Genomic DNA, 126,530 nt, shown 5'->3' on the forward strand with positions numbered 1-126,530 from the left:
GGCTGTCTTTATATGTTGTGCAATAAATTTAAGATAAATGAAAAAGAGACTGTATTACATGCAAAATAGTATTGATTTATTTAAGAGGAATAAAGATATACAATGGCAATCTTTTCCTGTTGGGCCATTTATGTGGGCTTTATTCAGAGCTGTAAGGACAGAGACTCTCCTGGTATAAAGAAAAAATATAAGTGGAGACTAGCACAAATGCACTTTTTGTAATGTGGTACAAATTGTTCAACTCTTTAAATTCACATTATTCTGTCAGTGTCATCTGTCTTTTATTAAAGTGCTCTCTGGTACTATCAAGTACAAAATGATTGAAGGCTGCTAAGTTTTGGTCTTGGATCGTAGCAGCACACTGTCAATCCCGCAGAGGTCAGTTTGTTCTGTCTGCACTATGACATAACAAATATATAATTTACAGCAGACTCGCCTGAATTATTGGATTCAAAGGACTTCTACTAGCCATAAGTGTTTCATAATGCTGTTTTGAAACACTGAAATAACTTTTCTGTCGCTTGGAAAGAGTAGATTGCAGCCACAGAGCGCTTGAATCTGGAAGCAGATGCATGCTTCATCAAACTTTAATCACCAGCAAGTGGTGTCCTCTTCTAATCGAACACACTCAAATCTTCGGCCCAATTTGTGACTGAAGAGTAGGATAAAGTGGAAATGCAATGTTTGACAGCATTTAAATTAACCATCATTACACATCGAAAGGATTTTAAATCACGATTTGCAATGTCACCTCTTATTTGAATCGAACTTCAAAAACTGGGTTTGTTGACTCCTACCAGGGCTAAACATGTCATGAACTATATTTTGGGACGTTGAGCGGGCTGTTATGTGAGAACATGAAGAGGATTTGTAGAACATCAAGTCGTGTTAAGTGTTTGAAACATATGTATTGCCTTTTATGTGCATCTGTTCTGATTAGTGCATGTGTACTGGGATCCACGGTGTGGATTTGACAGGGTTGGGTGCATTACTTTTGCTGTGATATCAGAGCTTAAGTTACAGAATGATTTGACATTTAAAAATAAAATCTGGCACAGCTTGCCTTATCTGTATGAACCAGTGTCACACACAGTTAGATTATGATTTTTCTTTCATTTTGCACACATACTTTTTTGTTTTAAATTAATCTAAACAAATATTTTCCCTCTATTTTTGATCATCACAAATGTATTCTCAAGCTACAAAATATCCAGTGGCAAAAACATGTTTAAAAATACTTTTCTTGATTCTTTCTGATCTCTATGTTGCATATGTCACCTTAAGGCCACAGTTTCCAAAGGACTATGCGCAGTAAAGGGATTTAATAAATGGAAAGATATTAGATGTCCATGCGGATTGATTTGATATATATTGATTCTATCCAGCAAGAGCCAGAGCACTGACATGCCCATAAAAGATACAGCTCACAACAAATCTGATAAAAGTTGTGCTCACACAAGCTCAGCATAAGTCACAAGCACTGTGTGGATCTGAGATGCTACATTTACAAGTGCAAAATATTCTTGTGTCCTGAACTGGCTGAAAGTCTAGCCAGTATCTACCAGTACACAACTTGTATCTAATCCCTGCTCTTTGCATGCAGTCTTATAACTGATGCATGTCAACATCATTTTTGTTCAAATGCAAGGACACATATGTAATATTACATATGGGCAATTCTTACTTACTGTGAGCAAGTGTTTTTTTTTTTTTTAAAGCAAAATAAAAATAAATTAAATATATTGTATTTGATATACATTTTGTATAAATTGACTCCCCAAATTAGATTTTATTTTTTGTTGTTGTTTTTGTTTCTGGATAGTAACCTATTAATTTTAATATGAAACCGTGGATGCAAAATTTCTTGAACTCCCAGAAAATAAATGTGAAGAGATTAAAAGACAATACTTAAAGAACTACAAAGATCAATTTTGTGATGAGTTTGGCTTAATGTTTGGTATGTTTGACAAAGAACAGTGTGGGATTTTAGAGAATATTTGACTTTTCTTATCTTTATCAGCTTTATATTAAGTACAATGTTTTCTTAATATTGAATATATGCTAAATCTATATTTTCTAAGGGAGACCTAAATAAAACATCCTTTTCTACTATACTGTAACCTTCTCTTTAATTTTTTTTAAAGGTGTTTTTGGCTCTAGTGGCCTTTATTTGACAGTGGTCAGATAGGAAAGAAGGGGAAAACATGTGGCAAAGGTCAACAGGCCGGGACTTGAACCCATGACGACTGTGCTGAAGACTAATGCCTCCACATACGGGTTGGACGAGTTACCCCACTGCAATCGCAGTGCCTATAACAACCTTCTCTAATAAATGCCATTTACCATGTCTAAAATCTCAGAGCAAAAAATGCCCAATGTGACCTGGAACCTTTAGTAGCTGCTTTGCAGCCAGCAGGTGTCCTGTGGCTCCATGATCCAGAATGGCAATAACATCTCTTTGGGTATTTGTTAATTGTGTATGTTGTCTAATTGCAACGAAGAGAACAAAGACACACCATTGACGTACAAGTGCCTCCCCAAACTAGCAAAGCTCTGAGTCCTGCCACTCAGGCTGCACAGAGCAAAATAAGCCAAACTGCCCCTTATGACCACGTAGCCACATCAAACATTATCAACAATCACGTCTGCATTATGCAAAAAGTGGGTAAACAACAGGCTGAGGGACAGGAATTGGCTCAACACCAACTGTCTAATTAGCTTTGTGCTTTCTCTTGAAAAGGAAACAGAGAAAGCGGGACTGTCTGAAAACCGGCCAAGCATCGGTTCTAAGTGTTTACTTGCCTTCACATCAGATGGGCCGCTGCATTTCGACTCACACCAACATGTCAGATTAGACACCAAAATTAGATCCTTACTTGAGTCCCCAGGAGGCCATTGCTGGGCTATTTTTGAATCACTGTAAAGACTCTCTAGAGAGATGGGTAAAATTTACATTTTAATGAAGCCTTATAGCTGATTGCTATTATGTAGAGTTATTCACAAGCGCCTGGGACACACACAGATACAGTAAAATGGTTTAAATCATGTCTTCTTAGCTGGCTGTAGATGCAGCCATGCCCCACTAATTTAACATGCTCCTGTTGAGAGTGCTTGCAGAAATAAAGTGTCCTGTAAACACGGACCGAGAGCAGAGAGGACAGAGTGGTGCATTACATGACAAAAAAGTCTCACTCTGGACTAAGTGGCTAGACAAAAACACTTGGAACAATTTTCCTGAAATCAGAGAGGCTTTGGACACTTTAGTGGACATGATTTGAGACAAGGAAAAAAAAACATGAGGTGGGCTTTGTGGTAACATCACAGTGACAACTACAGCACTGAGTAGCAGGGGCACTGTGACAAGTGGCACCAATGATGAGCGTTGCTGACGAATTTAGCGCAGTGAAAGGCAACATGTATCATGTCAGAATCGTCACTTCACTGTCATTTAGCAGCAGCCAGCGTGGGAGTGAGGACAAATCCAGACTCCCGCGTCGTTATCAGGCACACTGCAGTCAGCGGCATTGGGCGGCAATAAGTCACGTACAGTGGAGGCTGCTATTCAATAATGGGCAACGACAAATTCCTGCTGTTAATGACATTTCAGTGAGTGACATGAAAGGCGTCACAAAGCCAGCTTCCTGCTGCGGGAAACAAATGCAGCTCGTGTTGCAGGACTTAGAGTGAAACAGAGTCCTGGCAGCCTCAACACTGCTTTAAAAGTGATCAGTCCTTGCCTTGTAAGTGGCAGATGATCCTAGCACATCCAGTGCAAGGGACATCTTATCTGCAGCCCCCCCACCCACCCCCTTATCGCTCAACCCCAGTGGAAACGATTGCCAGGTAGCAGGTTGTCATATGACACAAAGCCACAGCTTAGCATAGCTTCCCACACCAACGGTAGCTCCCATGTGATAACACATAACACAACAGTATGCTGTTGCTTCTAAGATAGCGCCAAGGGGAAATGTGAGCCCAGTGAAGATTTCTATCTGCCTTATTAAACAGCTGACCTTGACTTTAGGGAAAACCGGATTAGCATGACTTTTTTTTTTTTAAAGACACTATATGATATTTTTCAGTTGAAATGATGAGGCTCCTTCTAGGGATGGGAGCTCTCCATTACATACATACGTTAAGTCTGCCTTTTCAGACTTATGATGTTGTACAATTACTATGTGATATAAGGCATTTTAAGACTTTCTAACAGATTTCCGACATTAACTATTAGATTAAACTCTGATATCACTCATAGAAAAAGTCATTAATGCTACTGAATTATAGAATCAACAGGGTTTTGTATGTTGGCTGCATCAAGACTAAGAAGGATTGATCATAGCTGAAGATTGAATGCAAAATTTATGTTTGTGCCACATTCAAGGTGGTTTTATATTCCTGCAATTTCTGTCTTTTATAGAATCCCCACAATACCCTGTTAGTATGTATTTTTTTCTAGTGTGTTACCATTACCATTGTCACCTTATTTGCTTTCTATAATTGAGGTCTACCTTACTTAACCTCATAGGCAGGCAGTGACGACGTAGTGCAGAATTTTGATTGACCTTGGCTAGCTCTTGTGACTGGGCAAGGGTGAGACCAGATGGTGGTTGGCTCTTACTTATTGGAGCACAGGGCACTAAATGACCTGCAGATGGCCTGAATCTGGGTGAGGGCTTTAGCAGTTACTTTGGTATGATTTATTGAAAGCCAACCCATGGTCCAAGTCTTTGTGGATTGACCTATGACAGTTTTCTTCCACTGTCTAAGCTCTGTTGCTCGACCAGGGGTAAGAAATGTCCAAACATCCCAGAGGAAGGAGCAGTTGAGGTGAGTCTTGTGTACTGACAAAGACTCACTACAGCTTGAGTGGCAGACTCAGCACACTTAATTCAATTAAGTTCAATTCTGCAATAATTGCTGATCTCAACCTGACCCTGAAACCCTCATCATCCAGGTCTCTTCAAAATATTCATTGTAAATCACTATTGCAGTGGGCATAATGGATCTCTTGTAGCCATCTGTGAAGCAATGGGCAGATAAAGCCTCTGACTGAAGAATTACTCTGCTGAGTTTCTATGTAGTAAAGAGGATGTTCAGAGGTTTGTACTTAAATGTATGCAGCATCCGTCATTGTGCAGTCAGTTCCAGAACAGAACCACAGAGGACATGCCTCTCACCCATTTCATCACAGAGCATTTACATACTCTCCAAAAAATTTCAGATGCGCTGATCCAGAAGTACTTTCTATGTTAAGATTAAGTAAAAGGTTAATGGGAATGTTATCTCCTTTAATTGTCTTATGTAGCCACTAAAGCAATTGTCACTAACATTTGCAACATCTTGCTGCAAACAGTGGATCAGAGCGTCCACAAAAAGCAGACTGCTCAATCACTTCTTCGAGATAGCATCACAACTGTAGATTTCTATCACGTCAAGCTCTTTGCTGACGAAGGTGCAAGAAACCAGAAAAAAAGTCGAAGTCCTCTAAGTGTAACCTATGCAGCGTTGTAGCCAACCCTACCTCTTTCTTGCTAGAATCTTTCTTGCTAGAATTTTTTTTGTCTGTCTTGGATTTTTACCAGTTCCCATTGTTGCTCTTTAACAAGTGGAAGGACTCACACAAAGTCCTTTTCCAGATAGGTGTCCCTCCCCTGGCGCAACATAAACACATCAGACAATGGTTTGGCACTTGCTTGAGGAAACAACACATCTTAGGCCTCCGCCGCCTCAGATGTACACAAGCATTGATGAAAGGATCCAGAGTATGATTGAAAGGATAACTACATCCTCCAAATTGCAGCGTGCGTCAGGTATACATCCATTTCTCCCTCTCAGACAGAAAGAGAAGAGCATGTAATTTCTGATATTTAGAGGATTTATGTGAAAAGACTTTTTTTTTTTTTTATCCGAGACTGTAATCACGTTTCTACCCTTTTATGCATCCCGTAAACATAATTAAACATGGCTAAAGGATTCTCTTGGCTCATTTACCTAAACTCCTTTTGACACCTTTGGTTTGCAAAGAGCCTCTCCAACAGACCCTTCACCGCCCAGGTTCAGCTCAAATCCATTTTGAAAACCGATAATTGCAAAGTGAGAAGTTCTTGAATAACTCAGCTGCATGATATTTACATCACTGAATTGAGTGTGAGTGCGTGTGTCTGAGGGAGGTGGAGCTGAATTGGCCTTTCATTATGGGGTTACCTCTCTCTCTTTTTTCTTTCCCAGACATAACCATTACTGCTCCCTTTCCTTCACCCTCTCTATACCCTCCTTTCCATTCCTCTCTTGTTTTCTCCTCTGCTGTCTGCACGGCGGGCTCCTTTTTTCCCTCACCGTTAGACGTTATCTCAAAGACCAGATCACCATGGCAACAATTAGTCACATCGTCATCGCCCACACTAGTATTTGATGGCTGTTTTTATTTTTTGAGGGTTTCTCAATGCACCCCTACCTCACTGGCAGATTGCCAAGTAACCTGTTCCGCTCATCGAGGAACAATGTTGCCATCTGTTGGCTCCGCGTGTTTGCACACAAGCAAGCGACATTGAAAAAAGAGACAAGCACCTCCCCCACCTCATTCTATGATGACTCATGACGGGCAATCACATGGCAATTAGGACCTTCGACTCCAACCTGTCTGTGGGGCTCAAGTTTGAGACACGTCTCATCTCTTTCAGAAGGTCAGTGCAAACACCACCTTCTTTCCATTAATGAAAACAGAGATGAAACACAAAGATGCTGATTCCCTCTAGATCCACACACACATGAATTCTCTCTCTCTCTCACACACACACACATACGCATACACGGAGAATGAGGGTATGATACGGGCCTGACTGGGATAAAAGCGGAGTGCAAGTAGCTTCCTGACAGCTTGGTTAATTAAACATGGAGAATACTTGGGCTTACGACCAGGACTCATACTTATTCATGTCTGCCATATTGTATATCTCTAAGTGAAAAGAGTGCTCTCTTGCAGCAGGGTACCAACTAATGTGAGAGATAATATATTGGCTGAGATTTTGGCTGAGCGTTACCCTTGAAATCTTGGACCTGCTTCTGTTCTCCGGAGGCGCTAATTACGTTTTTTTCTTTTTTTTCTCTCTCCCCAAGTCTTCCAGTTAAGTGATGTAATACTTCATACTCACAAATAATTTTCCATTTGGGACAAATTGTTGCTCTTGCTATTTTATTCTGCTTAGTTCAATTCTTGCCAAGGAAAGGCTGGGAGAAGGTTCAACTCCATTGTTAGGATTTTCATCATCAGGGAGACATAATTTAAGCACAGAAGGAAAAGGAGCAAAGGCGACTGTTCAGAGTGGTATGATGCAAGATTGGAGGAAAACCAACTCAGTTCTGCTTCAGGCGTTTCAGCACAGAGCTGCAGTTGAGGACCCCTGCTAAGACACAAGCCCGAGGCTACATATTAATTCAGCTGAGCTGTTTAGCAAGAGGTGTAATTCACCTGCTTTGCAGTTGAGACTTACAATAGAGCATGTCCACTAGAGCTACAATACCTTGCATAATGACTCATACCCCTTGAACTTTTTCACTTTTTTCACTTTACAACCACAAACTGCTGTGTATTTTATTGATATTTGGTGTGATTGACAAAGTTACATGAGATACAGTCATTTAAGATTGTCAAATGAAGCAAAAACGACACGTGGTTTTCACTTTGTTTTCTAAATTAAAATCTAAAAAATATACCATGATTTGTATTCATCCCCTTTTTATAAGATGCTGCATTAAATCAGTGGCAACCAATGATCTTCAAAGGTCCCCTAATGAGTAAAATTATTCCAGTTTATTAAAAATTATTCTCTGCATGAATCCATCTGTTCGTTAGAGGCCTCAGCATTTAGTTAGAGAACATTAGTAAACCAACAACATCATGAAGACTTAAAACACACAGCAGACAATTCGGGGATTAAGTTGTGAGGTAGTTTTACAGCTGTTAGAAAGTTAATATCCTAAATCTGGTCTTCATAGAAAAGTGGCAAAACAAAGGCCACTGTTAAAGTCTCATTTGCCACAAACCTTGTACTGGACACAGAAAAGCTGTGGAAATGAGTAACTGAACCTACAAACTGGATACTGCTCTATCAAATGAAATTGCAGCAAAATATACTTAAGTTTGTTGTACCCTGATAAATGTGAAAAGGTTCAAAGGGAATGAATCTTTTTGTCAGTAACTGTGGATGTCCATGTTACACCAACCAGCCTCTGGCAAACAGGGCTGTGTTTGCTTTCAGGTCTTCATTAACAAAAGGGAAAGGCTTTCCAGTCCTTGGACCATAATGCTCTGCTATAGCTTGCCAGACATTGGGAAACAAAAGAGACAATCAAGCTGCAGATGTTCATGCTTTCAGATATAATGACTTCTTTGGTTTTGCTCAGTGAGTCTCATCAAAGCTTTCACAAATAAATATGCAAGATGCAAAAACAAAAAAAAATCAGCACACATAGCAGAAAACGTAGGCATATCTATATTTCTATTTAATGTTCTGTATCCCACAGCCACACAACACATGCACACACACACACATCCTTGTACATGCCATACAAACAGGACTTTGTATTGATTTCTTTTATTTTAGAAACGTCAGACATTTACCATAACGCTAACCAATACCAAACAATGCCTAGCTCTAACCTTAACCAAAATTTTATTCACACCATACCTCTAAACCTAACTAGTTGAGTGCATTAGAAGTGCAAAACATTGAGAACCAGAAAAAGGTCCTCATCTTCACAAAAGACCTCCCTTCGTTGGTAAATGTTGTGATTCTGGTCCTCTATACGTAATAAATACAAGTACACGCACACACACACAGCAAATCCTCTTGGTTTACATTTTGATTCACAATGCTTTCTATTTAATTTACTGTCAACTGCATTGCATTTGTTAACTTTACTCTCCCAAGTGCTGCTATTTTTGGCTGCATGTCATAAAACCCTGCCATGAGAAAATGATCCCTCCAAAAAACCCTGGCTCAAAGGTCTGTGAAAATTCCCTGCATTTGGTGGTGCTTTGCAAATTAATGCAAACACCTCATCTCCCTTTATTATTTATTCATTTGGAGCAAATGTTTTTCTCTGCATTCATGTGGAAGCTTTGCTTTTACCCTTCAAAGGACAAAGCTACAGTAACCCAGGTGTTATTTTCCACCATAAAAGGGAGCAAAAGAAACAGTTTGCTTATGTTTGCACTCCATATGCTGTCTCATCAACAACCTGACAGAAAACATTATGACATGGAGAGATAAAACACTTTTTCTGTTGCTTTTCTGTGTCAGAGGCAGGTGAATCTTTTCTCCTTTTTTTGCCCAGCAGATTTGCATAAAGTTATAGGGAGATTAATAGAGCAGAAAGGATGCTTTACCTGTTGATTCACTGCCAGTCAGTGCTAAATCAGGGACCTGCTTCAGATTCCTTCCCTTATCTACAATCTCAGTACAACGTTATATAACTGCAGCAGAAATGAGACCAAGGCAGCTTTGAGATTTGTTTGATTCAGGGCCCCAGTGTGAAAATACTCAGATCTTTAGAAACACATTTTACAAAAAAATACATGTTGAAAATCTTATTTTTGCACATTTAATGAGCTCTTGTTTAAATCACCATTCCTAAGCAGCACTGTTTTCACCCATTATCCTCAGTAACACATCACAGCAGTCATCAGACCTGACGCAACAGTGTCTAATTAAGCTGGATCGAGATCCTGACAGACTGCGTTTATTGTTTAAGCCTTTCCCGAACATTTAAATGTCTGTCGCGCCAGACTGGATTGATCCTCTCGGGTACATTAACCTATCAATGAACGAGGTGCTGTGCATTATGATTAAGCACATGAAAAACATCCACGTTCTTAGCTCAGAGGTCAGAGAGAGGCAGCTACAGTAAACCACAAAAGCACAACAATGAGCTGCTTCCTGGCATTAATATTCATGAGATGAAGCCCATGCTGTGTGTTGTTTCTTTCAGGAAGGAAAGAAGATACTAGCGGCACATCTGGGCAGTGTGTGTGAGTCCAAGGTATCGATAAGGACACATTGTTACATAAATGGGGCGAGAGGACAAGGAAATAGCCAGCAGCAAAGATGCGGCGTAATTAAAGTGCATGGGGGTGTCGGTGGGCTCCCTGCCACATTTGCCATTGACTTTCAACCAGATGAGGAAGGTCAGCAACAAGGTGTTTAGAGCAATCTCTGCAAATTGTTGGACTGAGGCTTGATAATCTCCAAGGCTTTAATGGATCTCAGATCTGTTTACCAAGTGAGTGCACCTTACAAAGTCATTTGGCAATTGTTTTACCCTCTAATGTAATAACAGAACTGGAATTGGCTTTTTGATCAATGACATCAGTGGTTAAGTTGATATATTCAATAAGAGCAACAACCTTGAGCCTGTTAGAGTTACTCCACATGTTTCTATGCGTGTGTGATTGAATTAGAGGGTGAGACTGTAAAGTACTCCCTAACTTTCATACCGAATGCATTTGTTTCAGTTTTCTCCTCAGTGTCTCATTAAAAATGCTTTGAGGCTGCGTCTTCTCTGCAGAATGACCCATGCAGTGCATCTGGGGTAAACATTAACATACAGTACTGAGTGCTGAATGTTTATCTCAAATGTCCCAGACATTTATCATCAAAAGTAACCATAATTAAAAACGGCTGAAGGCACCTTCTCTGAATAACGTCCCCTCATGGATGCATGGAAAAAACTTTGCTGTTCTATCATGTGTGAATTCTTTTTGTTTTTGTGCTTTTTTTCCCTTTTCTTGACCAAAGTGGGACACAAAAAGCAACTTGACTGCACAGGAAGAGCAATCCACCATGGTCTCAGAGACTATAGGTTTATCTGAGTGCTGTGAGGTTTCCTCTGGTCTCCGTTTAGGGATTAATGGTTGAATGGATTAGATATACCTGAAGACTTAACCAGCTCCAATTTTCACTCTTGGTACAATGCTACAGCTTAAATTTAATGCCTTAAGAAAGCACCACAGTCATTGCTCAAGTGATGGTCTATAAATATTATTGTCTCTTTTGATATAGGCAACTCGTTTGTCAGACATTAACAGGTACTAAGGAAGACATGTTTTTCCAAGAAGAAATGCATCCTCAAGCCATTGATATAAAGTGTACTTGCGAGCTTGGTGAATGTATATATGATCATTTAAACAGTGAAATATCAACACCCCCACCATATCTGTGTTGAGGAATGTAAATAATGAAAATAATTTTACATCCTTGTTATTGTTTCATCTAATGAAAGAAATCCCTGAAGTTTCAGAACCTGACCTCACCCAGGTAGAATACCTTTGAGATCATTTAGTGGAGACTTTGTTCTAGGCCTTCTCATCCGACATAAGTGCTTGATGTCAAATGAGCTTCTTGAAGAGTAATCAAAGATTCCCACAAACGCACATCTAAAACTTGTGGAAAGCTTTCCCAGATGAATTTGAACTGCCTGACATCAAATAAAGTCTTTGGATTAAAAATGGGATATTACTCAAGTTGCTATGTGCAAAGTCATATACCAACATATACCAGTAAGACATATAGTGGCTTAATAAAGATTACCTCAAGCTAAAAAAAATTTAAAAAACATTGGTGACATATGATCAATAAAAAATATTATTTGTTTTAGAGCATCAGTGAAGCATTGCATGGAGACAACTACTGAGGTGTAATGAAAGCTCAGATTGTTGTATTGGCATCTTTTAGTTCATGTCTATCATTGGGTCTGGTGTCCCAGATTTTCCTCTTAACAACATCCTATAGATTACAGGTGCTCTTCCACTCTTCCATCAGATCCTAGCAGCTTGATTTCCAAATAAAATGCACGCTTTACTTTTATTTGAAATGAGGACTTTGAACCACTAAGCTACAGTCCATTTCTTTCTTTTTTCCCCTTAGTCCAGGTAAGACGCTTCTGGTCCAAGAGTAGCGTGACATGATCATAACGCAATATTTGTGGCCCATGTATAGGATTCATCTTTGCATAGTTGCTCTTGATCTACTGACTCCAACCTCAGTTTGCTCCTTATAATACTCCCTCAATTTTTGGAATCAATTTTGCTGGTGCATCGTTTCCTAACACACTTGTGGCTTACCCTCTTTGTGAAGGGTGTCAGTGACAGTCAGCATTCTTCCCCATATTGTGTAGCCTACTGACCCAGACTGAGATGTCATTTAGAGGCTCAGTAAACCTGTGCAGGTGTTCTGAGTTAATAAGCCGATTAAAGTGTGACACCAGGAGCTTCCGATGTTGAACTTTTTCACAGCATTCAAATTTGAGGCATGATCATCAAAATTGCGAGAAATAAAGACCTGAAATATTTCACTGGATGTGTAATGAATTTAATATATGAGTTTCAGTTTGTCAGAGTGACAAAATATCTTGAACTGTTTCCAAAACTTTATATATTTTTTTTCTACCTGTAAATACAACATGACATCGAGTCCAATATCACAGGATATTGGACTCGATGTCATCCACTGCAATGGGAGGTCGGTATTAGCATGTGGTTCACAAAGACATAGAGCGGGACATGAGGGAAATAATCACATAATTACAGCCCCACTTCTACGTTTATTGTATTGAATGAGACTCTAATATACACATTATACAAGGAACTTCATATCATAGTTAATACAGATGGTTATTGCCTGTAAGAATGCACGAGTTCAATATATGAGGTTGACGTGAGGAGTGAGTGAAAAAGTAATGAGCAATATGCTTTTAGAAGTCTTTAAAATGAGCTGCTTACAACAGATTGCAGCTCGGATGCAGTTGTGAAACATCCTGCCTTCTGAGCCTTTTTAAGATTTTATTCCTTTTGTTCTTTATGAATTTAATTTCACTGCAGTAATATCTATAATTCAGAACAAATTCTCCCGATCTCCTTGTCTTTCCCCGTGTGGGAAAGAAAAAAAGAAGAAAATATAGATGGGCTCTGCTTAATTTTTATGAAAAAATGCCATATTCTCAGGCGAACAATGGGAACACTATTACAGGCCTTGGCACAGAAAGGCCTCAAAGGCCTTGGCACAAAAGCCTGTACAAATTGAGAAGATAGAAGTGCAAACTCATTAGCTTACCAGGTTTCAAATCATAGCATTTTTTTATATGCTAGATGTCTCAGTCTGCAGAACTCTCATCTGATGAGGGCTGTTTTGCATGACTTCAAAGGATACTGATTTGCTTCAGAACTTGTGGCTGATGCTTTTTGGTCTGATATATTTGGTCAGAACATAGGCTGTGATGTCTTTAACTGCAGAAACTCTTTTATAATTGTTAAAGAATTTGGTGTAAAAGCACTCATTTTAAAGTTTCTTAGTGAGATGTGGTGCAGTGCATTGCCACTTGTTTCACTGCATATTGTTTTGTGTTTTTGTGTTCTAGTCAGCCCAACACAAAATGTCTTCAAGGACCTTTGAGAGAGCAAAGTTATCGCACCACAGCAGATAGGTAAAGCTTGGCTTCTGTATTCGGGTGCAAAGTCAATTATCATCTCTCCAGTTTGATGTCGCTTCAGTGTGCTCTTTCTTTGAGACGAGCCTAAAAGAAGGCCAAATCTGACAAAAAAAGAAGTTTCTTTTCTTCATATTCGACCTCAGAATTTCTGTGATACAATGCCTGCACTAAACCTAACAAAAGGCGATGTTTGATGACACCAAAGCTATAAAACCTATTGCAGCACAAAACAAGAAGTTGCAAAGCAAATAAAGCCCCTGTAGACACTTTTAACTTCTCACATCTGAGCAAACTTGATATTTGCTCTGATCCTTGTTTGCTCTCGGCTTGTGCTGTACCAAGTATTTAATCTGCAGTTAGAATATTATGATAGCACTTATTGCTGGATTCAATTTTGAAAGTGACTCAAGTCGGAGCTGCAGAAGCGCGCACATTCACTGCACCTCGACAATCGGCGTGCTCCACTTCTAATGGTCCCCCTGGGTGCACCATATAGGTTGTGTAAAAAGATATACTGCTGTCATTCATAATTTCCCTTCCTTTTTTTTTCTTAAAATGTGCTGTCTTGCACAAAGAGGATGTAGGTAAGATATTGCCCTATTATCCCATTAAGATCTCATACTTCAGTATCTGCAGCAGTCATTTTTAGATAGCTTCTCTTCTGCACCATTTTCATCCTGCTGTACAAGAAGCTGTTCGGTGATGCTGCACTACCATCTGCTGGGAAACCTACATGTGGAATTGCAGCAAATGCCCAGCTGTCTTTCTTCATCTATGCCTCTGTGTAACAGAGATTGACTTCTCCGTCTGTCACTGATGACATTGTACGACTGCTGTGTTTAAATTAGCCGCGGCCCGATAAGAGAATATAAATTACTCCAAATCTGCCCGGCCTTAGAATCTGACAATTCATTGGGAGAATATCTTGAGTCGCCGTGGATAAGTCTGGCGCTGATGTGGCTTAATATTGACAGTGCCCTGTTACGACTCCCTTTTATGATGAAACTGTTTGTCTAGCAGAGCAGCTGAGACGAAAAGCCGAACAATGCTTGCAGCAGAACAACCAATAGCCACAGCTGTTTGACTCTCCTATGAAGTAGCATAACACATTATGTAATACAATTACGCACCAAAATTAATAGCAGGGCAATTGTGCAGGCAACTAGCCAGCTGTGATGGCTTTATGTAATTGTCAAAAACCACAAAAATAAAAAGGCAATAAGGATGGGCTTTTTTCTTTTTTTTCCAAGCAATAAATTTTGAGACAAAAATATTACATGTCATACTTCTGTCTTGAAACAGTTTAACACATTATTTGGCATAAAATACTCTTAGTAAAGCTTTCAGCTAGTAGGAATTTAACTATAAGTTGCTCTATAAAAAGATGACAATGTATTTGTCTCCATTTTATGTGTTAAAAGACTCAAGAAAACATGCAGAGACGAATATACTAGAGCATGTGTCACTAGTTTCATGTGATATAGACAATTAAGATTGCCTATAAAACGTTTATATCTGCTCTGCGATTTTTGCTACAAATTGCGTCTGTAGTAGCTGCAGTGGATAGTGAAGACTTTTGTCCTTTCAACAGAAAACTCCAGAGAACGTGACTTCTGAGTACAAATAAAATGCATCATAAATATGTATCTGATAGTTGTGAAAGGGTAAATATTTTTAAAAAATGTTTAAAAACATATTTTTATTATCTTTGGAAAAAAGATACTTTTTTAAAAGTAGGGCTTCTCTAATATGCTCTTGTTAGCTGTTACCCCAAACTTTTAGTTAGAAGTAAACAAAACCTTGACTTTCTAATGGACAATATTTTCTAATTTTGCAGGAAAAAACAACCAAGTTACATCATATTTACATACAAATACACTGTAATATTGCATCTAGTACGTCACATTGCTGTTGGGTAACTTAGCAATACATGAATATTACAGTTATTTCTCTACATTTTACATTTTATAGGTTTTGACAATAAAGGAACATGTTCACAATAAATAATCTACTGTGTTTCACTAATTTAAGGTGATACAACAATTACTGATTGTGCTGATTAATAGATCATATCTGCAACTTTTTAAATGTTTCATACACATGACAGTGGTGTTGGATGCTGAATTTGGGGCAGGTGAGTATTTTGGGGAATTTCTTGGATTTCCAACTACTAAGAGAACTCCTCTTCATTGGATTAAGTGTAAAAATCACAAAAGAGGAAAAAAAGTAATTAGAAAAATAAACACTACCCCTGTTGTTTTAAATTGCTACTTCTATAACTCCCTGCAGTGGCTAGAAATGCATCAATGCTACAAAACAGTTTAGCACATTGCTGAAGCACATAGAGCCACTGTAATATTTTCTCCAATATATTTATGTTATTTTATTACATTGCAGCACTATGTGAATATGAAACTTTCACTATGTCGTATATGTGCAGCAGCAATAGCTCCAAATGTTGGCTTTCCGACTGGGACATTTAAACTCTTGACTATAAGCACATCGCGCAAATATTTTATATCCAATGTTTGCAAAAACGAAGAAAAGTTGGTTTAACTGAAACATATTTGTCTTTTCTTCGACAAAGTTTTAAACTATTACTTTTCTAACTTCCCAAAGTGACGAGCTGCACCGCTCGGCCACTTCATGGACAGCCTTTTAATCAGTACAGCAAATTTGCAGATACAAGCCTACAAGTCCTGCTTCTGTCTCAAAGCAGTTTAACAAATTGCCATGACATAATATACTGTAATATTACTTCCAGTATGTCACATTGTTAATCTGTGCAGCTTGGCTTTTATTCAGGTGCTGCTTATCGAGCTCCATCGCTGCTGAAAGTGGTTTCACAAAGATTCATTGAATTAAGCCTGTGTGCATAAAGAAGATGGAGAATAGCTTGGAGCACTTGTTCAATTTACATAATGCCTTTAATTTTACTACATTACTACAGCAGACCCCAAGGATAGTTCAATCAGCTTACTGTATACAGAGAGTTCAATGTACAGAATCATTAAAACAAACAGATTAACAACAAATCTTACATGAATTAACGGTAATTATCAGTAGGGGCTGACTTTCTCAAAAGACGCGGTTGAACAAAGCGATAATCACGCATGCGTGACAAATCAGAAACCCTCAGAGAGCATCGGTCATCTACAGGTGCATTTATGGTCAGGGGATTTCTCCAGGTTAGGTTATGGATCTGTTCTAATTTCCTTCCATCTTGACTGTGTGGCAGGAGTTCATCTCAAGCCATTTTGGATGTCGGAGGTAAACTTGCCGCTCTGCCGCCAAACGCAGAGAGCTCAGAGCTTTCCAGGAGACGACGGCGGCATCTTCAGCGTGTGATAACATCGACGCACTTGAGCTCCGCAGGAGGAGGGACACACACAGGTGAACATTGCATCCTGTACAAACCTGGTTATACATTAAAGTACATTGATCCATGTATGTCTTCACTTAATAGGCTCCCTGGTTAGTGCTGTGAATAGCGAGCACAGCCTTTATGAAGATAAACAGTCTCTGCTGCCACCTAGAGGTAACAAAAGCTCCCCACCCCGTCCTACTGGGCTATTCATCAGTGCTAAAAATATCAAAGATGTTTATTTTTTTTCTTTCTTTTTTTTTTATTATTGAAAGACCTGCAGCAAGCACTCCCATTTTCCCTTTCCCCATTTACGGTAGACTAAATGCAGTCTGATGCGGCGCGTGTGTAACCAATCATTCATGCCCGCTTCGGAGAAGGAGTAAAACTCTCGTTTGAAGTCCTCCCTAGGCAAGGTTTTTATTTGCACTTAGCTCCAAAGGCAGATGCAGTATGTATGCACATGCCACAGGGAAATGACTTGCAGTCTAAACAGCTGTAAATTTCTGCTGTGTGGCGGCCTCAGCTTATGTCAAGATTTTATAACACAGATTGATTGGAATTATATAATGCTTGCTTTGACTGACTGAATCCACTCAATGGATCTGTTAAGGAGAAAGGCCTCGCACGAGCGCTGGTTGTAAAAAGAGGGCATGATAAATAAAGATGGGTTCACTGGGGGCTGCGGGGACCTCTGCCAACCGAGGCTGAGATTCCGGCTACGCTTGCGATTTAGGAACTGCGCGCAGAGAGCATTTTATTGCACAATTTATTTCCGAGATCATAACGCACAGTGAATCACCTTTATTTTTGGCCTGCTGGCTCTGTGGAGTTCTGCTCAGCCTCCTTCAGATGTTCATGTCACTCATTTACATGAACCAGTGGGCACAAACCTGTGCAAATACAATGTTCAACTGTGCACCAGTGAACATGTCTTAGCGATTTGGGGGTTAGGGTGTAGATGTTATTCCAATCCACAGAGCCTCAATTCAAAGGGACTACAAGGATGAAAGTTGTTTACATCGGAGTTGTGCAATTTAGTGTAGTAAAGGGATATTTATTAAATGGACTGGAAAACTAAATCCTCGAAGGATGCACATTGGACCCTTATTAGCAGCAAACAGCAAGCTCCCTCAATTTAAATAAAAGTAATCCTACTGAGAGCTGATTTTAGGCCATGCTGATCGTTAAAATGCTGTCAAAAAGAAAAAGGTTTTTACTGATGGGGCCAATCAGAACCAAATCCAACTGTGATGTATCCACTGGAATGATTCTTAAATAGAATGGATCACCAACCAGGTAAAGAGGGTATCTGCCCATCACAACAAGAACCCCTAAAGCTCCTACATTAAGGGAAAGTGTCATGTAAAATCAACTTTCTTGAGCTTCATACCATGTTATAATGCCATTCCTTCATCAAAAACATACCTGGAGTGATGCTTTGATTCTATCATGCATGTTTGAGAAATCCTTTAATCTCCCCTGGTAGTTATTGTGGGTGCAGAAACATGCGGTCTCACCGGGCGCTCAGAGCTGCAGTCTCCAGCCAAGCTTCCGCTTCACAGAGCAGGCGTCCCTCGCGACTCCCCCACTCAGCACCTTCAGACGAGCGGCAGCAGCAATTATCAAACACCTGATGGAGTTGTGCATCTGCTCAGCTTAGTATATGAACTACTACTGGTAAATTGTTGTTGAAGGCTTAGTAGAGGGACGTTGTTGCGATGATGTGGTGAAGGGAGAGTGTCACTGATGTGCAGGAGCTTCTTAAAGAGACAAAGGCCCAATTTCTAGGCGTCGAATTGCAAAATCAAATTGTTTTCAAGTCATGTTTGATCTATACGGCAACACCTCAAGGTAGCATAGTTACTTGATTGGGCTATAAAGTGACGCTATGCCCAGAAGATATATAATATTGCTCCTTTAGGATTCTTTTTTCTCAAAGTCCCTTTTGTGTGATTAATTTGTTTGACTGCAAAATTGTAAGGAATCTTTATGAAATTCTCACTCCTCCTCAGAATTGGGCATTATTGTTTTTACTATCTAATATATGTAAGAGCTTTGTGCAACAATAGATTGGAAACTTAGATCAAAATAAAAAATCAAGGCATCGCCTGAGTATTAGGAAAATATTAGCCAAATTTCAGTTGTTGCTCATAAATACTTGCCTGCTAATGCTCAGGTATTAAAATAACAACAGATGAAGGGAAAAGTCCAGCACTGACATTTTTGAACAGCAAGGCACTGTGCATATGGAATAAACGTGGCTTCTTTTCAATGTAAACCTTCCTGTAAAAACATACAAATAAGATTAGAACCAATAAAATGATGCAGTGATGTACTTTAAACACCATAAATAACAAAATACATTTTTCATGAGCAGCAGCGCTTTGCTGCTGCTTACTATGGCACAAACAGTCATAAAAGTCAGAGAACTGCTCTGATAATTCTAAAAAGATTACGATATAAATTAATAAATTAAACCGTGGATAAATTATGGTGCACTGTTCTTTGGGTCTGAAAAAGTTACATCTGAATAACCCACAAGAATTTTGGAAGAGTGTTATTTGAACAGACGAGACCAACGTTAAAATGTTTGTCCATTTGTCCAGTGTGGTGAAAACATATTTCTACATTAGTATAAAAACCTGATACCAGCTGTCAGGAATGGATGGTGGAACAGAAGACCCTGTCCAGAAGATCTGCTGGATCTGGAGGGGATGTGTGACTGAAATAAATCTGAAAAACAGGGTGGGCTAAGACCATTAAGAGTTTCAAACAGGAGAAATAAATTAATAGCCAATGCAGAAACTATAAAATTGGTGTGATGTGAGTTCGCTTCTGAATATTATTAGCATTTGTCTAGTTCTGAAGTACCTATAATAGAGCTATTGATCTTTTGGGAAAACCAGAAAGCAGAGCATTACTGTAATCTATACTATGAATTAAAATCATTGGACAGGGAGAGAAAACTTGTAGCCCCTTTCTGCTGTTTGGGTCAAAGACTCTTATGTACACTTATGTTTATAAGGCAAGTTTTTGGATATAATAAACCGTCGTAAAAAAGAATAAAATATATAAAATAATCAGAATATGTTGTAACTAAGAACTATTTGTGTGTATATATGTCTAAACCAATATTTTAAATAAAGTTTTTTTTTTTACCCAATGTAAAGGCACTCAAATCTGGACTCCATACAATCACTTGCACTCCCTGCTGAACTCTGTACTCCCAGGTACAAGCAACTCCTTCCTAAAGGGGCAACCCGTCCGCTGACCCAGGAGAGGTTCCTGTCGTTCCAGGGTGGAGAAGAGCAGCCCACCCAAACCTCCAGTAGCAGAGAAGCCCATCATCCCGGATGAGGGGCAGACATCACCTGAGTGACTGGGCCCAGACACTGACCACATCCAGACACGGGGTCAGAAAGAGTCCACACACTCCACACGAGCCAGGCAAGTAGAGCAGCCCCCAAAATAAACAGCCCCAACCTCCCAGTGAGTTCTTTCCCCAATTCCACGGACCTCCAACCGCCCATAAGCTCCAACATGAGTTCACCCACAGAACCACCTCCAACCAGCACACAAACATCGAACATATGCCCCCAAACAGAGATGCCATGAATCTCACATCCACAGTGGGCACCCCGGTTCCATGATTAATTAACCTTTTCATTCACCACAAAAGCTGATGAGAGCACAAGCTAAACACAGCCCCACTCCAAACACCCCCCACCACATCCAGCCCCTCACCTCACAGCACGCCGACACCGAGCCACGAAACCACACCGGACCCCGACCCCAAATGAAAGACAGAAGACAAGGGTGTGAAAAGACCCCACACTCGAGATGACTTTCTTTACTAACCTTTTTCATAATGGCCAGATTTGTAGATCGTAAAATATTTTGCATATTAATGTTTTCTTCTTTTTCTATTAGTTAAGGTAGACAGCCAGGAAGTGGAGTCAGCTAGAAAGGTGTGGCACTAGATGCAAAGATGCTGAAAGAAAAGGGATTCAATACAAATGCACACCAAGTTTCAGAGTTACACTGCTAAAAGAATTTGCATAAAATCCCCATAAAATACTATAAAGTTGTGAGTATTTTCGCAAAGCACTCTATATGCAGAGTAATGATGGAGTGAGGAGAGTGAATTTCAGTGTTTTATCTAGTGTTTTTTTTGTTGTTTTTTTTCACATGGATTTTCCATTTGAGTTGTTAATTGTTGTGTGGAAGGCATAATGAATCCATGTTTAGATTGTTTCTATGCAATTCTGTAAGATGGAGCTCATTCAAGGAGGATACAGAAACAACATTTTATTTAAAATCTTAATTTTCTTAAGAAAATTAAATGAAAATTAAGTTTTATTTATCTTTTTGTAGTTAAGTGGTCGTCAAAAATGAATGTTTAATGTGAACTAGATCTGCTCAAAGTTGCTTGGAAGAATTACCAGCTGTTTAAAGCTGCCCATTAAAAAGTAGTATAGCTATTAGTCTTTTTTTTATTTATTTATTTATTTTTTTTTTGTTAGAGCAAAAGAAAAAAAAAATAGGGAATTCTTCTTAAGAACGAAGAAATTCTTCGTGAACGAAGAATTTCTTCGTTCCCTAAAGAACGCAATTGAAAAATGACCAGAGTGTCGTTTTCACGTAAAACCACAAGAGGGCAGAGTACGCTCACAAGAAAATAAGCCGTTACAGGACAAACCAAAGGAGCGCCATTGAACACGTTTAATGCCCTTTTATGCGACAAAATAAATGTATTTTAGTTGATTAAATACTAACTAAAAAAAAAAAAACAGTTTTATTTAAAGATGTCTATTGTTGAAAAATTGACTGCGGTTTACTGTGTTTTGTTTTCATGTTGCCCAACACGTACTCCACCGGACATGGCGGATCAGCACCAGGGACAGCGACTCATTTCAGTACTAAGAAAAGCTCGCCGAAATCTTCTGTGACTGTGATTATTATTATTATTTTTTAACTATAATTCAATCTTTTGGGGGCGATATTGAGATTCTGAGGTTGCATGGCTTCAGAAATAAAATCTCTACCTTTTCTTCCCCCGTCCTCTTTCCTTTCTAGGTCACCTTGTTGCAGAATGTGGCACATTCTGGTCAGATCCACGCAACTGGATGAAAACTACAGGCTGCCCACTCATGTCTGGGATTTCCTCAAACTGGGAGGGGGGCTGGGGACGCTGGGGGTATAAAAAAAAAAGGCAGGATTTCGTTTCACGTGGAGGATATCGTCACTGGGCGTACGTCAGAGATTTAGGGTTTAAAAAAGGGGGGAAGATGGGGTGGGGGGAATTTAACCCTTTTTCATCAACGTAGTAACATGGGCCAGCAATCAGCAGCACTGACACCTGTAATGGGAACTGGTCTGACTAATCTGAATAAAACCTTATTGAAGGCTGCCTGTTTTTCCAGATGTACCTTTCCATTTGTATTTCATTTTAATTGCTGTGCTGTGTTTACCAAATTAAAGGATGCATGTATATCACATGTCTGAATGTGCCATTGAGTGTGGGTGCAAAATTGGTGTCCCAAATTATATCTTTATTTAAGAGCTACTGCAAGTGTAGCCCAATAGCCACCAGCATTAATCCTCTTTGGTTTCAAAGTGGAACTTAATTATTTACTAAACGTGGAAAATGTATTTCTAATATTAAATATATATATATATATATATATATATATATATATTCTCTTCTAAATAAAGATCAGACAGAATAATCACCCATTTCCTTTTTTGAATGTAACGGCATAAGGGCGTAGTAACCTTAAAATAAATGCTTAATGTCGCATTATAATCCCTCTTTAAACATCTTTTAAAATGCAACAACTATGTGGTCGAGTTGTTATCCTGGAGCAGACTGACAACTCTGTTGCTCTGAATTACTTGCAGCCAGTTACAATGTGCATGAAATCATGTTTTCAGTTCAAATTGCAAGAGCAGAAAAATATTCAGTTGTTGACACAAACGCAGTGCATTTGTCCTGTGGTCATACTGTCAAAATGAGCAACTCCGGACGCTGAAAATCCGAATAATTTTCTGTTTTGTTGACTACAAGTTCAAAAATGTAAAGTTATAGCTGAATCTAGAAAACCACAAAGGTGCGCCTTCACGCCACATTTATCTACTGTGTTTGGCGTGTGGAGAAGAAAAAAACGCAAACGACGAGACGGGCTTTGTTAAATTGATTTCCTTTGCAGTAACATCTGGACTGATCGATAGAGAAGGGAACCGGTGGGGGAAGAGAGATGAAACTGAAGAGGATGGGAAGAAGGAGAGGTGAAGGGGGGGAGGAGTGGGGTAGAGCGTGAGGAAGAGGAGGAGGAGGAGGGCGGCATACGTGATATTCTGAGCCGCACTGTAAAGGGGGCCGTCCCTGTTTAGTGGAGATCTGCCCGAGGAAGGCCCACCTAGAGATCATCTGAAGATATCTCCGATTCAGACGATACTTTCGCGTGTGGGTGTGACCGGACCATAAGGGGACAAGTCGAAGGCAATCTGCAAAAGAGGTAAGGACGACTCTCCATGTGCCGTCTCATCGTTCATGTTGACGGCTAGGCGTATAGAGGTCACCACCATTTGATGGCCGTGCCTGGGAGCGTCGTCGTACATAGTAAGGAAACCGGTTTGCGCCGTGCATGAAGCAACCCGGAGCTGGTGAAGAAAGTAGACGTATGTACATTTATAGACCGCGATGAATTTGGAGCAGGGGGGTGGGGGGTTTGGGGGGCTCGTATGTGTGTAAAGACGGATGTAGACGTGATGCGCGATGGAGATGGTGTAACTTGATGCACATAATTAGGCTGCAGATGCTGGATGAAGAATGCTTGACCTGCACCATCCAGAGAGTCTCTGAAGGGATTGGCGCCTAATATTAGTCCAAGCTGTTAATCTGAGGCTTTACGCTGGTTTTCGCTTAATGGTAGACTGTTTCTTGTATTGGTGATTTAATCGTGCCTCCCTTCCCCGAGCGACGTAATGTGGCCCTTAAAATATACATTAAGTCCAACCTCCTGATATAATGTAATATAGTATACTGTGTAGTCCCTTGTGTGTAAAACAGGCCAGGTGGAGTCCTGTCTTCTCCACTTGGAGTAACATTTAATTCGAGCAATAATTAATGAGCTCTTCCGTGATTAGCCCTTTCATTCAAATCTATTTTTCCCTATAAATATTTCATGCCCTGACATGATTTGGAAAAAAGGGAGTTGAATGCATGAGTGAGCAGAGAGTTTTTTTTGTTTGTTTGTTTTTTTTTTTTTTTTACCACTGGCAGCTGACTGAATTGCAGCCGTCACGATCTACCACAGGAGGCGGTGCTGCCTGTTTCACCACCTCCAACATGTGCTCCACTAAATTACATCAACGCTTCATAAAAAGCACAGCTACAATATAATTAGCCAAGCACTAGGATGCAAATAAAAGGAAAAAAAAATACACATGAGGGATAAGGATTTAAATATATGTGAAGCTGAAGCTTATTTGTGTCTGTGATTGTCACTGACTGCTCATATGGTCCATCTATCCACAGTAGTTCGGCCAAGATGGATGTGTTTATGAAGGGTTTGTCTAAAGCAAAGGAGGGGATGGCTGTGGCCGCAGAAAAGACCAAGGAAGGAGTTGCAGTGGCGGCGGAAAAGACCAAGGAAGGAGTCATGTTTGTAGGTGAGGCGCTCTCAGAGTTTGCTGGTTATTTTCATGCAAATCATCTAAATGTGCTGCGAGACTTGATTTATTTGATTGTCTTGATTGATTTATACAAGACATGTCTGTCTTGTATTGGTTCTGCAACCAATACAAGGCAGACATGTTTTTGCATTTCATCCCTTCTTCAATATTTTCTAAAAAAATAAATAAATGAAAAAAATAAGTGTCACATATACAGTAACCCCTCCCACTCACTGGGTGGATGTCCTACTGTATTTCTTGCACAGAGTAATCAGGAGAAAGAAGAGCGCATGGGTTTAACATTTGGTCAAATTTGTATTCCAACAGGAGGACATTTCCACAGCTCTTTGCGACTAATTCATCATCAGATGGGGAGATTCGCCATATTCCTTATAACAGAAATATGATGAATCACCCAATCAGTGCCTACGTTTAACCAATGTCTGCAGAGCAAAAAGAGTTGGAATATATTTCAGTTTCACATGAGATCAAACACAGCAGCCCAGCACTCGCAGTAAGTTTTAGCTGTGCCACAGTCGTAAATAATGCATCAGGTTTAGGAGAGGTGTCATGTGTTTTTTTTCTTTCATCATTTGCGTGTGTATGTTATGAGCAGGAGGTGGAAACAGGGTGGTGTGTGTCAGGGGGGAGCTCTTCACCCCGCACAGCGCAGATTATAAAAGGCTGAGCCTGTGGTCAAACTGGCTAAACGGACAAAATATTATTTTTATTTTTATCCTTTTAGTAGAGGCTGATTTTCTTCAACCTTTATTTGCCCAAGTATGTGCATCCCTTTTTTTTTTCAATATAGCTTACAAATTTGTCGCCAAAGTCTAATGCAATCCAAAATATTGAACAAGCATGCAAAATATATTGAAGGGAAAGTAAATTAGAAATTGACATTAGTAAATAAAAAAGAGCTTTTATTAAGAATTTGCTGCAAGAACAATTATTTCTGCATAATATGACCTGTTATGTAGCACACAACTTCAGTAATGTTCTTAGTGTCATATGCTATGTAGTAAATACCGTATTTTCCGGACTATAGAGCCCACCTTATTATAAGCGCAACTACAAATGTTTTGAAGGAAAAAAAACTGGAAACGTACATATATAAGCCGCACCAGGCTATGAGCCGCTTTGGGTTTTTTAATCTGCTGGATTTATTAAAGACGCATCCCTCCGTCTCCAACGCCAAACCATGGATCCCTTCACGCCGACCTTACGTGTAGCGGCTCTATTTCCTTCCTGTTTTACCAGATCGATAGCCTTCACCTTAAAAGCTGCGTCATATAAACTTCTCCGTGTGGTTTCCATGATGAGGGTCTCATGATGAGTTTGAAGACATTTCTCCGCTGTGCCTGCTGCTAGCATTTTCTTGTTCTAAATGAAAATTAGCACTTTCTACTTTGATTTCCAATTTTGACTTCTATTGATTCACTTCGTGCTAAAGAGCCCCCTGGTGGTTGAAGAAAAATCCACAGAAAAGCCGAACCGAACTATAAGCCGCTTGGTTCAAAGCGTGGGAAAAAGTAGCGGCTCATAGTCCGAAAAATACGGTACTTTCATATAGAACTATGGTAAGAAAGACTTGATCCTCCCTTTATTTTTAAGATCTGTTTCTTTGAGTTATTTTTTTTGTTTCTGTGTTTGACTCTGCCTCTTTGGAATCCAAAGAGGTGCTGTTACATGTAAAAAATTACATGTAAAACACAACATCATAGAGGAAACAAAAACTGATGCATATCTCTATGTAATGGCTAATTATATTAATTTTAAATACTCTGGGGATTATTAAATACATTTAAAAAGTCGTAATTTTAGGGAACTGCTTTGGCTGTTTCTGCGAAGGTTTTAATCAATCTGGAACTTTTTCACATTTTGTCACGTCATAGCCAGAGACTTCAACATAATACATCAGAATTTTATGAGATAGACCAACACCAGGAAGTGCATAATTGCTGATTGGAAGAAGACAGATAAGAAAAAATATGCCAGGCATTTGTATTCGACCCACTTTCATCTGAAACCTTTAAATAGTTCACCCATTTCACTTCAGAAGTCACCGAGCTAGTAACCAGAGTCCATATGCGTTTAAAGACAAGGAGATTATTTATAAACGAAGGAGCAAAAGGGACCCAGGTTGTCTCTGGGGGAGCTGCAGACCCACAGCTCAAGAGGAATAATCTTTTGACAGGACAACTATCCATCCACAATTTTCTGCTTATCAATGACTGGATTATAGTCCTGGATCAGAGAGTTATTCTCCAACTCACGCTGGGGATTCCCAAGGCATTCTTTGGCTAGGAGGTCTATGCAGCCTTGAAAAACCTCCAAGCCTTCTCCGGACGACGGAGCTTGTCTCCCGATCTCTAAATCTGAGCCTGCTTCCATTTTACAACTAAGCTCTACTTTGTGTTGGGCTGTGACATGAAATCCCACTAAAAGACATGTCACATGAATTTTATGGCTGTAATGTGACACAATGTCACATTATGGCTGTAATGTGACACAATGTGGTGAAGTTCAGGGAGTAAGAAAAGCAGTGCGCTATAGATTTTTTTGCTGCTAAAAATAGCACCAACTCTGACGAGTATCGTTCAGTTTGTCTGTGTCTCTCAGAGAAACTGAGCAACGGTGCAAAGTGTTTCTCGGTAAGATGCTGGACACTTGTTAAGAAACCCAAATTTCCGCTCACACATGAACCCCTCGCCCCTCTAAATTCGTCGGCTTGTTTTGTTTATTCTGCAAAGGTTAGCTCTTTTTGTTGCATTCAGAGAACCTTGCCTATTTTTAGCCAACGTTGTCAGATTTGTCAGTCTATAGATGTCATCTTACCACCCAGCACATTTAGCACAGTGCCCCTGACTTTCAACAGGACTCCAAATATGTCAGACTGCAGTCACAACATGTGCAGACTCATTTCCATTGTTCCCACACTGAGCAGCAAGGGGAAAAAAAGGGGCAATTTCTGCTTCTTCTCTGTCGCTGCATGTTGGGCCTGGTGGTGTCCTGGAAAACTGTTCATGTGTTTGCTTGGAGGCTCCTCTTGGAGGAGGGGTAGCAGCGATTTGATTCATCTGAGACCTTCCTTTTGACAGCTGCTGCTACTGAAGACCACCCACCCAGCTGAGCAAAATGAGAGAGGCAAGGAGGAAGCAGTATGCAATTCATGTTGCAGTAAACAGGCAAATTCACTGATTCATATACCACATGTCTACCGCAAGAATAGAATAACTTACGTCTTGCTTCTCTGAATCATTGCTGTTACATCAACGTTTGGCAATTCTTTTCTGTGCTTAAATATTACTTGTACTATTTATATTTTTAGTCACAGAAGTCATAAAGTTAAAAAGTGCTTGCTGACGATGTTCAAAATCCTTTAGATATAATGAAACTTTTATTGTAGCAGAATAAGAATGGTCTGCCATCCTCCGTTGATGGGCTTTTAAGATTTTCTTGCCACGCTACTTTATTTGTGTGGCGGTAAGATAAACTTAAGTTCCTGTCTTGCCACATTTGTCAGAGTTCCAGTTGTTTTGAACACTTGTCTTACTGTAGACATAAATAAGTTTAGGGAACTGTATTTTTGTAGTTATTTTGAAAAATAGCTATGAGAAATGACCCACTGTGCAATATTTTATGTTTAATTCAGGAAGACAGAGAGTCTCAGATTCCTCCTAAAAAGTCCCTAGACTTTCTGATCAACAGAAGCACTTAGCAACTCACATGCATTTTTTCTGCATATGGCTCTTGAGATCTTTTTTTGTTGTTGTTGTTGTGGAAAGCAAATGTTTCTTGAAATCCACCATTCAAGATTGTGCGGCCGATTTTTCATCAGCTCTGATTTCCAAAAGGTTGCCAATATTTTCAAATCCAAAGTTTAAAAGAATTCAACAGAGCAACTTCCTGAAATGGCCTATATCTCTCTCTCCTCCTCCTCATTTTCTTCCAGCCTAAACAAGACATATCTGTTTCCTCTTAAGATTTTTTTTTTTTTACATATCTCTGCTTCTTCAGACTCTATTTAAAACCCCTCACTGAATGGAAAATTGTCTTCACTCTTACTAAGTCTAATTGGGCTGAATGAGTTGTCAGTACACATGTTATATCAGAAAAAGATTGAATTTTTGCATTAACGAATGGCGAGTCACTAATGAAATCTTATATTTATTGTTAGCATATGCAACTGTGACTTTTAAAGACTTTTAAAGTATAACTATCAGGAATAATAAGAATTTTGGGGGAGATTACAACACATACTGTATATTTAAATACAATAGTAACATATTGCAGATTATGGAGAACTTTATTTATTTGGCCTGGACAGATAACACTCTAAAGGCTGAAAAGCCAAATAGAAAGAGTCACTCCCATTTCTTTAAAAATATCTGAATAAGGTTTATTGCATGAGAATACTAAATTCAATATTTTGTTTTAGCGTGTTTTTATATAACTCTGCATTTTACATGTGTCTCAATGCATGTCGGTATCATCTTGATATTCCAATCACAGCTATGGTATGCTTGCACCGCTCTGATATGTTTTCTTTCAAGGGTCAACCTTTATAGAGACAGCTCGGTACTTCATCCACATTTGTCTTTCCTCTGCCCTCAGTAGCCAAAAGAAGGATGTGCTGAGCACCACATAGGATGACAGGCACTGAGTGGTCAGTAGGCACACAGTAGATTGCCTTAATAGCTTGATGGAGTTCAGCGTAGATGAATGAGGTCTGCCAAAGGTCAGAGACTTGAACAATGGCTGCGTTGTTGTTTAAACTGGCTATAAAGTTTTATAACCTCTCCCAACATAACTACTGAGAAACCTAAAAGGTTAATGCTTCTCGTTTATCTCATACGGTCAGTGAATAATAGATGAAAAATTGCACAGTTTTACTTCATTTTAAGCTAAGTCTGTCTGGTAGTGACACTTCAGATGTAATCAGAATAAGGACGTGACTCTCGTGGAAGAACCTCGGAAGTAAATACTGGAGAGTGTTCAATTAGTCAGGCTATGCATCTTGACGACAACTGGACACAAATTGAAATGCAGACTGACCTGGACGAGATTCAGTTCAGTTTACTGAGACAAAGTTTAGCAAATATGTTTTTACCCAAGCAGACGCAAGCAAAGAGTTTCTGGAGGAATAGAGTTCATTTTCTGACCAATTTTCTTCCCTCTTTCCATATTTCAGGTACCAAGGCCAAAGACAGCGTGGGCACAGGTGAGGTTTCCATCTGTCAGTAACATGATCATTGGAGATGCACAGACGAGAGGTTTTGTGGACAGTGTCTGATTGTGTGCAGCTCACCCCTTTGTGTGGGCTTAATAGCTAAATGTTTTATTATAATAAGACAATGGCTTTCACAGAAACATTTGGAAGCTATAGAGCTGCTTCTTTCTGAATCAGTGAAAATGTACAAGGACAGCAAAATTCATCAGGTTATGAAACGGAGGTTTCAGAGCAGCTCAGAAAGAATTACACTACATTTCTTTACATGAAAGATTATATCTTTGTAACTTTTCTCTTTCTGTTTTGCACATCTTGAAATGTTGATGTGAACCATTTCACAGAATACTCAGTGAAATGGTTCTTTGTACTACTTTTTTTTTTTTTTTTTTTTTTTTTTTTACAGGACCCAACTCAAAATCAATATCAGCCAAGTCCAACCAAATGTTTGAGAAAATTCCCAACATTTTCTAATTCGACAGTTCAGACATAAAACTGAACTGTTTAAATGGATAAAACAGAGCACCGTTGCAGTAACATGTTCAACTTATGTTGTCTGGAAAGGTCTCACCTCTTGTTGTTACTGCAGGAGGAGTCAACATGCTAATTAAAAATAAATTATAATTTACAGTTTTTCTTGATTCATTGACTTAATTTTTAAGAAAGTGGCTAAATCATCATTCTTCCATTACCAAAGAGCGTCGTTTTTAGCACCGCATAAGAAGGCTTAGGTGTGGTGTGTTCACTGACTGGACAAAAGATTGGATTTTTTTGTTTTCAATTAGATGAGTCCCTGCTTATCTTTCATTTTAAAAGGGTTTTTTCTTACTCTAAGAAATAATCATTTCCTTATTGTAGCAAAACCTAAATCATTTAAAAGCTCACTCATTACGAGGCTAAGTGAAGGTCAATTATGAAACACAAGAGGACAGCATTTTGCTTTTAGTGTATCTGTAGGGTTCAGCAGGATAGAATTACATTTATGTATGTGTGTGCGTTTCTGCGCGCGTGTGTGTGTGTGTCTGCAGTGGCTGAGAAGACCACCGGAGCGATGGGGAATATCGTTGCTGCCACTGGTCTGGTGAAGAAGGACGAATTCCCAACTGACATGAACGTGAGTCTAAAAATCCCCCCGTCACATGAGACATGGATTTTTTTTTTCAAGAGTTGCTGAATTACTATAATAGATGCTAATGGTGACCTGCATCCAGAGTCTGAATTTTTGTTATGGTTAGTTTATAGATAAGCAGGAAGGATCTGTAGCCAGCAAGTAAAATGGTAACCTAACCTTTTGTCACTGTGATGAAACCAACATGCCAATAAAATGACACAATAGCAGGTGAAGATGGGTTATTTTAAATTATTCTACTCTACCTATTTAATTAGTCTCAATGAGTCACATATGCTATATCATTAGCTATCAAAAGTGTATTATGAAGGATGAATTATTTACTGAATCTAATACTGAGATTTTAGGATCTCAATCCCAATGTCAGTTTCTTAATGATTTAATTTTAAAAAATCAAAACAAGCGAGATTTTGGAAGTATGCCAATTCAACAATACTCCTAAAAGGGATTTTTTTTAAAAACATTAAAATGATGTGACTATGAACACATAGAGGGAAAACAAAACAAAACAAAAAACACTTTTCAAGAGTTTCTCCTTAAAATTAGATGAAAGCAGTAAAGTAAAATGCCCACAAAAGCATTTATTGTATGAAAAGTTGATCAGGCTTGGCTCTAAATGGGCAGCATCCTTGTTGGTACTGGGTCCTGTTTCTCTCGGTTTCTGTCTGAGTTTGCACGTCGCACATCTCGCCACAGACAGCAGCTTCAGGGAGCCTGGTCGGCCAATCACACGTGAAGTTTTGGAAGCATGTCGCCACATCATAAAACCAACTGAGAAAATTAAACGTATCGTCTTTTTCTACCACCTTCTTTATATTCAGAGAGAACGTAACGTAACGCACACCATCCGTGTAGATGAGGTACCTGCAAGCGGATGTGGTTGACGTTCAAAGACTTCAACAGATATATTTGTATGTCAGCATTTGTGACGTTATTTCCAATTTAAAGTTAGTGGGTTAATGTAGAGGCTTGTATTAAATTTTTACACAAGGCAAAGGGGATTTTTTTCATTCCAACAAGACTTTGACTATCAAAATGGAAGCTCATTAAAACGTTCACGCACTGAAGATGATTCAGGATATCATCAGCTTAAAATAAAACATTGTGGCTAATCTTAAATAAAAGTACATTGTTAGGGTACATGAAGAAAGTAGATTAACATTTGTAATAGGTCAGATATGAGATGTTTTAGTCACTAAATGATATTAGCAAGACAAGTTATCTTTTTTTTCCGTAGACCTTAACATTAAGCAGAATGTAGAAATGAGTTAACTAAGCTGAAATACAAATTTGTTTGGTGACAAAAATGTACAGCTATTAAAAAAAGAGGCAACATTTCATTGCAAAAAGGCAGAATAAACCAGATACAGAGCATTATAAATCTCAAAATATTATTGCATTTCTGTCTTTGCTTTTTATTTTTTTGAAGCTCTGTTGCTATGTTTACTTAATGCTGCTTTTGAACTATATGTTATTCTTTAACCAGTGAGGATTTGGGTATTTTAACAAAATACATTGTCAAATATCTCAGTAGATGTGCTGATTAGATCAAAATCGTAACGACAGCGTGGTGATTATCATGCTGCCTGGCCTCAATTACAGTCATTGTGATCAAGTGTAACCCAATCCTTTATTTTCAGCAAAATACCCAGTCACCAGTCAAAATATTAGTCTTACAACTGTCAGAAGCAGACATTTGCAGTAAGTTTAATATTATTTTTTGGTTCAAAATCAAAGAATATCAATTGTTTTACCATAGAAAAAAAAACAAACAGAAACAATGTCCTAACTCCCTGTAAGCTTTGAAATTTGAGTCAAATATATTTTGTAATCCTATGTGGTTTTTTCACCTGATATAAAAACTGGTCTTCCACTGTTATCGAAGTCACACTTGGTCTAACTATTCAGGCTGTCTGTGAAACTGTAAGCGGTCTCGTCCCACAATGCTGGTCTTTTCTCCACTGTTTCATTAATATGATAAATCTGACAGCTTGTTCTAATTGCCCACTCAGTGGCTCGAGACATACAAGTGATAGAACAGCAGACTGCTACACTGTTCACACTGTATTGAACAATTTACCTGCACTGACACACCAGTCACTCAAAACATTAAAACAACCACGGCAGACATTTGAAAATTAACAAATTATAGAAGAATGCCTTATTGTCAGAACGGGGTCTGAACATTTCTGTCAAAGCTAGTTTTTTTTTTTCTTCATAAAAGTGGTTCAGGAAATATTAGTAAGTCATACTAGCTGCAGGATGGATATTGAGACTTCACGCTACAAATTTTACAAAAACCTTTTCACATAAACAGACTTAAAAATGTTTTTACAAGTTTCAAAAGCTTCAGGAATGTTTTGAGGTACATAGCAAAGAGTAAGAAGAGATGAATGAGTTCAAAGTACCTCTAATCTCAATCTAATCTAATCCATCTCTGAGATTTGCTGACTAACTCATCTTAGAGGATATCCTGCTAATGTCTTGCTGGCTTATGGACACCTTAAAAGGTTTTGAGGAGTTCATGCTCTGCGTGTTTTAGTACAGTAAGGGACTTGGTTGGCTATATATTTAGAAAAATGAAAAGCAGAATCTTCTATTTATACCTTTAGAAAATGAAAAAGAACTTTTAAAACATATGAACATTTTTGTGAGCATCTGAATGAAATGATTCTACTCCATCTACCTAAATACATACGACCAACCATAAAATGTTATCGAAATCATTTTATATCACGTTCACTTTTTCACAATCAGTGATCCATCTGATTAGGTGTGTCTTTGTGGTGGTATCCCATGGTGCATCCTCTGAGGCCATGTTAATCTCATTGGTAGATTTACAGCAAAGACACCATCTTGCCAGAGCACACAGGATTACAGCCTGTTCTTCCTCTGTGGCCTAATTGACTTGATTAGTGCTGGGTTTAAAAATAAATGACGTGTGACCCACTAGCTTTGTTTTCAGGACTAGCCAAAGCAGGTGGGTCAAAAGCTGATGCATATTGTGAATAGTGTCGTTTTTCACAATATGCATGAGCTGCTCAGGTCATACCTGGCAGCATTGCTATAATAAAGTAACACAAAAACCCCTGGAAATTATTTTCCCTCTCTATTCAAAGAACACCCAAAGTCAGATATTTAAAATCTACTTTGCTTTAAAGCTACAGTGTCATTGCATTAACACAAATGTCTAAAACAAACATTGGATATGATGATTCCATTTATTTTATTTTGATAGTTGAAACGTAGACTTTATAGGTTGACTATATCAACAAATAATGTTGATATAGTCAACATTATATTGATATATGATGAAACAAATAATTGTTTGCTACCATTGCAGTTCCTGACTGCAATTTGTATTTTTATTTTTTACCAGTCAGACAACTTGTTTATTTCCCTTTAAAATGCTATGTTCATGATTAAAATGCATTTGTGGATAAAGCAGCAAAGTTGAAAAAGTTGGTGGTTGAAGTGTTTTCACAGCGCAACACACAAGTCAGCCAGTGTGGTTGACAAGCTGTGGTTGAGGTGAGCAAGCAGTCCATTTCATCATCTCCAACTCACACCATGGAGGACTTCTCTGGAAATAAAAACTGCAACAAACTGGATGTTATCACCTTAGAAGATAATGTTTGGTTTCTAAGAGAGGAAATATGTGACTGCGACTGGTAGCAGAGTCTAATCTTGAGATCTTTCTGCATTATGGTAAACTCCAGTGATCACAAGTTTTGCATTTTCACTGAGGCCTTTGCCAAAAGGAAAGATGATTTGCATGCAATCCACATAATCAAGACTGCTGCTCAACCCATGAATGAATTGTCCTTACAAATGTGGTTTAAAAGGAAATAAAGAGACTTTCTAATGGATTCATTCAGACTAAAGTGGTAGGCTAAGCACCTGCTTTCATAATCAACATGACAAAACTCACTTGCTGGTGTTCATATGTTTTGCATGCTTGGCCACCCATCTTGACTTTAGGCAAATACAACTATTGTAAAATTTAACTGTTGTCATTAAGTACAACATGGAGCTATACCTCTATTAACCTCTTTTATAGCTTATTAACTAATTGACCAAGTGTTTGTTGGTGACACAAATTTCTAGCTAATTAAAACAAGCTATGATTAAACCATCTGAATTTTCAATGAGAAACACCCCAATAGTAACCAATTAAAATGTAATAAAAACACTTCCAGTGATATTTATGCACAGCACGAGCACTTTCTGAAAAAATAAGCATTGTTCTTCGTCTTCAGTTTGATATTATCATTGTGCATTCACTTTTTCTTATAAAGTGGGGACTTAGATCTGCTTGCCAACACCTGACGGTGTCGTCCTGGACATGCATGTCATGACAGTCATGATACTGTCCTGTCATATAGCAACAGTTTCTTCAGTCAGAGGCTTTTTTTAGATTTGTTGCAAGCCTGACTGCTTCTGGAGCTCATTCCTGCCCACAGCATTTACATCCACAATGGGTTGAAAAGATTTTTGGATGCAACATTTGATTTCCCTTTCAAATAAAGCATTCAAACTGGAATACAGGGTCACATGTGAGACTTTCCTAATGCAAACTGACACAAGTGCTGAAATACATTTCTGCATCTGTTTTAATTTTTTAGGCATAAGGCAGCCATGTTGGATTTTGAGAACAGGTTTGATTCGAAATATCAGTCTTCCCAAAGCAATCTGACTTTTCATTGGGTTTGATCTGAAATTGGAGCTGACTTATATAACTAAAGTGAAAGACAATGTACCACAAGCTGAATGTAAAGATTTTCATGGGTTTAGAGCTTTCCATTGTATGTTAGAGCCAAATGGTTGCATGTCTTTACTTTACTTTTCTTATCTTAAAGAGAAACCGAAATCGATCTCACAACGACAGATACGGGGCTTTATGAAGAGAACATTTTACTATTTAAACACATGTCGAAGCTTCATAAGCAATATGTTTAGTTTCTTCTGCTTCTGTGAATCTTTTCCCGTCTCATTTTTCTCTCTCACCTTTTCTGCAGCCTGAGGAGTACGGGCAGGAGGCCATGGAAGGCCAAGGAGAGGCAATGCTGGAGCCAGAAGGGGAGGCATATGATGAGTCCCAGCAGGTAACCGGCACAACATAAGCCTGAATGTCTCCCTCATGTCTATTCTTTCGAAGGTCACATGTCACCGTGCAGTCACATGAACCAGTGACTGTACCGCAGAAAGCATTTTTGTATGTTATGTAAAACACTGGGTTGCAGGCAGGGATGAGTCCATTCACTTACAGTAGATGGAGGCACGTCGGTATTCACACGCTTTTGCATGGCTTCACATTCAAGCTGGATTGTATTTCAACAGCCCTCCACACTTGCCCTCCACTTATCTTCCTCTCAAATACTACCTCGCTGAGGTCGCTGTTCTTTTTTATTTTTTTGTCTGGAAATAATATCAGAAGACTTTCCCAGCCATTTGTCACACAGGGTACATGGAGTACAGTGACTATACCACCACCTACCAGCAACGAAGTGTGTGTGCGTCGTCGTTCTGTTCATAGATACAGGCAGGATGTGAGTCCGACACAGATGGTTATTTTTGGTATTTGACTGTCAGGGGCAAGACAGACTGTGCAGAGTCAATGGCTCTGAAAGCAGATTTTAAATAGCCTCAGTAGTAAATGCCCCGCAACACAGATTATATGGATAGTGGTTCAAGTAAATATGTCATTATTTTCTGGGATTTTTAGTGAAGATAAAAAAAAAAACCTTAATAAGGAAAATTAGATAAGACTTGAAGATCTTACAGCGCAGTTACTTACAGCTGTTGTTTTTTTTCTGCATGGACTAATATATGAATAATAATAAATTCTAATTGAATCCTAGAACAGGCTCCTGCAGGCATTAGCATGTATCATCCTTGCTCTCCTCCGTCTCTTCTTTCTCCCACTCCTCTGCATCTCTTTCCCCTCCCCCATTTTCTGCTACACAAGCGATGTGCGAGCTCTGTCTCAATGGGTGTGGCGATGACGCTCTATGCCTTCATGCATTGTGGGTAATGTCAGGGTCTCCCTGTGTTGTTGTTGTAAATACGAATTCTTACTGCTACACAGCGAAAGTCGCCTTAAAACCCTTTTTTCAGGGCATCATCATTTTCTTGTTGCATTAATTTTAACTTATGTACATTTACTGGTTTTTTTTTTCTTGTTTTTGGTGCTAAATAGAGCAGTGTGTATTACAAGCAAACAGGGAATGTGCACACAACTCACCCCTCGTGCTCATGCAGGTTTGTGCTGCCATCTGTTGGCTGGATCACAGAAGCTCAGTTACAATAGAGTGACATCACCCTTGGCAACGAGCCTATAATATACTGTACATTCCCAGTAACATTTTAAGATCCCCCTCAAAGTAAAGCTCCTTTCTCATGTCGGGGTTTCAATTGTTGTACTGCAAATGAAGCCCTAATCCGTCCGTCCATCCACCATCAGTTGTGAACAAAACACCAAAATACTTAGAGGGCTGTATGCAAACTCGACGTTTTTGTGTTTTATGTCACTTGTGCTATATATGCTTGTTATAATATTATTCCCTTATCAAAAACATACCTGGAGTGCTGTTTTTGATTCTTTCATTCATGTTTGCGAAACCCTTGAATCTCCCCATGGCAGCCAGTGGGGGATGCCAAAAAGCTTGCTCCTCCTTGGCACTTCAGTCAGCATTTTCCCCACTCAGCTCCACTAGACCAGCGGCGGTAGAAATTTCCAAACACTTGATGGAGCTGAGAGTCTGCTGAGCTTATCATACAAACGCTCCTAAAACTCATCCTAAATGGCATAGTGGAGAAACACTGTTGTGATGACTGAAGGTGGAGTTTTGGAAAGAGTAGGAACTTCTTAAAGAGACTGAGGCTAACTTCCTGGTATCAGAGGCAAAATGTTGTTTAAGTTATGCTTGATATAAATCACAGTTTAATAGCAACTTAAGGCAACAGCTTCTTGACTGTCCTATGAAATGACACTATTTGGCTGGAAATTACTGCTTCAGAAGCATCTGACCTCCAATCCAGAGGGGGCAGTGCGTCTTTTTTCAGTTCGAGAACCATAGATTCAAATTATTTGAAATATCAAATCCATATTTGAACCATGGATTCAAATATATATATATAAATTAATTAATTAATTACAGGCTTCCTCAGTGAAATATCTTGCAAAACTACATTCCCATTCAAAGTTACGATACACATTTTAGCAACAAACCAACATAAAGGTTTAAACATGTATTCAGTGTGCAACATTACCTATTTGTATGTATATATTTGACCTAGACTGGCTCCATAATCCCATTTAATTTGCAAACATAGTTTGATATTTACATAATCCTTAAGTTTTTCTTTTCAATTTTACTTCCAAGTAGTCTAACTTTCTTATCATCATATAAAATGGATCTTTATGCGTTTTACCACTGAATCGTCAGATAAGTTTGTTGAAATTTGACCAGCTTTTCTTTTTCTTTTTTTTTTTTACACTCAGTGCGTACACGCCCAGACACACTAACCAGTACAAGCGGCTTGGCAACACCACTAGTTAGTCTTTATGTGCAACAAATATGACCTGTCTATCTCTCACACTCATCTCCTGTTCTTTTCCACCAGGAGAGCCAGGACTACGAGCCGGAGGCATAAATGCAAGAGTCCAAACCATCATCCAACCAGCAGCACAATAACATTTCTAATAATAAAAGGACAAATGCTGAAACTATTACAACTATATCCCTGTTGCAAAAAAAAAAAATCCAACAAAAAAAGACAAGCATTCCCAGTGAAAAATGTTCTTCCTTCAAGACAAATCTTTTAATATTATTATATATTGTAAATGTCATGTTATTAATGTAATGTGTTGGGTGTAGGTATTTATTGAAATGTAGGATTCGTCCTCTCGGTCTCATTTCCTTGATTCCCTCCCAATGAAATGAGACCAGAGCCAGGACTTGTGACTTTGTACTCGTGCGTATCTGTATCTAGAAATGTGCAATAGATGTTCATCAACTTCCAATGAGACATTGGGAGTGAAAAAATAACAATAAATGAGTAAATATGACCTGTTACAAGCAGATATGAGAACAATAATATCCTCTTAAATGTCGATAATGCCTGTTTGTGTTTTGATTTTGTTTTTTTTGTTTTTTTTCGAATTTCTTTGGAGATGAGCTTGTTTTTGAAGTAAGAGTTTTTTACATCGTATCTTTATAGTTACTCGTGAAATCATTCCACTACACTATCTGTTAGAAACCAACAGAGTGTACATGTTTGTGTGTGGGCGTGTATGTGCGTGCGCGTGTGTGTTTGTGTGTAATAAAGATTTTAACAAGTTAAAGTCAGTATATTCTGTCTTGGAATCATAATGGTTGTCATATCAATATGTGCTTTAAATTGCAGGTCTTGTCACTGTAAAGGTTTCTGTGTTAAGCCAGATAACAAATCCTCTGTAAATAAAAAGTTTGAAAAACAAATGTATTCTTTGCATTCTTTCTCTGCTTGAAATGATTGTCTGCCTCATTGTTCAGCATTGTAGTTTTTTTTGTTTTGTTTTGTTTTTTTTTTGCTCACTCCTGTCTGGGGGTTTGGTCTGGATGTGGAAAATCTGCTGAGTAGGCTCGAGCCCCCTGGCAGGAATGCTGTCATTCTTAGGATGCCAGTCTGAACCAGCCCTTTTTTGGGGGGCGCTGGGGGAGATTATCTCAGTTAATCCGTCTGGAGCGTGCAGGCTTAGGGCTCAAATAGGTGGGTGGGTGTGAAGGGGGGCTGTTTTAAACAGTCCCTCCCGTCGCTCTTGGATCACACAGATCTGTGGAAGCTACAGAGTCAAAGATAGGAACCATGGCCTCGTTTAAGAAGTCCTTCGAGAGCCTGAAAGGAACGAGCCACTCGGCTGCAAAGGGGGTCACAGACACCGCAGGTACAATCACGCAGGACTAATCTAGCAACGTGTCTTATTAGATGTGAAATGCGGGACACATGTTCAGTTTTTGAGGTGAACTTCCAATAGATCTTGTGATGTGTTTCCAGTGCAGGCAGCTCAAGAGGCTGTACAGCAGGTGGCAGACTCCTCCAAAGACACCGTTAACACAGGTAACATGCACATTGCTTTCGCCATGAAGAATTGTTTTAAGATGCAAGTTACTTTAAAGAGGTCAGGTTTCTGTCATAGGTTAATAAAAAAAAAGAAATCTTTCCCACATCGAGCGATTTGAGTCTTCAGATTGAAAGTCACTTGAATTATTATAAAACTAGTATTTGCTTACTATATGTCACCTGATAGTAAAATAAAAGTTTAAATGTTTTTTTTTAAACTGGAGCATAAGTGATACAAAGAATTAGATTCTGTGCCTTGCAAAATTATTTATTCCTACCCTTTATATTTTGTGCAGTTTGAGAGAATGCAACAACAAAATTCAATGTACTGTACTGATATTATAGTCTATAGACTCAAACAAAGTCGCTCATAATTGGGAAGAGAAGAGAATATATACTTCACTTCCCAATTATGAAAATTAACTCTGGAGGAGTTGTAAAAATCCATAGCTCAGGGGGGAAAACTGGCAGACAAAACAACTACTTTCACAAGTTACTTTATGGTTTTATGTCATGAACAAATGTTGAGTGAAATTTTTTCTAACTTTATAATTTTTTTTTTTTTTAGAATGACTTGTTTAACCTCCTGAGAATGTTTCTTCTGTTTTCTTTTTTTAATTAATTTTTTTAAATGTTTTGACTTGTAAAAGCTGCACAAGAAGCCAGCAGGCAGACTCAGGCTGTCATCGGAAAAGCTGCCGACAAGGCCACGGACACCATCAAGGAGTTCGGACAGAAAATGGAGCCCAAATGAACAGTTCAAGCTGAACGTTTGATCATCCACGACGACTCTTAAGACAACCAATCACGTGTGGGATAGAAAATCTTAACGTGCAGTGTTTTGTTTTGTTGTTTTTTTTTCCACACAAGCGAACATTTCCAGCAAGGAATCTTTAAAGAAATGTGTTTTCTTCCGGTTTTCTGCTTGTATTGATTGTCATTCTTCATAAGTGCATTTATTTTTGGCAAATAAACAGAGAACAACTTCACGAAACGTGCTACCCCCACTGTGCAGCTAACACCGCTGCTAACTGTAGAAGCACTCATCACTGAATCACCACGGTCATCATTACCGGCACATCGCTGAGGAGATGGCCTTTGGCGGGCCGATAGCTCGTCTACCGACCAGTCCGACCAGAGCTCGTCTACCTTAGTGCTCAGCCACACACCTCCCTCCGTCGCGCTACATCGTCGCTAGGCAACAGAACTCGGGGCCGGTGTGTGATTGGTTGTGGCCTTCGAATTGAGAGCGAGCCTCCTTTCTGCCAGTACGTGCTGTTCCTGCCATGCTCACAGCTACGGTACAAACCAAGACGGAGGAGGGTTTTCTTTGTTGTTTTTTTAAAAAACCCAACATACATATACATCCAAAATAATACATGAAACCTTTATGAGAATTACAAAGCGATTCCGCTTGCAATGTTGGAATAAAGGGATAAGGGTGAACACGATGAAAGCCTTGGTTTGTGTGGGAGGCTCTTCACTGCTTCCTCCAGGCTCCTTCTAGCTGAAATGATCTTCTGTCTTATTGTATTTTGGAAGCAGAAGAAAATTCCTCTTGTATCTTACATATTATATCTATACAAAATGTCAATGCAAATGATTTCTTCAGGAATTTTTGCAATTAATCTTCTCATATCACACTGAGAGCTTGCAAACACGTGGCCTCCGAACATTCACAAATAAATGTTTTACTGGAACACACGTTTTACACACGTTTGCGTCCCACCGGCTTTCTTTGGCATGAGCTTCTCATCACAAGTGCCTTCTCTAATGTGAAAAGCCACTTCTCCCAGGTCAAAAGTTTATCTGTACCCTTGCCGTCCGCCATTGTGTGGCGGTGAGAACCTGCGGTTAATTACAGTGATTTACATATGACTAGAGAGCAGAGCACAGATTTTGTCATTACATTACCACTCGGTTACCAGGGCTCAAAGCTGGTTTCCAGGGAAACTGGAAATGTGAAGCTTTTTTTCTCCCCTCTCTCATAGACAGCCACAGCCTGAAAGAGCGAGGATTGCCTTAGATAGATTCTTCTAGAGACAAACCGGGTAGCCTGTGCAATCAGAATCAATCAGACTGGGGGGGGAGGAGAGATGCACGGACAGATGTTGCTCTCACTCAGGGGTTTGAGATTTTTGCCATGTTTGACCCAGTTCTGAAGAAGTGTTGCAAAAAGGTTGGACTTTGCTGCTGAGGTAGGTCTCCGCGCTACATTTTCAGCCGTTTGCTCATTCTTTCTTCTAGTTGGTTAAATTTGGATTCCTCTGCATGGTATGTAGCGTTTTGTGATGAGATAAGACTAAAACAGAATTCAAATGTGAGGTATGTCGATGCCTTCTTAAGCTGAAAGGCTTAGTATCGAATCAAACAGTGGGAGAGGAATTCGTGGTATATTAGTAGTTTAAATAAAAGAGTTTACCAAAAGTATCTTCTATGCTAAAATAATCCCCACATTTCCAGAAAGTAGCAACAATGATTTTATGACAATTTCTGTATCGCAGAAAATGTGTTTTTGTATAAAGATGAAGCTATTGTTTTCTCCTCCGCTCATGCGTGGGTTGGTCTCTGGTTACAGTTTGCACAAACAGTGTGTCTGTGCCGTGTTATGCCCCTCAGGTTATCTCACCGCCTTACCAAAGAGACAGAATGGGAAGCCTTAAGGATGAGAAGCGAGCTCTCAGGGAGGACCGCCAGCCTTGCGAGAAGACAAATAATGAAGGACTTTCGGAAGACTCAGACAGCAGCGCTGCCGCAGAGGGATGTCCCTTACGCACATGTCAAGAGTCAACAGCTTCAGAGGACTGTCAGTCGAAACGCCACATGGATGCCAGCTCTGTTGGGAATAGTGAGAAAACTCTAAAATCCAGAGATACAGAGCTTTGCGGAGTCGATAGTAAAAGCACTGACCCATCGGTCTTTGAGCCAGTTAAGGACTCTGCACAGCCTGATGACATGCCTGTGACCCTGCAAACTGTAGCTACGCAAAATGAAGCCACAGTCTCTACTAACAACCAGGGTAATGGAGATGCTGAAGGTGAAAACGTGGCCCTTGACAAAGGGAACGGAACAGATGTTGTGAACATCTTTGTTCCTGTGCCATCAACTCCTGACCCCTCCGACCCTCGCTCTCCAGCCCCTTTTGGGCAACAACACATGCGCACGCAAGTGAGCCTTGAAGTGGCCCAGTGCTGCTCGGTTGCCACCAGCCCCATGACTCCTCCTGAAGGAGATCATTCCTTCTTTTTCCCAAGCAATTTTGGGAAACACGGAGCTCGTCCTGTTGCGTCCGCTGCCGGAACCCATGATGAAGTACTGCAGTTTGGTCAACAAGTGGAGTTCTGCTCTGTCGCCACATCCCCCATGACGCCAAAGACCCCATCAAGCACGGCTTTCCCAGTGCTCGTTGGAAGAGGGACGGGGCAAAAGGAGGAGAAAACGAAAAAGGAGGAGAAGCAAAGGGAGACTGGTCAAAAGAAGAGTTGCGCAACGACAAAATGTACCGAAGAATTGTCAAAAAACGACGAATCTTTGAAATGTGCTAAAGGCTTGAGTTCATATGAACCTGTAGCGAGTTCCACCAGTGGTCTGGCTACTGCTGTAACACATTCCCAGGGGACCTGTGAGGACAGTACCCAGCAATGCAAGCAGCAGAAGATGGGGAGCATGGATCAAGACATTACAATCTTGGTCACTCACTATGGCAACAATGACGAGGAAGCTGAGTCACATTTTCAGACCGTGGAGCCTGACATGGTGAAAATAGAAGAAACTGAGAAAGGTGAAGAAAACATCAGCAGTATAAAGAGTGAGGACAGAAAAGAAACAGCCTCCACAGTAGCTCCTGATCATGCTCAGGATAAATCAAGCCCAAAGCAGCCACAAAAACTACCTGGGAAAACAAACGTTTGCACTGAACCCGATAATTCAGAGGTCATGGCTCACAAAGGTGCACGAGTGGATCTGAAAGATGTATCCGTGCCAAAATCTCCAATCCCTGAATCCCCAGCTCCTTTCGGCTGCCACAACATCCGAACACAAGTGAGCCTGGAGGTGGTGCAGTGTCAGTCTGTGGCCACCAGTCCCATGACCCCTCCTGAGGGGGACCAAGCTTTCTACTTCCCCAGCTCCCTTGGGAAATGTGTAGGTGTGGGCACAGAAACAAAAGATGCTGAGATGAGGGTGGGTCAGCAGGTAGAGTTTCGCTCCGTTGCTACAGCGCCCATGACTCCGAGAACTCCAGTCGCCACAACTTTTCCAGAGATAAAGAAGGAGGTGAGCATCGAAGAGAAGATAGTGGAGGAGAAGGAGGAGGAAAATAGAGAACAGCTCATAGAGAATACGAAGGAAGTACCCAAAGAGGTGGAGAAATTAACCCAGAAAGAAAGTGTAGGGGAGGACAGTAAGGATGTGGAAAACTGTAAGGAAAAAGACGAGGAGAAGTGTGAGGAACCAGTGCAGGAAGTGAGCTGGGACGAGAAAGGGATGACCTGGGAGGTGTACGGTGCCGTGGTGGAAGTTGCCGTGCTGGGCTCCGCCATCCAGAAACACCTGGAGAAGCAGGTACAGAAACAGAAACAGCTGACCGCCATGCCTCCGCCACCTCCACTCAACCCAGCAGCGTCCCCCCTGCCTCCAGAGCCGGGTTGCGGGGGTTCAGGCAAGCGCCGGGGGCGGAAGAAAGGGGAGCACGATGGGAAAGCAAGCCGGCGCAGGAGGAACCCCTTCCGGCTGTTGATGGAGAACGTACAGCAGCCACACTGCTGCTCCAAAGCTCACACTACCGAATGACGGAGGAGGCGGGCTTGGATCACAACAGCTGGCCGGAGAAAAAAAAATCCCATCTGATCTGCGTGGCTGTGATACTCTGATTTACCACAGCTTGAGTTTATAGTGTTGGACGGGGTGAGAAACGAATCACACCCTAACACAAACAGTCTCAAAAAAGCATATACGGACTGAGCCACGGAGCATCAAGAAGCAGCCATACTACTTTATTTTGTCGTTGTTCTTTTAGTAAAAGTTGCTGTGACGTCACTTTAACAGATTGTCGGGTTTAGTGGAGTTACTATGAGTGTGATGCATCAGTGTCATTGTTAGCTTTGCTTTTTTATTTTTTGTTTCTCTTTTTTCTGCTCAGCCCATTCAGTCATCCAGTGAGTCATTTGAGCTATTGATATTTTTTAATGCACCTCAGACAAGTGACGCCATGGCAACAAGCTTTTCTTTCCTCTGGCTCATGATACTGAAGCTGAGAGAGGTGAGGACGGTTTTTATGTCCTGTCAGTCCAGTGCAGAGGTGATTTTTATGACATTTATGAGAATTTAGAGTTACATAGTTAATCTTGATGTATGTGCATAATATTTCCCAGGCTTTTGTGCAACTCATATTTTAATTTAAGAATGAGTATGCTTAGCCATCACTCATTATTGTGTTAAAATACAATGAAAAGTATTTCAGCTGTAAAATTTGCTTTGAAACTTGATTCTAAGTGTGTTTTATTTCAGAAACGAGTGTCGTGTTAGTGTTCTCACATTAAAATTCCTCAAGAGCCACATACAAGCAGACCACCTTTATTCACAGATCGCACATGTAATACATTCATTAAGTTGTCAGCAAGAATTTAAAAATATATATATTTTTTCCATTAGCAGTTTGCAGAAAGCATTCCGCGAGCGAATCCATCGAACTCAAAGGTAAACATTGACAATCAGAGAAAGATTTCCACTGACTAATAAATAAGGATTTCAAACATACACAGACATTGCATTTTTGTATTTTCTTGTTTTTCAATTGTATTCATTTTGTAGCATCAGCTGCAAGGAAAATTAACATGGTGTGTTAAAGTGATTCAGTGTGGGAAAAAAAATGTTTTGCATGCTTTGCTGTACAAATTGCTTATCAGAATCAGCCTTTTTGGAAGAGATTTTGCTTTTATCGTTACATGCCACGAGTTTGACATACTGCCAATGCCTATTTATTTATTCCTTGTTTTTCTCTGGTGTTTTCTGAACAAGACTCTACAACTTACATCTTTAAAACTGAAAACTGAAAACCTTATCAAATAAACAATCTAGAAACTGTATGTTTTTGTCATTTATGCTCAGATCTTACATTCAATGCCAGGGCTTACGTTTAAAATGTCTGGAAAGCAGAATTGATTCAAAATCCAATCCTAATGGTTTTATTTATTTGTTTTTACTGAGAAAATGTTTAAACATAGTCACGAGTTATGTGTAAAAACTGTTGCTTACAAGAGTATTTATATTACTCCTTACAGACTTACTTAAGTTTACATTCCAGTTTTCATATGAAAGGCCTTTTTGAAGGCAGTAGCTGCGTTTGATTTGGATTTTTTCTGGATGATTTTGTCCATCGCTGTTACTCTGTTTAATGTTACAGATCTGTTGTGTCAAACATCGGGTTGTTAACCCCAAGGTCAATATGGGCTGTGCTTCTTTCCTTATTGTGATCCAACTGGGCGAGCGCTGCACCCAGAGGTTCATTGTACTGATACGAGTCATCGATGTCTTTGTCCCACATGATACCCTTCTGTAATATAATAAGCAAATTGGAATCAATCAATATTACAATTAATGAGTCCAAGTCAAGATAGACTTTAAGACGCAAACTCACCTTCTCATCATCTTCATAATTTCCAACAATGTCATAGTTGTGATCCAGGGAACTGAGGCTTTAAGGGAAAAAAAAAATTTGTCAGACAGTTAGGAGGATATGCTTTTAGCGTTCAATTTAGTTTTTTGATTTGAACATATGTCTCATGGTATGGCTGGAAGCAAAAAGCCAAACATTTTGCCCAAACATGCCGCTGGGAGCACACAGTGACAATATGTTCACCTGGAAGCCATCCCAGCTCAAAAACCAGAACTGCCATAGATTAGAGGACAAATTCTGATGATAAAGTTGATTTTTTTATTTAATTTTTTTTACCTGGATTTGTCTGCATCTGAGCTTTCTTCATTTAAATCCAAGTCCAAGGCTATGGCTGAGGAGATGTTCAGGTTTAACACTGGGTTGGCACTGCAGCAGAGTAATGGTTAGCAACGGAAAACAGAACAAAGACAAAAATTAAGAGATGTACACGACACTATTTACAGTTAATCTGGTTGGTAGTAATTTGTAGCCATTAACATATTCACAGCAAAGCATATTAGTTTGTAAATAATAATGAAATCTCAACAATATTAGCCATGTTATTTTTGTAGCAAATCTGATCTAAAGAAACATTATGCATTAAGCATTAAGCCCTTAAGTTTAAAAATATTGTAGTTTGTTAATGTTTATACTATTCAGAATGTAATATTTTGAAATATTCTCAGTTTCTCTGAACATTAAGAAATGTTCAGAGAAACGAATTTAAATTCATTAGAATTTAAATGAAGATATTTGTTCAGTCAAGTTTTATCCTAATTTTTTTAAATTGTATTCAGAGAACGGTAAGGGTGACATTGGTGTTGACCAATCTTAGTTTATACGCTGCAAATGAAAATTGTTTATTCCACCGGCAATATTAGACAATTTCAACCAGTAAGTTTGTTTGAGTATATTTGAGGCATACCTCAAATATACTCAACAATGGAAAAGTAGTGTCAGTTTCATTTACATTTTGATAGCAAAATTGCCCTCATAACCTTCTCAAACGTTCATGGAAAATTGTGTTTTGATATTACAGCAACCAAACATTTCCCGCTTAAAATTGCACTCCAGATTTTTGCACGTTTTTACTGATTTGTCTTTGCTGATGAGCTCTAAGTGCATGGCTGAAGGGCCTTTTGTCTTTAGATCATTCTCTCTCTCTATCAGATTCATTCAGATCTCTGGACTTTACAAAATGCTGAAGCTCCTTCCAGTCAGAGTAAACAAATTGCTAAATTTAAACGATTACTTTAATCTACCAGAGGTATGGATCATTTTTAAGTCAAGGAAGACATTTCTGGACTGAGAACTTTAAATACATGCCGATATCCATTTGTTAATAAACTGTTTGTGAAACTGTTATTTATTTAATAAAATGTAAATGGGCAAGTATTGTCTGTTGTCTTCAAAGTGCATATAAACGTTAGAGAAAATGTTAGCAGCTAATTCATTAAAGTGAATAAATTAATCTAATTTCATTATCTTAAACATATATACGTAATTTCTACTCAAAATTCTACCCTGCTTAAATAAATGTATGTTCTTACAACAGTTAAGCCAACATGGCTTTTATTTAGTCAATTAAATAAACAGAAAAAGCCCTCTCTGATTGGCTCTTCCAAGGCCAGAAAACCCCTTATGGGGCCCCCACACTGTCTGTACAGTGACTCTGTATATTTTGTGGTAAACTGGACGAATTTCTTCATCTTGTTAATGGGCTCACCCTTCCATGGTGTACTTGTTGGTCCCAGGCACGACAGCGCCACCTTTCTGGTTGTCAGAGTTCAACATAGTTGAAGATTTCATGGCATTCGCTGCTTTCAGCTTCCTTCTGAAGCTGTGATGCAAAAAAAGTTGCATTAATATCAAGTTTTCCGGCTAATTATTCGCCCCGCTAAATTTCTTTCTCTTACTTTCGGCGAGTGCACAAAAGCGAGGTCGTGAGTATAACCAGTATAATGACGAGACCGCCAACCATTCCCAGCAGACCGTACACCACGGGATTCGGTTTTGTTTCAGTGACGGGAATGCTACCCTGAAATAAATTTAGGAAACTCATCAGCATTATCTGTAGCGATTGAAGCTTACATTTTTACTTGCTGCTCATCACTTGAGAGAAAAGCAGCATCACTTTTAGGAAAGCAGATTCTGAAGCCGAATATGCTTACAATATTTATCAGGCCCAGTGCATACAGCTGAGGAAAATGATTTTGATCAGAAAGCTTCTTTTCTACTTCTGAAGAAGTAAGAGCTGTTCCATTCAAAAAGATGAAATATGCCACCATAAAAGACTGTGCGGCATTCCTGAGAAGAGAAAGGAGAAAAGAAACATATTATCACATTATTTCATCCAATATGAATCTAATATGAAAGCTCAATTTCTTAAATTATTATTGCATGTTGTGATGTGCTTTGTTAATAGGATCTTTGTCACCACCTAGTGATCAATATCTATATATATTTTTAAAAAAGCATTTTTTGTTTAGTTTTTGCTGGTTTTGGCCAGTGACTTTACTATGATATTAGCTGTAAAAAAAATTTTTTACCTGGATGTTGAAGGCTGGTCTTTGATTGAAACGATGTCAACTGCAGCGCCGGTGGCTGCTGAGAGCTCCCTGAAGGAGATTAAGTAATTAAATCAAAGGTTTTTTTTTTTTTTCATATATATATATATACATAATATTACAGTTTTCATAGCTTCAAAAAAAACAAAAAGTATTGACAAAAGAAAGTCACCTTCTGATCTCACTGAGTGCCTGTTCGACCTCACTCACTGTAATTCTAAACTGGAGTTCAGTTCGGAAGCCCTCATCAATGGTGAAAATCTGAGAAACAAAAACAAAGATAACACAGAAGTGGAAACACAGACATTTTAAACCCTGCGTCGTGTTTGCACGATGTTTCTCTGAGAGTCGTGAATTCGCATCCAGTCCCTCACCTCCAGGACGGCGGTGGAGGAAAGGCCGCCAGTATCCGTTGCAGATACCGTTACCAAATATTTCCCTTTCAGTGTCAGATCAAGACCTTCTGTAGTTCTGATGGGAGAGGACAAAACAAGTACAGCAATCACACAACAACGAGTTCCAAGTCATCAACAAGTACCGTCTGACTTAATATGCTAAGCAGCTGTTGATTTGGAGTCAAAAGGCTCTGGCAGGGTTTTTTGCACTTACTGAATAATCCCAACGTAGATATTTTGTTGTTGTGTAGTGACGGCCTCAAACAGGCCCCTGGTAGTGGTGGTAGTGTTTGTGAGCTTGTTCTCAAATTGAACTGTTTCTACTTTAAATTTGATCACCCTGTGCACTCCAGAGTCCCGATCTGAAGCCTGGGAGCAGAAACAGAAGCTCAATTAAGCATCTAAAGATAATTGCTATAACTTGTCAGAAACAAGCTGATTATGATTTGTTGTTCAGCTATACTCACTGTGACTCCTGCAACTGATGTTCCTTTGCTGGCACTTTCTGACACCACAGCTAAAGCAGCAAGATAAGATGGAGACAATCCATTTTTTAAAAAAGTATTAACTATTTTTAAAAAATAGCTTGAAGCTATGACTTGTACAATTCTTATGTATGTCAGAAAATGTCAAAGACCAAAATTTGGATGCCTGGAAATCTTTCTACATCTTTGTCCAAATATGTGATGTATTACTAGTTAAATATTCTGTTTAATTTTTTAAAATAAAATTATTTACAGCAACATTTGCAAAAGTATATAAATCCATCTGAGTTGTTAGTAGCAGAGTGTAATGAAAAAAGAAAAAACACCTAGGAACCAACAAACCCTAAAAAGCAATATAGAAGACATTTCTTGTGATATTTTTCTTACCCCATAAATCATCAAGTCTAATATTCTGTCTTCTCTTGGTTCATTGTGTGTGATTTGTTAGATATGAACTATTTAAATATGCTTACTAACTTTCTAACATTTGAAAATAGTTACTTATAATCATTTATTCTCAAAGCTTGTTACTCACCATATACAGAGTCGGAGTGAATAAATTCAGGACTGTTGTCATTAATGTCTTCAATGTTGATCACCATTTCTCCTGGAAAGATCCAGCAGGAAAGACTTTAACAATTTTTTAGGTTTCATGAAATCAACATTGGACTATAATTTCAACTTTCTGTCACTGAGATAAAATTGTGAACAACTCAGTCCTGACCTGGCGTAATGCTGTTGTTCTCTCCCTTTTCCGTGAACAAGTCCACCACCTGAGCCTTTACCACAACTTGGTCACATTCTTCATAATCCAGAGGGTCTGCTGGACCGACTCTAACATCCCCATTCGGGTCGAGGGTGAACCAGCTGCAGGGTTCCAGTTCGCCGCTGCACTTGCAATTGACAGATTCCAGCTCATACACCAGTGAATGGTTGGTGTCTTTGTCCTGAGCTACGAACGTCCCGACAAGCACATCTGTGGCGGCGTTCTCCTCCACAGAAACATCTCGGACTGACGTGAACTCTGGTCTTTCGTCGTTCACATCCAACACATTCACCTCCACCACCGCCGAAGCTTTCTCCAGCTCCAGATCTGCAGCTTCCACCCGCAACGTGAACGTCTTGAGTGCCGTCTCATAGTCGAGCTCGATGTCCGGGTCTACCATGATGTTGCCACTGTAACCCTTCTCCTCTGCCGCGGTTCGAACAATGAAGCTGCCAAAGCTCCCATCGATGATGCTGAAAGAAATGCGGTTGAATTCGGCGCTTTGGTCCAGATCCTCGGCATAAATGAAACCCGCAGATGCGCCTGATTGAATGAATGAGTACAAATGTTATAATCCTGCAACGTAGTTAGGGATGAAGCAAATGGTTTTAAGCTGTAATACTTGCCCTTTTCTCCTTCTTTAACAGAAAAACTGTAGGTTGATGCTTTGAAAGTTGGGCCGTTGTCATTGATGTCCTAAGGTCCATCAGAAAGGAAACGTGAGCCTTCAAGTTCTGTGTCTTGCATAATTATTCATACCCACTGAATTTATTCTTCTTTTATCATGTAAAATACACAAACTTTGCTGTATTTTATGGAAATTTTAGGATAGATCAACACAAACCAGTGCATAAATGTGAAGCATTTATGAAATGTGTGGCATGCATTTGTCCACTGTTTCCATATGTTTGTGTTTGTACGATTGATTTAAATTGACTCTATTTCTATGTTAAAGCTGGATGTAAAATGAATCTACTTTAGTGGTGGGAAAAAAATCAGAGGCCTTACGACGACAGATATATGTATAATAAATTAATTGCAGCGTAGACTATTACTGTTTACTAGTTAGGTGACCTCGTAAAGCGATTGGTTTTCCTGGATATTATTTAGAGGTGTTTTAGTAAAGCAAGGTAAATACAAACGCAGACCACGCGTTTCACAATTTTTCTTTATAAAAAGATGAAAACAGCGTATATTTTTATTTTGCTTTACATTTCTGTGCGGCTTTAGGTAGTTCAATCAAATTAAATCCCAGTAATATACATTTAAGTTTGTGTATCTTGATAAAATGTGGTGATTTACGGGGGATGAATGCTTTTGTGCGACTATCCACTTGCAGCGGGGTGAACATAAACGGTTGTGGCACCTACCTGCACGTTGATAATAACCGAGACGGAGCTTGACAGCGCGGGTGCTCCCTTATCAGTGGCTATTACGGTGAGGTTTATCCTGCCATTCAATTCTGGTTCCAGTGCCTCCCGATCCAGTTCACCGTTATTTGTAAACACACCGGTGTTTGGGTCGATGCTGAAGCTGCTGCTGTGTGCGCTCGGTTTAATGCTGAATTCAATCTGGCTGTTTACTGTACCAGCTTCATCTCTGTCCGTAGCCTGGAAAAGAAAAAAACAAAAGTAACTGTTAAGGAGTTGCATTTTTTTAATAATCTGTGGATAAGCATCAAATGCACCAGATATAGACATATTTAAAAAAAAATCACTACTACATTCACAATGTAGTTTAAATGATACTTGAAAAATTGAATTATTTATTCATTCTTTAAATCTTAAGTCACACTGAAAAGATGGAGATGAAGCTGGTATTGGTAACAAAATTAAATAACCGTATAGTAGTAACATTTTATACTGAAAGTCATGTTCAAACATGCAATAAAATATTATTAATCTTAGGATACAAATGATAGGTAAATCCCAAATAAAATAGCTTAAATCAGGAAAGAGGTTTGTGATGTTGCGACCTTTATGCCAAGTGTCACAATAAGATTACTGTCGGCTTTCTATTTACCTCAATCAGGAATTCAAGCTTCTCGCCCTCAACGACAAACTCTCGGTACACGTCTCTGTTGATGATTGGTGGCTGGTCATTAATGTCCGTCAAAGTAATCTCCAGCACCGCGGTGCCGGGCTTGCCATCCGTGTCTCTGGCCTGCAAGGTGGCTGAATACAGAGCTCTGAGCTCGCGATCCAGGATAGTCTGATTTTTCACGTAGACTTTTCCCGTGTCACTCTCAACGTCAAAGTACTGCAGTCTGAAAGACAGGTTCAAACTGCTCAGTGGGGTTGTTTGGCATAGCCAACGTTAGATTACAAAATAAAAAGTTGTCATCTAGATTAAACTAAACAGAATAAATGTGATTAGGGTAAACATACATGCTCTCTGGAAGAAGACTGTAGGTGATTTTGCCTGCATCCATTGTGTCAGGATCATCTGCCTGGGAAAACAAAGGAAATGTTCCCAAAGTTAATTTTTTTTTTTTTTTAATTTGATTGATTAAAATATCCAGATGGTTATGGTCTTACCGTGACTGTTGCCACCTCTGTCCCAACAGGAGAGTGTTCAGCCACATTTATCTTGTACGTGTCCTGCGGGAACGTGGGGCTGTTGTCGTTGGTGTCCTTTATGATTATTGTAACCGTGGCAGTGGACTGGAAAGTGGGTTCCTCCTTATCTACAGCAATCACCTGCAATGTGGCACATGCATATGAAACAAAACTCAGGTTGACTACTGTACTCTGTTTTTATTTGTTCTCTGTTACCTGAAGAACCATTTGCTGTTTTTCTTCAAAATCCAGATTCCCAGGCTGCTTGACAAGAAGCTGAACGACGTTCTCTGGTCCAGCAGTGGATAGCTCCACAGAAAACACGTCTTTATCCTCTCCTTCCAACGTTAGCTCGGTTTGCACAAACTGTAAAACATGAGAGCAGTCGTCGTCGCTCTGAGCTTACCATTTATTAAAAGGGCATTGGTTTTGTTTCTCACCTTGTCTAGATCTTTGACTGTCATGCCAATGGAAATTGCCCCCAATGAGTGTTCAAAGACGTCGCCTGTGAATTGAGTTTCTAGCACACAGGAGCCTTCGCATTTGTAAAATTGAGGGGGGTTGTCATTGACGTCGCCGATGTTGATCTCGACGGTTGCTGTCGCAGTGGCAGGTTGTCCGTTGACGTTCGGTTTAGACTCGGTGCCCTAAAATCAAGCAGCTGACATTAGTTGTTTTAAAAAAAAAAAAAAAATTTAATCATATTTCTTGTCGTCTGTTGGTAAAATAAACACAAAAAACTAGGGCCCGATTTCTTAGTATAACTTTGTTCAAACTGAATGCTCTCCAACAACAATTTAAAGATATTACATTTATTATTGTGAAATCAAAAACCTGTCATGGTATCCCTGTTAATTCAAATACATGTTCATGTTTGGTCCCAAATTGTGTCTTAAATTATTCTCATTAATCATCGTGCCTGTCACTTGAATTCCTACATTACCCTATTTGCCTGCTGATGTTAACTTTGCATATCTTAAAAAGAGGTTAACAAGTGGTTCTTATTGGTTTGTTACCTTCACGGTCAGAGTTACTTTGTCACCAGTAACTTCTCTGTCAATTCCCGATGACACAGATATGATGCCGTCATTCTCTGAGATTTTCAACAAGCCATCAGCCGAGGAAGCTTTGAAACAGGAACAAAACAAACAAAACACATTATTTTATTTATTCCCATCAATAACAAGGTGTGACATTCTTTGCAGCTACCTTCAATGGTGTAGATGATATTGTCATTGATTCCCTTGTCCTCATCGAGGGCGGTCACTCGTAACACAGACGTGTCCTGATGAAGGGGAGAAAATATTTAAATCAAATTCACTGTAAAAAAAAAAGAAAAAGTTTGCTATTTGTTGCTGTAATGGATATACATTTATTAGTGAATAATAAACACTCACTGCAGGAGAATTCTCTTCAACGCTTCCTACATATGGACCACCGATGAAAACGGGGTCGAGGTCTGGGACGTCCTCAACCGTCACAAAGGAGAAAATGCTGGTTGACTGGACAACCTTATCCCGACTACAAGTGCCTCCAAGATCCTAAAACACCAAAGTGACTATTAATAAATATAACAGTTGAATTGATAACCACCAATTTATTTTTAAATTAAAACAAAATAAATTAAAGCATAATGAGTCGTCATGCTCATTTCATAAGTATTCACACCCGTTGGACATTTTCACATTCGGTCACTTTGGAAACACAACTGTCATGATAACGCATAGTGGTGGCAGCATCATCATATGGGGATGATTTTCAAGTGTTTTTTAAACTGGAAAACACTTCAAACTGGGGTCGAGGTTCACATTTTAAGCAGGCCAAGGTACTTAAACTTACATTTAGACACTAATGTACTCCACAGCTTCAGATTTATTATTACGTCAAATTTATATTTATAAATATATCTAAAGACACAGAAACTTTTGCACTGTTTGTGATTTTCTTTCTTTCATGTGGATGAAATGTTTACAGAAAATTAAATAAAATGAGAATAACCATGTTGTCAATAACGATACAAATGATGATTTAAAAGCTCTTAAGCGAATCCTCTCTAAAGATACTTAATGAAAATGTAAAAAGGAAAAAGCATTTTTATTTATGGTGGAACACTGCATTACAATTCTGGATGTTTTAAGCTTTAAATACAACCATAAATGCACAAATAGGACAATGCTTTCTAATTCTATTTGTCATTGTAGTGTATTATTATTAGTTCTTTTAGTTAAAGTTCCCAGATCCCAGAAGCCTGTAATCATGTTATACTTAGGAAAATATTTTATTGTCATTTTAGAAGGAAAGTCTTTTGGAGATACAGACAGATGATTGCAGCATTTGAGTCATTGTGTTTGGATAAGTGGTATGTTACATTTTAATTGTTGGAAATATGACATTTTATATCTTCAAGCCTGCGACAGACTGGCGACCTGTCCAGGGTGAACCCCGCCTCCCGCCCGGAACGTAGCTGGAGATAGGCACCAGCAACCCTCCCGACCCCATTAGGGACAAAGGGTGAACAGAAAATGGATGGATGGATGGATATCTTCAAGCATCATACTCACACTTGCTTGAACCCTGAGCCGATAAAAAGTGCTCAGTGTGTTGTAATTAAGCTGGCCCTTTAACGTCAGTTCACCAGAAACACCATTGATCTCAAACACATCAGATCCTTGCGTCGGTATTATCTAGAAAGAATGCAAAAAATTTATATTTTGAAGCATATTAAAGACGAAAATTAAAGATGAAGTCAGGTGCTTTACGGCAGAACCATACCTCAGTGATTGAGTATCTAACCACACCAGCATCGGCTTCATCACGATCAGTTGCTGTGAATTTAAACAATGACGCTCCTACAGCCGTATTCTAAAAGCAGAAGAAAAACACCAAATTAAACAAAAGAAAGTGTCACACTTTTCTTCAGAAGCAACTCCAAAAACCTAAACTAGACTTAAAATCTGTTATATTCGTTGATCGAAAACTACAACTTAAATCAAATATAACGTTTTAATGTTATTTACTTACTTCTTTCACTGTCATGTCAAAAGAAAGATTTTCAAATACAGGACTGTTGTCATTGGCATCCAGTAATATTAAAGTTAATGTTCCTGGTGTCTGAAAGAGAGGATGCACACTTAGTACAAAAATAAAACTGATGTTTAGAAAAATAAGTAGTTGCTTAAGTTTAACTTACAGTATTGGGACCATCTGAAACATAAACACCGAGTGCCATTGTGACGCTGGTCTATAGAGGATGAATAAATATACATGTTCAGTCTAATGGAGCATTTTTAATGAAGTAAAGTCTCTCTTCTTTTCTCATATCTCACCTCTCTATCAAGGGCAGAATTCACAGTCACCTCCCCATTTGCTGAATTAACTCGGAAGAGTCCAGCATTGGGCCCAGTCAGTGTGTAAGTCAGGGTATCTCCTTCTGGATCGGATGCTAATATAGTAAAAGCAACGGAACCTGTGTAAGAAATAAAAAGTGGATGCGTGAACACATAATTACTTTCACATGTAAAAAAGAAATGTTTCACAGTACAAACACAGTACATACCGACAAGAATGTCCTCACAGATTTCAAAAACCTTTTGGTCAATTGAAGGACTGAAATTGGCTGCAAAGAGAGAATATCAAGTGGGAATGTTAATGTAAAATCTACTAATAACAATTTAAGAATAACTGTATTTATATGGCACATCATTTGATGGTAGTTATGAAATAATCCACTAAGTAAAAATATTAATCAAATGTTAAAGGTCAAGATAAAACAGAAAAATAATCATTCAGTAATAAACCGAAAGCCTACCTTTGCACGAGCAGACAAGGCACAGTAATAGGAGCCACCCTGTTAGCCCACCCATGACTGTAAATGACATGAATCATTAAATAAAGAGGAAAACATGTTTTGCTTTATTGCTCGTCAACATTGAAGACAATCTAAAAAGCAGGACAGATTAATAAAGCTGGTACTGTATTCAAGCTAAATGTTACATCAACATTCAACAGCGACATCTGACGTTCACATATATCATTAGTTAGAATGCAAATGAGCTAATCGTACACTATAAAATGTATAGTATTTCAGAAATAAGCTTAGCATGTTATGCATTCTAACGTTCTGCAAGAAAAACTACTGCTTTTATTTTTTTTAAGTTATCTTTTCTGGCTGTTAGCAAAAAATAAAGTTCATTGTCAACCAGTTAATTTTGTACGATAATTAGAAGTAAGAGACAAGTAAAGTTATAGCTGTATTTAAATGCACTCCATAAATTCATATTTATACAGAACAATGACATGTAATCCAATTGCTTCATAGACATAAAAAAGACTGCTTTCTTCTGTCTCAAGAATGCAAATCTGAGGTTGAAAATGAAAACACATCTACATGCCACATGTCTACATATGCTAATGTCTGAAAGTGGTTGAAGGTAACTGGGGTTAGGAGCCTCAGTTTGGGTTAAACTTCTGGGGGAAAACCCCCAGTTTCATACTTGTCTAAGTTAAATAAAGAGATGACCGGTCAGGGTGGGCACAAAAATGATGTTAATGTGTCATAATGGAATTTTGAAAATGGAAAATCTTACTAAATTGACGTGAGCCATAAAGAAGACCGTAAAATAAGTTGCTTATAGTTCCAAAAGGCAATGAGGAAGCATCTTACTTGACATACTGGAGGCAGTTCCATCTACTTGCAACAAGAAATCTTATTGCATGATAAGAAAATGACCTTTCACTTGATTTATGACATCAATAAAATTATGTCTAAGCAATTTATTTTTCTTTTGGTGTGTTTCTAAGGCACTAAAATGACTTATAGTCTGGACTAAAATGTCTTGACTTTGTTTGCACTGAAAAACATGGCTATTATTTTGACAAGTTTTCTTAAAACTCTTATCATTGTAGTTTTCTGAGGTAATGGTAGATAGGTATTTCTATATCTTTTTCTATATCTTTTTGTCACATTTTATTTTTGAGTTGAACGAACAGATTCACCGGTTCTTTCTTCAGACTAAAGAAAGGTAAAACCAAGATGGAGGCAAAAAAAAAACTAACCATTGGGCCGTAGAACATCAGGCCTTAAATCTTATAAGTGATGTCAGGGACTGTACACTGTCACCGCAATTTCTACAGTGATGGACTCAACTGTCATTTTACCTTGATTAATATAGCTTGAAAATTAACAGCAAAATGTTTGTCGGGCCACACCCAAACAAATGACAGCAAGGAAATGGTTAAAACACCTAAAAGGGATTTATTGCAGTGAAGCTGAATTATTGGTAGCTTCACCAATAAAGAAGCAGTTTCTGACTTTATGTGGAAAACAGAGAGAAGATATTCTACTGTGTATGAACCGCTCAATGTAAGAATTTTGATAATTACAAAACTTGATGTGAATAATTGAATTCTGAGCTTTTAACACCTCCGACCACGGTTAAGCTTTCCTCCTGTCCACTAAGATCAGAGTTAAGAGTCTAATGTGTCAGCGCTGAGGTGCTGAAAATAATATTGTTCAAAACGTGTTTATAAAAATAAACCGATTTTATCTCGATATCTCCGGAACCGCATAAGGACAAGTGAAAACAAAATTCTTTATGGTGACAATAAGATCATTAAGCTCGTATTTTAACAAAATTTAAACAGGTTTAATTTGTAGAGCTCCAAACTTACCTGGTGAGATTGGCAGAGGGCTTGCTTGCAATGATGTGTCGATAAGACCTTTGGTTCTTGTTTCTCCCAGTTATGATCCTGTCAGAGCTGTAAACATAAATGATTAACACGCATAGAGCCACACAACCAACATCACTGCTTCTGGTCCACTTCCTTTTTTTTAGCGATGTCAGGTTAAGCGTATCAAAAAGTATAGTCAATGAATTGAAAAGAAAAGCTTAAAATAACTATCATATTAAACCTACAGTACTTATGGTTTGATGTTAGCTGTATATCCTGAAATATTCATTGTCCATACAGCAAAGTTGCAGCTCCATCTGGCTAACCTCGTCACTAGAACATTCCTGGCTCTGCGTTCTTGTTGGTCGCCAGAACCACATGAGGCTCTGAACGGGTCCCTCAGTTGTCATGGCAATGACAGCTGAGTAGACCCAATGAGACCAGAGGGTTTTCTAAAATTTGTCTCTTCAGAACCAATCAGTGGGTCTCTGTTTTGTTCAGAAACTGTGGATCCGTGTCATAATGAGGGCTCCTTTCGGCCCGCCTGCTCTAATTAAGCATCAGCACACAAAGGATTCTGGTCTACTGTACTCACCAGCTTCATTCACAATCAAATATTTGTCCATACACAATGGCAGAGGATCTCAGCTTTTAATGAAACAGAAAAAACTCAGCAGTAGAAATGTGGTTCACGTGATCATACAGTCCTGCACCTCTACATTTTGCCACTTTAAAGTATTTTATTTTGGTTTTCAGCTGTTCTTCTACACAGCTGTTCTGTGAAAGCAGATGAGAGGTGTGTTAGAAAACATCAGTGAACAAACAATTTCATGAAGACCAAGGAACGCAGAGGACAAGTCAAAGATAAAGTTGTTGGGAAACTTAAGGCAGCAGTATCCCAGCTTTACAAGTCTTACAGAGAACAAATTAGGTGAAGTTAAACACGGAGCAATCCTGGAAAATGACCTGCCATGCAGGAGACTTCAAAGCGGGATGGAGGCTCACCATCCAAGCAGGTGAAGAACTCCTAACACACAATCAAAGTTACAATGGAAGGGTTTAGTGCAAAACATACGCCCGCTTTAGAATGGCCTAGTCAAAGTCTGGACACAAATCCAATTGCAAATCTGTGACAACACTGGGAATTTGATATCAACAGACAATGTCCATCCAATCATCTGCTTTCCTACTTTTCAAGGAAATTTAGATTTGATAAGAGTCTTAATATGAATTTTTAAAAATTTTTTCCCAGTAAATATTTGTTTTTCCATTAAATTCCCCTTATTTTGAGAGAACAGTGATAGACATTTGTTGCGTAAAACAAATAGGTACTAAGAGATTACATTCCCTTCACACAGGACATCAATACTGAGTTTAAAATGATGCTGTGTCACTTAGCAACTCTGCGGGTCTTCGTGTCGTATAATGTGGACACAAAATCCTCAGACAATTACAGTACTGCACACAGGGCTGGTAACTTTGCATCTGTGTGACTCCTACACTAATCTGCTGTTCAGATCCGACCTTATAAAAGAAAAAAAACATGAATTCAATGTAGGACCATCAAACTTCATCAAATTAAGCAAACTCATCTCATTATTATCCAGTGTGGCAACCAAATCGATAAAGGTTACTTATTGTGACAAGAAAAAAATCAAGGAATACGTTTTCAAACAAGGAGGTGATTGTACAAGACATTTCTCTCAATTTATCAATAAACCTGGAGGCACATTTAAACAGTGAGTAACATGGCGACTTGCATGATGAAGATACTCAACACTTGATAGAGAAATGATTCTGGTTGGTAAGCACAATGTGCCGTCACAAGGTAATATGTTGGTGGATATAAAATACAGTAACTGATTCAAGACATGTAAAAGAGCTCAAAGTACATGTCAATGACAGAGGCCGGGAAAAATGTTTATTTCTGCCTTATCCGAATAGACTTTGGTTTATGACTTACAGCTCTGAACACAACACTGATATAAGTGGGCAGGAACCTAATAAATCCTTTGCTAAGATATACCAGTAAACAGGAACGTACAAAAAATGTCTGTAACTTTACAGTTAGGCCTTGATAATGACGTTCCAAATGGAAAATATTTTACGTCACCATAATTAAACACTGGCACTAGTTTGAGATATGTGCTGTGCTGAGGAGTCCATCGAGATGCCTAAAGAATAAAAGGCCTCAAGTTAAACACACTTTTACTAAGAAGTTACTCTGTTCATGTTTTTTTATGAAAAGATATGCTTTTTAAAAGCACATCCCTGTAATATTCTTCTTTTAATCTAATTTTGCCATGTTTCTTTTCTTGTCTGACTTCTGTTCTTTAACTAGCACTCTGATATATTGCTGTTGTTTTGCTTGATATCGTCCCCTAAGAAGATAAAAGATAAGAAAAGAAGAAAAGAATCCTGGCCTGTGTTTTGCTCTCCTTCTTCAATAAAGGTTCATGGTGATTGTCTCTTTGTCAAGTCAAATGAAAAAGGATCAAGAAGTCATATTTAGACATGCTTATGAACAACTTACATTCCTTACAGAGAAATCATATTTATGTGGGTGATTTTCCTGTTATTTTACTTCACACCATAGAGTAATTCATTGGCCACGTTCTCTGTCAACTGAGGATGATGACAAAAGAAAATGTTGGATTAGAGGACTTTTAATATTATTTTTTGCCCCCTCTTGTGGCGGCTACACGACACAACAACTTGTCCGAAAAAAAGTGCTATACATTTAGCAGCAAAGAAAGCTTTGCTTTTCATCATCAAAAATGTCTTTTTTATTTCAGAAGATAAAAAAAAGTCATGAAATTGTTATAATATTTGCCATGTGGCAAGATTTTAAACAAATAATTATAAATAGGCTATTGTTGTTTTTTTGCTTCTTTATTTTACAAACTGTTGTTGCTGATTATGGTGCTTTAATATTTATGGGATGTTGTCATTTTGCAGCCATATCATTTTGTATCATTGTAGATTTGTTAATTTTGTACCTAAAACAGTCAGTTAACAAACAACCAAAGGCAACCAATTCATTTTTTATAATTTTTTCAGTCTACTATAGCAAAATCCAGTGAGGAACTGAAACAGCATATAATATACACTGGCAAGTAGTTGCTTTTAGTTATTTTAGTTTTATCAGAGGCCTTACCTTATTAAGCCGGAAAAGGATTTAGAGCTACTTTTTTTTTTTAAAAAATGATGGAAGTTTATATATGATGGCGACTCATAACTTACAAGTTGTAAGTAAAGATGATGAAAATATGGTGAGAGAAGATCCTTATTGTCTGTAATATTTGTGCTGCTTTTGTAAAAAAAAAAAAAAAAAAGGTAAGTTAAAAATTAGGTTATTGTTTCTACCTGTAAAAAATATCAACTCTAAGCATATATCAGAATCTTAAGATTCAAAACCTTTAATCTGCTATGGTTCAATTGCAATGCCATATTATAAGACTGTAGCTGTGTGCAGGAGCTGAAAGGAGCCTTAGAGAGCACAAATGTCAATGTTTTTATTGATTCTGAAGTTGACGTGAACATTATCTACTTAAAAAGACAAACAGACAAGGCAGGTCATCCCTTACTGCAGCAAACCCATCAGTAAGGGATGTGTTACATAAATACTATGATCCCTTTTTATACAATAAAGATAAGGAGAAGGTGGAGGCCAATAAAGCAGCCAGGTATGGGATTAGAAGGGCAAACCTTGAAACGTTTTTAATGAAATTAAAGATCTATGGAATAGCATGAAAGCCGTGACCGGACAGAGCAATGAAAGGAGTAGATGACTAGAGGGGATTTTAAGGATCAGTAGGGGCTTGCAAACACTATGAATGGTTTTTAAAAAGATTATAATGACGAACAGACGTTTACAAAAGTACAAAGGAAACTTTTTATGTTGTCTCGTCTTCTGCGGGTCTACAATCAATGTTCAGTTAGATCTATTTTCCACAGCTGCAAAATCAAGGAAAACTCTGGACCTGACAGGATAACAGTCAGACTCCTCAAAGTTGGTGCAGACCAATTGTGTGATATTTTCTGTAAATCGTTTCACCTGTCTCCCATTAAACAAAAATGTTTTCAAGCTCTGGAAGGGATCTAGCTTGTACTAGTGCCAAAAAAAGAAATACCCAAGAGAACTTAGTGAGTTTGAGCTTGTGGTTTTGACCTCTATTCAGTTTATTTGTGTGTTTTACTTCAGCTTTTAATATGATTCAGCAAATAATTATGGTGTCTTTAAAAACAGACGTCACCCCAAGTTTGCAGAAGACAATGTTGTAGTCTGTGCAGGATGGGGAGATTCAACATGGACCTGTTGTTTTGTGAAGTGTTGTTATGAACATTACCTGAAGGTGAATATCAGTAAAACAAATTATAATATACATCAGGAAAACTATGGGCAGTTGCAATTTTCTCAATTTCGACCAACACCCATGCAAAGACGTTTTCTATAGGTTGAATCTTTTTAACCTGGATTTAAAAATAACAAAAAACTCTTGTTTTATTTTATGGATCTTTTATTGAGTCTGTTTTGACATTGGAATTCAACAGTGCCCCCTCTCTGACTTCTTGAATGGAGTGAAAAAGGCCCAAACCGTCCTGGTCAGCAAAGACCATCCCTTTAAGAGGAAGTGGTTATCCTTCCCTTAGGTGAGGGTACTGGTTGCTATCTGAGGTGCAATTGAACAAATAATATTTTGTTCCCAGGGCTTTTAAAGCTCTTAGTCAATTTTGATCAAGCATAGCACAGTTTATAGCATTTTAGACTGTTTTATTCTTTACAAATTTCCAATCAATGAATTGAATGGTGTTTGACATTTGAGTATCATTAAGCTAACCAAAGCCTGTCATAGTCCTACTCCTATAGAGCATACATAAATAATTTGACAGTTCTGCAAATATTTTAATTTAGAGAGTATTTATTGCTTTTATTTATTGCTTACATAATGCACACAATAAAAATACCTGTTGCCATTTATTTATATATTTATTTAATTCATGCAGCTTAACCCATGTTTCCATTGACATCACTGAAGGATGGTGAAGTGTTGCTTCGATTTCTGCTAAACTATAAAGTTTTCAAGTGAAAATGTAATTTTTGGAAAATTATATTATTGAAAACTATGATTTTTTTTCATCTTTCACTTATTACCATCATCGCCTTTATTAAAGACAAAAAAAAAACTGTGCTTCGAAATGCTTCTTTTTCTTTATTCTAAAATGCAATAATATTAGTGACGCGAATTGCTGTTCCATTTTAATAACCGAATTAGCCGTTTTCTTGATACAATTTTGAGCAAACTCAAATATTGTGCTTTTTCAAAGTTTTTTTTTTTTTAACCCTTCTGTCCAACTTTATGAATGTGATAAACCAAATAATTTGTCAGACCTCTGAAACATAAAGCTCAAAATAAACGCTCGAAATAAGTGAACAGCGTGGCTTACTGAACTGCGTTTTTTCGTCGGTGGCCTGATTTACTGGCGTAAACCTGTTTATTTTTAATTGCAAGGCAGATATCTTGCGACCCTCAACAGAAAGCGAATGTTTTTTCCTCAAGGTTCATCCGTGAAACGAGCCTTGAACTTTCAAATCAGACTGAGACGCTTTTCTGCCCGTTACGGTAAAAATGGCCGCTCGCCGTGCGCTCCCTGCCCTTGCAATACGCCGAAATGGGGGTGTAACTGACAACTGCAGAAACCCAAAACATCCGCAGGGCTGGTTTAGCGCTGCCTAACCAAAAAAGTGGCTTTTACGGGTATAATCTTGGAAGTTGGGAAGCCATAAGACGGCACAATCCATTCTCGGCATGCGCTGGTAACGTGGGACGCTTGTTATTAGGACCTTTTTCCCCAGCAGTGGTGAAATCCACGGAATGTTCCACACGGTAACAGCTCGACCAGAGAATGCCGCACTTAGCCTAACGAGATGAGAGCGTTATAAGGGAAATATCACAGATCAGATGGTCTCACATTAACAATCAGGTAAATGCACTCTTCCCTCTTGCTGCTGCTTTGGCTCGGCGAAATTTCGCAAAGTTGCGCGACATTTTGTCGCGGAAGGCGGCTTGACTGTTAGCTGTCATCCTGCTCAGCCCCTCCAGCCCCTCCTTGTTTTGCTGCTACCGAGAGCGATGTTGTAATGTTTACATTTAGTGCATTGCACGGCGGCTCCTCGCTTTTTCAAATAGGTGCAGAAAGTTGGACGCGTTCAGAACAGTGACATAGTCGCACCAGCGCATCGGAGTTTAGGTTAAATGACACCACATCATTTCACAAGTCTCTCTGTAGACTAAACGGGCCTCCCACATGACACCGAATTTACTCCGATGATCATCAAGTGCAACATCAGATTTTGCAGCTGCAGCCGACGTCGGCCTGCAAAAGGCATAGAGGCAAGTTTTCTCCTGACATGCAGAGAGCTGACTGGATCAGGAAAGTGCAATATTACATAACCGAGACGCTCTGGCCTCCAGTGAGAGTCAGCACAGAGCTCAGTGAAAGTTTGGCCAGAATAAAAAAAAAAGAAAGCATTACGTTGTCTGAAAGCTTGCTGTAACTTGCATTAAATACGTTTTGAAATGTGAAGTTAGCAGTTACTTCGATTTTATTAGTGAAGTAACTTCTCCTAAAGGGAAAGAAGCCCAAAGTCTTTGAATTATAACACCGTCATCGTAAACATGTCCCATAGTCGCTGTTAAGCTGTACAACTCTGCTCCGGACTACTTACACTTTTGTTGTTCCTTGCACGGATTCTTTTTCTTCTACGAGTAGTTTTGCAGAAATATACAAAGCACACATTGAACTGATGTTCTAGTGCATGTTCTTTATTTAAGATCACATTTACTTTGAATCCACAATTAGTTCTAAACCTGGATTTTTACACCTACTAATAATAGCATTGTCTTCATTGTGAGCTACTATGTCACCATCACTTTATTTGCTGTTGATTCTCTGGAACCTTTTTTCCTGTGAGGAATAAACAAATACTTGTTTTCCCATTTCGTTCTATTCTAAAAGAAAGCAAAGAGCAAACAAATATACCCTAAAGTTGTATAGTGCAATTCTATTTATTTGCTTTTTATTTTTCCTTGCCACGCATGATGAAGCATTTTATTTAGAAGCCGGTAACAAACAACAGGCGCCGCTTGTTTTGATACATTGTAGCCAAGACTCTGTCTGGGATGTCTGCTGTCTGCGATTCCCGTGCCCTCATTGGTCGCTGACATGAGGGGGGCGGGGCTTCATCACAACAATGCACTTCAAGAATCGCACACGCGCCAACGGGATGTTTTCCGTCGCCGGGGAAATAACCTTCGCTCAGAACGACCGTTAACGGCGTCTCCCCTCTCGGTGTCGGTGTCGGTTGGCGTTTCCATGGTTTCCGGGGAGCACGGCTCTCCTGTGCTCCGCGACCCGAGAGCGCGTGTGTAAGGTGGCTAACGTTAGCAAGCTAGTGCCCCGCTCAAGTCGGGGAGCGGGGGGGGGATACGTTTATTGTCGGGCATCTGACGGAAGGAACGGCGGGTCTGTTGATGGCCTGTTACCACCGCATTCTGTGTTGGACAATGAAATTCGCTTAGGCGAAACCCTTTGAAAATAAACAACGCGAATGGGATGCGAGATTTCGGAAGCAGAAACACCTGCAGCCCTCTCCGATCACCAAGGAAGCGAACTAGCTAAGAAAGTAAGCTGTTGTCTGTGTTTTGCTTAAGCTTATAGTAAACATGATGATGTGGACGTGCTCTTTCCTTGGTGTGACATGTAACTGTGCTGTAAACACACTAAAAATGCGCGTATGACTGAGCTATGACTAGCCTGCTGGTCACCTGAAGCTGGGGAGTGTTGGACAAAGCATTAGCATAGCTTCGCTGAAAGGACACATTGGGTTTTCACAAAATATAAGACTTAGAGCCGGCTAAAGCGTAGTACCACTATCTACTTCGACAGACTCCACGATGCTTTGCCTTAGTCTTGAAAGAAAACTCTTGCAACGTAGCAGTGGTCTCAGAAAGTGTGCACTAGCGAGCGGCGCTTCATGCCTATCGCATCTTTTGTTGTTGCTTTGTCCTGTGAGCACATGGCATCCCATGTTTTTTTTAAAGCACGCCACAGCGACCCCTATTTATTCCATGGCATTCACTTATAAACAGAAATAAAGTCAGCCCAGGTGTTAGCCAATTTATCATAAAATATACAAATTAGTTCAACGTGAAGTGGAGATATGTTGGCTTCCTTTTTTTTTTTTTTGCACTTCTGTGTATGCAAACTATTTGGGCTTCACGCATTACTGGAAGTAACACCATGGTGCCTGCATGTGCCAAAAACATTTAATAAAATCATTGAAATGTGTCTATGAAATGTATGTTTGCTTTAGTTGAGCAGATTTCTTCTAAACAGCTGAAGTCATAAACATGTTATATTTAGTTGTTTAAATGATTTGACCCCCTGCTATGTTCAAAAAGGGCCTGTTTTACTATAAATTGTGACTAAATGCAATTTCATCCCTAACTTTTGGTGCACTTTTTTAAATGAGAGAAAAAAAATCCTTTCAGCTCGTAATTTTCTATGGATGCTTAAAGATCATATGCACAAAGCATTGTTGTTGATTTGATGTTTATTTTTTCTCTCCCACAGGGTTAAGACAATCAGAGGCCACATACAAGTGCCTCCACTGTACACTTTCTTTCCCCAGAGTGTGACTCGTCTGCACGACGTCACCAATGCGACCATGGGAATTAGCAGTAAATAGGCTGCCACCAACAGCCCCCTTAAACCCTAGGAGGTTCCTCGGAGAGCCCTGCAACGCCCCAGTGCATCTCAGGAGAAGGTGACGTTTCTTCTCGTCTTTTTATTTTATTTAATTATTTTCTCCAAATGATCTGTGAGAATGCTTTACATTGAAAATATATCATGGATGTTATGTGTGCAGTCATGGTTTGTTTATCACGAGTGGAAAATGTGTGTGGTCTGGTCAGAACATAATGATTTCTGGTGTATAATCACATTTCCTCCTGTTGAACTTGGTTGAGTTAGTGTGGCCACATGATGATCTGTAAATATGGTTGCCAGTATACGAGCAAAACATAGTAGTCAATGAATTTATGAGAAAATGAGAGAGCAAAGTTGAAAACACAAGACATGGTAAGACATGACACTTCTTTTTTTGTCCGTGTTCGAGTATTTGTGACTGAACCAGTGTGTGAACAGGGCAAAATGTTTGCATGTTGCAAACAAATTTGTATAGAATTATTTGTGTTGGAGCATGTGTTTTTTGTTTTTTTTTGCAGCCAGCAGCAGCAGCAGGGAATAAATAAGTTTTTCTTCTTTTTCTTTAAAGCCCACCAGTGAGACGGCAGTGGGGGAGACAAGACAGACCTGTACTGCACACTTCCCAGGTCCAGGATGAGAACTTCCACCACCTGTTTTTCTCCCAACACCCCCAGCAGGTTCCTTTAGATGAGTCCAGACAGTACAGCCACACCAGCACAGCACCACGCATGCTTCACCCTGCGACCCACCTACCCCAGCAGAGCCCCATCATGGTGGATCTACATGACCAGGTAATGCAACGCCAGGGAAAGACAGAATTTTTATTTGCTTTGTGAAACCCTCTCGCCGACCGCCTTTGTTGTCTCTCATTTTAAAAGATGCACCAGGGATCCGTTCCAATATCTTACACTGTTACGACGGTGACGACCCATGGATTTCCCATTCACACCGGGCAGCCTCTTCCAGGGTGCAACACTCAGCAGCTCCCAGCATGCTCGGTAATGTTCAGCGGACAGCTCTCTCTGCTCTGCTGCCTTCCTCCTCCTGTGAGTTTGAAAAGGAAGAGCTTAAATGTCAGTGGCATCCATGTAGCACACCATACCAGCCATGCAATCTGTCACTGTTTGCAGCAAAAAAAAAAAAAGCAAAAGCAAGTTGCTTGGTTTAAAAATGTCTGTCTCCACATTTGGACAGTAATTGGCAGCAGCTCAGTAAAATACAGGGTATTTTTTTCTGTGGAGAAGTTTAATACATTGCCTTGCAAAAGAATCAATAACCCTTGAACTTTTTTGCACTTTGTCACATTACATTCAGAAATTTGAGTCTGCTTTATTGAGATTTTATATTATGGTTTAATCAGAAATGTCCTACAGTAGTGATGTGTAAGCAAAATTATGTCAATTTTTATTTACTCTGACTTTTATAAGCAAAATTCCTTTTAGAAATCTGCTAAATAACGTCTGTGTAATTATAGAGCACAGGATAGCTGTAAACATTTCAAGACTTTGCCATCCACCTAAACTGACAAGCTGGAATTTAATTTGAGAAAGGTGTTTCTACAAAATATTGATTTAGCTCAGCTAAATATCAATCACATCGCATTGTTTAGATTTCGAGTTGTAATAGAATTTGAAAACAGTGTGTGGTTTTCTTCCACTTCACATTCATGCGCTACTTTGTATTACCTGGAGAGAAAACTTCAATTAATTCATTTGTATTAACCTAATTGGAGGGTTTTGGTTGTAGTGTGACAAAATGTTAAAAGCTCTAAGTCCTTTTGCCAGACACTGTATGTGCTGCTGTAGAAGTAGTCATTTTGTTAGCTTGTTGTTGTGACCGTACTGTCAGTGGTGTGGTTTCTATGCACTGTTTTGCCTCTGTTCACTACATGCTTACAACATGCTGTCATTCAAGCTGGCTTGTTGTTAATATCAGGAAAAAACTAGCTTTGTTTTTATGGAGGATTCTTTAGCTATGGGTTTGATTCCCTGAAAGTCATGTTTGGTTCTTTTCCTCTGCTGTCTTTTCTCTCCAGCTCATACAGGCATGTACCATGCAGCATATACCTGTGTCTTATCAAGCTTTTCCACCGCTGATGTCCAGCGAACATTTTGTATTGCACCCGACCCCATCTGTACCCCCCCACCAGCCGCCGCACCTTACTCCTTTGAGCCAGTTTGTCCCTTTACAGCCTCAGCACCCACGCATGGTAAGTCTTATAAACACTTATTAATATTAACACAACAAACAACAAGCCTTGGCGTGTGTGAACATCTTCTGAGCCTGTGAGTCTGACAATAAGACTTTCTGTCCTTCTAGCCTCTACAGAGGGTAGACAATGAAGTTGACCTAAGAGGGGACCAGCACCCATTAGGCACCTTCTCTTACCCTCCCTCTCATCATCCACCAGCGCTGCCTCCTTCACTGCCCCTACAGTATCTTCCTCAAGAGCCTCTGCATCAGGAGCTTCCCTTCGGAGTGGTAAGATGGCTTGCCAGTCTATTTTTTTTTTTTTTTTCTGAAGAGGAATTGACGGTGCCCTCATCGCTTTTTTTTTAGCCTGACCTATTTAACACTTGCTCAGAAACCCACATTCACAGCTGGAAAATGTTCATTACATCCACAGTCTCATAAAGGGGTCCTCTGGGCAGCTGAACTGGTGCAGTGTTGGCAGAAGCAAGTTGCTTAAATGCACCTTGGTAGTTCTTCTTACCCATAATGCAGCTTGCAATAAGCAGGTGATGTGTTTAGTATGGTTAACAGGTAATCATGGCTCTAACTAATTATAGTGCTCTGCTTTATGAAGTAGTTTGCTTAAATGGTTCAGTAACAAGAGCCTTCTGTCTTACTGCTTTTATTTATAGTAATTATTGAAGGAAATTAAAAAGACTTGTAACTTATTCATGGCATCTGATGGTTTTAAGTTTGATGTTGAGACGAAAAAGTCAGAGCTGTTGATGCTCTCAAGCTTAACACATCTTAAAGCCTATGATATAAGACGAGTGAGCAGCAGTGGACGTATTAGCCTGGCCTAGTTGTGCTTATGTATGGTATTTCCATTTGCTGCTGGGGGTACAGATTGTATTTCTGAGATTCTGACGGGTTGGTCATCGGTCAGGGCTGATGGAGTTGTAAATTAGCCAGTTCTGGGCATCAGCCGGTTTCTCAGATCTAACAGCTCTCTTCTTTTAGCTTCAAATACACCATCTGGATGATTTTTAAGATTCTTGTTTCTTTGCTTTTATAGTCTTCTTTTATTTTATTTCTTACTTTTTGCATTTTTTGCGTTTTCTTATAATAATCTTGTAACAGATTGGAAGGTATTTTTGCAGAACTGCAAATTATTCTTATTTAAAGCATAAACCTGAGCTACACTAGGCTACTGTTTTTGCATTAGTTTTTTCACATTACTGTAAAATTATCCCAGGTTATTTTTGTACGCCAAGATATTTTGTTAGTTTCTTATGTTATCTTGTTTTAGTTCGATCGAAAAAGCACAAGAAATGGGAGTGGCAGGGTTTACCTGAGCTTAATGATCTAAATGTTCTGGGGGGTTTTTCATCCATTTTGCAGCCATATCCCCACATATTGCCACGGCGAGTGAATGGACAAAGATTTCGGTTGCAGCAGCCTCTCCCTCCCCCTCCTCCACCTCCGTCTTACTACCCCGGCTTCCTCCCTTACTTCCTGTAAGTACCTGCAGTAAAAGCACTCTGTTAATGAAATTTAGAGAAATGCTGTTTACATTTAGGACCCAATCAGTTCTCGCATATCTCACATGCACAAGATCACAAATAAGCTTTTCTTCTAGAACAAGAGTGTGAGGCTGATAGTTTTGCTTACATTTATCACATGGGTAGATGTTTTTCACCTGGCTTGAATTTGCAGAGCGCGTAGTGGTACATTGAGGCTGATATGACTGGTTCAGTGTGTGCACATTGGTTAATACCTCTCTCTCTGTTCAGGTCAATGCTTCCTGTGCCTCCAACAGCAGTGGGCCCAGCCATCAGCTTAGACCTGGATGTGGATGATGTGGAAATGGAGAACTATGAAGTTAGTGTTTTTTGTTTAAGGTTTCTCATTCAACATTTGATGAAGGAAATTTTTGCCTAATATAAATCTTTGATTCGTGTGTATTTTGGGTAGTTCAAGTAAAATAACATAAAAAGAAAAATCAGATTGCACTTCAGAGGCAATGCACTGCCTCTTCTCTAATCTTCCATGTTAAGTTCTTATTCATGTCGACTGCATTTTCTATATAAATCAATTGGCTTTACACCACAAGTTACATTTTGAGAGATTTTTTTTAATCTATAAGATGTTAAAGCATTTGGATATAGTCACCTGTTTATTAGGAGGACCAGCAACACTCTGGGCCTGGCTTATTATGTCTGCTAAGGCAGTTTATCAATAACTTCTCACTGCTGTGTTGTTTACTTTGTTGTCAGAAATGTAGTAATAAGGTGCATGACGTTTCTCTAAATGATACAGCAGCACGTTACTGCATTCTTAAACACAAATTAAACATGTAACCCTGCAAAATGGCCACACTTAGCTAGCACCCGTTTGCTTTCACCCTTGTATAATTTTCAGACCTCTGTGTAGTTAAAACTGCCTGCTTTGTCTTTAAACGTGTCTTAATGTCATCTGTAAACAAACCTTTTTTTTTAAAGAAAAGTTTCTGCTTGAGTCATATTTCTACATTTCCAGAATATAAGCATGAAGAATTATGAAGAAACTCATTTAGTTGGGTGTAATGGCACATTGATTGCTACCAAAAGGCCAAAGGACATCACAGGTACATACAGTCAAACAAGTACATTAGTAACCAGCCAAAAGCAGAACTGCGAGAGTGGATATTAGCTTGAGAACTTACCTTCTTGTTTTTAATGAGCAGTTAACAAAATTGTGAGTTTAAGAAGGAACAGTGATTGGCAAATGATGAAACTAAGGAAAGATATTTTATCAAATATTCTGGAGCTTTGCAAGCTGTCATTATTTCAAATAAATACACTTACAGATATTAATCACCCTAAATCAATATTGCTTGGTTTTTGCATAAGCGCCATCTTGTGGCCTACCCCCAGATTTAAAAAATGTTAAGTTAAAACTTGTGGATCAACTGTCTTGGAAACCTGTGATGTGTCATGGATAAATGTTATTCAGGTGACGGAACATCTAAAGATGAGGTTAGGTTTTTGTTGTTTTGTAAGTTATAAACAGCAGAGAGGTTGTGATTCATGTCTTTTATGTGTATTTACATGTATCGCATGTTTAAAGCCTCATTACTGTAAAGCATGTTAAAAATTTAATTTCAGGTTTTACATTTCTTTGTTAAACTGGCCAGAAAAATCATCCATGTAAATCGTGAAATTTTGAGTGTGGAATTGTTCGCTCTTTGACCAAACATGACAGCAGGCATAATGGCGCCTTTTTCCCTTTTGTCTTTTAAGGCACTACTGAATTTGGCAGAGAGGTTGGGTGAAGCAAAACCACGTGGACTCACAAAAGCAGATATAGAGCAACTTCCGTCCTATAGATTCAACTCAGAGAATCATCTATCTGAACAAACGCTGTAAGCCTCTCCTCAAGCTGTTTGCAGCACTCCAAGCAGATTTGTCCTTTAGCAATCCCTCACCTGTATGATTTTCTCCCCACAGGTGTGTTGTGTGCTTTAGTGACTTTGAGTGTAGGCAGCTACTTCGAGTGTTACCTTGTAACCACGAGTTCCATGCTAAATGTGTGGATAAATGGTTAAAGGTAAGTTGGGATTTTTCAGTAAAGCTTAGCTTTTAGCACACATTTTTTTCTGGATGCTAAAGCGTTTCTACGTTTTCTCCCCCAGACCAATCGCACTTGCCCAATCTGTCGAGCGGATGCCTCGGACGTCCACCGGGAGGCGGAGTGAGACAGGTCTCTGAGTGTTGAACTGGAATGCTGCACCCACCAGAGTCTGTCTCAAAGCTGGGGACACCTGCCACATAACCTGCGTCCTCCAGTAAATATAGCTTAACAAACCCTCTACTCCTGCCCCTCAGTTGACGATAAAGAAACCCAGGATTGTTTCTGGAGCGCGTTGTTCCTCCGCTGTGCTTCGTTGTGCGAGTGTCACGAAACCCACTGCCTACAGCCAGAGTTCTGGGATTGCCAGCCACTTCTGTCTCTGCCCCCCACGATGCAGATTCCAATGATTTTCCCCTACAATGCATTATTTGCTGCTTTTGTTTACAGGGTTTCCTCTTTTTCATTTGTGGATTTTTGGTAGTGTTCACAAAAGAAGTAGGAGTCCTGCATTGGAGGAGATGAGTCGGGAAGCCTGGAGGATGGCAGGCTTGGACGCCTTGTGCAATTAGCAGAAAAAAAATATTAGGAGTACGTCAACGTGGGTTTCTGTGTTCAGAGGCGACGCTTAACCATCGGAGATGCATGTTTGTGTTGGTGTATGGCAAAGTGACTTGTTAATAATGTATGTTCTGCAATAACGTATCGATTGTTTTTAATAGATTTCCTCCTTAATTGTTTTAAACTTTGCCAATGCTGTTGTGAAAGTGTTTTTTGCTGAGGTGGCATACAGATTCTGCTAAGCCCGAGGTCGTGGACTGCAAGCGGACGGGACGTGCGGCTTGTAGGGGCGTCTCCGAGCCCTCATAATCTTCTCTGGAACACAGATCTGTACAAAAGCAGTGATGGATTGATGGATTTTTTAATTTTTTATTTTTGGGGGGGCGGGAGGGTTGTGGGGGCGTCTGCCGTTAACTGCACAAGTGCTACAATCCTCTCTCCACGTCGGCATTGTTTCTCTAGCAAGTGCGTGCGTATGTGTGTGCGCGTGCGTTTGCGTAGGGGTGTGTGTGTGTGTGTGTGTGTGTCTGGATCTTTGTCCTGTTCACAGAGCCAATGCATTTTGTGTAACCACTGGATACAGGGCAGCATGCTAGGATTTGCATGAACTGTTGATTCAGACTAGCAATATTATCAAGTATTGCCACCAAAATGATTCACTTTTAAGAAAAGATGAGATATAGAAGCATACTAAAAAGAACTGCTTGCTCACCCCAAAAAAAAGAAGAAAAGAAAAGCACCACTAGTGGGGGGAAAATAGCATGTGGTTACACTGTGGTGGTTTTAAAAGAAAGGAAGAGCTCGTCTAAAGGCGCCGCAGATACCGACGAGTTCTGGAAGCCTGTGCAGGAAGCAATACGTGCTGTGAGCGGACATTTTCTTCCCCTTTTAGGAAGACTTTGGCTTTTTATTTCTTTCTTTGTGAGCCAAATCCAATATACGTATTTAGCCTACTGTTAAATATTTCAGATCTGCCTTTTTATGACGTTGACAAGCACAAACCTGTTACTAATCCTAAAAAGTACTTTGTCGTTTCCACTTCTTTGAATAGTTTTTAAAAGAAGAAGAAGAAAAAAAAAAGGTGTTTTATTTATTGGTTTTATTATCCTCAAGAGAAAAATCCATTGAAGGAGACCGTTGAAGCACTAATGATGTTTGCATTAGGTGTCTGTTCTAATCTGGTAACTTGGTCAGGTCATTGTCTTAGGCTATGGTAAACGGTGTTGTAAAAGAGCAACTGTATGTATAGCTTCAGTGTGGATGCTTTTAGATAAATGTTTGAAGACAGACGAATGTTAGAAGTCTCTGGTGACGCTCCGTGTGTTAACACCAGCTGTCTTCTTTTCCACAGTCAGAAGATTCAGCTGGAGTGTTCAGTTGTGTAGAAACACTGTAAGACTTCTGGTCCCTCCTCCCTCCGCCGCTCGTGTTAACGCGTGAAAAACAGGACATATAATTGGGGTTAGGAAGGGAAAGAGCGACGAATGAACTTTTGCTTGGAATTCACTCTTGTCTCTTTAACTGCCCCCAGTGAGCACTAACAGGCAGTCGTAACCTTTGCTTTGACGTGTAAAGGATTCTTGCCTTTTCTTTACTTTTGTTTAAGTGAATGTGAGTCTTTGACGTGTGCCACCTTCAAGAGAAAAAAAAGCCATTTAAATGAGTTAAAACCCACAGCTTTGAGCATTAACCTATGTGTACATATCTATTTGCTGGCATATATTGTAAGTTTAAAAAAAAAAAAAATCTCTCAGGGCCTCTCGGTATATATATAAAAAATAAAGATGAACAGTCCATTATTTTTTTTTTTTTTCTCCAGATGGAACGGATGCCATGAAAAAGGGTATATCTGAATTCAGTTTGGTTGGTTTTCTTAGACCATAAAGGATTTATTGTACTATTGTTTTGTCTGAAATAGTAACTATTACACCATTTAAAGACAGGCATGCAAGAAAAAATCAATACGTATGTTAACAATACTCACTGAAAAGACGACAACTCGTTACAAGTGTATTCAAACCTGTTAGACTTCCGTTCTTGTACTCCGACCATATTTTCACACATAGCAATTGTGATCCCATATTTAAATGTGCCACAGCGCACTCTATCCTACCTAAGTCACTCCTAAATCGACTTCAGATGTGTTTTTGCATGACTTTAAAAAGAGAAAAAAGTGGTAAAACAAATGTTACAGTGGAGGATATCTTAAAAAAAAAAAAAAAAAAGAAATAAAAAAATCTGGTGGGGGACCTATTTAATGGTGCACAATATGCATGCTCGTCAACCAGATCCCAACTGATTTTTTTAGCTCTAGTTGGCTCGGGGTTCTGGAAGTTTGGATCTCAACGCTCAGCTGATAACTGCCATGCATTGTACTGCACACATTTGTAATAGAACTGAATGACTACAAGATTTTATTGCGCTAACTTCATTTTATATAGGGGGACATATTTAAAAATAAAAAAAAGGAAAAAGGAGACAAAAAAAAAAGGTTAATTCTTACATACATTGTGTTACTGTTATTGCCCTAACGACTGAGAAATACATGCTCTGATACTACTGTAGTCTTATCAAAAAGCCATAGTGAAAAGGTGCTAGATGTTCTGCTTTTAGGTATGAAAACTCACATGCGTGAATGCAATAGTTTGTCATGGATCTCATGTATTCTTAAAGCATGTTATACCAATACCCCGAAACAATGTCAGTGAAAATCAATATAGTTTTAAGGGATTTAAGTAAAATGCAAAAAAAAAAAAATAAATAAAAGTGTTGTCATACTTATTTCAGTGTAGTACTGTATCTGCCTATCAGGCTCTTGCTCTCAGTGTATGGATATCTTTAAAAATGTATTGTTCACTTATAGAAGATACCTTAATTCATGGTAATGTTAGCACTATTCCTTTATGGGGGAAAAGTATATTTAATTGACAATATCCAGCAACCTTGTTAAATAAAAAAAAGAACCTTCCATTTAAGGCCTAGTTAATGAGCTAATTTTAATGATAACTCAAAATAGAGTCTTGTAGTCTTTCTGTTAAGAGTGAATAATGAATAATCTCACAGCTTGTGTGGTGCAAAAAAAAAAAAATAATAAAAAATTTAAGGAATAAAAAAGATTTTCCAATAAGCAGCTAAAGTTTATTTAGGAATTGTGATTGATTGCTCCGTAGATGCCATTTATTGTTTACCAATGATATTTTTGCTGTGGTGGGATAGTGGTTTACTGTTATTACTCTCCTCGGCCTCCAGGGGTCCTTGCCTGAACATCAGATTTAACCCACCCACCCACAGAGCCAGGGGGCATGTGTTCTGTGTTTAGGCAGATATTTTTTTGCTTTGGTACTTGCACATTTACAGTTACCTCATTTGTTTTCCATGTTTGTATTTGCGAGGGTGGGCGGGAGAAAACGACTAATATATATTATATATAGGAAATGGTTCTTATTAATGTTATAATTTTTTTTTTCATTCCATTGGAATCATATTGTTTGTAGCATTTAACATAACTAGTTAGTGTATTATATATACATCTGTATACTGTTTGAAATTTTTAAGATTTGTACTTTTTTTAAATGAAAGTTGCTAGTTATGCTTTACCAAGTAGTGCAATCATTTTTTTTAATTGTTGTGGCTGATTTGAGAGGGTTGTTCACTAATAAATGTATGATGTATACCAGCGTGGCATTCGTCTCACCTGACTTCGAAACAGTCTTAAGTTACCCACAGCGACTAAATGCAGAAGAAGTCTGGAGAAAGATGGAATTTTGATTTCCAGACAACTTGAAAGAATATATATATTTTGTAAATCCATGATTATAATTATGCAGATAGGCACAAGTCCATAGATGGACGCCCACTTATATTTGATTAATTGTTACTTAGCAGCTTGCACCTCAGTTTACTATGATTACGTTTGTTCATCAAGTTTATAAATTGGTTGACGCTGAGGAAAAAGCCCTCGAAAAATGTTACAAAATGTTAGTCTTGAGTTCTGGCAAGTATTTCAAAAGGCTTAACATTAGACTTCTTTCATTTCAAAACCAGTTTTCACCTGACTTTGTGACTATTGTCATGTTAAAACATCCAATTGTCCAATCTGACCTAAACGGTACACAGCGACACCTTTCATTAGTTGCATAAAACATGTAACAAATGAAAAAGTACGTTTTGGGAAATCAAAGCTAAAAATTCCAACCGCCTGACGTGGTTGTGGCGGCATCGACCTGTGGAGCTGTTCAGCTGCAGGTTGCAACACAGTAACAAATAACAAAGGAGGTGGAGTGCTCTGAAATAATTTTTTTTTCCACAACAGTTACATTGTTGAAACCTGGGGACAGCTGAGTGTTTAAACAAGACAGCTATCCCAAGCAGTTTTAGTAAGCTTTTAAAATGGATAGAGCAGTTGGGGATACATTAAGCTTTTAAAATGGTCCCAATCCCATTACAAATTTATGGATTATGTCTAAAAGCTGCCAGGAAGGAAACAAAATCACATCAATGACAGACACCATTCCAGTTAAAAACTTGTTAATCATTCAGTTCAGTTCATTTATCATAGAAAAATCCCCATTTTTTTTTTTTTATCTTGAATGTTCAAGTGAATATAAGGTAAGGCTGTATGAAAGCATATAAAACTGCATGTATAATTATGACTGTGGATAAGAGAAGATTGAGAACAATTACAAATTTGCAAATCAAGTTCCTGTTAAAGAAAAAGGAAGTTAAAAATCTTTTAGCATGGAAGGAGAACTGCTGAAATAAATATGACATTCTTACTGGAATGTCTGGAAACTGAAGCAGAGAAGAAGAGTATGGAAAATCCCAGTCACACTGTCTACACGCATAAACTTAATCACTCATCTGTTGTGTTTTTAAACCTGATCCCAGTAGAAAATCCTAGCTCTTTTGTCCCAGCAGTTTTGCATTTCTACTTGAAAATATTTCTAATACTGTCAGAATACTAATCTGAGTCTGAAAAAATATGGAATTATGGCAGTGAAAAGTTCAACACGTGAATCATTGCTGAAAACCCTCGCATCTTTGAAAAATTCTCTCAATCCTCCAGAATCAGTGAAATAAGACACTTCCGCCACACAACGTTGCTGTACAATTTCAATAAACCCACATTTTCAAAAGGTTTTTAATTTATAGCTGGAAAATTACATCTTTTACATGAGCCCATTGTGGTGTTACAGGCAAAAAAAAAAACAGGCATCTATGAGTTACCACAGGCACACTATGGGCAGACTTTTACTACACTAGTTACAGCCACATGTAAAAGCTGTGGCGTGTTAAATATTGTGTTTAAACTTCATACGATTGAGGCAGTCTGCTTTACACAGTAACAAACCTGCATTTGGTCGTTTAATGACAGACTGAAGTCAAAAAACAAAAGAAAAAAAACAATAAGGTCAGTTTGGGGGTCTTAAATATTGAACTTATGTACAGGTAATGGCTCGTTCAAACCAGGGTTCCCACGGTCTTCCTACGCTAGTTATGCGTCCGCCCCTCCACGGCGAACTCATCTTGAATAAAATTAGTTGTGCTTGTCAACGAATGTGGAGAAACTGTACAAACGTTTGGCAAAATGGGTGTTGAATTCAGACGAATGGATCAAACAAGAATATTAGCAGCAGATAAAGCCAAGGCATTCGCACAATCCATTCTTCTCCATGCTGTATCTGCTGTATATCTTTAACAAAAAACAAAGAACCTCTTTGTTGCCCAAACAGATCATTTGAAGATATGAATGTGAAGAGTTATGCTACTGCTTTTGTGTCAGCAGGTATTGATGAGCTACTCAGACAAATTATTGTTGAAGAGGGAGAATTGCTGACAGCTACTGAAAGGACAGAAGGAAAAAAAAAAAAAAGAAGTATTTTCAACATAAGATGAGTTCAAGGAACAACTTGAAGAAATATTTATTTGATAAAATTCAAGACTTTCCAGGCTATCGGGAACCCTGTAAACAACTAAATGTGGACTGGATGCAGGATGGTTTAATCTTCCAGGAGAAAATTTTATCTCAATGATCCCTTACACATAATGGCCGTTCAACAGAATATGAAAAAACAAACAAACAAAAAAAAAATGTGGGTGGGTGTGAGGAAATGCGTTTCCACGTGGAAGAGGTATGTCATTTATTAATCGTCCGTCAGGTCCTGAACAAAAAGAACCTCGGAGCGGCTGAGTCCCGCCTCCTTCAGGGTCGGTGGGTTGGACTGCTCCTCGGTCGGAAGGCAGGGCAAGACTCGGCGAGGGAAGTTTGTAACTATCTGGAACTTCTCTGGAGTTTCTTTCAAAGAGAAAAGGAAGTCGTGTATTACCTGTAAAAAGAGAACAGCTGAGTGGGTAACTCGGAGCAGCTGAATGCAGCGTGTGCTGTCCAGTTTATTTGCAATTTATTTCGAGTTGACATCTGCAAGTGAAAGTTTTTGCTGGGTATGGAAACGGAGTTACTCACCTTCAAAGACTGACCGAACAGGAATCGTCTCTCTACTCTTGTGTCATTCGGCAGCTTAAACACTATTTTGACACTTTCTGGGTCGTCAGCCGGTGGCTCTGGAGGAAGACACTCCGACTTCCTCTCTTTCTCCTCTTCGAGTGTCTGGAGACAATGTGGATTAGAAATCGGAGGGACTGCACGACTGCGGAGCAGTTTCAAAAACAGAGACCCAAACGACTCACTCTTCGTCTGATTTCCTCTGCAAGAGCACTTTGTCGGACCTTCTCCTCCTCTTGCTTCCGTTGCTCCATCTCCGCCCGTTTCTTTCGCTCCTTCTCCTGATCGGCACGCAGGGAGGCGAGATAGGCCTCGTCCTGCTGCTGCCTCAGAACTTGGGTCTGGTTCCTCTCTTCTCTGAAACAAAAATGTTTGAAGTCCAGTAAAGGGATGCATTTGGAAGTCAAGATTTCCTGACAAATGATGTTCGGAAGTCTCTGCGCTGGGCGATAAGGCTGGGAAATAAAATCTCAGGTTTTTGTCATACCAGATCTGACTTTTGATTTTAATTTAAAAATTTTTTCCCTCACTTCCTTTTGTAAAAAAATATTGCAAATGACAGAAAATATTTTCAATATTTTCAGTTAACCCTTCTGAGTTGTACGACTGCGTATTCAGGCTACAAGAATTTGTTTAATTACAAAAACGTAGTCATAATATTAGCCAGAAGGAAGAAAAAAAGCATCTTAAAATTATGAGGAAAAAAGTTTATATGAAAAAAAACTAGCTTTGACAGAGTTATCAAGATGTGTTAAAAGAGAAAGTATTTCTATTAAGTATTAAGTATCATCTGTAAAACGTATACCAAAGTATAACTTCATAAAAAGCTCAACAATTGTTTTTATTATTTTGGAGAACTTTAACTTTATTTTTACAGTGGAATTCTCTGAATTACTACTTCATTCTACTAGTAATACGACTTTATTTTGGTGACATTATGACTTTGCTCTCAGACTTAAAAGAGGAAGACACTGTAAAACACGTTTATGAAAAATTTTAATCTTCAAAAACCAAAAATATGATAAGTTGATCAAATCAATTTATCGCCAAAGTGACACCCTGGGGACGAAACTGTGAACTTACACTATGAGAATAAATTAGGGAAAAGCATCCTTTCAAACTCAAGCAGACTGGTGATTTGTGGTACCGTTCAAGACGCTCCGACATCAGATATGTTTGGTTGGCATCCATGATGAAAGTAAGTTGATTGATGAGGTCCTCTGGCTGAATGACACCCTCCAGCCGTCCCACCACGGTCATCTTGTGGTCCTTCAGCATGATCATGGCCAGGAACGGGTAGGTGTTCTCCCGCAACGCCTGGGACACTAAAACACGCCGGAACACGTTGCGTCGTCTCGATTAAACGCTTCAAACAGTCGTTACTGCACAGTTATTTTAACTCTAAGGTAAATAACTTTCCAAAGATTAAACCACTTGTGCTGTTAAAAGCAACAGGAGAATCAATAAGCATGTTGAGCCTGTTTCGTAAAACTCTTGTTATAGAACTCTAAATTATATCTTTGTATTCACACAATCAACACTGCACTGAATTAAATATTGCTTAGAACACCAAGAGGTGAAATGTAGAACACAAATAGCCTCCAAGTGCCAACACCGCTAAAGATTATAAGACTTAAAATATATTTGTGCACATTGTGACAAACATTTCTTATACGATCACATAACGGTCACATATTGTAGAATGGTTGTTAGTTTCAATCCTTAAAGCTGCAGCTTGTAACTTTCATAAGACATGTTTATTACATATTTGTTAAAACTGCCACTATGTTGAGACAGTTTGATAGGACACAGGTAATTTGTTAAAAAATAATAATAATAATAATAATAATAATAAAGACTCCCGTGGTCCTACTGCCATCTGCATAAATATACTGATCAATCAGAAACAACCAATCAGAGCTAAGAGGAGGGTCTTAGTACAGCCAATCATGTATGTGTATGTGTATGCACTGCTCATGCCTGCTAGTTAGAATGAGGACGGCAGAGAAGCACCTGTACTGGTAAGTTGTTTTTCTGCTATAAGCACATTGAACAGTGCGTACATGAGCATGTCAGATAAAAACAGATAAAACCTCTGATTGGTTGCTTCTAACTGGGAGCGGTGCATTTCTGCAAAAGTCAATAGAAGTGCTGGAAGGAACACAGTAACATTTAAAGAAACTTAGAATTATATAAATAAATAATCAAACAAACATGTATTAATTACCTCTGTAACCCTCTGGTTTGCTAGTTGAGCATGCCCAGAAGAGCATTCTTGTGTTGAGAAAGGTTATGACCTCTTCCGTACATAACGTGGAGCTAAGAGACGGATAAGAAATAAAACCTTCAAATGGATCGACTTTTTTGTAAGCTTATTTTAGTTTTACATTTTTGACATTTAGATAACCGACTAAAAAACAAATACTGTACCGGCAAAACTCGTCAGTGTCTTGATGATCATCCCCATGCAGGTACACCAATAGGTAGCGGAGCTCCCGTTTGGCATCATTCAGTGCCTGCATGAGTTACAGTAAACAATGTCAAATGCATTAGATTTTCTACCAATCTTTTTTTTTTTTTTTTTTTTTGTTTTCATAGCTACGGACTCACCTGGCTGTACGTGCCCTGGTAAAACACGGGGTGTGACTGACCGTATTTTTCCTCGAAACTATGAATGAAAGACACAACGTCTCCGACAGGGTCGGTCACGCGAGCCCGGGGATCTGGTCTGATGAATCGCAGGGCCAACCTTGGAGCAAAAGACAACATGTCATCCAAAGTCCTCTTCCTGATTTGTGATAGCTTGTAATTAAATCCACTATGATTACCTGAATATATCCAGAAGTGTGTAATATGTAACTCTGAACGGTAGCATAATCAAATAGTAACCCCATCCTAGTAATCCCTGGGGGGGAGGGGAAACAGCACTGATTAACTCTATTCCAACTGAAAACATGCTTCTTACTATTTATTTCTTAAATCAAAAAGATGTACCCTCGGCTGAGGCCTTGAGACGATGTAACTATATACTCTATGGTCTGCTGTGTTGACCTGGAGAGGTCTGGATGGTGGAGGGTTAAACACACTGGGAACTCCTTCCTGCTCATTAAGTCTGTCCTGAACTGCAGCCTGCAACACACATGAAACCCATCAAAATGGAGTTTTTCATTATTATGTGCAAAATGACTAACGACGACGACAGAGCGACAATAAAATGCAACTTTACCTCTATGTTCCAATTATGCTGCTCTAATGTTCGGCGGCATTGGTCCATTGATTCCAACCCAGTTAAGTCCTGTTGGACACGGGACAGAAAGTCAGGAGGAAGTGAAAGTAGAAAAGCTGGTTTTAGAACTAATTGATTTCCCCCCAACCCCCTGCTACAGCTTCGAGTTGCAACTAACTCAGGATTGGAATAAAGTTTTTTGTCCCCGATAAAGTGAGTATAAATGCTGCTGTGTGTTACGTACACATAACTTGGATTGTACTAAACGGTCTACTATCAGTGTTTGCTGAAAAACACCTTAAAGGCCATTTCGGGCTGACATTGACTGAGGGTCTGGCATATTTGAGCTCTGCACATTTGCAATGTTTTGAAGGGCCTGATATTTGTTTTTTAAAACCTTACATTCGGTGAAGCTCATGTCAAGCTCGGTCATCCCAGGCACGAGATTAAAAACTAAAATGAGTCCAAAGAATTTCTTGCTTTTATTTTTGTAATTTCTTGTTGGTTTTTGTGATTTCCGCGCTTGCGTGCTTTATAGGACATCCTGCCTAGCTACAAAATGGTGGCCGAAAGCTGGTGGATTTGTTTTATCTTTCTAAAATCGATTTGGGACATTTTATATCGACTCTGAATTGTAGTTAATACGAATGGTGATTCCTATGTGAATCGCCTTTTCATCTTTATTTAAGCTGTATTCTTAAACCTTTGGTCAGCCAAAACTATTTGATTTGCCTGAAGTTTTTCTCTTTTGTTAAATTAAAAAAAGGTAATTTAATTTCCAAGTACCTATACACCAAATATCAAATAAGAACCTGCTAAGTCCAGATGTCATCATAGATGGGAAACTATTTGTTGGGTAATTTCTTGAATTTAAATATGATGCTAAAAAATGTGGCAAGTTGAATGCCTCTTTGTTCTAAGGAAAATTTTTCCTTTTACTCTTTTTAACACTGAAAACTGTTCTTATACTAATAAAATTAAACTTTTTTTTCACAAATAATCATATTATTTAGCTAGTGTGAAAAGGTTTTGGTTAGAATTGAGCAAATATAGAATAATTTGTGACAATGATAAAGCAATATTAACATCAATAGTAACTTAATTTTTCTAGATGTGTAGATTATTCTGGTTTTACATTCAGATATTAATGAGACTTTGGTCCAGTTCAGAGCAATGAGTTGGGATCTGTTGTGAATTGGCGATATAAAAAATAAATTGAGCTCAACTGAGGAATATGCCAACACCTTAATTGAGGGCATAAGTTAAAATAATTGCAAAAATAACAATAAAGAAACCCTGTCCAACCACCATAAGTCTTTTCAGCTTAAAATATGATTGTTTATGATAAAAACTAAAGTAATCGTTTTGTAAACAGTTACCTAAAGATGACTAAAGTAGTTGATCGCCTGTCATAACTAGATTACTTAAACAAATCGAAAGAGAATAGAATATACATTTGACTCGAGTATAACTGAGCTAAATGTGACTTGATTCACACGACTAGCACACAAACAGTCTCCTCAACACACATCAGAGTAAAGGGATAATATTACAGTGCCAGGTCTTACTGTCACATCCTAACACGTTGAATAAACGAATCTGAAACACCGAGTCGTGTTTCAAACTTCAGTGTCAGTCTGAGAATGACAGCTGTGCTAATGTTGACTTAGCAAATGTGAAGTAGCCAACGACAAATGGAGACACAATCCAAGATTAATATTTCTAACAGTCGAAAACATTGATGTTTCTGATTCACAGAGTTGGGCCCAGTTTGTGTCTATATGACAAAAATGACGCCTTTTTGGCCCAGCCACGTCCCAGAAAGTCTGCTAACTTGTTGGTTAGCTTAGCTCCTTTTTGGTAGCTATGCTTCCAGTTGCCGTTGGGGGATCGTTATCGAAGTTAAGTGTATGAAAAAAAAGGCTTTCCACACAACCCTTCGACCTGCTTACAGCGACCAGCTGTGAGTGGAAACACATCGACATTGGAGGTTTCAAATGGGAGGGTGTTAATGAAAATTTTTTGGCTGTCTACCTGAAATTGAAGGAGTTTTTCGGTCTGCGCCTGGGATAATTCTGGCTCCTCTGGCGCCGCCATCTTACCTCGCCAATCATCTAGCCAGGCGTAAGAACGTCAACCGTCTTTTCCTGCTGTTGGTTGCGCTACCGCACGCCCCGAGCGCTGCTGCCGCCTACTGTTTTGGATATTGTATTACAATTGTTTTCTGGATATAATTTCTATGTACTCTCTACTGTTAATAAATCACTAAATGTTTCACTAATTTTGTTTTTCTTTATTAAACTATTGAACTTAATGAAGTTAAAACTAAATAATGGACTCATAACTTTAAATATATTGTGTATCTAATTCACACAGGCTCAAAATGACAGTTTCCCTTATACTTGCTGCTGGACTACGTTTTTATCCTTGGGAGTCAAATATTAAAGTGTCTTTAAAACAATAATTGCAGATGAATCATATTGAACTATGCAGAGGTTACTGACTGAAATCTAAACCATCAGCTTCAGTTTGACGCTTGTCTGTGGACCTTGAGCAATATCTGTCTGATAATAAGACGACAGTTCTGGGAGAGGTTAGTCAGGTTTTGTATTCACTTCTTAGTATTAACAATGGATGTAAACAGGAAGTCTCTACAATCTTTTAACATAACTGAGTAAAACTGTGATTTCATTTCTGCCCCCAGAAATGATAAAATATTTGAAAAAAGCCTGTTATCTATAAGGGTAACATTATAGTCATGTTTATAACAAAGATATAATAATAGAGTATTGAATATAGATGTTTCCAATAGTTGACAGGTTTTATGCCATTCAGGATTGTATTAACTTCTGTTTCAGCACAACATCTATTCCCACAGCTCAGTTCAAGACCGGCTGCATTACTAAACTGGAGGAACACATTTTTATGACTTCTGTTTTTATTGTTCCACCTGACACTAGATGCAAACTTTTCTTTGTCCAAAATGTTTTTTTCACCAGCAGTGTGAGAGTTCTTATTAAAATAATAAATATCTCCGGAGAGTATTGCTTTTTAACAAATTAAATATATTTTTTGATCCTCCTAGCTATTATGAGATACTACAACTTAATTATACCGTATTCCAAACAAAATCTGTCTGTGTATAAGCAGACAGTAATAGTTGCATTATCTAGACATTGACCTACTTTTTATATCTTGGAGCATTGAGGACACAAAATACCACGCAGTAACCAATTGAGCACAAAAAAGTCTGATGTCATAATATAGGATAACCTGAATATTTTCTAGGACTAAAAAAGGCACAAAATTTGGGAGAAAATAAAATTCTTCCTTAACATCTCGTACATTAGAATGTAAGAGCACGAAATGTTGCAGAATCATTTCATATGCCTTTTTGTGCACCATTAAGGGTAGCATTCATGCTTAAAAAAAAAAAATTGCATAACCCTGTCTGATTATCTTTGTGGTGACCAAAAAACATTTGATGTGTCATCTTGGGCAAAGTTGTGAAGGTTCTAGTAACTTGAACCAAGTATAGGATTGCTTACCATGGCTTCTGAAAGTTTCAGTCTGTTAAAATACAACTAAGATATAAGACGCTGATATATCGTTTGTCATCATGTGTACACCATAAAAACGACAAGAAATAAAGTTCTGAAATGTTTCACTGAATGACAAAAAAAATATTTAATTTTTCATATTTTCATTTTTCTGTACCACCACTTTTCACACACAAATCAATACTACAGATTTAACACAACAAAAACAAAAATGATTAATTTGCTTGTGTTGGCATTTGCATCGCAGAAGTCTTAAAGTCAAGTCAAAAAACAACAAATGAAAAAGTTTATTGTGAGAAAACAGACCTAAAATAGAAGTGAACATTTTAATAGATTAACTGGACAATATATTTTTCCCCTCTTCAATGTTTCTGGCACAATTGTGATATTTATTCCAAAAGAGCCAGTCTGTTCTACTTTTTCCCCTCAACCATAATGATATGATATCCAAACTTCGTCTTGACAGGTGGGTCTGTGTAGACAGGTTTATCCATCGAACTGACAGCTAGAGCAAACGCTGCCTCCTGGAAAGGTCCGACCATTGACCCTCGCGTCATCCAGCCCAGGTCACCCTGTCATGGAAGAGCAATATTCTTGATATGAGTAGAAGCGTGATGCAAATATTAAGATTTCCAAACCTGGACATATGTATTTATCCTAAGATAACCACTACATTGACGTTTCTTTCAATTTCAGAGGAAACCATGAGTGGGTGTTCTGGTCTCTGATGCAGGTGGAATAAAGAGGAGTTGATGCTAAATAAAACGGCTGTCAGCAATGACGCAGTCAAGAATCTTTGATTCAGGGTTTGATCATGACTAACAGCTCATTGTAAGGTCACTTAGGACTATTACCTTGCACTTACTTTTAGAAGGTGTTTTCCAGCAAACGGTGACACAAACAGAAACTTTGCTAAAAGATGTGATGTGGCAGCTCATTCAAGTATATATATTCAAGCAAATATATGATGGAAAATTAACAAAAAAGTAATTGTGAGCTTAACTACAGGAAGAATGTAAGCGTAGCACTTACTGGAATTGTCTAAATTGAGATGCAAAAATACACAGCTAGTAATAAAACCCCAAAAAAGAATCGGCTGGCTTACTTACTCCTTGTCTTGCTTTGTCTTCACTGTATTGCGTTGCTACTTCACTGAAACGAACTCCAGCTTTCAATTTCTCCATGGCCTCCATGCATTTTCCGTGCTTTTCACAGAGAATGTGCCGAACCTGGGGAGAGAAATATGTTGGGAGGTTTACAAATACAATTAGCTGAAAATGATGATTCTCCAGTATTACTGACACCGTGCGGCCAGGTCCTGACAGAAGATATTTTATACATTCCTCTCGTGCCTCTTGCACTTTTTTATATTTTGTCACAATATAAATTGATATGTATATTTTGGGGGAAATTTTGTGACAGACCAACACCAAGAAGAGGGGTAGGATGAAATAAGTGTTCACTTCTTCCTACTCCTTTTCAAACAGAAAAGTACTGGTAAACAAATTATTTGGTTCTTGGTTTATGTATGCACATGATTTCTCTGTCGTACTAACAGAGACATCTCTGTTGTTTCTTGTTTTTAAAAACCTGTCTGACACAAATAAATCAAATCAAATCAAGAACATAATTAATAATTGAAAAGAAAATAAAACGCATAATTTTCATTCCATGCTACGGGAGCTGAGAAAATCCACAACAATACACCCCAAATTGATAAATGTTGGCAGAACCATGCTGTGGGCATAGTGTGCTCTTCAGCGAGTACAGGAAAACTGGTCAGAATTGACAGGGAGATAAATTGAGCTAAATACAGAGCTATCTTGGAAGAAAACTTCCTCGTGTGTCAAGGAACAGCCGAGTCAAAGTCCATACCCACATTTAGATGAGACTCTGTGGAAAGAGTTGGGAACTGATCCAACCAGACCTTCTCCAGTTTAGCTCAGCTCTGCAAAGGTGGTTCTAGAAAGAAACATCTACGCAATTTCCTACCACTTCACAATTATACGCTCCTTTGTGTTGGTCTTTTAACCAAAATTCAAACATGATACAATTAACGTTGTGATAATAACATTGGAATATGTGCAGGTCTTACACCAATGATCCACAAATAAAAGATAAATGTTTTAGGGGTCAGACAAAATGTGACAAAACCCCTCAATAATACCAGGTATATTGGCATTGTTTTTTGCAGAGTTGCTGGGGTTAAAGTGTATTTAGTGGATACCTTAACAGCTGTGCCTCCTTTAGGAGTTTTTTCCTTTTTGTCAGCGTCCGAACTTCCTGAAGCAGCTCCTGCACAGGTAACACCACAGCACACGTCACACCACAGTGGAGAGCAACACGTTAATCAGAGTAATGTTAGTGTAAACTCTTCCATTACACTGGACTACAGAAGTATGCTAGCTTACAGGCTAGCACCTGCAGCTTACAATATCAGATTAAAACACATCATAAACAGAAGGTGCGCTGTGGGTCACGGACCTTTACCACCCTTTCCACCTTTTCCCTTCGGTGGCATTCTCTCTGCTAAACGTGGGTTTGAAATTTAAGCAGAAAACGTGCAAATAATAACGTGGTTTCAAGTGTTGTAATAAGCAGGCGTAATAAACTGCTGCAAAGGACTGTTTTGGTTTCTTCTTCTTTGACTTGTTGTCAGTAGCGGACTAAAACAAGCCACAGTCACAGCGCCATCTCGTGTTCAACATCGTCTTTGCAAAGTCACTTGGCTAGTGACTTTTAAAAAAAAATGTATTTATTTTTAATTATCTTACAGTTACATTGACCTGCTATTATTTTTTAAGAACTTGTCTGGTATTTCCTGATACCAGACTTCATCAAGCTACAAATGCAGACTATCAGAAATAAAAAAAAAAAAAATATATATATAATAATAACTAATCAAAAATAAACTATCTACATCGATATGGACAAATGTTTAAGACTGTATGACATCTTGTTTTTCAAACACTTCATTGAATCACTGTTGAATTTTTGATATGGTGTTATACAGTTCAACAATAAACAGAGATTAATTTACAGGAGCTGCTGCTAACTTTGAGTTAAGTGAAAGTGGAAGGAAGCAGAGCGGTCCTTCACAGAAGAAGTGGTAAGGGAGTGGCTCACAGGTCAGTGTGGCTGTTGATTAAATACGCATGAAGACATTCAATATCCTCCTGACCAAACCTGATGTCATCTCTTTGTCTGGTATTTTCTGGACTGGAGTGTGGAGCCACACTCTAGAGGTTTACTATGACCATACTATCCCATGGTGATACTACCATGGGATAGTATGACCCTCTATCTCACAGTGTTTCCTTTTTCATCCACATTATGCTGTCTCCATACAAGATGCTGAAGTACAATATCAGTTTTGGTGCGTGTGATATGTTAAGGTACAAATGAAAAAACATTTCCAATTAGCGGTAAAACTGGCAAAAAAAAAACAAAACAAAAGTCAAATGTGAGAGCTTGTAATATTTAAGTCTTTTTTAAACAAAGTTACATACATTTCCCTATTAAAGATCACCTTTGGTTTTTCTTCCCTATGTGATTTTCAGTTCATGAGATGTCATACAGAGACATATACCACATATCACCGAAAAAAATATACACTGGTAAAAAAAAAAAAAAATGTGTGAAGTACATTAATATTTCATAACTATAGAAATAATTTCACATTCAATAACTTGTAGCAGTTTTCAAGCTGAGTCTTTGGCCCCACAGTAACAATCCTCTTCACAGGTGACAAGATACACTCAGGTGCTCCCAAAATAAATCTTCTATCAGAAGAACAACTTATGTCATGAAAATATCTGCTATCTTAAAATTTGAAAAAAAAAAAAAAAAGTCCTGCCTACTGTTTCAGCAAATTTTGCTCTAAAAAGAAATATGCAAGCTTTACTCTTAGAATTGGGCTTTACTTTTCTAAAAACCGTTAAGCTCTGTGACATCTTTACTTCTCTTGATCGCATGACTTCCTGTTTCCCTGCATATCGAGAAGACGTGACACAAAGGCCTATTTCTGTTAATCAGTCTTAAAAACAAGAAAGAGAAGAGAGCACAGAACTGTACAAAGAACGAAACAACGTTCGCTTCAAATGAAGCAATAATTAAAGGACTTAAACCAACTGGAATTGAGACAAACAGGTTAGATAAGAAGGAGACACTTTTTATGAAATATCATGCAATCCACTTTAAAAGTAACATTTTTAAAGAACTGTTTTATAAGAGGAAAACATCTGCTGCCACGGTGCAGGCAGAATAACAGAGCTTGCTTGGTGTTCCATAACATGGGTTCAAATTGAACACTTGATGGGGCTAGAGAGAACGCATGCATCCGGATCTTCACTTTGATAAGAACAGAGATATAAAAACATATATAGTTCATGAGAACTATATAAGTCCCTTGATTATTACTTACATAAAAAGTAAAGTGAACGTTTGAAATGTCATTTTTGCTGAACTAAAACATATTTTCTTAATCTTCATTCACTTTTTAAATGTATTTTTTGTGCAACTTTCACTCTTATCTTTGTTTCAACATGACATAAAAGTACAATGTTTAGAATAAATTCTCATTCATGACAGATGTGTGGAATGCATAAAAGATTGCACAAATGTTGCCGTTATTTTAACCACATGACTCAAAGCGATACCAAAACCAAGATACCTTAATTAGAAACTGTTGTGATGAGACAAACTAAGGAGAAAATGGTGCCACCTACACACAGTCCCATCTGACAAACGGACGGATGATGTAGGCTTACAGTATGTCTGACAACCATGGCCACCTACATTGTTCACAAGGTTGATGTCTTGTCGGCTTGTTTCACTATGTGCTATGCAATGACCTTTGAGGTACAATAAACCCATTCAATAAATTAGAATATTAATGAAGTAGCACCAATGCCTTGCAACAAGAATGTTCTGGGTTTGAATCCTGGCCCGGGATCTCTCTGAATGATCTCACCGTGCAGGAATGGGTTCTCTCCTGGTACTCTGACTTCCTCCCAAAACCATCACTGTTAGGATGATTTGTTTCTCTATAGCTTGTTCTTAGGTACTCTGTGTAGCCCTGTGATGGACTGACGACCTGTTGTACCCCGCTTCTCAGCCCTCAGCCCTTCCCGTCAGCCCTCACCATGCAACACCCAACACTGCATATTTTAGTAGCGATTCGATACTAAGTAAATAACAGGGCCAGTACTGGTGATGCCAATCCTGATATGGATACTTTTTATTTTAGTTTAATATTTCATCAAACTTCTGACATTTGGGTGTTCTTGTAGTTTTTCTTTGAATTCTCTTAAAACCTAACGCAGAAGTTGGACAAAGTTCGTAGGTGTCCACAAAATACTTTAACAACACATTAACCTGACAAACAGATAGAATAGAAAAACAAAACATCCAAAGGTGTTAATACTATTTATATGACTTATGTAAACAAGAGAGACAGATAACCTTTATGGTCAGAGAAGACACACTGATGTGATTTGAATTTTGACATCCTTATGCAAGAGCTTTAAGGAATGTGTTCGATCTCATCATCTGTACTCTTTTTATTTTTTCTCTCCCCTTCAGGAGGTCTTTTGTGGCTCCAGTGTCCTTTAAATGAAAGTAGGCTGACAGGAAAGGGGGGAAGAGATGCAGCAAATGTCGCCGGGTCCGGGAATCGAACCCTCAACGGCCGCGTCAAGGACTCAAGGCCTCCAAACGTTGGTCGCGCTTATCCCCTACGCCACCATGGCACGCCCATCATCTGTACTCTTGAATAATTATTTTATAACAATCACCTCCAAGAATGTCTTAAAATGCATAAGTGAGAATTTATTTTCAGGTACAAAATAGAAGGCATTAAAATGAAATGGCAATGTGTGTTAATAATATGGATATTAATTGACCAATGGAGAATTAACCCATATGTATTTAAAACACTCAAAGACCTGTGTTATATGCAAATAACACTGAAGGCAACAATCTGAAAAATAAGATGGAGCGCCAAAGTATCCAACATTTCATTCAATGCAAACCTTAAGCAGGCCGCACATGTTTGTTTATTGCCTTTAAAATAGCTACTAGAAATCTAATAAATAATAATAATAATAATGTGGTTTGCACTCCGGTTTGACCTTTAGTTGAGAGGTTTCCATGTTTGCCTACTACTTGGGTTTAGTTTGTCTTGTTCTGAATTATGATTAATAAAAAAGATGGAAAATGTTTATGACTCAATATAAAAATTATTATATGCATGATATTCATTATTTGTTAGTTCTTTCCAAAGACAGAAAGCTATGTTTATTTTTAGAATAAATGTGATTTTTCTAATAAAATGTTTTACTATGTATATAAAAAAATAAAAACATTCCAACTTGTATTTTTTGCTTGTTACTGTAACATGTAAAAAAAACATGTTTTTTTTTTACATGTTACAGTAAAATAAAATAGATATGTCTCTTGTTACAGTTAAATAAATCTGTGCTCCCTAATAGATGAAACCCTATCTTTTTGTGATTTTGCTGCTGAAACCAGTCAAACCATGATTTTTGATTATTAAAAATAAACACCAAGGAATAAATGTCAACTTAAGTTCAACTTTTGATCATTCATTTTACTACATTTATGATGAAGTAAAAGGTAACTGTAAAAAGTAAACTGATGACAAATTTAAGTGGGCGACCAATCGCCTCTGTAATTTGCGTGGCAGAAAAGCCTGTGACAGCAGCTTTCCTGTCAGTACTCTGTGACAGATCATCCCCATGAGCTGTAAAATTCATGAGAAAAGAAATCATGTTTGTCGTTAAGTTGCTGAACCTACATCATGATGATGGGAGCAAGGTAGATTTTGAAAGGCTTAATGTTGCCTCACGGAACTATCAGATTCAGGGCCTTATCTTCACACCATCGCTCAGAAGTTGACCAAGGTTTTCCCTTTCTTGCAGTCAGCAGTCTCAACTTGCCTCACTTTATCTCCGTTAGCGGTTCAACACACAAAAAGACATTGAAAGAGACACATCAGGCCTTTTCCATGAACTAATTATCCACACATAATTGCAAAAAAGACAATACTTTCCTTCTCTGTATCCATCACAAGTTTGCAAATGGCCCAGAGTACCAGGGTCAGAAATTCCAACTTAATGGAAGAAGACTGAACAAAGTCCTCGAATATGTTGGTACTTGATATTATCTTGTATCTTATCATCTTGATCTCATTGTCTGTTCTTCAAGAGCTTCGCCAGAATTAACTAAGCTCTTGCTCTCTTATTGCAAAGACAGTGAGTGCAGAAAGAATCCTCACTCTTTCACTTTTTCTTCTTTTGTTACATTACGGACCAGATCTAACATAGGATTTTTTTTTTTAAATCTACAAAAGGAACCTATATTGACATGGCAAAAATGTGCTCAAATAATCTGTGTAGGTTTTTTGACATGCCTACTCATAATGGTAACTAGACTGAAGGTGGGACACATCTTGGACATTTTGTAATATTATCCCAGCACAACAGTGAACAGATAACCATGTATCTGGTAGAAATCTCCCCCACGATGTGATGCTGCCATCTCCACATCTCATGTTCTGTAGACGTGAAGTTCAGAGCAAACACACGTGTCTTGCTTTCGCCATTTTCCTGGTCTGAGAATCTCTAAGGTAAATTTCTTTACATGGAAACACTGGAGCTCTTAGCTTTGTCAGTTTGTCAGATCAACAGAAGGTCAGAGCTTTTCCCAATTTTATTAACCAAATCACTTTTTATACTTTCCCAGTTTGATGGTCCCTTAACACAATCTGGTGTCGGAGTCGGACAATCCCTGTGATTTCACTGCTTGGTTTCTGTTCCAATACGCGCTGCCGACAGTGAGATCCTGCACAGACAAGTGTCTTTCAGCCCAAATTGTGTCCAGTTAACTGAATTTACATCAAAAGGATAACTTTAGTTGCAGAAGCCTACCAAGGAGAATGAGTGGGAATCAGATGCACTTGAGTTACGAGAGTGATTGTAAAGCATGTGAATATTAAAGCTGGTAACAGTTGTTTTCATACAATTACAAAACGTGTTTCTCTTTATCTTTACGGCCTATTGTGTGTAGATTAATTGAAAGGCAAAACACATTCAAATCTACTGAAGGAAAAAGTTTGTAAGATGACAAAAGTGAAGGCTACACCTGCTTTCTGGTGAAACTGTACTTTACTGAGCAACCGAGAAAACGTTCAAGTGTGATGTTTGGATTTTGAATACTAAGCACCAATTTTTTATTTTCTTGTCACTGTTTGAAGATTTCCCCGGGGTGTAAAGAACGACTGCCTGGTTTATTACAGTGCACAGTCATCTCATTCACAACCCACTGATTGTGTCAAGACAAACATAGCACATGTTGACAAGTGCAACACAGTGCAAGTAGCATCCCCAGATCAGACAGAACATGAGTCATGTTGAGATCTTCAGAGATGAGATAAGGAATATTTAAAAGAAATAGATTTGGCTGATTGCTGTTTTGATGAAAACAGATGAAGGATTTGATGAAGGATTTGTCTTAACTAGAGTATAAGCAGTTCTTTCAAGTAGTCTGGATACACCTTGGCTTCAGTCAGTGATTTCATCTGCAGGAGTCAAATCATGCAAGTGGTAGAGTTTGATTTCCTCAAACAAAAATGGCTTGATGTACATATTTCACTACACATAACATTTTCTTACTGCATCAAGGGATTAGACATGTCTAAAGTCTGTAACTTTTCAAAAGACTCACTTAGTAGACCATGAGAAACTAGAAGTAGGTCATAACTCTTTCTAGAAAAACACTCTGCATGCTGATTTCCTGCATAAACCCCGAGTACATGTTCTTCATTGAACACTCCTACAAGTGTCCAAGAAGGGATTTTCCCCATGACCTTTCTTCGGCGGACCAGTGGTGTTGCCCATTCCCTAGGAGCGCGGGGAAACTCCCACGATCTTTTATTTGTTTTACATTTTAATATAACACATCTTTATCATCTGTTACTAGTTACTCTCGCAAGAAGAGACAGCGCAGCTATTTTAACACGCGCCAACATGTCATTTGTTTCATAAGTTCATGTTGCAGAATTTAGTCTCTGACCCGATGACCCCTGCGTTAGGTAACAGCAAAAGAGCTGTGACAAAAACTAATCTAGAGTGAATCTTTGAAAGCCCAAAAAGGAAATGACCAGGAGTGTCGCCTCAGCAAGTTTCGATATTGTCACTTTTTCTGCTACCAAATTGGCATCTGTTTTCATCAGCTGTTTATAAAAACCCCATTTAAAGCCCCCTCCCACCACACTTTTCTGATGAAAGAAAGATCTCAAACTTAAAGAGAATTTATTTTCTGCCTGGGAGAAACCAGCGGATTGCCTCCGTCTTGTTCGCCCACATCATGAAGCAGAATGTGTACAGATGTGATACAGCAGGTAGACAGGTTTCAAAGTTCCCTTCTGTGCCATTCGGTTTGACTCAGATGCTCCTACAGTTTGTCACATCTTCATGTCACATTCAAATGGTAATTGCCTAAAAAAGATGCACTTCTTTCTAAGTCAAAATTATTTGCCTTTAAAAATGTTATTGAACTAGTTATTGAAAAGTTTTTTTTTTTAACAGTACAACCCTGGACAAGCAAACTAATATAATGTAAAATAAAGGAAATCTGTTATTAATATGTTCCATTTTTTGTAATTGACTACTGTCCAGATAATTGACATCCAGGCTCTGGAAATATAATTTGGTTTAACATTCAAAACTATGCAAAAAATAACAAAATAGATTTGTTATTTGTCATGGATTCACATGGATTGACATAGGCAATGAGTATAGGGTCATTATCTAGCTCAAGGATATCAAACTCCAGTCCCTGAACCACCGTCCTGCACTTTTTAGATCCAACACACCAGAATAAAATGGTTGAATTACTTCTTTAATATGTGTATAAGTTTTCTAGAGTCCTGCTAATGGCCTAATAATTTGATTATAGTGTGGTGCACTGGAGTTTGACACCTGTGTTAGCAGCGCTACCTTGCAAGGCCTTTTTCATAGAGTTTGCTTTTTGGTCTTTCAAAATTACCAGTAGGTCCAAGTGTGTGTGTGTATGTGTGTGTGGGCATGCGAGTAGGGGTGTGCGTGTGTGTGTGTATTGTTGGTTGTCCTTTGTGTCTCCGAGTTGCCTTGTGATGAACCCGTGCAGAGTGTAACCCACTCAATGAAGGTTAGCTCAAGCCTCCATAGAGTAACCGAATGTTGAAAATTGATGGATGTAGTCATTCTGTCGCCTTTAATACAATTACATAAGTTCCTGAGGTTATTATAAAACAACTATAAAAAGCTGTTTTATAATAACCTCAGGAAATTATGTGGTTTGGTTCAAAGCAATTAATTTCAACCTGCAGCGTTTCATCTTTGGAGACAAGGCCAACAGCAACAGCAAGTCCAACAGGAGTTTGGTAAAAAAAGAAAAACAGAAATACCGCAGTAATAATATTAACTTCAGTCATGTATTTCACTTCAAGGATTACCTTAATATGCAATGTCATGCTTTCTATACGGCAAGAAATCAAAGATGGAGGTATGATGTTTAAAAATATTTAATTTGTCGCTGGAAACACCATGACAGGCAGCCGACACAACAGTAATACTTAATTATCAATAATTCTAATTGAATGTCAAATACAACAGAGATTAATTTAATGTAATTCATTCCAGTTACATTTATTTATAGTCTCATTTAATACTTTACAAAAAATAAACAGGTTCAGGTCATTTTTAATGGTGCAGCATTCAATTGGCTCCCAATCTCACTCACAGCATTCTTATTTATCGTTTCTGATTAACGCACTTGCTGCTTGGCCCATGTAAGTGGACGGCCATGTCTTGGTAGGTTTGTAGTTGTAGTATTCTCTTTCCATTGTGGAGCTATGAGCTGAACAGGGCTCCACATGTTGCTGTATTATTTCAATGCTGATGTCAAGACGGAACAGCATCAAAAAATCTTCTTCAGATGTACGATAATTATCTGGAAGTCGATCAACGATGAATAAGACAATTATGCAAATAATTGTTCACACTCTTTGACGGGGTTTCCTACAAAACTTCTATCTTTCGCCGACACTGACCACACTCTCTCCGCCCACGGTCTGTAGTAGTGATCCCGTTAGATCCCTTCAGCAACTCAACTTTCTGTGCGTAATAGTGACAATATTTGATTATTTCTTTTTTAAGAATAATCAGCGCCGTTGAACTGAGACACATCACAGGTTGAAAACCATTTCAAAATCAGCTTTGGGGTAGTGGTTGCTGTGGGTTTATAGCTGAGCGAGTTGTATCTCACACTGCATTAACACAAAGTAATTTCCTTTCTCTGATAAACTTGCTGTGTTTGCAGTCACTCACACGGCAGCTCAACGCAGTCTTTGCCCTGTTAGTGTGGCATTAAAGTGTCATTTTGTATTGCTCTTACTGATATGAGATGCATCACATTTAAATTTCCCTGATGTCACTCAGCGTGAATGAATGAATTGCAATGAGCACGCTCTCAGATTGAGGTTATAGTGCATGAGAGGTTGCTTTTAACAACATAAAGTCATTAGCAAAGAATGAAATTCCCGTCCGATCACAACCCTATCTTAAAATAGCAACCCATCCATGAAACCTATCAACGGCTCTTCATATATTGATATATTAAATTAGGATTGTGTACAACAAATGCAGCTACATTATTTGTGCATGCCTGTTGGCTTTAACATGAGTAACTTGTTTCGGTGGTTTCCGGCTCTCTTCCAATCTTTCTGTTCTGTTTTTTTTTAAATTATTATTATTGGCATACTGATAACATGTAAGATGCATTCTTACCCATTTAAAAAAAAAAAAAAAGTGCGATTTGGTTTCCATTCGTGAACAAAGTGACATCAGATAAGACTTCCTTCTTGCTTCTTCTATATATAGCGTAAGGGCAGACTCAGATCATTTCAACGCTCACCCTTTATACAGAGAAACAGAGAAAGGCATCACTGCAAAATGATGAAATACATATTTGTCTTAGTCCTGCTGCAGGTCTGCCACAGCGTTTCTCGAAACGTGACCCCGACCAGCTCTACTCCAAACCCTAACCTGAACACTGAGATTATAAATAACCTAAAGGAACTCAACATGAACGTCAGCCACACCATGGTAAGTATAAAAGATTATTAATGTTACATAGTGTTTCATTTACTACTTCACTAGTATGACTCTGCTTAAAATATTGTAGTTAATTAATCACTTATGTTATTTCTTTCTCCTCAAGCCCATTCCTATTCCTGGAAAGTACATGCTCAGACATCCTGTAAGTTTCCCATCTTTTCTGCATTTTGCTGCTTTTACTAGTCAGAATGAAACTTTGTTGTCATTACTACCAGCAATTTTGATGCATGTCGTCTCATAAAGCCAATGTTTTGCCTCCTCTATAGTCCAAATGTGTGGATGCCTTCATCCAGAAGCTGAGACGTTTTCTTAGGAATATGACACAGGAGGCAACAGTGAACGCTACGATTAAAAAACTTGTGTCAAATTTGGAACAACTAGCAAAACATCCACAGGTAAATGTAAAAAGGGAAACTGTTAAAAACACAATACTACTTGGTAAATGTAGTCCCCAAAGCTGACATCCAAATTAATTCAACTTTTCTTTTTCTCCTACAGAAGAACAGCAATTGCACAATGACCATGGAGACACCAAGCAAGACTAACCCTTTCAAAAAACACATAGACTTCATCAGGAAGCTAAACACCAGGAGATGAAGATACACCTCTGATTTCTGCAAGGCAGCTCAAGAGTTTAGGATATTTACTATTTATTAGTTGTTATTGTCTTTTATTTTTTTTAAATTTATTTATTCACGTCAGTTTTCCTGATGTATTTATTTCAAATTCGTATTTATTTGAGTTTGCAGGTAATGGCTGGTTTTATGCAAACATTTGTAATTTCAACTGAATATTTCAGTCCAACAGAGATGTGACGCTGCTTTTAAAAATAAATTTTCTACTTTCATATAAAACACGTCTTCTTTGGTTCGATTCATGTCGCCGGATTTGAATCATCGTGAGCTCTTCTTGCATTTTGCCTTCATTTGTCAACTTTGTGGGTCTTTTAATTAATGACACTTGAATGACACAATTAATGAGTTAATTATGGTTTAAATAGACGTGAGCTCAACAACAAAGATGTTCATTGTTTCTAACCATCAGATTGGTCTAAAGGGCTATTCATTACACCCAATCAGCTTTCATGTGTTTCAGTGTTTCAGGCTGGCATTAGCGTTGGGGACATACTGTATGTCCTTACTGCAACATGTTTATCATTGATGGCATTTTAGGCTTGAATAGCTTTGGTGATAGGCTAACTCCTTTTTGTGCAATGTGCACACAATAATAGTATTTTCCAGCATCCCATTAGGTCATTTTTTAAAACAAATATAAACCCACCAAGGGCCAAGAGAAGCAGCTTTGTCATCCATTGCTGTTGTTTGCAGATGTCTTTTGTGCATCCAATCGACAGGCGTACCGGAAAAGTACAAATACAAAGGTTCTGGCAGGAATCTTTGTATTTGTATCTATGTAATTATTTCATCAAAATTAACGCATTAAAGTCCCAGACATAATTTATTTTTTATAACAGTCTGCTAGACAACTGGAGGTATAGGATCATCCTTTTAGTACCTTTTCAAACTCATAGTGGAACGTAGGCACAAAGAGTGTCTCTCTATGGGGTCCATATAAAAAAATATTGAGGAAGCAACTAACAGACTATAGACTTGTTTTATGGCCCGAATTTGTTTTGTTTTTTGGTCTTTTAAGTGAGAAAGAATAAACGGATCAAAATGACAGGATCAGACTGGGTGAACTGGCTGCACACTGCATAAACTGAACTTGAACACTCTAAAACGGGACGGTTAAATCACAGCGTGAACAAATGTTGCAAGAAAATACATAACAAGCCCTTTCTTGACGTAGCAAAGCAATTTGTGCTGTCAGACTTGTTGGAACTAAAGCCGTTTATGTTCCTATAAAAATGTGCATTTTACAGAAAAACTAGATGGAGACTTTGGAAATTCAATTGTTCGGAATAACAAGCATGCACACATTTTCTCGATGTAAGCGCTCAAGAAGACTCGCAGATAGATCGGAACATTCTCTTACCTGTTCATCTTCAAGGCACCCGGAGCCCAGATAGGAAATGTTTGTGAGACGTCTGTACAAAATGCTGCAGGCCATACTTATTGTGAAACAGAGGTTTGATATGCCTTGTCAGTAATGGTAACGTTTGATAAGAAGGTCATAGATCCACACCTTTTTTCAACCTGAGTGCAGAAGAAGAACTGAAAGTAGCAGAAAGCAACAGTTATCTGCGTTTGCCATCAAAGGAAGACAAGGAGACTTTTTCATATGCTAACACAAAGACTACCCAAGCCTGCAACTATCCATAACAGCGACATACACAAATCAGTTATTATTATTATTATTATTATTATTATTATTATTATTAATAAAGTAATGAGAGACGTTTGACGCTTCCCTGATCCATTTCCATTTGAGATGGTGCATTGTCATGCATGAAGATGATTTTGTCTCATCTGACTAGAGCACATACTTCTAAGTTGAAAAGTTTTAACTGGGAATTATGACGGTGGTCTTTCTTCTTGCCACGTTCCCATAAAGCCCAGATTTATGGAGATGCATCAACAGTTAGCCTTTCATTTTACTTCTGTTCATCTGGACAGGTGAACAGCTGTGTGTCGGCAGGTTTTCAGCTCTACAGTTATTCTTTTCTACATTCAGTCAGAATGTGCTACTGCTCAGGCATACTAGAATATGTAAACATTTAACACCCTCAGTGAGAGAATCCTCGAGTTTGGTTGCTTTTAAGTAGTATGTGACTCTGTGATTTTAGAGAAAATATTTTCATTTTTAGCTACTTATATATGAAATGTAATATATTTATTGGACTTATTTGTATTTGTGATTGTTGTCTTACAAATGTTCTGGCATTCAAAAGCGTGTGTTTATTAGCACATACAGTATATAAGTGAATGTTGAGATGAGAGATTGGGCTTTAAGATAGGATAATATCCATATGTTTTTGGTTTGTTTTGATATCAATCTGCCAAGAGGCTACAGAAGGAATTTAGCTTTTAGCTAGACACCAGTATATTTTCATGTGAACATCCATTAATATGCAGTGTCCCAGTATATAAGGAAATATTTAGCAAGTTTAAATAATACATTTAAACCAAGCCGCTCTGGTGTTTAAGATGCTGTTTGTTCACTGATGTTATCTATTAAACTAACTATTTAGTAATTAGCTGATCTCTGAAGGCAGTGTCATTAGCTATACACACTACTTACACTAAAGTTTCTGGTTGTAACATGACAAATTGTGGGAAAGTTCAAAGCCTACAAGTGATTTTTGCAAGGTATTCTGTATCTAGTGAAAGAAAGAAAAAAAAACACCAACTGTGGAGCATCTCTGTGTGGTGTGAAAGTTGGAACCAGTAACACAAAGGCAGCTGCACCTTTCAACACAGAAAAGCAGCAGCGCTCTAAAATATTGGCCGGCATTGCATTTCAACTGTGAGACCTTTCCACTCTCAGCCCCGCCCGATCTGCTGTGTTTTTCATGTCCCTGCAGCCAGGCAGCACTCAGAAAACAGTCCCAGTGAATTACCGTGATGGACCAAAGGGACAAACTCCTGCAAAGAGATGCAGGAAGGAGTGGGGTTTTTGTTTTTTGTTCGTTTTGTTTTTTTCTTTTCTTAAAAAAAAACAAAAAAAAAAAACGACCGCACCACCCAAAACCACCAATGCGCCTTGTTAAATATTCATGACTTGAAACAGTCATGAGTCACTTCAGTTTAAGATTATTAATGATGGGTAAAAAGGGTAGCTGCGTCGCACAAATCAGCGATGTGTCATTGCCCATCTAGCAGTGGGCATATTTGTGGAGGAAATGGGTTAATGCTGTTCCACTTCCTCCTGTCAGAAATATTCACATCAGCGCAAGGTGACGGCTGACATGTCATGACGGGTTTTTGCATCCCTCTGCTTCTTTCATGCGGCACATCAGGGACCACAGTGGAGGCGAGAGACACCGGGCTGAGCATGATTACGTTTTACGTTTGGAGTGATACAGTTTGATTTTTTTAATTTATTCATTTTTACAAACTCTACATGATTTATCACTCAGATGACCTCTGCACATGATAAGTCTGGCAGTAAACCTGTCTGACTTAAATTGTGACTGAAAGGGGCGCTGCTGTGTAATAAGCAGCTTCCTCCGTTAGGTGGAGTCACTGAGCCGGTTTTGAACCTGAAGCTTGACCCTTGTCCTGGTTTTATCACCTGTCTTTGTTCCATTAAGCTCCACCAAAGCGCAGCCCGAACCGGGTCAGTTGACAAGAAAAACACAGCTTAATTATGATGACTTTAACAACCATCATAATTGCTATTGACCTATTGACAGGTAGGACCCACGAGGAGATTACCTGTCGCAGAGAGACTGCCCGGGCAAATGCCACAGTCATATGCTTTTTCCTTCCTCCAGTGAGCAGGCAGCGCGTTTTACTGAATGGGAGCATCATGTGAAACTTGAGGCGTCTGGCGTAAGGATTTCTGTGTGGACGCCGCACGTACTCTGGCTGCAGCAGGACGCAGCGAGAGGGACATTTCATTCCTGTGGTGTCTGTCTTCAGTGTAGGTTTTTTTTTTGTGCGTGTACGTGTGTGTGTGTGTGTGGTTGCGTTTTGCTTTGAATCAGCACATAGAGTGGTGTGTACATGGAGGACATAATTCGGGACGTTGTTTGGTTTGTGTTGGTGAGATATGGAGACCGGACGCGCTGTGGATGGACCCTGCGCGGTGAAGTTTGCGTGGAAGCGGTGAGACATTTGTTTTTATGGGTCATGTAAAAAGCGCTGGGATCCGCGTGAGGAGAGCAGTCAGTATATTAGAATGGAAAGCAGCGAGAGCATAATATCACTCTTTATTAGAGGCATGTTTGAAAAAGCAGGAACAATCTGTTTTAAATCGGAGAGATAAATATATATATATATATATATATATATATATATATATATATATATATATATATATATATATATATATATATATTATTTAAAAAATGCTTTTATTAAAAAATAATCCAACACTAATGCACATTTTTGTTTTTGTTGGTTCGTTCATTTAAATTGTTTATCTGCAAAACAGTTTGTACAGATCAGCTTGTAAAGTGAATTTCTGTTGACCAGATTAATTTCCATAAAGGGTCAGAAAAACAACTATGACTGTTGTTGAGGGTCAGGATCCCCAGGCAACATGTGTATGTGGGCCCCATGAGGATTTCTGCATGGGCCGAATGGGTCCTAAGACGGCCTTGACCCACAATGGGCTTCTTATATACAGTTAAGCCAAAACATATTCATACCCCTGGTAAATTTATATTTTAAAATATTTTAATTCAACCAAGAAAGTTGTTTCTGATAAGACATGAGACCCAAATCTTAAGAGAATAAAAGTGTTAGCTTACAACTTTGGCTGTAATTTGGTGCATTTACCTTTACGATATTAAAAATATTAATCAATGCACAATGTCCCTTCTCAGCATATAAAACAAAAATGAATAAAGTGTAAAAGATAACCAGTTTTGTATAAAAATATTTTCTGTTATTATTTACATTGTATTTTAAATATGGCGTGTTAAAAATGATGTATAGCCTTTTCTGTAGTTAGTTGGTAAATCTTTACTGGCATTAAACATTTCTTATAATTGTTGACCAACTTTCCCCAAAGCTTCAGTATGTAACTTTTATTAAAATATGTTTTTTTTATTTGCTTTGTAAAACTGCCACTATATCAAGACTGCCAAAAAAAAATTGGATTCATCTCTGTGGTCCTACTGCCATTTGCAGAAATACACAGCTCAGAAACAACCAATCAGAGCCAGGAGTCTTAGGACTGTCAGTCATGCTTGTGAATGTGCCAATGGCGGAGAAACAACTTATTGTTCCAGGAAAACTGTTTATCCGCCATCATCGGTGGCCATGCTAACAATCAAGTGCATTCGTGACAGACTTCCCTGTGGGGAAGGAGTGGGGGAGGGAGTGAGCAGCATGAACAGAAGCATGATTGACAACAATGCTAAGACCTTCTTTATGAGTCTCATTGGTCATTTCTGACTGAGCGGTGTATTTCTGCAGATGGCAGTAGGACTACAGGGAGGAGGATGAGGGTCCTGATCATTTCACAGAGCATTAGCCTCATATTAACCTGACATGACAGCATGACAGTTTTAACAAATATGCATAAAAATGTTATATTTTTCAGTAAAAGTTACTAACTGTAGCTTTAATGTTTAGAGGTGTGTTTATAGAAATTCTGCACCATTCTTCCAGAAGAAGTTATTTTATTTTTTTGAGGCCAGACACTGAATTTGAACAGGAAGGTTGTCACTCTTACACTTTTCTGTGACTTACTCTTGTAATGGTGTGAATTAGAGTGGCGGCCATGAGCCCTGGCTCATGGCCGCCACTCTAATTCACACCAAACATATTTTATCTGGTTGAGGTCAGTGCTATGTGAAGGCCAGCCAGGTTCTTCCATGTCAAGCTTGCTCATCCATGTCTTTATGGGCCTCGCCTAGCGCATTGGTGTGCATTCATGTTGAAACAGATAGGGGCCGTCCCCGAGCTGTTCCCACAAAGGTGGGTCGCATGAAAAATGTCCAAAATGTCTTCCCTGAAGTCGTAGGAGTTACTGCTAGTGAAATTTATGTATCAAGGAGGGCTGCAGAATGCATTGCAAATTCATGATTATCATAATATTACGATCCCCAAAATTTGTTTGGACAGCAGTAAAGATCAACAATTACCATGCACTCAGACTACCCACGTCAGCAATAAATTAGGTAATGCTTGTTAAACAAGAAATATATTGTATGCACTCAATTTTTTTTATTAAGTGATAGTAAACAACAACAAAACAGCAGATGTGGCCAGTTTCAACTTTTTAATAGAACGGTAGAGATGGAGATTAGGAATTTGATTCTTTATTTCTTGTTGTCGTTTCTTTGCCGTCCCTTGAAGCAAAATTTTTTTTCTTGAGCTAATCTGAACATCTCGTGATATTTGAATACCTGTAGCTGTAAGTCGATGAACTCTGCACACTACACACTGAAGCATCCCGTGAACTTATACTGTTGAATTTTTACGGGGCCTACCAGTTTGAGGCTCAGCTGCTGTCATTTTCACCCGTTTTTACTTTGTTAAAATTGCACAAGCAGTAAAAGGAATTTCATAACTGGATTTATTGCACATGTCATGCTCTCAAGGTGTCACACTGGATTTCACCGAGCTCCTGAGAGTGACGATTTATTTACAAATGTTTGCAGAAACAGTCTGCATGACTAGGTGCTTAATTTTGTACACGTGTGACCGTGGAAGGGGCTGGGACTCTGAAATCAGTGAATCGGAAGGGTGACCCAATATTTTGGACAATAAAGCATATATTTAGCATAGGGATAATCCTGAGTGGGCATTATTTTTCAGTGCACTTCATGGACCTAATACAGTATGTGAATGTTGTCAGGATCATTGGTTAAAGTGTTAAAGTGATAAAGATTTTGCAGGCTGCTGGTCGTCACTGTGAAATCCGATGTGCCAATTGGAACATGAAAAAAAATATTTCTGTAAATATTTGTCTTTTAGACAACTATCAAGTAGGGTTTTTTTCTGCCACTGTATGTTCAGTTTGATTGGTTTAATTAAAAGCTATTTATTCTCCACAAACAGAGCGACTTTACATCTGTATTCAGTAAACGAATGCAGAGTTGAGCTGCATGATATTAGGAAATGGGATTAGGCTGTTATTGCTTCCATTACTCTGCAACTTGACCATCATTTGTTAGTTGTTGGCATATATTGCAGTGAGACGCTGTCCAACGCTTAGAATATCTGATTCACATGCAAAGCGAGCGCTAATGACAACCGGAAACAACAACAAACACATATTGCATTCTGGACAGTTCTTTGTGAGGCTCATGTATTATTAAAACACATTTGTCAATTTCTTTTCAGACCATGAATCTCTCATTGATGCACACAAGGTGCTAACTTACACATTCAGATGGCAGCAATTACCTTCAAAATAGATATATATTTTTTATTTTACAGCAATTTCCTAGCAGCCACTGAATCCAGTCTGGGATATCTAAATGGAAGAATGTTGACTGTGGGATGTAAAATACCATCTGCAGTTCAAATGAAGTATAGTCTAATTTACAGGATCAGGGGCCAAATGTCTGTTCCAGATCGCATTTGCCTCAAACATCTCATCTTTCATATTGCGGCAATGACAATGATGGAGATTTGTTTTCTTTTTTGCTTGCAGTGTCAACAACAGAGATCTTGTGCTATTTATCCCAGAGGAGATGTAGCAGGACTCTTCAGTATGACATAGACCTCGGTCCCCCTGCCTACACATCTTCAGGGATGGATCTCGTGAACTTTACGACCGTCATCGACAATGGCTTCTTAGACGAGACGCCGTCGAGCCGCGTGCTGACCGGCTGCTTCCTCTCGCTGCTCATCCTCACCACGCTGCTGGGGAACACACTGGTTTGCGCTGCCGTCACCAAGTTTCGTCACCTGCGCTCCAAAGTCACCAACTTCTTTGTGATCTCGTTGGCCGTGAGCGACCTCTTGGTGGCCATCTTGGTGATGCCGTGGAAGGCGGTGACGGAGATCGCAGGCTTCTGGCCGTTTGGCTCCTTCTGCGACACCTGGGTGGCTTTTGACATCATGTGCTCGACCGCGTCCATTTTGAACCTTTGTGTGATAAGCCTGGACCGCTACTGGGCCATCTCCAGCCCCTTTCGCTATGAGAGGAAGATGACACCCAAAGTGGCCTATGTTATGATCAGCGTGGCCTGGACGTTATCTGTCCTCATTTCTTTTATCCCTGTGCAGCTCAACTGGCACAAAGCCCAGAGTAAACCTTACAAGCCGCTCACTGAGGCATTAGTGTCACTGGGATCAAACACTACATCCCTCCGCACTTCTGAAAATTGTGACTCCAGCCTGAACAGGACCTACGCCATCTCCACCTCACTCATAAGCTTCTATATCCCCGTTGCCATAATGGTTGCCACGTACACACAGATTTACCGCATTGCTCACAGACAAATCAGAAGGATCTCTGCCCTGGAGCGTGCTGCAGAGAGTGCCAAGAACAGACACAACAGTGTGGGCCGGGGCTCCAGCATCGCAGAGTCCGAGAGCTCTTTCAAAATGACGTTCAAGAGGGAGACAAAAGTGCTGAAGACACTGTCGGTGATAATGGGGGTGTTTGTGTGCTGCTGGCTGCCATTTTTCATCCTAAACTGCATGGTACCCTTCTGCGAGCAGTCAAGCGGAGGAGAGGCCTTCACTTGCATAAGTCCCACCACCTTTGACGTATTTGTGTGGTTCGGCTGGGCTAACTCCTCCCTCAACCCCATCATCTATGCCTTCAATGCCGATTTCCGCAAGGCCTTCTCCATCCTGCTGGGCTGCCACAGACTGTATCCAGGAGGCCACAACATAGAGACGGCCAGTCTAAACAAGAAGTGACTCATGACTCTCCCTCACTGACTCATCCCTTTATTCTAGGAGTTCAGGAGCTTAATGTGCATCCGGACTGGCTGAGAAGAGGACGCTGCTGTCTGCGCTTCTGAGCTAACGCTTAGTGTGACTGAATGGTACAGTGACACTGTGTGCACATGTTTGCATCGGGTGAGTGTGACCCTGCTGTGTTTTCTGTGGCTGTTACACAACCTTCCGAAGTGAGAATCATGTCTGGGAGCAGAGTGGATTTGGGATTGAGATTAAGATGGTGCTGGTTGTGCCAGGGGTCTGAGCGTGTACCGGTTCTGACATGGCTCCAGGATGGATAATCCACAGAATCGGGCAGCATGCACTGTGTCAGACACTGCTGTCCTCCTTGACATCACACTCTGCAGTACACGGCGTCAAGGCATCCTCCGCTGAATAAAGCGCAATTGCTGCACAACTCGTGCACTTTACCAAATCACATGACAGCTCACAGATCTACTGTTACACGAGATTAAAATTGTCTGCAAAGAGTGAGGTCATGCATCTAACCAAATCACGTTTGGTGTAGGTGCAGGAACACAATACACCCAAAAGTGACTTAATATTACAGACAGAATGCAAAACAGAGTGGATGAGATGCATTTATGGTTTCTGTGACGGCTCTTTAAAGGGAAACTGTGGTCCTAATTTCTTCTTGAAAGTAACATTAAGGTGTGATGATGTACTCTAGGCTAGTAGGATCTTCCTTTACCTCAGCCAGTTGTTGGATTATTATAAATAGATATCATATTAATGCATAACATGTTAAAGCTTGAAGTGAAAGTGAACCAAAAATTGCCTTGTGGCTGGACAATTTTTAACTTAATCAACCAGTCTTTCTCCAATCGGTGATCCTACATACCAGCACTTGAAGGTCTCTGTACTGATAACACTCTTCAAAGTAGAAACTACTACTGCAGGAAATAGAGTCAAGACTAACTCAAATTTGTCTATTTTCTCTATTAGTAAGATGTTTAAAACTACTGAAAATGTAGTTTTCCCAAATTTGAGATTTATCTCTGTTTTATGTGGGCAGGACTTTGTCTATTATCAGAAAAGCTGAACAATGTCCTACAAAATTGCTGTGTTTTATAATTTGGCTGTTTGTGCGTCTGTCAAACATGCTGGAATTAGAAATGTTGGCCAGCTTGGACAAATCTCAGATGGGTAGCCTCTTCCTGTGAAGTTGTTTTGCTGCTACTAGCACTGATGAGACACACAAGCTGCATGTAATAATGGATTGAAACTTTTCAATATTACCTCAGATCATCTCGAAATAATTGCAACTTTGACAAAATTGGATGTTAAACAGACCAGTAAGCCTAAGAACACATCCAAACTGGTTTTGGAATGGATGAAACAGATCTAACAATCTTCTGGTCTTCCAAAGACCCAGAGCTCAGAGTAAGAATATTCTTGCCAGAAAATCAACAAATTAAAATGAACTCTACCAGAAAGAGTGGACAATTTGCTGCTAAATCTACTACAGAAGCTTCTGCAATTTTGTGGATTAAAGAAAATCCATAATAAATCGAAATTTGTGCACCAGGTTTTTAATAAAGTCAGGTGATTTTGTATGATCTATTCCAACCTGGAAAATTGCTTAAATAGATTGTTGTCAACAGAAACTATCATGACATCCATGATATATGAGTGGATATAATCTTGTGGTTGGAACTACATTTTGTTGTGCATCATGTTGGCTTTTAGGCAAAGAAACCGAATAACTTTGTCTGCACAACAGGATATGTACTGGATTAGTGCTCATTTAATGAATATCCACACTAACTTCCTGCTACGATTACACTTTGTGAACTTTTGTTTCACTGTGCAGGCAAATCAGGTTAGATTTTTTTTAAGTTTGTCTTATGAGATGAAATAAAAAAGCCACAGATTACATCAATGAGCTGTTTGAAGCTCAGGAAAGTACAGGAGCAGCAGAAGTAAAGCCTTCGAAATTGTCTAAATACTGCACAAGGTGAAAACCGCAATTTATTGCTTTCCATTCTAAGAAAGAACACATACTTTATCTCACAATAAGTGCAGATAATAGTTAATTATTTCTCCTTGAGTAGCAGTGAACTTATTTTTACAACAAACAATAACAAAAGGTGACCAATTTGAGTAAATTAGAAAAAACAACAACTTGTGCTTATTTGGTTTAACTATTCCTCCCTCTTGAAAATTATACATTCACAAATTGTAAAAATGAGCATGTCTCTATTTGTAAAAGGGAATAAAAAGCATGTAATTAGGAGAAAGATTTTCTGTCTGACATCTAAAATCACGCCTTTTAGTTCAAAATATGACTTTAAATTCAGTACATTTTTAAATTGAGTGTTACTGAATGAATTCAGAGTTGGACATTGAAACCCGTTTTAATGTGTTATGCAGCGTTGGTTGGTTTCTAGCTTTACTTTTCAGTTTAGATTTGGAAGGAGTTCATTCTAGTCCTGGTACAAAGATAAAGACGTTTCACATTTCTCCCAAGTGTCTCTTTGCATTATAGAGCCCAAGCAGATGTTTAGTGAATTTGTTGATGCATAGGTTATTTTTCATCAGATCCACCGTGTCGTGTGTTTTTGGCTGTTCAGCTTTGAACCCTTTACATTAAAAGCCCTGGGGCTAACTTCACACCAGCGTGCGAGGAATAAGACCTAAAGGGATCAGCTGTGTTTCATATCCACCATCTTATATAATTCTGGTGTTCTTGTGTCTGTTGAATCTCGCAATGTATTGCCATCATTAGCAAAGTGAAGAGCCCCATCTGGTCCTGTGAACAGCTGGCAATAATAAAGCGGTGCAACTACTGTGGCACCTCTGGATCTGTTGGCTGTGTGTGATTTTATTGTTCCACTAATACTTCACTCTCACACTTTAAAAAAGTATATGAGGGATAAGGCTGGATTTTAGACCGTGGACGCTCCCCTCTCCTTGTTTACCTACTGTGCTGGAAAAAGGAAGTGAAGGCAATAATAAAGCTGTGGACAAAGAGTGTGCTGTTATTTATTCACATCCTTGACAGAGAAAATCAAATGGCACACCTGAAGTGTGAAGGCAGAGGAGAGCAGTGACATTTGGTTGTAAAGATTTTTTTTTTTTGTGCTTGTTTTAGGCCGAATTATTCTAGCGCTCTCTTTTTGTCATGAGCTGCACTAAATTACCTTAATAATCAATTTAAGTGGTTACAGTAGCTAGCAAAGTATCTGTATTTTTTAAAACCTTTTCACACTTTTGTCACATTAAGACCACAAACTTTAATGGATTTTACTAGGAAGTTCAAGATAGACAAACAAAAAGTTGTGGATTTTCTGAAGCAGCTAAAAAAAAAGAGCAATATTCATATTTTTCAAATGTTTTTAAAAGGACAAATCTTGAAAATGAGAGTTTCAACCATAATTTTACAAACATAAAAACAAACAAAAAAGAAAACCGCATAGACCTTTTTTCTTATTGTCTAAAATTAAATTATATCTAGCCAGTTTAAAGCTATCAAGCTGAAAATTACCAAATACCAAGCTGAATGAGACCACTGTTAATGTTAATTCAATATTTGGAAGCGTGCTCGACCTGAACTGATCGGCTTTGTTCACTTCCACCACTACCATAGCTAAAACTACGGGCAAACTACAATTCTAAAACAACTTCAAAATTGACGTCATAACTTCTTCTGTTTGCTGATTGGCCCAGTAGAAATTCTACCGGAGCAATCCAGGTCAATGGAGGAACTACGCAGAAGGCTGTGGCCAGGCGAAATTAGACTAAACTTATCTTGTTCTAGGATTGTAATGGTTCTTCCAAAACCCTCTTTGTCGTTGTCACTGTAATCTTTAATTTGTGTTACACCCTTCGCAGTTTTAAATAGTGGATTCTTGCCTCACTTTGCATATTTTTTAGTTGAAAAGATCTTTGAGAAACAATGAATCATCTTTCTTTACAATTATACACCATTATATATTGGTTCATCACATCAAAAAAATACCAAAGAAATACATTGAAGTGTGTAGTTGTAATGCAATAATAAAAAAAATATGTATAAATACTCTTGCAAGACACTATACGTATGTCAAAGTGTAGGATTTTACACCCACAAGAGTCTAAATCTGATTAATTATAAAAGTAAAACTGGTGTTTTGTCAAATAATCGTCACTGCATTAAAAAACAACTCCAAAGTAATCTCAGTTCAAAAAAGATGTACATTGCTTTTATCGAGTGAAGCTAATCCTCGTCGTTAGGATATAAGAAGCACGTCAGCAGCGCTTTCCCTCACACGCTACTGCACCAGCACAGTCATGCTTTACAGTCAGCAGGACTCGGACTGTCCTTGCCTCTGAAATCTCCTCAAGCACGCCACAGGAAGGGAAGAGCAATTAATGTGACTGACATCACTCAGAGTGATGGCCATGATGGCGATAAGACAGAGCATGTGCGCATGTGTGGGTGAATATCAGTCTGTGTGTGTGTGTGTGTTGGAGCCACAGAGCCTCCATCACCTGCTCCGTCATCCCTACAATGTCTTTCACATGTTGGAACAACACGAAGAGTTCCCTTTCCCTTTTTTTTTTTGTTTGTTTGTTTGTTATTCTATATTGTAACATCGTTCAAGTAGTGTGTTTGGATTGGCATATCATAAGATATGCATCCTTAGACGATGTTAATGACATGCCCCGAGGAAATTATTTACTCAGACACGGAGGGCGAAATAAAAGCGTAACGGAGACAAGCACGGTTTTATGTAAGAGTCAGGCGATGGCAAAATAAAATAAAATAATTATTTTTTTAAAAAGCCAGCGATGAAGCTTTGTAAGTATCAAACTATACTGGAAGTGTCACACTGCTGCCACATTTCTAATTATTGAATTGTCACATTTTTGCTTGTTTACTACAGCCTCACATTTTTTCCAGGTGAAATTACTTTCTCACCTTCTTTCTCTTCGGTCCAGGATCTCGGGGAATTAAAATGCAATTAAAACTGTCTGTAGCTATTTGCATTGCTCTCCTATAAATATGTATTACTGACAACAGGCTGAGCTATCATAATTACACCTGAGTCTGATGCATTTTTAATGCATAACCCACACCAAGATGCTCATAATTGAAAGTGAAAGTGTTGGTTACTCAACTCAAACCGCATCAACACAGTTTAGGCCGAATAGATTTCTGCTTTTTTTCCCCCTGCCTGCTCCTAATGCAGAAATGAACAGATGTTCCTCAAAAAAAAGAAGAAGAAAAAAACCCCCTCTATAACAGCAAACACAAATTCCTTCTTCGAGGGGGGCATATCTCTGGAAACCACAGCATAAATTAAACAAACGTGAACTCATGTCTGATCTCAGCAACGGGCTATTGTATCCTTTTAAAAATAGCCACACAAGCCATAGCCGCCAATTGCACTGCAAATCTTTTGACCTTTTGTGTCCATCATCTGCGGCAAGCCCCCTTTCACTGCTCTTCCTCATCTACTCCTGCTCTTCATTTTTCATTCTTGCCCCTGCCTTTTTGCACTCTTTCTCCTTCCTCACTCCGTTTACAGCTTTAAGCCGGGGGAGCTTCGTGCAGCGTTGTGTTGCTGTTCATCACTCCAAGTGGCTCCAGTGGAGAGGACAGACCAAGCAACCCACCCCCGTCTCCCTTGACCTCCCCACTGGGGAAGAAGCAAACAGAACGAGGAGAAAAGGGAAGGAAGAGTCATAGAGGAGACTTGATTGAAACAAGAGATTATGAGATGGAGGAGGAAAAACACACTAGAAGCTTCTTGACTCTTAGTAAAGAATCAAGACATATGCTTCACACGAAACTAATGAGAGCCAATGAATGGGTTGGTGAGGTTTAAAGACTGATTTAGCTCCTTTACAGCCACACTGACTGAATGATGAGGTTTCAGAATTGGTGAGGAAGTTTGGCCATCGGCTGTTAATGTCTCTTTTGGCCAAAACCCTCATACTAGATGAAAAGTTTCTTTTTTGTTTTTAACATGTCCTTTCTGGCCACTGTGGCAATCAAAATTGTAGTCTGAGTGTCAAGTTAACGCCCAACATATTTACTTTCACCATAACCCTCCACTTGATATGTTTATATAACTTTATTAGAAATGTATCTGGGTTTATTTCAAATGTGATGAACACAGACACAAAAAAGAGCGGAGAAAAGAAAAATAGAAAGGTGGTGAAAAGGTTTTAAAGGAAGAGAGATAGGAGTAGAGAAGAGAAAGAGACACTATATATCATATATATATATGATGGTAACATGTGTGACATCATTGGAAAGCACACAATACATGATTGTACGAGATATATTTAGTGGCAACCACAACCCCACTGAGAGTGCATCTGACAAACATCTGAATCTAGACACCTGTGGCAGCAAAATTTAAACGCGCACATTACATGCACCCACATGCACACACTCATTCAGTGTTTTTCCCCTTTTACTCCATGTAGACGTGTTATTCTCACAGAAGCACCAATATGCATAGTGATGCGGCTAAATGTGCTCCTGGCGGACACTTCAGCACGTGGCTGGGATCCAGATTGGACACCCAATGTCTCGTCGAGGACATTAGTGAAGCAGTCTATTACACACTGAGCACATCAGGGCCAATCTGCCTTTCACAAGAACCCATTACCTTGTTACTTTCTTCCATTATATATTAGTAATTGCTTAACATCTGTGTAAGGGCCTTTTTTCCCCCCTTTTCTCACATACTGCATTTCTGGATGTTTTTCTTAATGGCCATATTGCACATGGAATATTTTAAAGGAAAATATTTAGTCATGAGCATAAGGGTTTATTGTCCTAAATGATTTAAGAAAGACTATTGTGTTGTATTTAGCATTGTACAGTTTGTGTTAAAAAATACAAATATATATCGTTTACATAAGTTGTGTTTAGAAGACTGAGTTTGTCAGAGTAGCCACAAGCTCAGTGAGATTCTTGGTTGTGCATTTTCAGAAAAAGTCCAGGGGGAACGCTTGGGCCTTTCAGAGGAGACACAAGGTAAGCGCTCGGTAGGTAAATGTAGATTTCACAATAGAAGATGTAAGGAACAATTACCTAATCAATGGAGGTTTTGGCATTGGATGATGGGTGACATAACAAACATATCAATACATTTACATGCTGCTCTAAAATCACTTTTATCCCCTTTATTGCTAATTTTACCCAAATCTAAACTATCCTTACAACAGAGAACTTGTAATAGCCTCATGCAAATAGAAAGCCTGGTTTTTGTTGCCACTGAGCTTTTTCATCTTTTCATGTCAGGAGCACAAAGTGTCCACGTCTCGCTAAGCAGATCCGGTGTTCGTCTACGAAAGTCCGTCCCTTGTCTCTGAGCCCCGGAGATAACAAATGTGGTGTTTGCCTCTGGTAAAAAGCTGTTTTTAGCACAGTGATGTTTCTGAGCATCTTAGAAGAGAATCGAACAGGCCAGAGGACCAAAGAATCAATAGAGTGTTTCGGTGCAGATACGAGGTAAGCTCCAGGTAGGCGACTCAACAGCAAAAAGAAACAAGGAGTAAATAACAAGATTTCACGATTGTATGAGAAGAGACAGCAACAAATCTTCAACAGCCACTCCAGAGTCTTATGTTTTCTCACTTTGTCAAACTAGAGGTATGGACACCATTTCTGAAGATGCTAGGGTTTATTGTCTTGATGATGATCTCAGGTTCACATATTTTGACCCATATTTGTGTATTCGAAAGCTATTCAGTTGCTGGATGCAAACCTGGTTAGGTGTAATAATAGAACAGAGCAGTCTTAAAGGGGCAGCACACATGTAATGCGTAATCATGATGGCAACAGCAGGACAAAAAACATGGGTTAACCCATCGTGCTCACAGATGAAAGAAGCAGAAAAGGACTTATTTTCTGAATGAAGACAAGACAAACAGGACTTTTATTTAGTCTACCAATCACACTTTTTAGTTTGCAACTTAAGCATGCAACTGGAGATTTTCTGAAAAATGTCAATGAATTTGTGTTTCAGTGTTAGCTAAAAAAAAAAAAATAATAATAATTTTTAAAAATACAATTTTCTTAGCCAGTGGAAATGAACTCCGACTGTAGACGAGCTAACCTTTTTGCTAAATTCGACCCGGTCACATCTGTTGGAGAAATTAGGACAGATGTGATGGATTGGCTGTATATCGCTCTCATCTCTGACACAAACTGACCCACAAAACTGGGGAGAACACACTCCCTGCACCGTGCCAGTTCAGTAATAAATTATGACAGCAAATACTTACCAAATTACACAATGAATGATAAGCCAGGTGGTAATGAGATTGGCAGATGAATAGGCATCTCAACAGGGGCGATGTCCGTTCCAGCCGCACCTCGCAGCTTAGCTGCAGAGAAGTGCTGTCTGCCCGAGACGGCGCTCAGCAGAGAACATTGTATTAATTATGCCAGTGTTAATGTTCATGCTGGAAGCATGCCCTATTGATGAAATTAAAGTTTAGCAGCTGGCTCGTGGACTGGAACAGATGTGTCAGGTCTCTTTAAGAGCATGTAATTAGTAGCAGGAAGGTGACAGAGAAACGGTGATTTCTGACATGTTTGCTTGTAAAACTTTGCAGACAGTTCATTTTTCCGCAATGATTTGCGTTAGGACCCCTGAAGCTTTTGACTACACATGTGATTATTTTTTTTCTAACAGTCTTCCCTAACATTCTGGTTGGTCAAAATAACACAGGAGGTGATATATGCCCTTCCTGCAAAATCCTAAATGAATATATAGCGCCAGGAATTTATAGATTTAGTTTTTTTTTTGTCACACTTAAATATTTTTAGTTCAAATAGATCTATCTATTAATTTAATTTTAATAAATAAATTCTATTTTTCTTGAAAAGGAGAGCTGTAGCAATCCCACCGCACCTAAATCTGCTTTTTGGACTCTGATTGCAGAAATGGTGTACCTTTTAATCTTTTTGTTTGGAACACAAAGTAGCCAGTTCCTCCAAAAATAGATTCTGGATCAATGACTTTTCTATAGTAATCCTTTTTCTGATGCCTTTGAACCATGGAGATAAATAAGACTGAGATGGTTGCATCTCATCAAAGGCTTACAAAAAGTTTGTTTGTTTTTTTTAATTGGAGATTTTTAAATGAACTGCTTATCAGAAATTAACGACAATTAACGATTTAATGTATTTCTCTGTGATCCCCATAGGGCCACTCTGTTTCTGTTTTTCTTCACTCGGTATTACGTCGCCTGAGTTTTCTGATTTTGTGTTATGCCTGGTTGTAAACACGTACAAACCCAAAACCTGAAGCATTATAAGTAAACAAAATTCATTCAGTTGCAAATAATATTGATCTTTGACATTTCGCTTACTTGTGTTTGCATTTAGAAACACCAAAGAATTTAAGCAACACACACCAATTTTACATTCAAGGTTTTACTAAACTATGGACACTGATGGAATTGAAACAGCCTGCAGCCTTGCTCTCATTCAACACACCAAATGTCACATAGAGTTCCTTATTACACTGCTTTTCCTGCACATAGTCCTTTTTTCTTTCAATATTTACAAGAAAGGTCCTTTATGCAAGACGAGTAGTCTTTATTTTGTTTAGTTTTTTTTGAAAGTTGCAGGCATCCTGAAGAAGGGAACGGACAGGTACTGGAAACTACGGCACAAGCTATAATCATTTCCCAAGGGAAAATAAATGCCTGGCATCATTCTTCACTTCTGCTCACTGCATGTGAGAAGAGGATTAAAAAACTGGGAGGACAGTACAGAAGGGCACTCAACAGCACAACATCCCACTTGATGTTGTGGTCCCTGTGCCTGTGATGGCAAGCTGAGAAAACATCCCCAACAGAGAGATGGAAGGAACAGAGGAGAGGAGACGGGCGGGAGGGAGATTAAGACGAGACAAAAACAGAAAGACTGCTTGGGAGTTAAAGATTTTAAAAAGAAGAAAATCAGTAGATAAAAAGATTCAATTGTAAGGGTTAGAATTTGCAAATCCAAATAATGAATAATTGTCATCAACCTTCTAGTGTAATTCTGGATTTAGAGTTCGTTTTTTTTTTTGGCTGATGATATTCAGTGACTGACATTACGGCACAGATTACATGTTGGCACAGTCGGTAGCAGAAAGAAGGTCTGGTGTTCAAATCCCGCACGTCCTTCTCATGCACGCGTGGCTCCTCTCCAGGTGCTCCAGCATCACAGATCCTCCTCCTCTGTCCACAAGTGTTAGCACTTTATGCCAACATAAAGTGCTAGACATGCGTTGTTTCACCTGGAGTGGTTGAGGTCAAAAAGTCGAATCGTAGTCTCTGTGTTATGTCATGCGTGTACACTAAGGCACTCAAACATTACTGTTGTCTTTAATGTTTTGACTATTTGCTCTGACTGTTGATATTGGTAACACTGTATGTACTTTTCTATATTCATCTCCTAAAAAGGAAAAAAGATTAACACAAATATCTCGTTCCTTTGCTTCCCCCAAGAGAAATGAGCATCTGTGTCACATGATATTTACCCCCCAGTGCAACAGGAACTCAAAGCAAAAAGTCCCTGGAAACTGATCAATTTAAAATGAATACTAACTTTCCATTTTCAAACTTGATTATTTGAAGAAATAGGAATAACACATGATGCTAATGTGATGGAAATGTTGGGTTCTGCCTCACCCCTGTGGTTCGTAAATGTATTGAAATTAAATGACTGATTTTTTTTTTTTCAATTTCAAGACTTCATGCCACCACTCCAACAGTAGGTGGATTTATGTGAAGACTTCTGATAACTGTATGAAAACGAAAACACTGAATGAGATTGGAACGCCACTACAAAACGATGACGCATTAAACCTTACTTTTGAATCCATTTTTGTACGAAGCAGTATTTTCACACAGATCAATATAATGTGGCAAGATTAAAATTAGTGCAATGGCAAAATAAAATAATAATTTAAAAAAAAAAACATTTCCATGGGAAAATTATTCTTGAAAAACTATTTGAAAGCTGACAGAACTGTTTACTGTCCTTTCGTCAAATTTATGCAACTAATTGAAACAAAGAAAAACAAACAAGCGAGAACGGTGCAGACAGGAGGACTTCAAACAATGAGTTGTTCCAGTGTTGAGGTCTGAGCAGGATATTTGTGTTGGCTTTCCAGTTCCATGGATGGGAAGTGGACAAAATTGGGTTTATTTTAGGAGGAACTTGTCAAACAGGCCCACAGCATGAGTCCCTTATTACCCACTGGAGAGCTCAGATGGGACCATGGGAGCAAGCACACATGTGATGAGAGTCTCTCTCTCTTTCTGTCTCTCTATTTCCTCTCTCTCTCACACACACACACATACACTCACGTTTAATGGGTAGATAAACATCTGGGACATCTGGGTCAGACCAGCCACCACACCAGAAAACATCTTATCATTTCCGCATGACTGTGTAATTGAGCGTAACACTCCAACGGTGTGTGAACTGAGGCCATTTTCGCCCACTATCAGTGATGTTATCAGCGAGCGGAGGACGGCTGTCAGTTTCTCAGAGACATTCTCCTGACAGGTTGTGCGGCTGCGTGTCGAACAGAAAGACCTGAAACGTGAAGCAGATCAGACTGAAACGTAGCAAGACCGCAGCAATTTATAGATTAATGTGTCGCAAGGCTACTCAAACAAAAGTCTTCATGGAAAGCAAATTGCGTTGCTTCGTAAAAAGGTCAGAAGTGAGCCGGCCTGCAGCTTGTGGGGATTACGGGCGGTGCAGATGGACGGGTGGTGGAAGCGAGTGGTTGTTTCGAAGCTTCAACCTACATCTTTCAGAGGATTACACCGCCGATGCAGAATTCCCCCACGATGCGTCGAGAGGCAGAGAGGCTACTAGGAAAGCTCAGTAGACTAGACTGTGTATTGAATTATTTTTTACTGTAAGGTGTGTCTCACTGCAATCGTTGTCTGACCAGTGGCTTTCAATCCATTTAAATGAGGTTGATTTTATGGTTTCGTACCACAACAAACCAGATTTGCACCAATCCAATCTGCCACAGAAGAGGTTAAAAAAAAAATTAAAGACATTTTAGTTATTCATGCATTCATTTTTGGATTGTAAATGCATCGATTGTACTTGGATTGACTTTTTTTGAGTTATTTAAAAATCAGAGGAAGACTGGATTCAAAACCGGTGCCTCTACCTTACCTCTCCTGCATATTTTTGTCCTTTTGTGTGTCATTGTCCCACGAATAAAACTCGAAACCGGTCAAAAAAGGATTTAGCAGGTCAGAGCTCAAATACAACCTTAAATCTTCATGGTCTGGGAAATCCTGATCCCGACCAGAAAATAGAGGACAGCCCTGACATTAAGAGTCAAGCTGCTCATGTGAATAACAAAAACGAGAAATCAATATAGGTCCTGTTTATACACAAAGATTTAACAGAGCATGAGCACCGCAGAGTGCAGGAGGGGATGTACGCATGGATGAGGTTTTTTTTAATCTCCTTTAATTATCCAAAATGGAAGTCTGCTCTTTGCTTCAACCATCTACTGTTCATAATATTCCAAAATGTGACCCCATATTAGGCACTAAGCATGTTTTGGTGCTTCACATACCTCATGCCGGGCTGCACAGTGGCGCAGTTGGTAGCACTGTTACCTTGCAGCAAGAAGGTCATGGGTTCGATTCCCGGCCCGGGGTCTTTCTGCACGGAGTTTGCATGTTCTCCCTGTGCATGAGTGGGTTCTCTCCGGGTTCTCCGGCTTCCTCCCACAGTAAAAACATGACTGTTAGGTAATTTGGTCTCTCTAAATTCTCCCTAGGTGTGAGTGTGTGTGTGTGAATGGTTGTTTATCCTGTATGTCTCTGTGTTGCCCTGCGACAGACTGGCGACCTGTCCAGGGCGTAACACAAAAACTCACTCTTAATCATATTTTACTGTCAGAGAGTTTAAAGCATGAATAGAAAAGATTAAGTTTTCTCGGGACAAAAATAAATTATACTAAATTATAATAATAATTATAAATTATATATACTGAGAACAGCAAACAAGAAACAAACATTTACATTTTCTCAAATGCCATCATCAAAATCATCAAGAAATTGTCATTATCAAATAAAGACTAGAATAAATCAGCAATCCTGTTATTATTAGTTAAAGAAATGAACTACGCCAAAAATGCACCCTGGGCGTGCAAAGGAGGGTGGAGTTTTAAAAGATTGCAGATAAATGGGGCAGATTTCTCCTCATCCAACTATCTCTCTGCCGAAAAACACTTTTTGCCCCAGAATCGTCAAACAACCACAATTTTGGTTTTCAGGAAAGCAACGATCCAAGGTTGTTGTTAGGACCACAGAACTTGTATGAGTTAAGAAGACGATTTTTGCAACCCCCCCCCCCCCAAAAAAAAAACAATTAAATGACTTGCCATCAAACCACAGTACGCTAAAGTATTCTGGTGACATGTTTATTCTGCTGAGGTGAACCACAGAGACATCAGAGTAAAAATGCTGGTCAGAACTGGAGCAGAAATTAAATCTATTTGAAATTCACCAGTTTTACTTATTTATTTATTTTTTTAATCTTATCAAAAGCTGCCACTATTGCACGTTGTGTTCAGTTTGGAGTGCTTTTAAATATTTCAAATAACGCTGACTTCCTCCTCCTGGATGAACACATGATCATTTTTGTAGTGAAGTCACCACTTCACTTTTTTTCCCCCCTGTGTGGCCATTGAGTCTGTTCATTGATGTTTTTTTTCTTTTTTCATACATTAGATAGCTAAAAGCTTGAATACCTTTATAAAATTAAAATGCATCTACATCTAAATGAAAAGTGTGTCTTCTTCTCTGCGTGAGTACACAGCTCTAGTTCGTTCTCATGAGCGTGTGTGATCAAAATACTAGAAAGAATCTGGCGACTGGATCTGTTATAGGAGAAAAGGAGCCATGGGGGAGAGCAATGAGTCATAGGATCACAGGAGACAAAAGCCGACACAGATCTGTGAAGAGACAGAGACAAAGGTGAACGCTACAGACAGCAACGCTTTAAAAACGACTGGATAGGCGATATATAACTCCTACATAAAAATGTATGGGTTTAAGTACCTGAAGCTAAACCAGGTTATATGGTTTTGTCTCAAGAATCACTACATCATACTAATAATAAAACATTTGGCCGTTTTAGGCTTTAGATTAATTCATAGTTGTTACAATAAAGCTTTCTATAAATCCGCCCCTTACATTCCTCTCCAATTTTTTGGTATTATCGTTTTTCTCATAAGAACTGTTGCCGTCAGTTGCTTTGTAGATGCTGTAATAAATGTCCCTTAGCAGAGAAAGCTAAGGAGATAAAAAAAAAAACACACCCTAGCTTTGAAGAGTTATTTGAAACCAAGTATAAAATTTTAAGCAGACAAAAATACTCTGGAATGTTTCTCATTTCCGTCGTGACTTCCTCAGATTGTCGCCCCAGATCCTCTTGGAAACAGTGGTAATTCAGTGGAGGCATTCCGTCACATGAGCTCAAAGCTGGAGCTTTTAGGTGTGTCTTTATGTCTAAATAGGTCACGTTGTTTGGCCAAGCAGGCTTGGGGGAGATGTCTCTTGAAAAACCAGCTGAAAGAACAAAACAAAAGATAGAAAGTGCTAGAGGTGGAATTACTCAAGGTCTGAATCTGCGCAGGTCTGAGCGCACGCGCGTCCCAGTCGAGATCAGGTTCCCTCAGTGAGGAATCCGTGAACTTGTGACTCCTTCTGAAGCTCAGACTTATTCCTTCATAATGAGCACACAAATTGAATGCAACAGCAAAGCAAAGTCAGGCCGACTCTGACTGTAATTATAACTAGACTGCTTATAACACCTTCTACCTTTCATTGGGGGGTGACATTTATTAAAATGGAAGCAGAGGGGTGGGGGGGTGGGGGGGAAATGAGTCAGAAACCTTCACAGCAAAGATGGAGGACAGGGCGGGGGTTTGTTTCAGTGGTGTTGGTGGGGGTGGGGCGGGAGGACACACCTGCTCCACAGCTTTGAAGACAAGATGAAAGCATGTCCTCTCAGTTATTACAGTACACTGAGCAACATATAAGTGGCTTTGAGGAATCAACTTACTGCAAATCCAATTTACATTCGGCTAATAAATAAATAAATAAATAAAACCCCATCAGCAGGCAGGCAGTCAACGGTGTTTCCCACCTTGTGCATCGCTTTTCGGACCCGATGGGATCCTGACGTTTTTTGTCACCATCCAACAAAAAAGTACACAAATCAAAAGTAAAAAGCGCAAGTTTTTGTTTGTTTGTTTGTTTGGTTGGTTTTGTTTTGTTTGTTTTTTAAAATGAGGATAAGGAATAGTGTGCTATCGATGTATATTCACCTCCGAAATGGCCCAAGGTCAGTCTATGAACAGCATTCCTCAACCTGGAAACCCAAACTCATTCCCAGTGTTAAATCTTCAGCAGCCTCTGACAGGCCATACACTGACCAATTAAAAAGAACCCCACACCATGATGCTGCCACTACCATGTTTCACTGTGCGGATTCTATGTGCTTGCTGGGTCCCCTACCTGACTGTGGCTCTCGCTGTGTTTTATTCAGGAATAGCAGTAAAGAAACCAAATAAACACGTTTTGGATTTTTAGAAGTAAAAGCATTTTTGAAGCCCTCTCTTTCTCAAATTTCAAAGCATCCAAAGGTTTCAGCTACAAAAAAAAACTCACCAAGGAGTGTAACACTTTTCACAATTATTACTGTCGGTGCTGTCCATTTCTCACCTCGTATCATTTTTATTTATAGAAAGATGTGGCCAAACTGAGTAATACCTCACACAATATTCCCCAGAGTTCTCTCTGCAGTCTCTCTCTCTCTCTTGAGACTTGTTATATTGTTTTCTCTTCTTTTCTTCTTTTTTTTTACTGTTGTGCGATGAAGCGCGCAGGCTATCCTAGCCTGGATGCGTGCAGTCGGATGTTGAAATGTTCTGCGTCTCAGTTTCTGCCTAACAGGCAGGGACAGAAGAGGAGACGGGCAGCGAGAATTTCCAAACCGGCTTCACTTTCCTTTCACCCGAAAGGCTCCTGAGAGGGTTTGTTTTCTGTTAAACAAATTTTTACAAACATTACAAAACAGACTCTAGCATCAGAAGTTGTCATAATTCATCGCAGATTCGTCCAAAGGAATTAAAGAAAAATGCCTTGATTTAAAACAAACTCATCATCTGTTAGAAATGAAGATGACAGCCTCTTAAAAGGCTGCTGATAATTACTAGGAATCCATCTGAATAATAAATTAGGAGATACTTATTTTTTTAGCTGGTTTTGTCTCATAAAAAAAAAAGATGTTTAAGCATCTATCAGCTTCTCCTCCAGCACAGCCGACTCTAAAAATCTCCTGACTTCTACAAACAACACACGGCTATGATTGAGAGAACCATCTTAATTCACCAGCATTAAAAAAAAAACATCTAAAAGCTTTAAAGGCTAACGGGTTAATTAGGGTGATTGGTTGTTACTGTGAGTATCGGTTAGTGCCTACAAGTAGTTTAAATGTGATATTAAAGGAAGCTGAGCCATCTGTGTTGATGCCTCTGCAGCGACAGGAAACGTCTACATCTGGTGGCTTTCCAGCACAACTGCACAACTACTGAGTCAGGAATAAACCTTAAAAATAAGCTTTTGCATATCTATATTTGAATCATTTCAGAACTGGGTAAAAATCAGGGTTTTTTTACGCAAGTTGATTTTCAGTAAACATGTTGCATGCACGTAGTACTGGTGTTGTTCTTTGCCTCTTCTTCTGGAAATAAATTATATTTGGTGCTACTAAATGAGGAAAAGGAATGTTGTCATCTTCATTTAACCCAGTGGTTCCCAAAGATTTTCTTCTGGGCCCCCCCTATGGATTACAATAAAATCGCCCCCAAAAAAGAAAAAAAAAACACACACACACACACACACACACACAGACACACACATCGTTCAACCAGGTAATAAACCTATACGCATATTTTGTTTTCAAACTCCACTGAAGTTTATTTAACACTTCAGGTTGCAACAAAACACACTACAAACCACTTTTACAGTGAAACACTTTTGTGTAACTGTTCTTTTTAATTGTTATTATTATTATTATTCAACCATACTCCCCTGCAATGACACTGCCCCTCCCCCCCCATCCAGGGGGCGCGCCCCACACTTTGGGAACCTCTGATTTAACCAATCCATGCCTTGCATAAAGATGAAAGAGTCTGTGTCCGCACAGTTGAACATTTTGCTAGAAGTTTTATATTAGTTAATATCTATTAGTTTTCAATCTGTAGAAATAAAGATTTGTCTCTAAATAACAGCTAAAAACAGATTTAGCTGCAGTTTATGTTGTGGTAACGCTGACTCATTTCCCATTGGTGACATTATTGGGGGGT

The 126,530-nt window shown here is 38.9% G+C and overlaps 7 protein-coding genes across 10 annotated transcripts; 4 read left to right on the top strand and 3 right to left on the bottom strand.

Moving 5' to 3' along the window:
- The first annotated feature begins 23,154 nt into the window (after positions 1–23,154).
- Positions 23,155–39,371, top strand: sncb (synuclein, beta). Of its 2 annotated transcripts, none has more exons than XM_028009506.1 (6): positions 23,155–23,370; positions 24,393–24,526; positions 29,724–29,753; positions 30,788–30,873; positions 35,907–35,993; positions 38,515–39,371. In XM_028009506.1, the coding sequence occupies exons 2-6, from the start codon at positions 24,406–24,408 to the stop codon at positions 38,542–38,544; spliced, it is 354 nt and encodes a 117-aa protein (XP_027865307.1). In that variant the 5' UTR covers positions 23,155–23,370; positions 24,393–24,405; the 3' UTR covers positions 38,545–39,371. The 2 variants fall into 2 exon arrangements, with proteins under 2 accessions (XP_027865307.1, XP_027865308.1); XM_028009507.1 differs by having other exon boundaries at positions 23,191–23,474.
- Positions 39,372–41,970: 2,599 nt separating this feature from the next.
- gprin1 (G protein regulated inducer of neurite outgrowth 1) lies at positions 41,971–45,853 on the top strand. The gene is made up of 2 exons (XM_028009385.1): positions 41,971–42,191; positions 42,613–45,853. The coding sequence occupies exon 2, from the start codon at positions 42,643–42,645 to the stop codon at positions 44,782–44,784; it is 2,142 nt and encodes a 713-aa protein (XP_027865186.1). The 5' UTR covers positions 41,971–42,191; positions 42,613–42,642; the 3' UTR covers positions 44,785–45,853.
- On the bottom strand, positions 45,640–59,175 carry cdhr2 (cadherin related family member 2). Its single transcript, XM_028009384.1, has 31 exons — positions 59,090–59,175; positions 57,228–57,284; positions 56,976–57,035; positions 56,746–56,885; positions 56,610–56,660; positions 56,441–56,530; positions 56,192–56,281; positions 55,981–56,103; positions 54,817–54,960; positions 54,629–54,704; positions 54,436–54,545; positions 53,860–54,066; positions 53,636–53,785; positions 53,399–53,560; positions 53,249–53,310; positions 52,884–53,127; positions 52,232–52,471; positions 51,488–51,557; positions 50,820–51,404; positions 50,631–50,702; positions 50,078–50,127; positions 49,825–49,979; positions 49,590–49,686; positions 49,388–49,476; positions 49,198–49,266; positions 48,820–48,955; positions 48,565–48,686; positions 48,375–48,488; positions 46,946–47,035; positions 46,631–46,688; positions 45,640–46,546 (listed from the first exon to the last, which is right to left on the bottom strand). The coding sequence occupies exons 2-31, from the start codon at positions 57,280–57,282 to the stop codon at positions 46,391–46,393; spliced, it is 3,867 nt and encodes a 1,288-aa protein (XP_027865185.1). The 5' UTR covers positions 57,283–57,284; positions 59,090–59,175; the 3' UTR covers positions 45,640–46,390.
- A 5,584-nt stretch (positions 59,176–64,759) lies between these two features.
- rnf44 (ring finger protein 44) lies at positions 64,760–77,879 on the top strand. 3 transcript variants are annotated; one of them, XM_028008569.1, is made up of 11 exons: positions 64,760–65,074; positions 67,727–67,919; positions 68,430–68,652; positions 68,740–68,907; positions 69,897–70,070; positions 70,181–70,342; positions 71,435–71,550; positions 71,827–71,914; positions 73,315–73,436; positions 73,522–73,621; positions 73,707–77,879. In XM_028008569.1, the coding sequence occupies exons 2-11, from the start codon at positions 67,813–67,815 to the stop codon at positions 73,767–73,769; spliced, it is 1,323 nt and encodes a 440-aa protein (XP_027864370.1). In that variant the 5' UTR covers positions 64,760–65,074; positions 67,727–67,812; the 3' UTR covers positions 73,770–77,879. The 3 variants fall into 3 exon arrangements, with proteins under 3 accessions (XP_027864370.1, XP_027864369.1, XP_027864371.1); XM_028008568.1 differs by lacking the exon at positions 64,760–65,074 and adding an exon at positions 65,089–66,776; XM_028008570.1 differs by lacking the exon at positions 64,760–65,074 and adding an exon at positions 65,091–66,776 and having other exon boundaries at positions 68,740–68,859.
- A 1,440-nt stretch (positions 77,880–79,319) lies between these two features.
- faf2 (Fas associated factor family member 2) lies at positions 79,320–86,099 on the bottom strand. Its single transcript, XM_028008566.1, has 11 exons — positions 85,966–86,099; positions 83,932–84,000; positions 83,700–83,834; positions 83,534–83,610; positions 83,316–83,454; positions 83,136–83,221; positions 82,933–83,024; positions 81,853–82,030; positions 80,891–81,062; positions 80,667–80,810; positions 79,320–80,529 (listed from the first exon to the last, which is right to left on the bottom strand). Exons 1-11 carry the CDS (start codon positions 86,026–86,028, stop codon positions 80,347–80,349), a joined length of 1,338 nt encoding a protein of 445 aa, XP_027864367.1. The 5' UTR covers positions 86,029–86,099; the 3' UTR covers positions 79,320–80,346.
- Positions 86,100–87,593: 1,494 nt separating this feature from the next.
- pin4 (protein (peptidylprolyl cis/trans isomerase) NIMA-interacting, 4 (parvulin)) lies at positions 87,594–90,160 on the bottom strand. Its single transcript, XM_028009830.1, has 4 exons — positions 89,976–90,160; positions 89,719–89,786; positions 88,601–88,720; positions 87,594–88,063 (listed from the first exon to the last, which is right to left on the bottom strand). The coding sequence occupies exons 1-4, from the start codon at positions 90,010–90,012 to the stop codon at positions 87,905–87,907; spliced, it is 384 nt and encodes a 127-aa protein (XP_027865631.1). The 5' UTR covers positions 90,013–90,160; the 3' UTR covers positions 87,594–87,904.
- Positions 90,161–103,900: 13,740 nt separating this feature from the next.
- Positions 103,901–111,973, top strand: LOC114138675 (D(1) dopamine receptor-like). The gene is made up of 2 exons (XM_028008060.1): positions 103,901–104,400; positions 107,906–111,973. The coding sequence occupies exon 2, from the start codon at positions 108,007–108,009 to the stop codon at positions 109,123–109,125; it is 1,119 nt and encodes a 372-aa protein (XP_027863861.1). The 5' UTR covers positions 103,901–104,400; positions 107,906–108,006; the 3' UTR covers positions 109,126–111,973.
- Positions 111,974–126,530: the final 14,557 nt, after the last annotated feature.

This window comes from Xiphophorus couchianus, chromosome 23 (assembly GCF_001444195.1).
Source record: "Xiphophorus couchianus chromosome 23, X_couchianus-1.0, whole genome shotgun sequence".
Taxonomy (NCBI): Eukaryota; Metazoa; Chordata; class Actinopteri; order Cyprinodontiformes; family Poeciliidae; genus Xiphophorus; species Xiphophorus couchianus.

Coding starts and splice junctions, on each gene's coding strand:
- sncb (XM_028009506.1), top strand. CDS start 24,406: ATGGATGTGTTTATGAAGGGTTTGTCTAAAGCAAAGGAGGGGATGGCT. Junction 29,754..30,787: donor CAAAGACAGCGTGGGCACAG/GTGAGGTTTCCA, acceptor GTGTGTCTGCAG/TGGCTGAGAAGACCACCGGA. Junction 30,874..35,906: donor AATTCCCAACTGACATGAAC/GTGAGTCTAAAA, acceptor CCTTTTCTGCAG/CCTGAGGAGTACGGGCAGGA.
- gprin1 (XM_028009385.1), top strand. CDS start 42,643: ATGGGAAGCCTTAAGGATGAGAAGCGAGCTCTCAGGGAGGACCGCCAG.
- cdhr2 (XM_028009384.1), bottom strand. CDS start 57,282: ATGGGTGGGCTAACAGGGTGGCTCCTATTACTGTGCCTTGTCTGCTCG. Junction 54,705..54,816: donor TTGAAGAGAATTCTCCTGCA/GTGAGTGTTTAT, acceptor CCCCTTCATCAG/GACACGTCTGTGTTACGAGT. Junction 48,687..48,819: donor CACTGGGCCTGATAAATATT/GTAAGCATATTC, acceptor AATTTATTTCAG/GGTAGCATTCCCGTCACTGA.
- rnf44 (XM_028008569.1), top strand. CDS start 67,813: ATGCGACCATGGGAATTAGCAGTAAATAGGCTGCCACCAACAGCCCCC. Junction 68,908..69,896: donor TCTGCTGCCTTCCTCCTCCT/GTGAGTTTGAAA, acceptor TTTTCTCTCCAG/CTCATACAGGCATGTACCAT. Junction 73,622..73,706: donor GTGTGGATAAATGGTTAAAG/GTAAGTTGGGAT, acceptor TTTCTCCCCCAG/ACCAATCGCACTTGCCCAAT.
- faf2 (XM_028008566.1), bottom strand. CDS start 86,028: ATGGCGGCGCCAGAGGAGCCAGAATTATCCCAGGCGCAGACCGAAAAA. Junction 83,222..83,315: donor ACCAGGGCACGTACAGCCAG/GTGAGTCCGTAG, acceptor TAACTCATGCAG/GCACTGAATGATGCCAAACG. Junction 80,530..80,666: donor TGTTCGGTCAGTCTTTGAAG/GTGAGTAACTCC, acceptor CTCTTTTTACAG/GTAATACACGACTTCCTTTT.
- pin4 (XM_028009830.1), bottom strand. CDS start 90,012: ATGCCACCGAAGGGAAAAGGTGGAAAGGGTGGTAAAG. Junction 89,787..89,975: donor AGGTGGAAAGGGTGGTAAAG/GTCCGTGACCCA, acceptor TTACCTGTGCAG/GAGCTGCTTCAGGAAGTTCG. Junction 88,721..89,718: donor AAGGAGGCACAGCTGTTAAG/GTATCCACTAAA, acceptor TTCTCTCCCCAG/GTTCGGCACATTCTCTGTGA.
- LOC114138675 (XM_028008060.1), top strand. CDS start 108,007: ATGGATCTCGTGAACTTTACGACCGTCATCGACAATGGCTTCTTAGAC.